This window comes from Rhamphochromis longiceps, linkage group LG14 (genome assembly GCF_057381845.1).
Source record: "Rhamphochromis longiceps isolate RC_006_pf linkage group LG14, R_longiceps_female_GT1.1, whole genome shotgun sequence".
Taxonomy (NCBI): domain Eukaryota; kingdom Metazoa; phylum Chordata; class Actinopteri; order Cichliformes; family Cichlidae; genus Rhamphochromis; species Rhamphochromis longiceps.
Genome location: NC_140570.1, coordinates 19,115,366 through 19,259,544, shown reverse-complemented (window position 1 = coordinate 19,259,544; position 144,179 = coordinate 19,115,366). Strand labels below are relative to the sequence as shown.

The following is a 144,179-nucleotide window of genomic DNA, read 5'->3' as shown; positions in this document are numbered from 1 at the left end:
TCTCATCTGCTGTGAAAGGTGTGCATGCATGAAACTAGGAGTAAAAAAGACTTTTGGAAATCTCAGTATTTGGGATGATCACCTACTTCTTGTTTGTCAATCAGTATTGTTTGCCAAACTTTATCAGAGAAGATAAAACATGGAAAATAAGTACAAGGGAGCAATAAACAGCAAACCAGAGAGAATGAGACCGATGATTGAAATACCAGAAGGCGTGAAAAAATAAAATCCACTGAGCTGAGAAAGAGAACAAGAGAGAGGTGGGGGGATAAAGTGACACAGATATGATCTCTAGGGAAGAGCTAGAATGAGTGGAGGGAAAAGAGGATCAAAAAGGAGCTAGCAGCATTCTGTAAGGTGGATAAGTGTGTGCTTTGCAAGGTTATGAAGAAGAAGAGCAGTAATGTTTGAGGTGAAAACAGTCGAGTTGTGCATAGGGATAGGTATGGTTTAGGTTTTATCCGATACCGGTGCCAAACCGGTACCAGTGCTTAAACTGTGCTTAAACGGTGGTTCAACCGGTGCTTAAAGAATGGAGAACACAAACTTTGTCCAAAAACCTCTCATTTGCTTTTTTGTAAAACAGATAACAATGTTAGCCTTTTCTGCAGCTATAGGGCATATATGGTATCACTCTAGGCTGGAAGCAGTGCTTAATCAATGGAAAAAACACAAACTCTGTCCAAAAACCTCTCATGTTTAGCTGTTTTCCACTTTTTCTTTGGTCATTTTAGTCTTTTTTGCCAGGGTGAAGGGAGTATCTGCCATCAAACAAGAAGACAGCCGCATGTAACTACGACGGTGTTTGCTAGTTCACCTTACATGCATTAATTTAATAATGTGGTTAGCCTACTCAACGTAAATTACACACGGACAACATTAAGCTACTCACGCAGAGAAGAACGGGTGCTACTGCCATCATCATCATCCGTCATCATTTCTGCTACACTGGCAGGGCTAGGGGCCAGGACTCTCCTCTTCGGGTTCTTGGGGGATGTTGCTAACTCCGGGTCCGATAACAGGCACCACACCCGCAGTAGATGTGCTCGGTGTGAGGTCTCGCAGCAAGCTATCAAATACGGTGCATTTTTCAGCTTTTAAAAAAACGCTATGGGTCGCCAGGTGTTTCATCAGATTCGAGGAGTTACCTCCTTTGCACAGTATCACCTTAAAGCACTTGTTGCAGGGTGCTGAGTTTGCATCTTTTGCTGTGAAGTACAGCCAGACTTTGACCGCTTTGCCTTGGGCATTTTTAATCTGCAGCTCTGCTCTAAAAGAATTTATGTACCTGGGCCCGCCTACTGTCCTTGGAAAGGTAAAATAATTGGCTAAAATCCAAAGTGTATGACATCTCAGGAAAAAAAGCACCGAAAAAAAAGCACCAAAATGTCCGCTGCTTTTCAGTTTGGTTACTACCGTTTACCCATCCCTAGTTGTGCAGTGGAGAGAGTCTCATCCCTGGACATCGAATGCTGCAATTTTTTGAGAAGCTATCAAAGAAATACAAAGATGCCCTTTGGTGTTTGCGTTCTGATGCACCTGCAGCAGTGGTACTGGATAACATTAGCTAAGAGTGCTGCTTTAAACACTGTACAAGGAAGAGGCAGTGGCAGTAGAGTTTCTCTGCCAGCATGGATACCGAAAACCAGCATTCCTGTTTTAGGAACAAAGTCTTCATGGGAGGCAGGAAAGGCGGAGGTGGCAAGCCATAGGTTGTCTGATTTCCTTTGTTTTTGCTTGCAAATTACTTTTTATTAAGGTTCAGAAGAAGATTTTGGTTTGATTAAGGCCTTCTAAAAATAAACCCCACATCCTGAAAAAGTGCATTCAAATGTGACAGCAAGAGTTCTGAAAAAGCATCTATATGTGATGAGTTGACCAATCTTGCCATTGCAGTGACCCCGTAACACTGCACTAAAGACAAAAGGACTTTCAGACTTCAGCAACTTTGACACAACAGCAGAATTTGGGTCCCTGGGAATTAGAGCAGGGTGGAAAGAGAGAGAAGGAGAAGGAGGGAGCGAGAAATATGGGAATGGTGTCAGGGTGAAAGAGATAGAGGAAAAACAGAGGCTGTATATTCTGCCTATTCCTCCTGGTCTCACCTCATCACTTTTTATTGCTTCACACATAAAAGTGTCATCTCTCATATTCAGCACCGCAGACATTGTAATATCACCTGCTGAGGTAATACACCACCAAGGTAACATTACTCCCCCCACCTCCCCACCTCTCCGTCTTTCTTATTTCTGCTTATCTTTATCACCATGGTGGCCTTTTGGTCTTTGGCTCTCTCATCCCCTTTCCGTCTCTGCTCTTCCAAACTCCTCTCTATCATTTTCTCTTATTCCTCAGCACTCCCTCCAGGTCTCCAGCTCTACGTTAAAGATATCTGTGCAAAATCCAAGGAATTTAACTGACTTTTAACAGCAATTGCCCAGCCAGAGACCATACCGTGAAGTGACTTTGCATTGAAATAGTGTTAAATTGTAAAAGACAGTAGTAATACAACACTCCATTTGAGGGAATTTAATGCACATATGACTTGTGAGTATAACATGAACATTGACTTAGATTTACATGCCATTTTTTCTGGATTATAACATTTAACTACATTGAAAAATAAAAGCAGTCTAACATACAATACCCATTCATTTTGTTAATATTTATTAAATGTGGTTCTTTATTTGAGACACCGACATTTAAGGTACACTCTGCAAGAGAGGTTGCAAGTTTCTAAAAATGCACACGCCTTCCTGCACACATGAGGACACACGGCCATTAACAGACAATCTTGTGTAGCCTAATGATGGGCCTGTGGCTTAGACGCAGTAGTCAGAGTTTTTGCTGCTTTACACGATGGTGATAATTATACTGGTTGGGCCTGCACGCGCTCACACACATACACAACCAGTCTGTCTGCTTGACAGCAGGGATTAGTGAGGAGAGGTGCAGCTAATGCCCAGTAACGAGACATCCAGCTTATCGCCCACAGAATCGTGTGTGTGTGTGTGTCTTTGTGTGCACATATGTGTGTGTGTATCAAAGAAAAAGAGAGGGGAAGGGAGAGATTACCAGATGGATCTACAGTAAATTAGCTGCACTACTGTGGATTTTAATGACTTTCTCCCATTTCATTGGTACCCCATGCCATAACCAGTGCTCTCCTCTTTGTTTCCTTATTTCATAGAAGTTGGCCATTTTTGCAAATTTGAACCAGCATTTTGAACAATTTGACAATGCTGACAAACCTAATAATGAAAAATTATTAAACTGAAAATGTTGAGGTTTCTTATATAAGGTCGTGCAGACATTGCTCAAGATTTGTCCACCATATTGGACATGACACCACTGGTTGCTACGGAAATCTGTATATTGCTCAACTGATTTCCTGGTAGTTGATTGCTCACACTGGAGACTTCTACAGTTGTGTGTAGTTTTTCATGTTTGTCGGCATATATTTGCTAACTCCTAGCTGAGCAGGCCAAGTAAAACAGAAAGCGGAGATGGTAATCATTTGGGCTGTATGCAAAAGTTGGGACTCTGAGCCACAATCAACTTTCCGCAGTATTTCTATACAAGTCCATCACTTCCATGCAAGCTATGGGCAAACACAGCAATATGCTAGTGTCCAAAACAATCATAAGGAGGTTTTTGCCCATCTGGTTAGGGGAAACTCATTTTTTCCTTGTAACAGGTGGGTTAGTAGGAAAAAAGGGGGCTCACTGACCAGTCTGTAGGCCTGTGTGACTTAACTTTAGCAATAATGTTAATGTTGCATGGTTAGCAGTCATGTGTCTGCAAAATATCAATAGCTAACTGTAAGTGTGCAAACAAACATAGATTGTTTATGTATGTATGCTTATGCAGATATCCATGTGCACAGTTTACTTAAGTCTCTGCCCTGTTTGTATTGAACAGAGTAGAGTAAACTGCTTATCCTTCATATCCTAATTATGAATATTTAAGAAGTCTGGTCTCTGGGTAGCAATGTTTTTCTGCAGCCAGTTTACAGAAAACCAGATAATGTCCATGGTGTTTGTGCATGTTTATGAATTTTTATTAGTTAAATGAATAAGTGCCACTCTTAACTAGAAGTTAAGACCAGTGCCAGTTTCTTTGTGTATAGTGCTGGTGTTGCTGTTGTGTGAGAACTAGCCTCTGGGCCATTCTCTGGCTTTTTTAGTGCCAATGCTTTTTTATCCAAGGGTGTCAAATACTGCAATTCTGTCAAAAGCCGCTGGCGTCCTGGAGAAAAGGTGTCCTTTGTCACTGGTGCCTTAAGACACCAACTGTGGCAATACTGGAGAATGTGAGCTAACAGCGCTGCTTTAAAGAGCAACAAAAAAACAGAATGGCAGCAATTTAGTGGAGTTTCTCTGCCAGGTTACTGTGATCTATGTCGCATTTGGGAGCTTGGTTTTGCACTTTGTTTAACTTTGTTTTTGGTTACTTTTCACCATTTCACCTCCACTTTCACCCACTGTTTGGTTTTGGTTGAGGTACCAAAACTACTTTGTAAGGATTAGGAAAATATCTGGTTTGGATTCACAGATAGCACATTAACTTGTGTGATTCCAAAGGCTGCTGAAAAAGCTTCCAGATGATAGGAGCTTGGTGTCATTATTGGGTACAAAACCACAAAGATGTCAAAGACCATTTCGTATGTATCTCTAACACACCACTATAACAAAATGGCAGCAATTGACTCCCTTGAGAATGAGGATGGCAGTTCCCATATAAAAGCGCCGTGCTACATTGATAAGAATCTGGATTACTTCCGGGGGAGTAGAAAGAGGATTGCAGAAGCAAATTATGTATTTCTAACACTTTTCCAGATGTCAGTGTCTGTCAAATGTGTGTTTTTAGTATTATTAAAAGCTATCATTATTGTTTCATTTGTTTTTATTGATATCTCCTGCAATTCTCTTTAGAGGTTTAGCTGCACTTTTTGCCATGTAAAAAATGTGATGGATATGACTGATTGGCTTACAATGATAATTAAATAGTGTTTCACTGTGCTTAAGGAAGTTTATAAAAATGTAGTTGCAGAATTGTCATATACTGTGTAGTCCTAGACTCGGTATTGCTTTGGGCATTTGGTTTACAGTATTAATAAAAACAGTGTTATTTGTAACAACAGTCTCAGTTGCTAGTTTTTATTTAAGCAGGCTTTTGGGGTCTCAGTTTTTGCACTTTCTGATGACATGGCATTCACACTGCTTCACTGAATTTGGAGCAATAAGTTGCAGATCATTATTATTTAGAGCTTTTACAGCAGATTGATATTCTTAAGGTGGACAAGTCTTCAGTTAGCTGTCGCTTTGTCCCTACACTACATACCTTTGCCTGTCAGATCTCTCCTTATAGTAATTGGACACAGATGGAAGCACATATATAGTACACAAGTAAACATCCAGATCCCTTTCTTGCAAAGTTCTCTTTCACACACTCGGTCTCTGCCATTCTATAATTTTCTTGCCTTCTGTCTCCTTTGTTGCCATGGTAACAAGCTGTGCGGGGGCTATGATGCGGCACACATCACACCCATCGAACTGAGCTCACCGGAAGAGAGGGGAAAGCAAAAGAGACAGAGACAAATGGGCGATGAGGGTCTGGCGCGCGTGTTTGCCGGAGTCTGCTTAATAGGTAATGACTGCAAACTTTATTGCAATCTGGCCCCCTCTTTGGTTGATGCTAAACCTGGCCACCACCTGCAGATTTCTGTCTGACAAAGGCTTGATATTGAGCGCAATCAGATCATCTGACACATTCATAAAGACCGCCAACAAAAGCGTAATTGTTGATCACGGTAATGGCTCATGACTTAGAGCACTTTAAATATTGCTTGATTATGTATGATAATAGCGATTGCTTTATTATGGTATGATTAACCTTGTCTTAATCATTACTGGACTGTACATTATCAGTAATTGGTGACACTCTAAACAGAATGATAATTAGATCCAAGCAGAGTGACATATTAAAGTGAGTGGCAATAGGCCACTCTTCACCCCTTCCAGCAACATACTTTCTGATCTAAAACATTAAAGGGCCTTGTTACGCACCAATCTATTAGAAAAAAAAGCCAACTGATTACCAGTTTTTAACCCTGTCCAATTCTGGAGCTTTATTCATCAGGAACCTGTTCACACTCTCTATCCTCACTTTTGATCACTTTCTACACCTTTTTTCCCCCGTCCATTGAAGTGGAGCTCTTTTTCTTTTGTCAGGTCGAATTTCAGCAGGCATGCATATTGAAAGAGAGGCTTGTGGGGAACAAAGCTGAACGTCAGTGGTCTTATTATTCTGCAGGCACTAGATTATGTATTCAACAGTTACTTCATAACAATCAGTTACAGCAAAAGGCAAAAAAAAACAGTTCATTGCTATATTGAGACTAAGGTTATTAACTAAATCTATCATCATGTTTCATTTTATAGCGCCAAATTGTTCCAGGTATAAAAACTGTTCATTAAACCCCTCAGAAAGTAATGATCACTGAATGGGCAGCTCATCAGGATACAATACAGAACCCTTATATAGTCCAGCAAAATGGATCCAGTCTTAGCACCACACAGGAGAAACAGTCTGTGCCAGGTGCAGATACAGATATTGCCAGCTGATCGGAGTTGTGCCAATGGACAACTTTGGGAATCACCAACAATGAGATCACTAGGCAGTAGGCAGCGGCACCAACGATATGGGATGGAGAGATTTCATAGGTCTTTCCAGCTGCTGTCAGACTCTAGAGCAAAGACTTTACAGATGACCACAGACATGCACACAGACACACACACACACACACACCTATACACAATGGTAACTTTCGCCCTGTCTCCCTGATGTGCAATATTACCAAGTGCAATTTTCTTGATATAACAAAGTATTTTACTCTATTTCGTATAGTATGCCATTCTATTTTATCTTATTCCATCCTATTGGGAGGTTTTTCTTAACTTTTAATGCTCTTAATTTATACTGTCCACTTTCTGCCATGACCGAAAAATTTGCACATGTGGGACAAAAAAGGTTTATTTTATCTAATCTTATCTTACCAACACATAGCTTAGCTTGCTTTTCTATAAGTGCAATGAATGATCAATATTATTAGATACATCTCACTGGTCGTACCACCATAACCAACACGTAAAGTTCACATTTTCTCTGATTTTTTCCGTCTCCTTCATACGTACATTTACAGTACTTAGGATTTTAAATCAGAAGTTAAAGTGTTTCAACAGGGTAAAAATGTTGATCTGCTATCCTCGGTTTTTTGGTCTCACTTCGTGAGTTTGTTTGTCAGCGAAAGACTGCATGTTTGTGAAGCTTGTGGCAAAGAGGGAAAAGAAAGACCATTTTTCAACAAAACGGGATTAGGTGACGTATTAGAATGACACATAACTACAGTATAACACTTAAGAAAAAAAAACAAAAAGGAGAATCAGGCAATTTTGTGATTTAACACCATTTACCACTCATGGTCAGTAATAAAGTAGGCATCCCTGTCTTCATGACAGAAGTGGGAAATGGACATCCTGGTGTGTGCCTTTCATTTACTACAAGAAGTAGTGCTATTTTTGTGTGTTTGGGTCACACAGTATGCATTATGGAGGGCAAATAGTGCTGCCTTAACGAGCGCATGTTAGCCTCTGATCCTGCCCACTAGCAATCGTACAGGTTATTATTAATCTCACAGGGGAACTATAGGACATTGGAAAAGATGGCCCAACCCTAGAGCTTATCCATTAAGTGGCTGGAGATTGCCTAACAGTGTTCCCAAAGGGATTTTGTTGGTTTGCTGTGTACTTTTGCTTCACCTCCCCCTCTTCCTTCTTGTTATTGGAGGTCCAACTAAGTTGGTAACTAATGGCTCAACAGCAACAGAAATGCAAAGAGAGCAGGGAGCTACCAGGTCATAACAATCAACGACATTCATTCACATTTAGTCACCCAACATACTCACAGTTCAGTATCTCACCCAAGAATACTTTGTATACTTTGTATCCTTGTACCCAGAGCCATACCATCATCTGATGTCTGTACAATGAGACCCCCCCCCACAAAAAAAAAAAAAAAAAAAACAGTGTTAAGGATACCGAGCTTACCAAATACTCAGCGAAAAAATGAGCTTTGGTTCATAATTTTCCCATTTCAGCTCAGTGGTCTTATTAGAAGCTGATGTGAGTCCATTTCAAAAGTTATGTGTTACTCAGCCAAAGCAGCCCACTCTCTGTTAATGTTCCATTTAATCTGATGGCTTATTTCTTGCTGTAACATATTAACACATTAGGCAACGGAACCAACTGACAAATGTGGTAAATCAATACAAGCATCTGCTTCACTAAACATATGAGATAGAGCTGAATAAAAAGCGAGATGAGAACAGTTCATGAAATACCAAGGATGAGCTGCATTAAGTCATGCAGTCCAGTTTCTTTAATTGCTCTCATTTGTTCAAATTCTCTTCACACAAACCATGAAAAAAAAAGAAATGTCATATCACACAAAACACTAAACAGCTTCACTTTCTCTAGATTTTGTTTTATTACTCTGTACATTCCATTTCACCAAGAGTTTGGAGCCATTTCTCAGAGAAATCTCAGTTCAGATTTCTCTTAATTACCTTTGCCTGGTTCAGAGTCTGAGCTAAATTAAGGGCCAATTAATTTCCTGTCCAGGCACTTCAGGACATAGAAGGTAATTCTTATACAGATAGCCCTTCAAATGTGTGATGAATAGATGGAAAGGCAAGTGAACTGGGAAGAGAAAGGAGGAGGTTACAAAGTTCCTGCTGATTATGGAAATGAAGTTGAGAGAACAAAAAAAATATGCAGAAATGAAAGACTATGAGAGAATGAACAATACAGAGAGATAACATTAGTGCTTTTTGTGACACGGTGAGATCTTTGTTGGTGTTGATTTGTGTCATCGTGACAAGAAGTGTGAAAAGTAGGGATGGGTACCGGTGTCCGGTGCCATGATGGCACCGGTTCTGACATAAACGGTAGTAACCAGACCGAAAAGCAGCGCACATTTCGGTGCTTTATTTCGGTGCTTTTTTTTCCGGAGCTGTGATACACTTCTAGCCAATCGTTTTACGTTTCCGAGGATAGTAGGCGGGGCCAGGTACGTACGTTCTTTTAGAGCAGAGCTGCAGATTAAAAATGCCCAAGGCGAAGCGGTCAAAAGTCTGGCTGTACTTCACAGCAAAATATGCAAACTCAGCAGCCTGCAACAAGTGCTTTAAGCTGATACTGTGATACTGTCAAAGGAGGTAACACCTCGAATCCGATGAAACACCTGGTGACGAATAGCGGGTTTTTTTTAAAGCCAAGAAATGCGCCGTATTTGATAGCTTGCTGCGAGACCTCACACCGAGCGCATCTACTGCGGGTGGGTTGCCAGTTATCGGACCCGGAGCAACATTCCCCAAAAACACGAAGAGGAGAGTCCTGGCCCCTAGCCCTGCCAGTGTAGCAGAAATGATGAGGATGATGATGCAGCAGCAGCCGTTCTTCTCTGCGTGAGTAGCTTAATGTTGTTCGTGTGTAATTTACGTTGAGTAGGCTAACCACGTTATTACATTAATGCAGGTAAGGTGAACTAGCAAACATCATCATAGCTACATGCGGCTGTCCTCTTGTTTGATGGCAGACACTCCCTTCACCCTGGCCAAAAAGGCTAAAATGACCAAAGAAAAAGAGGGAAACAGCTAAACATGAGAGGTTTTTGGATAAAGTTTGTGTTTTTTCCATTGTTTAAGCACTGCTTCCAGCCAAGAGTGATACCATATAGGCCCCATAGCTGCAGAAAAGGCTAACATTGTTATCTTTTTACAAAAACCAGCTGAACATGAGAGGTTTTTGGACCAATTTTGTGTTCTCCATTCTTTAAGCACCGGTTTGAGCACCGTTTGAGCACCGGCACCGTTTCAAAAGTACCGATTTGGCACCGGTATCGGATAAAACCTAAACGATACCCATCCCTAGTGAAAAGGCACATAGTTAGATGAATATTCTGAGCAGTCACATATCTCAAAAATGAAATTAAAGAAACTAAGAGGAAAACCCGTTAGATTCCAGCGTGGATTACTCTAACAACCATAAAAAGGATTTTGTGTGTATTGCTCTATGTGTGTGTGTGTGTGTGTGTGTGTATTTGTTTTTTATGACTCAAACTTTATTAAATTTTAATATACAAAAAAAAAAAACCCACACAAAAAACAAAAAACAAAACAACCCCCCCCCCCCAAAAAAAAAAACCACCCAAAAACTAGCAGAATGGACATTCCCAGTAACAACAACAGAACAAATTGAGCATCAATGCATATTTCCATCCCAAAAAACAAAAAAATAAATAAAACAAAACCCCAAGCCCCCCCCCCCCCCCCCCCCATAAGAACACCCAAAAACTAGCAGAATGGACACTCCCAGTAACAACAGCAGAACAAATTGAGCATAAATGCATATTTCCATCCCCCCCCCCCCAAAAAAAAAAAAAAAAAAGTGATGCCAACATTCCACATAGACCAGATTACAGCTATCCTATTTAGTCCAAGCTTAACTATTTTAGCCGGATACGTCACTGACCTGTATGTAAAAAGTAATTTGCCCACTTATCATTATAATCGTCCAGTCTATTTAGCAGTCTATATGATAATTTTTCGTAAGCTGCCACTTGTCCCAAAGCGATATACCACTGAGAGAATGTAGGAGTCGATGAGGCCTTCCACTCTTTCACCAGCAGCTTCCTCCCCAGCATAATCGCCGTTTGTACCCAATGAGCAAGAGAAGTGGATAAGTGACTCAAAGCTGAAGGGTCTCCTAATACATAAAGACTGTTCATAAATGGGACCCTTTGACCTACAACCTTCTCTACTACAGTGTGAATATGAATCCAATAATCTTGGACTTTGGAGCACCCCCAAAGCAAATGTAAAAGTGTGCCATTTCCTTGCTGGCATTTCCAGCATGCATCATCAGTCACTAGACCCACCCTATGCAACCGTGAAGGTGTCCAGTATACTCTATTTAAAATCTTAAATTGGACCAATCTTGAACGTAATTCGCGTGACGTTTTTTTCAGATTTCTGAGGATGCCATTCCATTCCTCCACTGTAAAGTTGAGATTTAAATCCATTTCCCACGTTCTTTTGAGGGACAGTGTGTTAGAATCAGAAGCTAATAAAAGCATTTTGTAATAAGCTGACGCCTCTTTTCCACGCCCAAAGGTTTTTTTAATTTTCTCCAGAAAGTCGCAGCTTAAAGGGAACTTTGCGAATGAACCACATGTATTGGCCATCAAATGTCTTAGTTGCCTACGGTGGCCCCTAGAGACAAAGCACGTACAAACTCCAAAACACGTGCAAACTCCAAAACACATGCAAACTCCAAAACACTTGCAAACTAAAAAAACACATGCAAATTCCAAAACACGTACAAATTCCAAAACACATGCAAACTCCAAAACACTTGCAAACTAAAAAACACATGCAAATTCCAAAACATGTACAAACTCCAAAACACTTGCAAAACCCAAAACACTTGCAAACTCAAAGACACATGCAAATTCCAAAACACGTACAAATTCCAAAACACTTGCAAAATCCAAAACACGTACAAATTCCAAAACACGTACAAATTCCAAAACACTTGCAAACTCGAAAACTCATGCAAATTCCAAAACACAACGGAAGTGCTCCAGGACGCTAGGGGCAGTGTTGAGCTCGATTTGCAAAATAAACGGCAAGTTTGTTGCAAACACATGGGCTCTAGTCTCCGTCGTGCTTCCCAGGTTGCCTAGCAACCATGATACTAATAGCTGGAAACGTGTCATACAACTTTGTTTGACAGAAATGAAGGAGAACATATTTTTTTCACTTGTTTGTTTGTTTCTACAAGAGCTTTGTGTGATTTGATAAGTATCTGAGGCTGAGACCACAGGACAGTAAAACATGATTTTTGGGCTTCATTTCTGTACTGAACAGTCATTTAAGATTAGCTAGTAAATAACAATTAGCTAATGTTGTTCATGAGACTAAAGTCATATCACTTTGGTAATGTAAATATAATATGGCCAATATTATGGTTATTATATTAGTCATTATTAGCTATTACAGCAGTGAACATGAACTCTGTGTCAAATACTGAGCTTCAGAACAGATTCAAGTTGCAGTTATTTACATGTCTTACCACCTTAAATCTTCACTCAAAGACAAGTATATAGGAATGACTGCCAAATTTATTTGCCACTGAAGCAGAAGGATGGCATCTGAATAAAACCTCTCTTGACATGCCTAGATGACATTAAAGCTTGGTTGGCTCTAAACTTTTTAAATTTGAATGAAAAGAAAACAGATTTGTTGGTGTTTGGACCCAGTGGCTCCTGTGAGTCCTCTTCTTTTCATTTGGAACCCCTGGAAGTTTATTTTAAACCTGTTGTTACTGCTCTTGGTTTTAAGTTGAACCAGTCCATTTTTATCATTTAAGGCGACTGGCAAGAGTGAAATCTTTTCTTCCTAGGCAGCACTTTGAAACCGTGACCCATGCTTTTATTTCTTCCCCTGTGGACTACTGTAACGCCCTTTATGTGGGGGTCCGTCAGTTGTTACTCTGACATCTGCAGCTGGTTCAAAATGTATATTGACAGTGCATATATAGGTGTATCATATATAAGAGACAAATGTTGTTCCTTCAGTATGTTGGCATTACTAAATTTGGCTCAATGCTTACATACATGTGTAAAAAGAAAATGTACAAGCTGTGATAACTGTTTCTGATAAAATGAAGAGTAGACTGATATATTAAACATTCCTTTATTGGGTGAGAAAATCAGACCATGTCATAACTGCTTTAAGTCACACAGAATAGATATCAGAGCCTTAAACAGGCTGAATTCTGCTAAATGGGTCAAACTGGGCAGAAAGTATACAAACACATAACATCCTGATAGAATATGATGTAACACTATAGATCAACTTACCTCAGAATATATAAAGCATATAAACAATTACAGCAATATGATGCAACAAACACAGCAGTACTACTAATCCAAAATACTCAAAGCTTCATAGAACTGAAACAAACATTTATTTTTAGCTCCATTCTGCTGCTGATACATACTTTATTTTTCTGAACATTAAACTTGTTGCTTCCTTTCATAGTGTGTAACTTGAAGGTCCTGAGTACTTTCTCCCACACTGGAAACACTGGAATGATACAATTATTTGAACATTACCTAATAAGACTGATTCAGGACAGACAATTAGTTATGTTAAACTTTTTTAGCAGTCCTTCACAAACAGGGAACAGTCTGTCTATTCTCTCCATCTGTCAGCTGCTGCTGGCTCTTCCTCCTCCTCTTCCTCACACACTGCTGAGTTTATCCTGGTGGATCATCAGGGGTGCAAAGCCTCACAGATGATGTGCAGCAGTGGGTCCCTCAGTCTGTCCTCACTGGACACTTGCAGTTGTCACACATAGAAATCAAATGTGTGATAAGCTGCAGGATTCAAACACAAGTGTAACTTATAAACACATGTTCATACTTTTATTCCACAATCAGAGAGAAAGAAACAGAGAGCGAGTGCAGGACAGACAGACAGGTGAAAGTCTCAGGTGTACACACTGCTACAAACAGCACACGAGAAGGAGGATTTAGTGTTTGTGTTATTACGAGTGCTAAACAAGAAGAATTCCCAGATGGTACAGTGTGACTCCTGTGATTAAAGCATCTTTCTTTCAGCTTAACGAGTGAACCGTCAGCTGACTGACATGACTGACTTTAATTATGCATAAAATCATCACATTCTCTGTAAGATTAAGCTCAGCTATTGAACGGCGAATATTTTGAAGTAAAGGCTTTAAAACCAAGTTAGTACAAACGTCACTAATGTCACATAACTTTCCCGACATGTGGCCAACAATAATGGTTTAATGTTCTTCATTATAAAAACATTTGCACATAAATAAGTGACATAATATTCAGTACTTACTTCTGAAAGTTTACTCTTCGTCCGCTCCGCTTCCGCTGTTTTTTAAATTATCCACACCACCGCCGAGCTATGAAGTCTGGGATATGTTGGGCCATGAAGGCTACACCGACCCATCCTTAAAATTCAGGGAAATTAAGGACGCATTTGAGGGCCGCATGTAGAGCAGCCTTTGAATTGGGACAGTCTTCGTCGCGTCGCTGTGACATAATCGGCCTTAAAATGCGGCCTTTAAGGCTGCAGACCCCAAATCCAAAACAATTTTGCAAGTGTTTTGTATTTTGCATGTGTTTTGGATTTTGCACGTGTTTTGGATTTTGTAAGTGTTTTGGAGCTTGCACGTGTTTTGGATTTTGTACGTGTTTTGGAGTTTGCATGTGTTTTGGATTTTGTACGTGTTTTGTATTTTGTACGTGTTTTGTATTTTGTAAGTGTTTTGTATTTTGCACGTGTTTTGGATTTTGCACGTGTTTTGGATTTTGCACTTGTTTTGGATTTTGTACGTGTTTTGGAGCTTGCACGTGTTTTGGATTTTGCACGTGTTTTGGATTTTGTACGTGTTTTGGAGTTTGCATGTGTTTTGGATTTTGTACGTGTTTTGGAGTTTGTGCGTGCTATTTGGAATTTGTAAGTGTTTTGGAGTTTGTACGTGCTTTGTCTCTAGGGGCCACCGTAAATTCTGTTGCTAAAAATAACCTACTGCTAAATTGCCATGGACCACTGGTACAAGGTCAGTGCAGCATTAGACGTAGCACCAGGTTTTGGTGATGCATGATGTAATGCTATTTCAGCAAACTCGACATCACATCAAGAAGAATTCACAATTAAAATCTAACTGCAGGCTCTGACCTGAAGGGAGTGAGCACAATAACAGCTGTGCCAATAGCACCAATGCCTATGAATGCTGCACTAAAACTGAAACATATGCAAAAGTCACAGATACTCAATTCTTTATTACTGGTAATAACAAGTTGCTATTATGTTAATCCCTCATACCGTCACACTGCCACGAAGAACTGCTGCCATGTTCTACTCAAATCCCATAACACGCTCTTATGTATCTTTTAAATTGGATGAAATGTCAGAGACTACTATTTTTAAATTAATGCATTAAATATGTGGTTTATGTTTATGGATTATTACCACAAATGAATAAAACCTGACCAACCGCCCCCAACCTGTCCGGCTGAATAACCGCTGCTCATCTACAATCACAATAAACACCGGTGTACCACAAGGCTGTGTGATGAGCCCTTTCCTCTACTCCCTCTTCACCCACGACTGCAGACCTGCTGATGGTTCCAACACCATCATTAAGTTTGCAGATGATACCACGGTGATTGGCCTCATCAGTGACAACGATGAGGCCGCCTACACGGAGGAGGTGGATCGTCTGGCTGAGTGGTGCGACACAAACAACCTGCTGCTTAACACTGAGAAGACTAAGGAGCTCATCATGGACTACAGGAGGAATGCTGGCCCACATCCACCCATCCACATTAAGGGGACGGCTGTGGAGCGTGTGAGCAGCTTCAAGTTCCTGGGAGTCCACATCTCCGAGGATCTCATCTGGACGACCAACTGCTCCAAGCTGATCAAGAAGGCTCACCAGCGCCTCTTCTTCTTGAGGACTCTGAGGAAGAACCACCTGTCCTCAGACATCCTGGTGAACTTCTATCGCTGCACCATCGAGAGCATCCTGACCAACTGTATAACAGTCTGTTACGGGAACTGCTCTGCCTCGGAGCGGAAGGCGTTGCAGAGGGTCGTGAAAACTGCCCAGCGCATCGCCGGAGCACCACTTCCTGCCATAAAGGACATCTACAGGAAGCGGTGTCTGAAAAGGGCTGGGAAAATCATCAGAGACCCCAGTCACCCATCACATGGAGTCTTCACCCTCCTGCCCTCTGGGAGGCGCTACAGGAGCCTCCGGACTAAGACCACCAGGTACCGGAACAGCTTCTTCCCCACAGCTGTCAGACTCCTGAACTCTGCCTCCTGACATCTGACCCACGTTAACACATGGACTGAACATACACACACCCACCATACACACACCCACAACCACCTACACACACAATGGACAACTGTACCCTCAAACACACAATAATAACATGGACTGAACTACCACTCACAACCACTAGCACTTTATATAGCCTCTGTAGAAATTATCCACATATCTCACTTATCTTAACTGCACTACTGTATAGCTCTGTGTAAATAATCATTCTGTACATACAATAATTTTTAATCCTACAACTGTTTATAACTTGCATAGTTCACATTTTTGTATAGCAGTATATCTCAGATTTCTGTATAGTTTTTCATATTTTTATCCTGTTCATAGCCTGTACATACTTATAGTTATAGAATATTCATAACATACTTCATACTGTGTACATTATAACATACCATAATAGACCCATTTCTGCAATATCTATATTATTGCTAATATATATTGTAATATATCTATATCATGGCTAAAGCATGGATCCATCATGGATGGATGCAAACTGCATTTCGTTGCCCTGTACCTGTGACATGTGCAATGACAATAAAGTTGAATTCTATTCTATTCTATTCTATTCTAAAAGCTGCTTCCTTTGGTCTTTTTCCTCTTTCACTTCCTCTTCTCTCTTGGGGATCCTTTAAAGGGTTTTTGTGGTTTTAGTCTTGCTCTTATTTCTGATTAGTTTATTCTCACTGGACACTTTATTAGTTACACCTTGCTGGTACTGGGTTGGACCACCTTTTATAATCAGGACTGATTTAATTCTTCTTGGCATAGATTCAACAAGGTCCCCAGAAATTTGCTTGTATAGCTGTGGTGTTTGAACAATGCTTAGCTGGAACAGACCAGGCCAAAAGGTGCCAAGAAACCCCCAAACAATTAAACCACCAGCAGCCTGAACTGTTCATACAACGCAGCATGGATACCTGCTTTAATGTTGTTTACACCACATTTTGACCATACCATCTGAATGCTGCAGCAGAAATTTAGTCTCATCAGATAGGACAACATTTTTCCAATCTTCTATTGTCTAATTTTGGTGAGACCGTGTGAATTATAGTCTGCATTATTGAATTAATCCAATTCCTCTAACTGATAGGAAGGGCACTTGGTGTGGTCTTCCGCTGGTTTAGTCCACCTGCATCAAGGTTAGACACGTTGTGCGTTCAGGGTATGTCACTATATTTTCTCTCTTTCTGTTGGAGACACCTGTGCTATACACTTCAAGAATTTTGTACATTTGAATGTTAGTATGAAAATGTATGCAGAAGTAAATTAACCTGTTTTGACACATTGGCTGGAAAATCAGCTAGTGTGGTAAATTTCTGTTTTTTCCTGTTATTAGCGATGTGCAAAGTCTTCAGACAGCTTTCGATTTTAGCAGGTGCAGACTGTAATTTTCAGTGGGTGAAATGGTAAAAGCAGAAAGTGTAGATTGTCACTAATCAGAATTAGTTCACGAGTAAAAATTCAGTCTTGTCAAGTTTGTTTTTGTAGAAGCATCACCCTGCATCACAGCCGAATAACTGCAAATAGGCTGGGTGTGTCTGTGGCTGCAAAATGTCCCTAGAATGGCAGGTTTTCAATTTCAAGCGTCATACTGAACAACAATGAAGCTGCTGTCCCTGATATGGCTTTAAGTGTTTCTACTCAACTCACAAAATTCATTCATGAGAAAGACCCAGACAGAGAATATAAAAGCAGGGCACAAAGAAAGTGTCAAAAAGTGAGGAGCATGACAAAGAGGGAAGGAAGCAAGTCGGCCAAGGGAAGAAGCAGGTAGAGACAGACAGATAAAGACAGGGAACAGTGTGTGAGCTGAATAAAGAATTCTGTGATGTCGGGTAGTTTCATGCAACAGCCTTTTGATCGGCTGTCTTAGCGGACTTCACCCAAACTGACAACAGAAAATGGAAGCTAAGGCAGAGTTTTATTGGAGTTTATAAAGTGAAGTCATACACCTTCTGCCAGAGCTCTTTGATATGTAGTTGACATTTTTGACACCACTGAATGAAAAGATCCAAGGCTCTTTGCTTTGTGAATTTCTTCCATTGTCAAATTCACAAGGAAACTTTTGATGTGGTACAACAAAAGAATGTCAGGAACAGTGATGAAAACAGGGTGCTTGTTTAAAAAATTCAAATATCGTGAAGGATGTTTCTACAAATGTGCATATTTGTCCAATAACAAGCTGTGTGGATTATTGTTGTTATTCCTTTTTTAAGCGGTATTAAAGGAATACCTGTTAGCTAGACCTGAACCATTGCTAGCTACTGTTAATGTAAAAGTTTGTTAAGCCACAAAGACAGCAGTTTTTTCTTAATACAATAGGCACCTGACATGAGGGGTGAAGCAGGGTTATGTCTGCACATAACAAACAACTGAGGAAAAAAATTAAATAATATCTTTAGGTTTGTTATTAGCAGCCTGTTGCAAAAACACCTCATTTGTTCCCACTTCTTCTCAGTGGAAGGGTGGCTGTCAAGAAGCCATTCTTAAGGAAGGGAAACAGGGAGAAAAGACTGAGTTATGCCACATTACACGAGAACTGGACAGAAAATGCATCTAGCACTTTACTTAGTCCCTAAGGACCCCAAAGCACTTCACACTACATTCAGTCATCCACCCATTCACACACTGGTGATGGAAAGCTACATTGTAGCCACAGCTGCCCTGGGGCGCACTGACAGAGGCAAGGCTGTTGGACACTGGTTCCACCGGGCCCTCTGACCACCACCAGTAGGCAACAGGTGAAGTGTCTTGCCCAAGGACACAACAACCGAGACTGTCAGAGCCGGGGCTCGAACCGGCAACCTTCCGATTACAAGACGAACTGCCAACTCGCCACGATCGCTCAGTAAGTACAGAGGAGGTCAGAAGAAAGGTACAACAGTGGATTTCTACAGTCATCTGTAAAACAAGATGGGTCTTTCAACCAATGGTGTTGGGAATCTTGTCAAATTTCATGGAATTATGAACACAGAAAAATACCATCAGATTTTAAACCACTATGCAGTACTATCTGGAAAGCATCTGATTGACAGCAGTTTAATTTCTATCACTATCAGTCATGGATTGACCTTCACAGAGCCCAAACCTCAACATTATGGAAACAATCTGGGATCTTCGTATCCCCTTTTCCATTACTATCTACTCAGATTGACCCGGCATGTTTTGCCACAGTTTTCAGCCACCTGGTAGCAGGTACTTTTTTAATTCCTCGGAGTTCCAAGCGATCTGAGCGGGTTCTAAAATGTGATGTCATCAGACTGCATGCCACCGATTGGCTGGTCAGTAGCGTCACTCCATGAGTCATGAGAGCGTCTCGTTTACGAAAATCAAAACTGCCACTTTTAAAACCTTAAAACTAGAAAAATGGCTACAAAAACAACGCCATGTTCCCAAGTCTAACAAAAGTTCATACCAAATATTGACTTTCAAGCTCATTAGAATTCCACATCTCTATTTTGCTTTATCTACTGTATTTCAATGAATCACTGCAACCATTTCTCGTTTTCCTAGCAAAATATAAAGAAATGAAAGGTGGCTCAAGACTTTTACACATTACTGTATGCACAGATTTTTTGTTTTTTTTTAAGAAAACCTATTGAACTGAATGTTCAGCAAGAACAAACTGCATAAAATAACAAATTAATGGAAGAGAGAACCAGGCCTCAGCTCTCTACAGACAAGTTTTTAGTGTTTTCTGCAAATTCAAATGACTGAAATTAGAGCACTGGTTAAAGATTCACATTTCATATACAGATGTAGGGCTGCTCGATTATGGCAAAAATGATAATCACGATTATTTTCACTGAAATTGAGATCACGATTATTTGACGATATTTATTTAACCCTTTAAGACCTACTATAGAACCAAGTCCACCAGAGCTTATATTATTTTTATTTATTTTTTTTACATGCTGTAGTGCCATTTGTGGGAGCATTTCAAGTTGCTATACATCAATACAACTGTTATAGCTCATATTTTAATAATATGTATGCATTAAGTGCATAGTAATTACATAAATTGCAAAAAAGTGCAATAAACTACAAAAAAAATTGAAAATCGCTTTTGTTTTGTTTACATATATTTCTACTTGGAGAAATTTAAGAGGTTTATCCCTCAAAACTTTAAATACAATAAAGTTGCAAAAAATAGTTTCCCACCACAGGAAATTTATTTTGAGTGTCTTCATAGTTTTATTTTGGAGATACAGCAATTTTTATATACTGCAGGAAAAACAAAAAACAATCCTATGATGCAAATTTGCAAAGAAAACAGCATGTGCATCATTTCACTGTGGGAAGTGTTACGAACAGCTGATAGGAACGGCAAAGCGTGTTTCTGGAATATTATGCTTTTGTTCCTGCAAGCGCTTTTTATGCAGTTTTTGCAAAGCTATATGTGGAAGGAAACCGTGACCGAGGACAAGCTGATGGCATCAGATGTAAGTACAACTCCTCCGGTTTCATATGCAAAACAAATTATTGCGCTAGCTTACACGGTTCAGGTTCTACAGGGATTTAAAAATAGTTACGCAAAACGGAGCGTGCTGCTCTGACCGGCTTTAAAGGGTTAACAATGACTTTAAAAAAATAATATAAAATAGTGTGCAACACCACTGAAGTTTTTTTTTTTTTTTAACTCTTTTCAACCAACAGCAGTCACTCTCCAAATAACTTCTGCTTAGCTTTCTGAGCTTCCCTCGGGTCCTCTTAATCAGCGGTCTCCACCCTTTTTTGCGCCACGGACGGTTTATGCCCGACAATATTTTCACGGACCGGCCTTTAAGGTGTCGCGGATAAATGAGGGAGGGGCTAATAATCGGCTCAGTCATTTTTAATGATCGTTGAAAGCCCAGATCATAATCGTGATTAAAATTCGATTAATTGAGCAGCCCTATACAGATGGACTTCTTCACTGCTCCAAGGAACAGTTTATTTTTTTAATTAAAAGTGTCTGATAGAGATTAATTCAAAGCTAGATGCTCCTGATGCCTCGAATGTTGAGTCATTAGCACAGCTTTCCAGTGTTAAATTTTTAAATCCAATTTGCACCCATGCCAACAGTTTACACTGGGTTATATTCAGTTAAAATGCATCTATCAGTGAACCTCTGGAAACCGTCAGTACACCACACTGAGATCACTCACTGTCACACGCAGCTGCACGCATGCACATTTACACGCAGCGGAGGAAAATAAACACTAACGACGCATAATCACACGAAAAAACAAAAGGTCCCTCTTTCTCTCCCTCTCCCCATTTTCATCCTTCGATCATTCATTACGACATATTCCCTCGTGCCTAATTGTCATCCGTCTTTTATTGCAAAGCTTTAAAAAGAAACAGCAGAATTCATTTCTATCATTTCGCCAATTAAATTACATGAAACGGCTCTTGTTTTAATCAAGGGTTAATTAACATGATACTAGAAAACATTACACAGCTCCATGACCACTAACAGACTGAAACCTGCACTTGTACGGTATGAGTGTGAGGATCAGCACCTGCGGGTGTCCACATGTAAATGTGTGCGGATGTATCCAAAGCGCAGCAGTGATGCGTAAATTACATTCCTACTGAGAGGTTTGCTTCTTATGTGCGACAACAAATCTTTTATACCCTGATATGCGAATGTGACACACACACTGTCTGCTCTCTGCCCTGATCTGCTAATCTCTCCTCTCTTCAATCACAGTCTCCCTTCTTCTTTCTGAATTACTTCTTCCCCTCCTCGGTCTGATTTCTTTCTCTGCCCTCACTATGTCTTTGGCCTCATCTCATGACTATACAGGTGCACAACCCACTAAAAACCAATTCTGAAGGCAGGCTGCTTTGAGTCACTCAAACGTTTTACCATGAGATTTTTTTTTCTCCAATTTCTCTCAGTCTAAAACACAGGCATGTTGGGCCTTAACCCACAGCTGGGGTGTGAAGTGCGACACTGCAGGGCCTCCATGCACTGATAAGCCACAACATAAAAATCACTGAAACCTTTTTATAGTTGATCATGTTGTTACAAAGCAATGTTCTGCTTTGAAAGCTTGGGTCCTGGTGTTACCAGCGCCATGCAGCACCCAACTAAACCTGACTGCAGACCATGCACGCCTCTCACAACATCCTGGTGCTGGATATCAAAGGATACCACTGTCAGTGTTGTTCTCTAGTGGGAGGTACACAATATTGGGCAGGTGGTTACAATGCTGTGCTTGACAGGTATACATCACGCTGTTAATCTCTGAAAAATGCAAGCAGCTGGATACATGGGAAGAAAAGAAAGCAGCAGAGAGCGAGAGATGACAAGATAGAGTCATAAGTGAATGGAGAGATGATAAGAAAGGAGAAAGAGTATTTAGACCTGTGGGGACAGATCTGGACAAAAGATGTATGGAAGTCAAAGCATTGTGTGTAAGAAATTAACTAAATTAGCCATAAATACATATATATAAGCCCTTCATCCAACAGAGATGATGTCAGGCCACAGAAAACCTCAGAATACAAACACATTTACTGACAGTCAAACACACACACAAAACACACACACATATATAGATGCACCCACGCAATCACATAGCCATTCACATAAACACATGCGCCTGCGCCACATATCACCCCAGCTGCTATGCTGGATTCATCCAAATATGGCTGGGGATATTTCCATGGCAACAGCAGGCAGAAGGGGTGCAGACTCATGCGGGATGATCTCCAGAGAGACTCTGCTTTTTGACTTTTTGATTCAAACTATTCACTTTCAATTCATTCAGCAGTATATGAGTCTCTTCAGCAGAGTCAGAGAGTCTGCCTCTTATGGAAATACAGACAAACCAGCACTGGTTACACGTTGGCTGACACAGTAATTCCCTGCAGCACCGCAAGCCTTCAAAAATTTCCATCTACTGGTTTTAAACACATTTTGTAGTTGAAGCATTTGCATTTTTTACTTTCTAACCAATGTTCTCTATCTGTTTTAATACATTTACTTTGTGAGAAATAATGTGCACATTGTTACTAACACTTCCCTGAAATGCGGCGTAACAGGTAACTGAGAAGCAGTGCTTGAGCAGGAGACATATCAAAGTATAATAGCCGACCATAAAATGCAGAAAATCTCACTAAAGTGGCGGCTGAAACTGATTTATCTCTCGCTGTCACTAAAAAGACTTCATCAGACTTCATAAAGAAGATGGTGTTTCACTTGAAGACAAATAGGAGGCTACTAAGTTGACAGAGAGAAAAACTGATGCTATGACAGAACCTGCATTTATGTTATTGCACTGAGTGTGTGGGGGTATCTACGTGTCCCGTGTGGATATAGATATTTATCTCAGCCCAGCTATTCATTAATGGGCTTGTAGCCCTCTGGCACCATAAGGAATTATAGAAGAGAAGCAATAAACATATTCAGATGCAGGAAGGAGAATCTCTGGGTCTACATTATGCTGCCTATGGTGTATGTGTGTAAGACATTAGTTTTCTTGCGATGTGATAGTGAGCCCCAGGACCTGATTTGGGTGTTAAGATTATTTCAAGAGGGAAGAAGATAAAAAATATAAAATCAGAAAAGCACTTAAACAAAGCAACCATTGAGGGTTCATAAAATCGGCAAAATCTAAATTTCAAGTTGTTGCAAAACTACAGAACTGAGGAGTTTGTAACAAATACAATGTTACGTGCAACACTGTTACACTGTTAATGTAGGAGCCGAGCCTAGATGTAGAATAGTCTTAAAATGTGAAGGGCACAGTGAGGGATAAATTACAGACCACCAATTTACTCAGATTAAATGCTTGTATTTCATGTGGCACTTGGCTTATTTAAACAGTATAAATATGGACCCTGGAGATCCAGAGATCTTGTGGTATTCCATGCTCATTTGCCCTCCATAAACCTGCTTTATCATCATCTTTGTGATTCTGCGGTAATCTAATTATCCTGCATTATACACCTGTCTCCCCAACTGGATTAATCAGAAGCTCCTTTCACAGACCTCCAGTTAGCAGGGCGCCCACCCGTGACCATCTCCAATTTACAACTACAGTTCATTTATGATAGTGATTCCTAAGGAAAGCTGGTTTTTAATTAATTGACCAAATCAAAACAGACTGGCTGATTTTTAGTCCTGATAACTTCTGCTGAGTGAAGAATAACTCTTCTATTTTCGTTACTAAAACGGAGATGACGACGATGTAATTGTGACACCATAGTGATGTCCCACAGCTGACTTTTTTCCTACACTTCATTATGCATTGCAATTGATGGGTCTCATTCACTAATGTGGAAAGAAATATGTTTTTTGTACATAAAATACCTGCAAATTTGTGACATGTGCACACCAGATGATTTTCTTCTTACCACCATTTGTATGTCAGTGAATCAAGTCCAAACAAAAGAATCAAAGTAAACTTAAACAGATGAGGAAAAAAGAACGCAATGCAGGAAAAAAACAACAGAATCTCTTCAGTTACTGGACAAACATCAGTAAGCAGGTATTTGTCAAAACCTTATAGTCACAATCACAACATCCCGCTAGGATTAATGGGTCATTTTCATTGTTATTTAATGCACTAGTAACAAGGTGGTTTAATTCAGGCCTTTTTCGTGAATCAGCTTGACTTTATCATTTGTGAATACTCATGATATCCAGCAGAGTGTGACCAAATTCAGGCAAGGAAACATGGATCAATCACAAATTTGTATGTAAAACGTTCACATGCACAGTTTGTGAATGAGGCCTTTTGTCACTGTTAATTTTATTTTTTCCCCTGGAGGTTCTGTTGAAATTATCCATTAAACTCTTTATATCATACATAGTCAGACCTAACAAAGAACTTCTCCCCTGACAGTGCATCAAAGTTACGACTGATTAAGTCCTTTAATTCTGTGAGGACAGAAAATGTCTGCCTACTTCATGATCGTTCTCTCTCTCTCACTTCAATCTCTAATTGCAGACTGATTACAGTAGACTTTACCTCATATAGACAGCGATGATGATGATGATGATGTTGATGAGGAGGATAATGATGATGATGAGTAAGATGGTAATGAGCATCAAGGTGGTGATGACAACAAATATGATGCAGGGCATGATGATTTAGTGAAACAGCAGAGATCACTGGGGGGGAAAGTAGAACAGAATTGGAACCAGTCACACTTGTGCCATTTTAAAGGCAATCCCATCATGTTGTTTCCAGTATATGCAAAAAGCTATTGTTTTTCCTCTTCGCATGCTGGCTGGCATAGGTGCTAAAATCATTATTCATCTTATGTTAATCAACAGTTGGCATGGCAACCGTAACTCGAGAGGCTTAGAAGCAACTTTCATACAGACGTATGTAGCCACACACACACACACACACACACACGCACACACACACACACATATATACACAGATGTAGGTAAAAACTGTTGATTTGGAAAGTTTTTCTTTCTGCATATCAATTCATCCACACAGAAATGGAGCTTTATGTGAAAACGACCTCATATAACCAAATGTTAGTGCATACTCTACCACGACAATGTCTCTAGTTGTAATACTGAGTGTTTATCACCACTCCTGATGCAAAAAATGTAGCTTTTCCATAAACTGGCTTTTTGAGTTTGTCCGTTCATTCATTATTAACTGCGGATATTATTTTATTTAAAAATTAAGGCAGCTTTTCTAAGGAATACCTCAAACAAGACTTAGAAAATGATTGTTACATTATCTAATCATTTCCTGCAGCCTTCACCCCCGTCTGTGGCAGAGACAGATCTCCATTTATGAAATGCATCAGTTTTTATTTCAGTTTCTAGAATTTTATAACGAAGTCTTTATCTGTCCAACTCAGCTCAGCCGTTTACAGCAATTGGTGTGTCCATTAAGCTTATGTTTGCAAAAGACACATTCATTTATTATTATTATTATCATTATTAATATTATTATTATAGATATATCCAACAAATACAGTTCAATCAGTCACAACCAGCTGGGGATGTGTGCAGCACTGCTAGTCAAAAACCAGCTACTTTGAAGCACAGACTGGGCTTTGAAGTCTATTCATCAGCAGCATGGACATTTTATGCAAAAAAACAAAAACAAAAAACAGAGCAGAGACTAGCTGAAAGTATATATTTACCAGATGGGTTCTTATTAAATGTTCATAAGTGTGGCTATAATGGTTGTTATTGACACTTACATTTCTGATTATTTTTTTTAGTTTCAGTTACATCAGTCAGTTGACCTCCAAACATGCAAAAACCATCTCAAAACCATCCAACAGTGCAACATGAAATCACTAAATGTCTTCTTTTACCAGCAGACGAAACAAATTCATGAAAAACAGACTTTAAGCATTTTTCCAGAAAGAAGTGCTTAAAATATTATTTTTAACAAAATGTTTAAATAAACATTGATCCAGTTATCGACTGATCAACTAAATAGCTGTGTCTGCAATTCTCAAAGACTGAGAGGGTTAGTTTAGAGAAGAGCACTAAGCCACAGCATCTGCCTTGTAAGGACAGATTTTTTTCATTATTTTCCAGCTAATGTTTTTTAATTGATTTAATAACACTGCAATCTGCAAACCCATTGGCTACTCTGCTGACTGAAAACAGATACTTTTTTAAGCCTTCCTGTAGTTCTTTCACAAATTCCTCATCAGCCTACTGGTTAGTTTGTGAATGCAAATAAACCTAAAAGGCCTATGAAAAACAATATCACTCTCATTTGAGCTTGCATTGTGGCCTAAGGCTTTTATTTTCATACAAACCGCACAAATTGAAACCTCCAGTACCAAAAACACAGAGGAGTTGCATGTTATAGAGTACATATTTAGCCCCACTAACCTGCCGATGAGAAGAAACTCTCCAACCAGTCCCTGGCGCCTCATAGCCATGAGGATATTTCGGACAGTCATGCCTTCACAGAAACATGCCACTACTCTGGCCTTAGGCAGATGGGCCCTCAGTCTCTCCAGCAGCCGATCAAAGCTCTGCTCTCCGGCATTGCTCCAGATTTTCCCTGTCACACAAATCGAAACACAGTTCTGTGATTCTCATGTGGTACTCACAATGTAAGCATTTTAGAAGAAATTAAAAAATGAACAACACAATGACTTACAATCTCACCTTCTTTAAAAAAAATACTATTCCTGTTTATTTAGAATTAAGCTGTACTTTAAAGTAATTTTAACTTTTGTTTAACAGGCTATTTGTGTTGACAGCATTAGGTGTACGACACAGTAGAGATGGTAATGCCCTTCCTAATGCTAAGCAGCACTTTATGTGGGTAATGCACTTCTGCTCTATTGCTTTTGAATCAGTACTAAACTATTTACTAACTAAAATTCCAGCAAGCCTTTTCCGATCTAATATATTTTAAACAATGTTTATGACTCATACAGTTGACTTCACTGTGGTTTTTTTGACCTGCGTCTCTTACCAGAGTGGGCGATACAGATGCCCTCCTTGGCTGCCATGTCCTTGAACGCCCCCATCCCACTTTCACCATAGTTCCCTAGAAACACACAAAAAAGGTGACATTTTTAATTAGTTCAGTTTTGAGGCAGAATTACTTAACTTTTTCAAAAGGAGAGGAAAATGTCTCTGTGTCGACAGATGGAAGCACATAGAGAGATAGATGAACTACTCCACACAGGAACTTGGGAAAATGTCAGGAGAATCAAGTCTAGACATTGCCCAAAGTTGCCCTTTCTCACATTTATCTCACAGCAGTTGAGAGTCCACTTCTGATAGTTTCTCTCTACTGGAAATCCAAGTGAAATAATGGGTTGCATGGACAGAGTAAGCCATCACACAGATTTTGTGGTAGGGAATTGGCAGATCAATGATGATTAAAGATCACTTAATATCGGATTCAATAGCAGAAAGACAGAGTTTGGCACCTTTCAGACCTGATGTTGCTGAGCTGGCCATTTCATTCCCTCCGTTTAAAAATGTACCAGATTATTGATTTTTCCCACTCATTAAGTTTTTCCTGTCTATCCGATGGGTTTATTTTGGGCTTTTTAGACTAATAATGGCATCACTGGTGCCCTGTTCCAGTCTGAGGTCCAGTCCAGTGGTACTGAATAGACTGAAACATTGATTTAGGTCAGGCAATCATGGGGGCTAGTCAATAGCAACGGTTTCCCAAGGAACTGCCTGTATACTCTCACCATATGAGGCCGGGCATTGTTGTGCACCAGGAGGAACCCTGGACCTGCTACACCACCATAGGGTCTGACGATGGATCTAGGCATTTCATCCCAATACCTAATGGTAGCCAGGGTAGCGTTGCCTAGCTAGAAAAGGTTTTGTGCGTCCCTCCATGGATATGCCTCCCCAGACCATCACTGATATACCATCAATGCTGAACGGTGTTACGCTCTCCACGACTTCTCCCTGGCTCAGGGTGAACCTCCTCTCATCTTTGAAAAGCAGAGGGCACCAGCGGTGGACCTGCCATTTCTGGTATTCTATGCAAATGGTAATCAAACTCCACAGTGCCAGTCAGTGAGTACAGGGCTCCCTAAAGGATGAAGTCTGTTTCTGATTCGTTGGTCAAAGACATTTTGTTGTACTACCTGTGCAACCTCTGTAGCGTCCAGGTATTGCCTTGTGATACCAGTAGTGACACTGACTCTAGCTAAAAGCTAAAACTAGTGATAAACCAGTCCAAAAAGAGGTGCAGGGGAAAAAACATCTGTGGCCTCCAGCTGTAACACCTTTTCTGTTTTAGGGGTTGTCTCACCGTTGCCCCTCTAGTGTACCTGCTCTTAATTTCATTAACACCAACAGCTGAAAGTAATTATCCCTCCTTCTTAACTGACCAGATAAATATTGCATTAGTTTAACTGGCCTGATGCTACATCCTGATTAAAAACAGTTTCACTTTTGTCATTCACAACTTGATTGTCGCATTTAAAATCCACTGTGGTGGTGTACAAAGTCAAAATCACAACAATTGCCTTTGTCCAACAAATTGTGGACTTAACTGTAGACAGATAGATGCCTGCATGCTGAAATTTGTGTCAGAGAAAGCATCTCCCCACTGTGGAACCCCTTTCTTTGCCAGAGAAAGTGGGTGACCTGGAATTTATGCTAATGAAGGGTTGTACACACTGGCAAAGAACATGATAGGATTCCCCTCTCTAATTTTTCCTCCTCTTCCCTCTTATCTCCTTCCCTTCTCAATGTTGATTGAAGAAAAGATCAAACCCCCCCTCTTTTTATCTAATGTTTGTTTCTTCCGGTGTGTTTGTAACAGAATGCAACCTAATTACGCATCATTGATCTGTGCAGCACATAAATTGATGAGGAGGAAAAAAGAAGAGGTCAAGGGAGAAATGAGGAAGAGAAAAATTATACAGAAATTAGAAGCGGTCCCACAGTCCCAGACCACTGTGGATCTTGCTCTGTGTGTGTGTGTGTGTGTGTGTGTGTGTGTGTGTGTGTGTGTGTGTGTGTGTGTGTGTGTGTGTGTGTGTGTGTGTGTCTACAGTCAGGCCAGTCAGTGTGGTGGAGTGAAGTGTAAAGTCCTGTAATTAGTGTCTCAGTGAGAGGAGTGGGAGACAGATGGTGCAGACCATCCTTTGACACACACACAGACACACGCACGCACGCACGCACGCACACACACACGCACAAACACACACACACACACACGCACAAACACACACAGCTACCATCATCAAAATCGATAAAGCTTGTAACCTACTTCACTCAGGACTCAACAGGGATTTCTGTGTGAGACATCTCGCCCTCTCTCACTTTTTCTCTTTCAGTAAAGTTGCCGTGGTTCTCTTTGGCTCTCTTTTTCTGCCTCTCACTCTCTCGGTTCTACTCAACAATGCTAACACACTGTCAAACAAACACACTTTTGCTCCCACCATTCCTAAACAAAAGCCAGCCCACACGCTTAAAAGGGCTGCAACTGGTAGCAGTCTTCTCTTCCTCTGTACTGGTTCATTTGTCTGTCAGGGAAACTTTCTGGCCATCACTGGCATGCATTTTGATTCCAAGCCTAGCATCACTTCTGATGGAGTGATGGAGCTTATGTTTGATAGCAGCAACACAAATTTGGACAGAGGCAACAAAAAATTGTATAGTGCAAAAAAAAAAATTGTGTTAACTGTCAACAGTTCAGTAACATGATCGGGTATTAAAATGCATCTTAGAGAGGCAGGGTTTCTCAGATGTAAAGATGGGCAGAGGATCATCAATCTGCAAACAGCTGTGCCTACTGTGAATAATAATCTTCAATATAAATCTGTACAAACTTATAATATCTCATCATCTACAGCATATAATATCATCAAAAGATTCCAGGAATCTGAAGAAATCTCTGTGCACAAGGGACAAAGCCCCTCAAAATCCATATTTAATGCTCATAATCTTTGGGCCCTCAGGCACCACTGCATTAAAAACAGGGATGATTCTGTTATGGAACATTCCAGAAATCATTGTCTGAACACAATTCACTGTGGCATCCACACTCCAGGTTAAAGCTCTATAATGCAAAGAAGAAACCACATGTGAACATGAACCAGGAACACTGGTGTTTTCTCAGAACCAAAGCTCATTTAAAATCGACCTAGGAAAGCGGAAAAGCTGTTCTCATCAGGAATCTGGGTCTGCAGGTCTGCCTGTGGTCAGTGGAAATGTTATGCATCTTTTTCCTCATACACAGCTTCATTTTGTTGCATACATAACAATCATTAATTCCCATTAAAAGCATAACAATAGGTCAGACATGTCTCCCCTATAATAATGACCATGCAGTTAGTCCCTCTAGCGCCTGGTCTGAAGGATGTTTGGCAAACTACTATCTGTCTTAACAGAAGCCATTAAATTGATTCCCCGAACATGAGTTCTGAAACCTGAGGACAAGCCAATTTGAGGAGATGCAGTCTTGTGACCCCATGCTCATTAAACCACAAGCCATTGTTGTTGTTTGGGGACCCATCCAGAAACTGTCCTTCTTTGAATCTTCACCCTTAGGCAACACTTTTTTTCCCTTCTTGTCCATTCATTAAACCTTTCTCTACGCTGCCCTTTCTAACCCCTCCTACTTTCATCTTCCTCAATCCTAAAAAGGCACAGGAGTTAAATAGACAAGGACCATGTTTTGTCCCAGAGTCTGAGTGTGAGACACAATGGCAGAAAGGAGGACGACGAGAACAGAGAGGAAGACAAAACGCAGAGGATGAGAGGCAGAGGGAGAATCTGCAGTGCTAGGATCAAATGAGTCAATAAAGACCAACAGGAGAAAGAAATGAGAAAAGACAAAACGGTAGTGTGGAGGGAAAGTTGACATCTTGATTTATTAAAACATTGATCAACTTCTGTTTCAGCGTGCTGGGGTGACACATGTCAAATATCATGCCAATAAATCCCATTCAGCTGAATTGGATTGAGGTGAACAGAGGAACACAGAGAGAAATGGGGGAGGAAGGCCACAGAGAGAGAGTGAAACAAAGAAATGGTAAACTCGGTGTGGTGGAGGATGATAATGATGATTCTGGCTGATTAAAGTCACACAATGAACAGTAAGTGAGTTGTTGGACTCGCAACCTATTGTGATCATCGCGTGAGACCGTGTGGTAGAAACACATGTGATGGTGCATTAGGAAAATGCTGACGGTAAAGAGAGGGTCCCTTTCCCTCCACAGCATTTAGTGATGCAGATAAGTATACTCAGCTACAAGCAGGTCTCTCCATGGTGCTCTACAAAGGCTTCATTCCAAGAACTGTCAGTGTTTCTGCCACTGTCCCACAGACATCACCTAAATTAAAAGGTCATTTATGATTTTTTTTTTTTTTTATATATGCTCCATGCAACTGACCTTTCAATTCTCTTGATGCTATTTTATCAAATGTCTTGGAACACGATATATCTGAGGTGTTACGTTACAGTTCCTGCCATAATTCACCTTCAGCGTCTGTGGTTAAAGTGACCAAAGGAAGGCTATATAATGATATTCTACTTATTCTCTGTTAATAGTAGTGGCCTATGTGATACATTTAAATCGACCTTTGATAAGGTACTGTGACGTTTGAAGTTTGAGGATTAGACATTGACATATTCACGAAAGAACAAGCACCCATTAAAACTGAGTTACAGAGAGAACCTGTTACTTTGCATTAAAGGTTGTGAGAAAGTGCTTGGCTCGAGAGTTCTTACGTCCATCTCAGGCATTGATTTTAGCATTCACAGCTGAAAAAATATTCTGTCAGGCCCAGACAGTCTGCGTTACACAACCAAGAAACAGTAATAACGTCAACATATTGCATGCATGTACCTTATATCCTCCTGGTGAAAAAAAATACAGTATTTCATTACTTCAGTGTAATGACTTTGCTGATATTCCATGTATTCCAGTATCTTGCATATCACTTTCCCCCGTCTTTTGCCTCCAGATGCAAAATTTTAATGCAGAGAATTAATGAGTCTCTGTAACACCCCCCACCACCAGCAGCAGCAGAAGCAGCAGCAGCACCACCACCACTACCAATCTTGTTCCGAATCTTCAGCTCCTGTACGCTCTCTTATCTACTGCAAGCACTCCACATCCTAATACACACACAGACACACCTTGTACTCTGTCTTCTATCGTTTTCTGGCATTATTATCATCGGTTCCCTGCATTCTCTCTTCTCTCCTTGTTCCCCATTCCCAATTTATCTTGGTCCTTTTAAAAAAAATAATAAATAAAAAAAATAATCCTTCATTTCCCTTATTTTTTCCTACAGTTCTCTCCCCACCCCCACCTTATATGTCCTCTCCCTTCAGTCTCCACTTCTTTTCCATCCATTACATTTCATCTTAATTCATTCTCTCTGTCACACTAATTGTTTTTGTCATGTTTTGCATTTGACAAGGCAGAATCTGACCTTGAAAACCTGTTTCAAGGTTAAGCTGAGTCTTTGTAATTGAAAAGACCACTATTTTCTGCACATTTAAGCTAATACAAATACTCTAAGGCATACATTTCTGTAGAAATGTTGATAATATCGTGCACATTTCTCATGTGCTGCTAGAAGTGTCAGGACTCTGGTGGTGTCATGCATCGTATGGCACCAGGATGCCAGAAGAAAATCTTTTGGGTCCTGTGGAACACGCAGTCGAGCTTCTGTGAAGTGGGTTTATTACAGTCCATTCAGTAGATTCTAGATAAATCCAGGGTGTAGGCAGTTTGAAGGTTTTATAAATGTTTTGCTGGAATTTTGTTGGATTCCCTGCCTTGTGCTTAAGAGTGGAGACACACACTGTCCTGCTGGAGAAGACCATTGCCATCAGGGGCTCTTGTATAGTCTGCCAAGTTGTACACACCTAAATAATGTCCATGTGAATGTCAGGACCTAAGGCTTCTGCACAAAACAGTGCTTAGACAGTAATTTCCTACTTTATGTTCCTCAATCATCCATTCACAGCCAAACGAGCACTTTTTTCTATGTTTTAGTGCTTTTTGACTTGCACAAGGATATTAAGCATGCAGAACAGCCAGGGATCCAACCAACAGTGGTTTTAATGTTGTAGCTGTTCTGTATACATGCTGTTATAACATTATAGGTAAGCCCACAGGCACACTCTTATTACAAAGAAAACAAAAATGTCACACATATGCACTATATTGTTCTAAATATGTGACCTGATCTTTCTGTAGCTCTTCATTTAAATAAACAAATTCAGACAAGATTTATAAATATGTCTCAACATCTGTGAACAAATCCCTTTCTCAGTTTCACCGGAGGAGAATTAAAGCAAATAAGGATTTAATTTCACAACGTTTTACTAGAATCAATCCATGTTACCAGGGTTCAGTGAGTCATATGCTCACTCACGCTCAATCAGTTTTAACTAAACATTTATTATCGCACAGCTCTACAGTGAAAGCGTTTGTGAGAGAAATTTATAGTGTATGAAAATCATTTGGGTGCACTAGCGCAAATTACTTCGTGCTGACTTGTGGCACTCTTATTAGCAAATCTCAGGGTACAAAACACTCAGCAGCCTTATTTCTTCAAATGAACAGATCTGCTGTTTCTCACATACACACATAAACTTTTTTCTCTTATACACACAAACCTATATGCATATACACATATACAGTGGGGCAAAAAAGTATTTAGTCAGCCACCGATTGTGCAAGTTCCCCCACCTAAAATGATGACAGAGGTCAGTAATTTGCACCAGAGGTACACTTCAACTGTGAGAGACAGAATGTGAAAAAAAAAAAATCCATGAATTCACATGGTAGGATTTGTAAAGAATTTATTCGTAAATCAGGGTGGAAAATAAGTATTTGGTCAATAACAAAAATACAACTCAATACTTTGTAACATAACCTTTGTTGGCAATAACAGAGGTCAAACGTTTACTATAGGTCTTTACCAGGTTTGCACACACAGTAGCTGGTATTTTGGCCCATTCCTCCATGCAGATCTTCTCGAGAGCAGTGATGTTTTGGGGCTGTCGCCGAGCAACACGGACTTTCAACTCCCGCCACAGATTTTCTATGGGGTTGAGGTCTGGAGACTGGCTAGGCCACTCCAGGACTTTCAAATGCTTCTTACGGAGCCACTCCTTTGTTGCCCGGGCGCTGTGTTTTGGATCATTGTCATGTTGGAAGACCCAGCCTCGTTTCATCTTCAAAGTTCTGACTGATGGAAGGAGGTTTTGGCTCAAAATCTCACGATACATGGCCCCATTCATTCTGTCCTTAACACGGATCAGTCGTCCTGTCCCCTTGGCAGAAAAACAGCCCCATAGCATGATGTTTCCACCCCCATGCTTCACAGTAGGTATGGTGTTCTTGGGATGCAACTCAGTATTCTTCTTCCTCCAAACACGACGAGTTGAGTTTATACCAAAAAGTTCTACTTCGGTTTCATCTGACCACATGACATTCTCCCAATCCTCTGCTGTATCATCCATGTGCTCTCTGGCAAACTTCAGACAGGCCTGGACATGCACTGGCTTCAGCAGCGGAACACGTCTGGCACTGCGGGATTTGATTCCCTGCCGTTGTAGTGTGTTACTGATGGTGACCTTTGTTACTTTGGTCCCAGCTCTCTGCAGGTCATTCACCAGGTCCCCCCGTGTGGTTCTGGGATCTTTGCTCACCGTTCTCATGATCATTTTGACCCCACGGGATGAGATCTTGCGTGGAGCCCCAGATCGAGGGAGATTATCAGTGGTCTTGTACGTCTTCCATTTTCTGATGATTGCTCCCACAGTTGATTTTTTCACACCAAGCTGCTTGCCTATTGTAGATTCACTCTTCCCAGTCTGGTGCAGGTCTACAATACTTTTCCTGGTGTCCTTCGAAAGCTCTTTGGTCTTGGCCATGGCGGAGTTTGGAGTCTGACTATTTGAGGCTGTGGACAGGTGTCTTTTATACAGATGATGAGTTCAAACAGGTGCCATTCATACAGGTAACGAGTGGGGGACAGAAAAGCTTCTTACAGAAGACGTTACAGGTCTGTGAGAGCCAGAGATTTTCCTTGTTTGAGGTGACCAAATACTTATTTTCCACCCTGATTTACGAATAAATTCTTTACAAATCCTACCATGTGAATTCATGGATTTTTTTTTCACATTCTGTCTCTCACAGTTGAAGTGTACCTCTGGTGCAAATTACTGACCTCTGTCATCATTTTAAGTGGGGGAACTTGCACAATCGGTGGCTGACTAAATACTTTTTTGCCCCACTGTATACTCTTAGATAATTGCACACCACTAACACACACACCTACGCGCACACACACAGACTCATTACACCTAAATTCAAAAGCTCTTGCAGCAGCTGGAGGCAAAGCCAGAGGCCCGGATCAACAGTCCTTGATATGTGTTTGTGTGTGTGCTTATCGCTCTTTATCGTACACTTTCAGGTTCAATAGCTGTTCTCTCAACGGGCACAGAGGTACTCATTGTCCTGCAGTTCAGGTAGCTGTTGCACTATCTTCAGCATCTTCCACCAGTGAACCAAGTGACTCAACTCACCGATAACTTCAGGGTGAGAGAGTGAATGAATGAGTCACGCAAATCCTGCAAGTACTCTCTCTGTCTGTACTACACAATCCTCCTCCGGGTTTTCACATGCTTTTCCCTTGTTGTTTTCCATTGAGGATGGAGGCATTTATTTTGAGAGTTCGATCTCTAGCATAATTTTTAGTTCTCACGACCCTTTTGTCCTCCAGTCATCACCTTCTGATCTACTCTCCATCAGCTTCTTGGCATAGAGGTAGCTTTAACCCATCTACAGTAATTCCATTTTAACGCATTTCCTTTCATAAGCCGAAACCTCATCTCTGTAATAACCACTTCTCCTTCGCTCTCTGCTGCAGCGTTGCTACGCCGTGGCTGATCTCGTCAGTTGTATTTGCAACTCCCCTCTTCCTTCACATCCTTGTGCTCATAAGACTCCTTGCCTTGTTTCAAAGACAATTTTACCTCTTTTTCTTTTTAGCTGGAATTTATGAGAAAGTTCTGGTTTTTTGTTATTTTTTTATTGAGGCATCACAGATTTCAGATGTCTTTCAGCTTGGACATGGCTGCGTTCGAAGGTATTTCAGGCAAATAAATATAAAGAGGAGCCAAGAACACAGTATAATGAGGCAAACACAGAGAAAAAGAGAGAAAAGGACAAAAGAAAAACATAAGAGTCTGCGTGGGTGACCGTACCTTCTGTGTGTATTGCAGACACGTAGCTCCAGTTGTATCTCTTGACAATGTCCACCATAGCTCTTGCCTGCTGGGCATCTGAAGGCACCACCCGCATAAAGTATTTGTAAAGGCTCTGGAACAACAGAAACAAAAGGAGCGTCAAGCTGTGTTTTGCAGGAGCATGCAGGGCATTCAACTCGGTGAGTAATGAATAACTTCGCATAATTAAAAGTGGCAGTAATAGATTTTCTCTGTAATTGATTCTTATATAATATTTATTTGTATGCAACTGTAGAGCTTCAGTAGCATTCGTCTACAAGGAACAGAGCTCACCTTATCGCTGAGGTCCATACTGGTGGCAGAGTAGGCAATCTGTGGTATGTTGAATAGCTGTAGCAGGTTCTGGACCTGGATGGCCACTGAGCTTGAGCCAGGTCCAATTAAACCCACAATAGGTTTCTTCCCCCGCATTGGAGTGGCAGAGGGGTCTGAGCACTTTAGCGTCCCTCCTCCGCCTCCCCAAGAAGTTCCGCCGCCCCACTCCTCGGCCTCATCAGAGGAGACCAGCGAGTCGCGTATGAACTCGATGCTCTGCTCCAGAGCCACAGCCGAGTGCCAGCAGGAGTCCCTGATCTCACAGCCCAGGCTGATGTTGGGAAGGATGTGCGGGTCAGCATTAATGCGGTCCAGTGTATGCATCATGGCCTCCACCCTTTGGATGCCATACTGCTCTCGCACCGCACCACATTTGCGTTCATGCACCTGATTAGACAACACAAAGGAGATAGGAATCAAGCCAAAGTGAAGTGACATTTAGATTATTATAAATGGTTATTTTTACCCATATGAATGCAAGAGACCGTGCTTTTTAATACACAGGTGCTTCACTGTTGGAATAATATTGGTTTTGTATTCACATAGCTGCCTTGTTCTGATTTTTCCTGTTTGCAATTATCCTTAATGAGATGGAAAAAGCTTAAATGTCAGTGGGTGACTTCTGGTTCCCGGGGCAGCTAATGGAACTTAAATGTCGACGGACTCACAGAGAGCTACCCATTCTACAAATTGAAAGCATTCTTTGGGTCTCAGAACCAGAGCAACATTATAACCTTTGGTACAGGAGATTGGACAAAATGTATAAATTTTCTGTCGCTGTGTTAAAAGTATTAATTTCTATATCATTTCATGGTGTTTGTCTGAAATCCAGCAATAATTACACAAGGTCAGTTGAAGTAAAATGTAATCAATTTAGCTACACATGATTCATTTATACCAGTATTAACCACACAACCACTTCAGTTTACCTTATCAGCAGGAGGCTGGTGATGTACAGAGAACAATGCTCCGATGATTATGTCACCAGGCATGTGTGCTACAACTCGCCGTTCATTGGACTGAGCAGAGTCGGCTTGATTGGGACCCAGCCAAATGGACAGAACTAGCAGCAGCCAAAACATCATCTTGGTCCTTTTGGGTTACTAAGAAGAAGCAGACCTCAACTTTGTATTGTGGATCCGTCACAGGGAACTACTTTTCCGAGAAACTGTTTTCCTGGCCATGGCATGAGCTTATGGCACAGAGGAGTTTTCGAAAACTGAAGATCTCAGAACGATCCTTTCTTTTGACTCGTTTTTGCTCCGTCTGGATTTCAAGGTGGGACCATCACTGCAATGGCTGGTATAGGTGCAGCGGTGCAACCTGGGAAATGTAAAAGAAAATTCGGGTTAAATCCCACTGACTGTAATAACTCCTGGATCGTCAAATTAAAAGGCAGAGGAATCGGTGATAGACAGACATGTTTATGTAAAGCTATGGTCATAACATTTAGCTAGAAATTTAGCATCACGTATAATAACCTGGGTCTTTAATATGTATTCATAAAACTTGTGGTTAAATAAAAGTACAACAGCGGTGACAAAAATGGTCCAACCTGGTACAAATGGATAGTTTTGCAAAGTGAGAAAACTGCACAGAAGAAGGACAGAAATAGCAGCTTTTCACTGTACCAGGAAGCACTGTGTTAAAGTGAAGAATGCTTCACATCATGAGAGTGGTTGCCCGAACTGTTTATTTCACCCTAGAGATCTGAATCATTGTCGGTTTTACAGCCTTCTTACTGGCAAACACATTACACATACATTACTCCACACTTGCCATACTTCACTAAATAACAATGGTTAGGCCAAGGAGCTCTGCCGACACATTTCTTTGCTTTACGACAGCACCATTTCTTTGTAACATATACGATTGGATTTATTAAAAGGAATAAGCCATCCAAAGCTACCTACAGCCATATCAAAAAGTAATTCCCCTCTAAACCTAAAAACTAAGGCAGGCATGAACAGCGTGTTTAAGGTTATGCCAAACCATCTCAAGCTGATCTAAGTCTGGACTCAAAAATCTTTGTTATGTCTGGGGGGGGGGGGCGTTACCCAATGAACGGTGGACTTGGTCGTATATTTTAGATCCATGTTCTGCTACATAACCCAGACATTCTTCTTCAGGGTTTTCTGGTAGAGAGCATAATTATGGCTTGTTGTCTGGATCTTGAAGCAGCAAAGCAGGCCCAGACCATCACACTACCCCCACCGTCTTTGACAGCTGGTATGGTATTCTTTTATTAAATGATTTTAGTTTTATCCAGATGTAACAGGACTTAAACCTTCAGAAAAGTTCCGTTTTTGTCTCGTCTGTCCACAGAATATTTTCACAAAGGTGTTGGAGATCTTCAAGATGTTATTTGATAAATGTGAGTCGAGCCTTTGTGCTCTTCTTGGTCAGCAATGGTTTTCTCCTTGGAACTCTTCCATGGATGCCATTTTATCCAATGTCTTTCTTGTTATTAAACCATAAGTCTGACCTTAACCTAAGCAAGTGAGGCCTGTAGTTCTTTAGATGTTGTTCTGGGTTCTTTTGTGACCTCCGGCATGAGTTATGGGAGTAATGTTGGTCATCCAGGCACTCCTGGGAAGGCTCGCCACTATTCCAAGTTTCTTCCAATTTTGGATAACAGCTCCCACTATGGTTATTTTAAGTTAGTATTCAGCCTTAGAAATGGCTTTGTAACCCTTTCCAGACCAATAGATGCCTGGAAAAGCCTTGGTGTGGCTTGTGAATTTAAACTTTTCAAGGTATGTAATTACGATTTAACATAGGGAGACAATTACTTTATTTTTTACACAGAGCAAGGTGAATCATGATTTACTGTATTTTGTATTTACTCTGGTTATCTTTGTCTAATAAAAAATTAGGTTGATGATCTGAAATATATAAGTGAGATAAGCAAAAACGTGAGAAATCAGGAAGGGGTCAAATTTTCACAGCACTGAACATGCAAGTACTGGCTCGGCGCCCTAGAACTCAGATTGAATAGTGCATTTTTTGAATCATATTAAGTGATGCTGCTGCTTTTTTTCAGCTACTGTTTGGAAAGTCCAGAAAACAGGACATTAGCACCTAAGGTTGTATTTTCTACCTCACTTTTTGTCAGTCTAATCATTTAGTCGCTAATATAAATGCAAATTGTGCAAATAAAATCAAAATATTGATCATTGCATTTGCCAGCAGCTGTGTCACGTTTTACACAGTGCACAACAACCACAATGCCAACAAGTGTACATAAACCCATTAGAGGTCCCTTTTTTCTCTTTAATTCCTTTTTATGTTTTTGGTCCTTGAAGATTAGCAGCACTGTTTGAAACCAATGATGAGTACCAAGTAAAACCATTAACATGGCATACCACAAGTCAATTCTCAAGTGTCTGCCCCCCGACTCTCTCCAAATCAAATTTGAGGGCATGTTATAGCTAATTCTCTTGCTGCTTTAATGGTATTACTCTAATTGTGAATTTTGGGTGTTCTCTCTAAACTAAGCCCCCGTTGTGTTTTTATCATTACAATTTAAATTGTTTTCGAACTGTACCAAGACTGCTATACATCCTTCTGGCAAAAAAGCAGTGCTTTCAGGGATATTTTGTATTCCTTTTGTTCTGGCAAAGAACGCTGAGTACTCCATGTGTCTTGTTATTATAAATTATAGAAAGGATTCCTTTAATGAAGTGCAGAGTTTAGGCAACAGTAAAGAATTCCTATTTGCAAGACGTGGGCAAGTCAGCTACTAAGTGGATGATTCAAAACAGCATATGGGACATATCTAGCTAAGCGATGTACACCAAGCGCCCTGTGTTTAACAGTCAGCCAAGTGCGGGGGCATCAGTTTCATCCTTTGGGTAAACTTTCAAGTAGCCATCCCTCTGCATTAATGGGTAAGACTTGTAATTTGCCTAACCCCGAAGCTGCACAAATACTTTCCTTCACTGCAACTGAGAAATTTAATTGACCGTAAACAGCAGGGGAGCTGGGACAGTTCAGCAGAGGATGGCATCCACTGCTTATGCAAAACAGGATCAAGGTCGTGGCAGGGATGTCGGGCGGTTAGCAGACTGCTGTTTGGGGGAAGAGAGAGAAAACGAGCGAACAAAAAAGGCAGATGGAGGAACACTGCAAGGAGAGGAAATGAGGAGGAAGAAACACAGTGTATGCTGAAGAAGGTAGAGGAAGACAGAGACAGAGTAGGGGATAGAAGAAGAAGGCATGAACGATTAAAAAAAGAGGCACCAGGGGACAGAGTCTCTCTGTACGTAATTAACGTGACAGTGTCAGGATGGCAACAGGGCTAACTGCTGCTCCAGTAATGAACAAATCAAACAAAACTCTGCTCTGTCTCACATGCGCTCCCTCTCCATCAGTGACGCAACTCTGTCTCTTTCTTGGCCTCCTCTTTTGTCTTTCTACTGACACGTTAATACAAAGATGAAGATGAAGAATCCTCATAGAAGAATCTCTCCCTAGAATTTCACTGCACAGCAGACACACATTACCCCCACACCAAAACCGCTTCACCACGTTCATTTCATCATTTCTCTCCCTCCCTTGAACGATCCACTGCTTCTGCATTGCACACTCAGTCAGACAGATACACTGTGTCTGTCTGTCCCTCCCCCCGTATCATTCTCTTGTTGGCCGAACTGAAAAGAAAGTCAAATCCTTATTCCCTAAACAAACATCTTGCTCACGCCATTAGGCATTTATATCTCTAGCTCTATCCAAACTATACACACGGGCATTATAAAACCATCCAAATCAACTTTTACACAGACAGAAACACACAACACAGGCAGTAACAAACACTCTCCCTCCCCCTCCCCGCCTAGCATACTGCTTTATGTGTTGAGAAAGCATTTAATTTACTGCGTATTAAACAGGGGCGTTAAGAATTACACTAAATTTAGACGCATGGCTTGTAGACAAATGCATTTATCCTCTTTATCTTGTCCTGTATGACGCACAGACGTTTGTGTTTGCATTTAATGATGGGGTGAGGGGGTGATGTCTGGAGTTTTCAGAACAGATTATAGTTGTGCTTTCCATCATCTGAGCAGTTTGCGTTTGACTGTAAAAGCTCTCCGCTGACTGCACATTCTGACAGGTTAAATGAGGGGAGAAGAAGAAAGCATCCTAAGACAGATGTACATCAGTAAGCTCACCGCCGTTATTAACAACACACGATCCCACAGAGAGACACATATCATGTCAAATGAAGTGTGCCAAATACAAATGGATGTGCGTTTACCCACATACCCTATTTCTCCAGCGCGCTCATTTAACGGCACACAAGTTTTGACATGTGTCATGTGACATGTGTCAAGATAAATGGATATCTACACAAAAGATGTTTTGTTGCCTTTTCTCTGAGTACATTGGTGGTCAAAGAAAACTAATATTTGACAGGTTCTCTCAAAAAATCCCCCTGTAAAACATTTTGAGGGGAATATTTTTGGGGTGTTTGCAGCCTTTATAAAAAGGTTTGAGTAAACATGACATTTAAGTCTGAAATGTTATCAGAAGTCTTTGATTTGAATCATTTTGTATGAAAAACAAAATGTTCACCAGACGTAATCCTGATATTAATAAAGAATTACTTCAATGCTCGCAAGGTGTTTTTAGACGACCGAGAGAAACAGGAGCTGCAATACTATACTGCAACATACCACATAAAATAATAACATGAAACATAAACTGTCAACAGGAACGGACGGGCAAAATGATCTGGCATAATGGGGTTTTTTTCAAATTACTTGCTGGTATCTGAAATGGGTCATATTGCTTTTCTGTGTTGTGTGCACATTCACTTATGCAGGGAAGGCTTTTGCTGATTGGGCTTGGAACAATGGTTCTCTCCATGCAGCCTCCTATTCCCAGCTAAAGAGATGCTCATTATTGTTGCTGTTGCTTTTTTTTAGTTTTTTCTGCACAAACCCTTTGACACAATGTGCATCTGCAGGTTTTAAGAAGACTAAAGATTTATTTTTGTAATTGCTGCCTTGTCTCTAGAATCATCTCAGTGCCACAGATGAGTGATGAAGAAAAGCGCCAAGGCTTGGAGACACAAACACACCCACTAAGTAAAAGAACCACTAAACAGCATTAAACCTCTATAACTCCAGTGCACCACAGTGACATAGCTTATATGGGCATTTTATAGCTAATAGGTATAGTGCAGGCCTGCCTTTGAGGACGAATGACCAAAAAGCTCCCGGTATGAATGGGATACAAATATCACACATGCATCGTCACGCCAACAAGGCTTAGTCAGTAAAGACTTAAACCGCTGCAGCCACATGAGACAAGGCGCCTGCACAACTCCCCCAAAACAAGATGTGACCTTACAGCACTTATCTGGGACTCGCAGTCTCCATTAGTAGTAAGACTATCGGCAGTTTTCAGCCAGGTGCATTTATTTATTTATTTATTTATGTCCTTTTTAATCCTTTGTGGTTTCGTTGGTCTTCCTGTACCATCAATTTAAAGTAATTTATTGAATGATGTGACGCTTTGCAAGTGCTTAATCGCTGACAGGCACGTACAGCGTCTGCTCAAACTGAGTCTCTCCAAGGAGAAATCAAATCCACAGACAACAACATCGACTGGCGCAGCGCTGCATCCGTTAACCGCAAGAAGAGGGGGGAAAGAGGGGGGGGGGGGGGGGGGGGGGGGGGAGAGAGAGAGAGTCCATCATCTGCACAGATCCGAAAACGAGATCGAAAGGTGCGAAACATGAAAGAGACACGGTCTGAAATGAGCACAGCTACAACACGCGCCGGTGAAAACCGCCTCTCTGGCCGTCCTCTGTCTCAGTGGCATGCTTGTTTCTCCCATACATCAGCGCAATTGGCTGCTTTCTTTAACTAGGTTACAGCGAACCCGTGTAATTCAAGGATAAGAAAGCCACGTGTAATTGCAAGTCCATTCAGGAATACTGCAAGAACAGTGGGTTATAACAAAGTGCGACAATATGAGTCTGAGCAGAATACAGGCTATGTGCATGCAAAAATTGGATCTCAAGCCTTACCTATAGGAGCATACGTGCCCCTCCAACAGCACTGGCACGGTCCCGTTTGATAACCGGTGTGCAAGTTCCTACCGTGGAGCAAAGACGCGGCTAATAATGTGGAGTCCAATGTCAAGCTGCCTCTGGTCGCTGTGCAGCTTCCGAGCTTCCTCCGTTTTCCAGTCACGCACACCTGAGCCTCTCTCCAAACACCTCTTCTTCATCCCGCCCCCTTTTCCTCCCTCTTCTCAGCCTCTCTCCCCCGTATCTCATCCTCCGCAGACCCCAATTTCTTTGCCCCCTCCTGCTCTCCATCTTTGCAAATGTAGCCACCATTTTTCTGCAGTTTTCCCTATATCCAATTGCACTTAAACACCCACTTCCCCATTTCCCTCCACTTTTCTTCTCCCCCCCCCATCTCTTTGCTGTTTATGATTGAGACAGCGTGCCCATGGGTCATTCACTTTCTTTTTCTCATGTTTTTTTCTTCACTTCATCCATCTTACCACATCATCCTGCCCTCTCCTCCCATTGACCTGATGTGGAGAAAATGAAGACAAATCGCAAAAGTCTTCCTGTGAATAATAGACATACTGTACAGCTGTACTGTAGACGGTAGAGTAATCCTTCGAGTGTCGGGGTTTATCTGCAGAGCTTTATAGTTTTATTTCATTCTCATGTAAGACAATACCCTACAACTGTTAGGCTAATCCATTTACATCACAGGGTAGTATTTTTTGAATGCCTTTAGCTTTATGGTGTGTGTGTGTGTGTGTGTGTGTGTGTGTGTGTGTGTGTGTGTGTGTGTGTGTGTGTGTGTGTGGTGGGGGTGGGGGGGTGTCCTCCAAATAAGAGGTTTGTGCATATGTGCACAGAACATTTTTACAACCTGAAATGTTATGTTATGGTTGTAAGACTGCCGCTAAGACTGTCTCTGATCACTATTTTCTTGTTTTTGCTTTAACATAGTGGATCTGGCATGTGCCCAGCTTCGATGCAGAGTGGTCCTGGTCCATGCTATTCCAGCTGGAATGGGAACAAATCAAGCCCTGGATGATTGAAAATATGAACGGTTTGTACTGTACCTGACGGGCGTAGCACACTTTGGTAACGTGGGAAATTTCCTAGATTAACAAGCAAAGCTCTGTTAAAACACAAGCAATGCCCCTGTGTAACCATAGCAAGGCATGAACGCTATATTCCACCAAAAACAAGCCTCCTCTGAGCTGGAATGAAACAGAATTGGTTATGTTGCAGCAGTCTCCCCAAGCAGGATAATATGCTTGGAGAAACTGCAAAAACCGCTAGGGAAAAATCAGGAACAGGACAATGAAAACTCCCCAGATCCGTCCATGATCTTTGGGATACACTGGAACAAGCCCAAATCATGGACGCCCAAAAGATCTGAACTAATTTTGCTAATGACAGTTTTGTTCAGGTATGTTTCATTTTAACATCCATCCATTGGGCATTCTCCTGCTCCATACATTGTGTTGTTTTGATTCATTTTTAAAGCATTCAGTAAACTCTATTGGACACTCCCAAAGACATTCTTTCTGTGTTCTCTTATCTATTGGTTTAGAAGCGCTAAGTAATATTATGAATAATAAGCAAAATTACCCAACAAAGTATTGTTTGAGCACCTTTGAGGTCCTCAGAGTTCAGTTTTAAAGTTGAAATGTCCAAAGACAGACACTGATTATTTCTGTCGTGAGCATTCAACATTCTTCTCACTATTCCAGAATTAAACCAGAATAAATCAATCAAATGTTTCTTGTTACTACAGCAGCGTTCAGTGAGCTCAGTATGAAAGTATAAAACAGTGCATTAAAAAATTTGTTTTATTTCTTCTGTGGCAACTGATTGATTCCAGCTTCTTCCTTCCCTAACACACACACAAGCCACCAACAACCTTTACAGGTGACAGTGGATGTTCAGTCCAGCCTCACCTTCAAAATAAGCAGTTACAAAATGCCTAAAGTTACTGAGATACTGTAACACTCTAGAGAGGAAAACTCAAAAAACTCAGGTTTGAGTGTAATTCAGCAGATCAAAGAAGAGTTGACCCCCCCTTCACACACACACACACACACACACACACACACACACACACACACACACACACACACACACACACACACACACACACACACACACTTTTTTCTTTAAAACTTAAACTACACTGTCCAACTTTGCTCTCACCAAAGCGCGCATCCCACAATGGAGAGGACGTGACCGAGTGAAATCCACGAGTACAACACTGATCAGTGCGATGATGGAGCTTACTGATTTTGAGAGCCCACTGTCTAACTTCCTATGTCGCATGTAGCCTACGTGTTTTCTCCGTGTGTCGCTATTTTCGTTCTTAATTCCTTCACTCCCACGCATCTCTAATTGCCCAGCTACAACCAAAAAGTGGATCCGGATACTGTAGAGTAAAAGTAGGCAACACAAAATCCCCGGTTGGGTTGCTTTGCCCCGTGAGCTGCACTGCCTCATAATGTAGGAAGAAGATGATGGGCTAGACTATGAGAGTCTGTCTCCTCTCTGATCAAACAGACTTCAGAGGTGACACTGTGGGCTGAGACGACGGCACTATGGATGAGATCGATAGCATTTGAAGTTTCATAGCGGTCAGATGAGTAAAGAGCCATTAACCTACTGCTTTGGCTGGCGTCCACCTAAAAGACCCACGGAGATCAAATTATTAAAGATTTAAAAATTAGAAATAAATCAATGCAAATGTAATAGAAACATCGCGCTTTCCTGCAAATGTCTCTGGGCACAGGCTTTAACACAGATACTGCCATTAACTAATTTTAGCTTTAGCTTAGAAAGAAAACCTAGTTTTGCATTTGTAATGGCATCTTTGAATTTAAATTAAGTTTGCGAGTCCTTTTAAATATCTCGATTCAATAAATTATAGAAAATAAAACCCAATTTTATGATTTCATCAACATGTGCTTTATAGGTAATACAATAACAATAAAAAAAATTCATCTGATATGTGGCTCTTTCTTTCTCACATAAAAGACAGGTTTGCTGTTCTTTCCGTGTTGGCTTTCCTCTCATAAATGGGCCTATTAGTGTGAAAGCCGGTCGTTTGAGGAAGCGTCTCCTCGCACTTTGAGACCAAAAGTCGTGTGGTTTAGGGAGGAAAAACGAGAATTCATCAGGTAATCCACGCCGTCCTCGTGCCACTATGTCTGACTCTGTCCACGAAAGGAGAAGAAGAGAAGTTGTAGCCTACCTTTGCTTGCGGGACAGGTGTATGTTCCCAGAGAAACACAGCATCCCTCACGAGTCCGTCAGGGCACTGTGCTCGCGGTGGTTAATCTACTTTTTCACTATGGCAACAAATGAACCCCCTCTCCTCTCTCTCTCTCTCTAGCGCGCCACGCGCTCCAATGAGGAGGCTCCGTTGAGGTCATCCGCCCTCTCTTTCTCTGTCTGTCTGTCTCTCCCGCTTTCTCTATCGCACCTACCTCCAAGATACCATCTGGAGATAGATGTTGATAGAGAGAAGCAGGGATCGAGGGGAGAGGCAGGGAGATGGCAGTGTGGGATAGAAGTGGGTTTTAGAGCTTGGCTAGACAAGCATTGGATTAGTTTGCCAGCCAAATGCTTTTGGGATTAGTAGACCATTAAAAGCACATACACATACACGCAAGCATGCACACACACATGCAGGCTGGACAGGCTTTAGATGTTGCAGTGATAGCCTTACTGACTTTTATCTCTCACTTCCTCCTCACCCTTCTAAGCTTGCTTTGACATGAGCACATGGGCTGACAGGAAAACATAAGAGTTCACATGCACGCATGAACAGACTCTCACATTATCTATGTGTAGTCTTCCAAGGGTCAGAAAATGGGTAAAACTCCCCATAAGTGACAACTGCCTCAAGATTCGAATGCAAACTTCCATTGACACTAGTGAATATATTGTTTATTCAAAGCTTCTACAAGGCTGTGCAGCACTGTAGATATGTTTAAAAACTGCATGGTGTCTTTATCTACTACAATGTTTCTATTTTCAAGTTGGTAAAATGTGTGCTTAATCTAATGAATCAAGTGAAGTAGGCTACCTTTAAAAGTGGAGGTACCTGTGAGCAATGCAACAGATGCAGCATGGCTTACAAATGATAAGAAATTGCCTGAATATGTGAGAAACAAGTCTGTGAGACTTCACAGTTGCAGCAGTAGCAGGTACAGGAAGAGCAGCGCAGCAGATGTGGTGTTTGCCCTCTCTTATAAAAATGACACAAAACACAATTTTCTGTGCAAGCTTGTATTAAAAACAGATGAGTAAGTGCAGGCTTCTGAATGGGGAAAAGGACTCAGCATGAATTCAACCTTTATGGCTAATGTTCAAGAACAAACCACAAAGGTAGGAGTGTTCTGATGTGAGGCCATATTTGGCATAGACAGATGGCATTTATAAGTGCACAAGGACCAAAACCCCAAATGTGTAAATAATGTTTATAGATGCAGGTGCAGACCAGAATGATGATGGGCAGCTGAGGACCAGTGAACTGGGTGAGAGGTTGCAGTTTGGGGAAGGTTCTGCTGCACCTAGTTAAACGGTTTCTGGCAGAATATCTATGCATGTCCAAGAAAATCAAATCTGTCACTGAAAATAAAAATGGATGATGTCGCATTTCTTTCTTCTTTTTTTTAGTCTTGTATTGGGTTCTTAAATGTGGATGCCAGGCTGTAATTCAATTAGCCAAGCAGGTGTCTATTAGGTTTTGCTGTATACAATTACCACTTAGTAAACTTCTTTAATGATAACAATTTGCAATTGAGGTTCAACATTTGCTCCTTTTTTTATTTATACCAGATGTGTCATACATTTTCTAGTTACTAATGACTGCATTGATACCAGTCTGATAAACACCACTTGGTTACCAATCACTGAATACAGAATTAAGAAATTGACTAAGTGCAAAAGGACTATGGGAGACAGATTGCAATAACTGTATGCACAGCTCCAGTTGTGAAAACATTGGGATGCTGTGTAAAAATGTACATAAAATCAGAATAGAATGGTTTGCAAATATCATAAACCCTTATTTTATCAACAACAGGCAAATTTATAAACTGAGAAAATGTATAATTTAAGGAAAAATATGAGCTCATTTTGAAATTGATGGAAGCAAGATGTCTCAAAAAAGTTAGGATTGGGGCAACAAAAGAAACAGTTGGGGAAAGGTTTTGCAACTAGTTAGGTTAATTAGCAACAGGTCAGTAACATGACTGTGTATAGAGAGAGCATCTTAGAGAGTTTCTCAGAAGTAAATATGGACAACAGTTCACCAATCTCTAAAAAAAAAACCCTCAAAAAATGATTGCAAATTGTGGAACCGTTTCAGAATGCAAATACTTTATTCGTCAAATCATCGACAATACGTAATATTTTAAATAATTTCAGAGAATTTGGAGAAATCTCTGTGCACAATGGGACAAAAACAAAAATATCCAATGCCTCAGGTAGCACTCAATTAAAGTCAAGCACACTCAAAAAAATGTCCCAAGATACAAGATATTGGATTCAAAATTTCCAATTTTGATGTAAAATGTTAAATTTAATGAACTCTGGGCACACACATACCAGATGTGTCGATATTCTGATTTCATAAGGTTAATGTTAGGGTCACCTCAATAGGTTAACAGACCTGTTCAAGATAAATGAACATTGGATCTCACGCTTAATTGTATGGATGGCAGATCTTAGATGCCATTTCCATAGCAACCCTTCACTTTTATAGTAAAACAGAAAATCAACAAGCATCTAATTGATCAGTTCAGCTTGTCTCATTTGATGCCAACTAATCTTTCCTTCACACATGCACGCACACATGGAGAGAGATTAAAGTCGTTAATCACTCGCAGAGACACTTAAAACCTGTTGATGCAAGATTGGATCAATAAGTGAATTAATATTGATGAAGCTGAGACAAATCAATGACATGTGTTAGGATGAACTGTGTCAAATGATGGAGAACTGGACTGAATGATATGATGGAGAAAAATCATCCACTGAATCATCTGGAGCATTTTTCTGACCCTGATACTGTTCAACAGAGTTTGTGGTTGCACAGAGCGGACAGAAAATATAACTGGAGTGACAAATTAATCATCCCAAGAAAAATTCACCCTGCAAAACACACCTGCACTCTGTATGTGTGTTTGTGTAATCAGTGTGTAATACTGTGCATCAGACACATATAACATCTATAGGGTAAAAGTCTTTTTAACGACACTCCTCCGCAAATCACAAGCACAACAGACTCACAGTCACAGTCGGAAAATCAATTATTCAATGGCATTTCAAAATAACAGTGGATACCCGTGGTTGCCATAGACACATAGCTGATTTACAGGGTTGTCACTTCTCTGTGATATTCCCACTCTAAGTAGGACAAATAGGGGGGAAAAAAACCTACAAATCGCACAATGCCAAAAGAGAAATGAGGACGTCAGTTATGAAACATGTAATGTGGCTGCTGTTTCATTGAACAAGTGGAGAGTGGGTTTTAATATAACTTAAGTAGACTGCAGATTTGTCATCAAGCACATAAAGCACAAAAGACAGACCTGTCCACGTACTTTACACATCGTGGAGAAGTTCTGCAAAAAACTTGAAACAAGTGAAAAACCAGTAAGAAAGAAAAAGTCTCACATCTTTGGCAGATCTATTTAGAAAAAACTCACTGCAGTCACTGTGGGTTTGGCAATGCAATAAATCAAAATGGTGTGTATATTTTTTATAATATATCCAGGGAAATGTAAATTTAAATTTTAAAGGGTTTCAGGGAGGTTGCTCTCAATTCTGCAGGCAGGCTGTTCCAGATACTGGGTGCGTACATTCTGAAAAGCAGCCTCAGTGTCGATGTAAACTGTCAGCACAGGTTGACAAGCTGTCACAGTGTCTCTGACTACCAGGATGCTGTGATAACAGGGATGGCACAGAGATTGGGGAGACTGCAGCTCTGCGTTAGCTTTGCCCTGCAGAAATAAAATAAAACTTTGTAAAATCGCAAGGAAAGTATATCACATTTTAAAAAGGAAGACAAGTAAAAGGGGGGGGGGGGGGGGTTCTCCACAACTTGAGGTTTCATTTATAGAAACTGTTTCTGGATAAAGATTAGAAGCTTCAGCTCATAGTTTATGAAAATAATAGCTTTTGAGTATCTCTTCTGCACAAGCATACGCACACACACAGATGAGATGCGACAGGTGCAGTTAGGTCTGTTTTCAAGACTGAGCTGAAATTCTTCTTGTGATTTTCTTTTCTTCTTTTTACAGATTTTCAAGTGCACATTAGATGCATTAAAAGAAAAACAAAGACAACTTCCTCGTTGATCTGTGGAGGTCAGTTTTGTATAGGTTGGCTTTTAAAAGCCTGCGGGAGTTTTGTGAGATGTCAAACGTAAAACAACCGTAAGAATCCCCTCCAGCTAGACAAATCAGCCGTCATCTACCGCCTCTGTTATCTCATTACGCATGATGAGGAGGACTCTGACTGCGTGCAGTAATCGTGCTGTGACAGGCAACTTCCCTGGTGGTCTATCTTCAGATGGCTCATGCTGCCCTCTTGTGTCTGGATGAAACAGGAAAAAAAAGTTTTATGGGAATGTCTCAATCCGAAGCCATTACTCGACGTCACGTGGTTTCCGAGTTATTCAGGAGTTACTGAAGCCTACTGTTGTAATTTCAGGTTAAATTCTTGGTAAGTTCAAATAAAAGTACTTTTTCAAACACTCTGTGTGTGCCCTTGTCTCTCTCAGAGGAGCCCTGCGGGCAGGTTTATCGTGTGATGGTCATTCCTGTGCGCTCCACTGCGCTCCTGCGCCGAGATAAGCTGCATCCCGTGCCTGGCTACGGTAGCATGTGACCGGCTTGTGATCCTAAAGCTTGCGCAGATGACTTTCTGCCCTGAGTACTGTACCAGTCTGAACGGAACCTGTGGAGAAAAAATCTCTCTCTTTCTCCTCCTGGAAGTTTCCACGTACAGCTGATCGTCACGATGTACCATGTGGTGTGTACCATGAGGCTATACTGACAAAGACCCATTATTACATTTCACTTCTTATGCAATTAGCCTTTAAGTGTATTTTATCAGCTATAAACGTCTTCTACATACTATTAATACACTGTCAATATATTAACAATTAATACACTGTATTTATTACACAAAGCATCTTAATCATTTGGTGGAAAGTATGACTACAACTTCATATCTATTCACTCTTCCATTTCATTTGCAATTAAAGACTTGAAAAGCAAAGCAACCGTAACAATTTTACTGTACTTTTTCCTCTTTTGGACTCAAAGGTTGAGTTTTCAACATGATTGCTGTTAAACAGCAGCAGCATTAAAGGTTTCATTCATGATTCCATGTGGATGAACTAGTGTTTTCAGTGTCAGTAATAACCTGTATATTTGTGCAACAGAAAAACAATTCACCCCTTTCACTCTTATTGATGGGGCATGAAATTAGGTCAAAATGAAATATCACACAAGACTCTTATGCAGCCTGCATGCATCTGAACTAAAATTCCAGTCACAGAGGTAATCTTTATATATCAGAAAAAATATTATTTGTATGTTTATTACAAAAATGGCCTTGTTTCCTAAAAATAAAGGGTAGAATTAGTCTATTTCCTCAGCATTAGTGTTGGCTTTAATGTAGGTTGAAATGCCAACATAGTCCTTAATGTTACTGCTCTACCTGCCACATCAGTGTGTGGAAGTATTTAACCACCACAAAGTACACTGATTATGTTTAATCCTATCACCTTTAACTCATAATGGTCTGTAAAGGACATAATTCCCCCCCCTCCCCATTCTTCATTATGAGTTAAAAGAGTTTAAAACACCGTTATATTATTTTGTCAAATTATAGTGAAGCTCAATCTAACCTTTTCTAAAAGAGGTTTGATGTGTCATGGTATAACATGGCAGACTGAATAAAATGTCATGTTTAATATATCACACTCCTCAGCCTCCCTGGGAAAGTCTATGCCAGGGTGCTGGAAAGAGAGTTCGTCCGCTACTCGAACCTCGGATACAGGAGGAACAATGCGGTTTTCGTCCTGGTCGCGGAACACTGGACCAGCTCTTTATCCTCTCCAGGATACTTGAGGGTGCATGGGAGTTTGCCCAACCAGTCTACATGTGCTTTGTGGACTTGGAGAAGGCATTCGACCGTGTCCCTCGGGGTGTCCTGTGGGAGGTGTTGCGGGAGTATTGGGTGTCTGGCCCATTGCTACGGGCCATTCGATCCCTATACAACCGTTGCAAGAGCTTGGTTCGCATTGCCGGCAATAAGTCGGACTCGTTCCCGGTGGGTGATGGGCTCCGCCAGGGCTGCCCTTTGTCTCCGGTTCTGTTCATAATTTTTATGGACAGGATTTCTAGGCGCAGCCAAGTGGCGGAGGGCTTTCGCTTTGGTGGCCTCAGAGTCTCATCTCTGATTTTTGCGGATGATGTGGTTCTGTTGGCTTCATCGGGTGAGGGCCTCCAGCTCGCACTGGAACGGTTCGCAGCCGAGTGTGAAGCAGCGGGAATGAGGATCAGCACCTCCAAATCTGAGGCCATGGTTCTCAGCCGGAAAAGGGTGGAGTGCCCACTCCGGGTCGGGGATGAGTTCCTGCCCCAAGTGGAGGAGTTCAAGTATCTCGGGGTCTTGTTCGCGAGTGATGGGAGAAGGGAGCCGGAGATCGACAGACGGATTGGGGCTGCAGCTGCAGTAATGCAGACGCTGCACCGGTCCGTCGTGGTGAAGAGGGAGCTGAGTGTAAAAGCGAAGCTCTCAATTTACCGGTCGATCTACGTCCCTACCCTCACCTGTGGCCACGAGCTGTGGGTAGTGACCGAAAGAACGAGATCGCGGATACAAGCAGCAGAAATGAGCTTCCTCCGAAGGGTGGCTGGCCTCTCCCTTAGAGATAGGGTGAGAAGTTTGGCCATCCGGGAGGGGCTCAGAGTAGAGCAGCTGCTGCTCCACATCGAAAGGAGCCAGCTGAGGTGGTTCGGGCATCTGACAAGGATGCCCCCCGGGCGCCTCCTGGGTGAGGTGTTCCAGGCATGTCACACCAGGAGGAGGCCCCGGGGCAGACCCAGGACACGCTGGAGAGATTATATCTCTCGGCTGGCCTGGGAACGCCTTGGTATTCCCCCGGATAAGCTGGAGGAGGTGGAGGAGGTGGCTGGGGAGAGGGAGGTCTGGGCCTCTTTGCTTAGGCTGCTGCCCCCGCGACCCGGCCTCGGATAAAGCGGATGAAGATGGATGGATGGATGGAATATATTAAACTTTAATAGTATCCATTTTATTAGAGCACATATTCTGAGATATTCTGAGACAGTACTAAACATCGCTGAAGGTAGCAGATTACATTTTTGCTTTCTTTAACATCATAAAAAGACCAAGTAGAAGCACAAACTCATCCCATCCTAACACACTGTCTTAATATTTAAATTCAAGCCTGGCTTTTCATTAATACACTGTCCGGTATCGCTCTCCCACCTCCTCAACTTCTGCTCCTTGCTGTCACACGTTTCTGTAGCACATCGGATCATGCATAAATTCCCGGAGAGGCTTTGCCCAAGGGAGGGGAGTACTGTACACACACACACACACACACACACACACACACACACACACACACACACACACACACACACACACACACACACACACACACACACACCAGACATTTCTGCCCGAGGTGAAGTGGAGTAGAGGTCAGCTGGTCTCTAGACAAAGTGAAATAAGAATATTATCCTGAGCATGTGATGCTGCGTGAGATCACACACTTTTCAGAGGACAGCCCCCTAAAACAGCTCAATGAGTAGGCAGAGAACAAGGGGCTGTTGGCTGGGTGTATGAGTGTAAGGGTTGAGGGAGGTTTGGTAGCTAGTTAGATGGTAGGTTAGAGGAGTAGATATTACAAAACAGAAAAAAAGGGGGGGAAACAGCAAAAGTTGGAAATGTGTGAGCCTGTATTTCTCTGCTTAACTGGAAGTAACTTTTTGTAAGTGAATCTATTTGCTGGTGCTGCTTTTTGCTCTCCCTAACCTTCTGTGAGGACAAGAGGTTCTCACACTTTTAACAAGAATTTATATTCCCCCTGAGTGGAGTGCCTTTGACTTTTCACCATGAGAAGACTGTGTATGTCTTTAGTTTTCTTACAGCTGATTGGGGCTTGTGTAAGCCAGTTTCCTCGCCCTTGTGCCACTTCAGAAGGACTGCGGACCAAAGAGTGCTGTCCATTGTGGGATGGAGATGGCTCAGCCTGCGGTGCCCTGTCAGGCCGCGGTTTCTGCACAGACGTGGTCATTTCAGACGAGCCACATGGACCCCAGTACCCTCACAGTGGGATCGATGACAGAGAGCGTTGGCCTTTAGCTTTCTTCAACCGGACGTGCCGCTGTGCTGGAAACTATGGAGGTTTTAACTGTGGCGAGTGTAGGTTTGGTTACTGGGGTTCAAACTGTGCTGAGTACAGGGAATCAGTGCGCAGGAACATCCTAACTATGTCGACTGCTGAACAGCAGAAGTTCATCTCCTATCTGAACCTGGGTAAAAACACCATCAATCGTGACTATGTCATCGCCACTGGCACAAGGGCACAGATGGGAGAAAATGGCGAGAACCCCATGTTCTCTGACATCAACACCTATGACCTTTTTGTGTGGATGCACTACTATGTGTCCCGAGATGCCCTCCTGGGAGGACCAGGGAATGTATGGCAAGATATTGATTTTGCTCATGAATCTGCAGCATTTCTGCCCTGGCACAGAGTCTTCCTGCTTCACTGGGAGAATGAGATCAGGAAGCTAACAGGAGATTTTAATTTCACCATCCCATACTGGGACTGGAGGAACTCCCAGACCTGTGACGTGTGTACCGATGCCTTGATGGGTGGACGCAACTCCCTTAATCCCAACCTCATCAGCACTGCCTCTGTCTTCTCATCATGGAAGGTAAGAAAAATTGATCCTCATGCCCTGGGTTTCAGTGTGTCTTAGAATGGAAATACCCATATTTGATTATATGTGGTCCTTTAAACAGTTTTTATACATTAACTCACTGAAAGTTCATTTTCTTGTAAAAACAAGCCCACAGGATTAAGTTGGTTCATCCTGTTAATCCAACTATTTGAGAGATTTTTATTTTAAAGTTGTGATTTTTGAAAGCAGCATTGTTCTGAATACTCAGAGAGTTCCATTAGTTTTCACTAATGCCTATTAATGCCCATTTACTATTTGTAAGAAAGCCATATTAAAGCCTTATGGAGGCCTGCAGGTTTGTGAGCTATAACAGCCCGAGAAACATGTATGTTTACACTTTTGCATTTATACATTTGTATAGGTTATCTGCACCCAGTCAGAGGAGTATAACAGCCGAGAAGCATTATGTAATGCCACGGGGGAGGGTCCATTGTTACGTAATCCCGGCAACCATGATACCAATCGTGTGCAACGACTTCCCAATTCAGATGATGTGGAGTTCGCTGTGGGCCTCCCCGAGTACGAGACAGGACCCATGGACCGATTTGCCAACATGAGCTTTAGAAATGTCCTAGAGGGTAGGAGTGAGAGGCAGACATGCACATACATTTGTGTTAGTCCTCTCTTCTTTCATGTTTAATCACCAAAGTTCAGCTTAATCTTACTAAGCTTGTGAATGAGCACTGGCACATTGGAAACACAAAAGGTAGATACAAACCAGTGTGTGTACAAGGAATTGCAAACTCTAATGCAGACATCGACACTAAAACCTGCTAGTTATTTTATGTATTTATTGTTGGAGTTTAACACATCCTGCACACGTTATATCATTAGATATGCTTCCAGTTTTGTTGTAAATCACAGGCTGCCCCTTAAGCTGAGTCCTGAATTAAATTATATCAAGTGCATTTGAACGAGGTGTGAAAGAGGACATTCTTTCATCAGGACATCAATTCTGTTAAAACTTCAAATGTATTTAATATGAAAATGATTCCCCCGTTGTCTCAGAGAACTTTTGAAATTAATTATAATAAATTACATTTTTTGGTCGCACAGGCGAGCTGTAAGACTTTTAAGTCGTAATATATCTCAGTTCCTTCTCATTTTTGTTCCACCAAGCTCACGTTTTTCTCTGCACAAACATTTTTCTCATATAAACCTACAAACTATTTACTACTAAATTCATCCCTGAGTGTTATCTTCCTGTGTAAACATTGTTGCCATTCCTGTATCATGCACCTTCTGCAGGTTTTGCAAGTCCACAGACGGGTATGGCCGTGTCAGGTCAGAGCACCTTGCACAACGCCTTGCATATGTTCATGAACGGTTCCATGTCATCAGTACAGGGTTCAGCTAATGACCCAATATTCCTGCTACATCATGCTTTCATTGACAGGTATAGTAACACTTATCCGCCCATATTATTTGCAAAAGGTAAACTGCACACACTGGGTGTAATGCAGTGAGAAAGATAAAAGTAGCGAGACCTAGAGAAGATGTAAGGATGAAAAGTTGCATATCATGTAGAATCATGATATATATTCAATTTTTTCATGTAGGTTTTTCTTTCTGTCCCTTTTCTCTTCTTATTCACTTCTTCTCTTCATTAGTATCTATGAGCGCTGGCTCAGGAACCACCAGCCTCCACGAAACAGCTACCCACGCACCAATGCCCCTATTGGTCACAATGATGGCTATTATATGGTTCCCTTCCTGCCTCTTTATAGAAACGGAGATTATTTCCTGTCCAATAAGGCTCTTGGATATGAATATGCCTATCTGTTGGACCCAGGTCAGTGCATAACTGTAAACATATCTCCTAAATGGCCTTTTCTTTAAGCTTTACTGTCCTATCCTATCTGTCTCACCATAGGTCAGAGGTTTGTTCAAGAGTTCCTGAACCCCTACCTCCAGCAGGCACAACAGATCTGGCAGTGGCTCGTGGGTGCCGGGATTCTGGGAGCTCTGATTGCTGCAATCATCGCAGTAATCATTGTTTTTGCAAGACGGAAATGGAAGCGCAATCAGAGGAAGAAGAGAGCATCAAGCTACGGGGAGAAACAGCCATTACTGCATAGCAGCTCAGAGGAAGGATCATCTTCATATCAGACCACTCTGTAACACAGGTACTGCACAACCCTGTGATGGTTATGAAGCCAATTAAAAACAAGAATCTGATTATGTTTTTTAAAATATAGTCATGTACAGATGAGCCAGTGAAGCAACTTTTTAAAAAAAGGAAAATACAGTTCATCCAAACAAGAAAAAACATATTTACACCTCAGTGTCTTGCAGGTATCTACTATGGAATCAACAGAAAGGAAGTGGGTAGTGGTGATAGCACTGATAAATCACTGATATGTTAGCAACATAGCTGTCCGTGCAGACAGTTACAGGTTTTAAAAATAACTTTACATGGGTTTGCAGGATTTGTCTAATCTAATTAGGGTAGACAACAAGAAGCAACCTCCTTTGTATTAGCGTGATGGGGACAGGTGAACCAACCCTTTAAGATTTGAGACCATTTAAAAAGAGACTATGAGCAAACAGCAGGGAGCTGCCGCTAGGAGGATCACCTTAAAATGTTTTGCATTCAGTCGGCACACATTCGGAATAGAAAAATTATTTTGGGATTCCTTGAGGAAATAAGGCTCAAAGTAGTTTTTCTGATGTAGTTTTAACTTCCAGGGTTTTGTGAAATATGCAATAAATGTAAAAAATGTACATTAACCACTGTTGTGAGTTTAGTTTGAGTGGTTAAAAATATGATTTCAGAGAAAACAATGACTACATTTCTAATGTGCTAATGTGTGTATTTGAACTGATGCTAAAAGACAGCATGCAGTTTTTCTTGCAATCCTCTCACAAGCAAATTAACTGTAGTTGTTACAGTGCTTACAAAGATGAATCACGAGTTTGTACATGCTTCATTAAAAATCCAACTTGATGCAAATTTGCTGCCTATTTTTTATGCAATAATGTTGATAATCACTTTTAAAAATAACTAGGAGATTGTGTATTTTACAGCATGGTGGCAGAAATCTGCATGTAATGCTGATTGACTGGGCTGTTCAGTTACTGCACTGCAGTGCGATGTTTGAGTGGTCATTACGACTGTAGTTTCAATTATAAATAAATGTAAAACTAAATCACTCAATGATTGAAAACAGTACATTTAATAAAGATGTAATAAATATAAACCATTTATTTCATACTTGTGCCAAAAAAGAAAGTTGATCTTAAAGATTTAGATAAATGTCAAAAATTTCAAATTATAATTACAACGTTTACTCAGTTGATCAGAAAAAAATCAAGATGTTTATTCTTTGTAGAAACCTCCAGTCTCCAGTTTGTGGCATTCAAAAAAAAAAATCAGAGGTTTTAAACATGACAAATACTAAAGTAAACCAGTAAATCATCATAACCTGAAATATGCTTCCGTTATATACCTGTGAGTAGACTCAGTAAAGATTGCCAAAATCCTGCAGAACCTTGACATGTCAAATTGTACATTTATTTTAAACAATATAAATAAAGTAAGCAACAAAAAAAAAAGTAAAAAAAAAGCTTGAGGTGTAGTGGTGTGTAAAGACTGCATCATCGTGTGCCCATTTTTAAACCACACTGCCTCAGACTCTGAGATAAGTGTTGTAATACTTTTTTCTGCCTCTTAGGTTTGTCAAATGTCACACTTCCCTCCGGGCTGTCTACAAATCCTTCCACAGTGAGAGAAACATACTGACCCGTAACATTCTGCGGGGACCTAAAATCCTTGCCCCCTTTTCTGAGCGTTTAAATCTAATATGCATGCTAAACATACACTGCTTGACAATTTTCTTCGACCATCGCCCCAGTGTAAATTTAGCCCACAGTTGCCCTAAATTAACAGTACTGGTAATTACTAAAATCATTTTTATGTTGCTGTAATAGTTGATTCACCAGTATGCACATGTTCTTTAATAGAAATACCTTTAATGCTAAAATATAATTATTGTTATTATCCATTCATTTTCAGGTTTACTGCTTTACAAAAGTATGAAAAAATAGTAAAGCACATTATTAATATTATTATTTGAGTACGATACCAAATTACACTTAATTACCCGAACAGAGAAATCAGTTTTAGTGGTTTAATGTCTAATAAATTTGTTAAGCACTGTATTTGAAGAATGTGATCATCATTTAGTCAGCGTTCATCGACAAATCCAGGGTAATTACAACTTGGTAATAAGCAAGAATTAAGAATGTGTGAGCAGTATATTTTAGATGCTGACAAAACAAATGTTGGGCCAGTTGATTCTGGATGTAGAAGATATCCATATATTTTGGATATTTAGAACTAGGTGGGGGCTTGGCTCTTAAGTCTCTTAATACTGTGATAAGATCACGGTGAGTCACACCTTTTTCCTCACACTCGACTCCAACATGAGAATGCAATTTTACTCCACAGAGGGGTGCAACAGGGCAGGGATGATACAGAAGCTTCGGGAGACTCCAAGCTTTTCTCACATGTTGATTGGGTCACAAACCAAAGTCGAAGCTTATTTAAAGCACCCAACAGGCTGTTTCGATGTGCCAGACCTTTAGAAAACATGTACAGAGATTGAATATAAATAGTCTATCATTATTTAACTTTACAGTCAGTATTTATATCAAATGAAAATCCATCCAAGATTTTTTTAAGCAACCATGATTGTCCAAAGGTACTAAGAACTTTAATTTAACTAAAAACTTTTCCCATGATTGAATGAGAAGCCATCTACCCCAAAGTAGATGACTTCTACTGATATGCCCTGACAGTGTAGCACCAGCTCTAAAGTTTAATCAGCTGAACGACTCTTTGTTGAATTCGAATGTTGTTCCATTGTATTGAGGTGAGTTACACAGTCGGTGGAGAGTCCTGGAGATGCCCTTCGGTCCGCAGCAGAAAACACCAACACGTTTACTGAAACCACAGAGAAATCAATTTTAACAACAATGTTATACACACACGTTTCTACAGCTATGAGACTCACTGGATAGTCCCACTGTACTCACTGTTTGTTGGATTTTCCAATTTCATCAAAGAGTAACTTCCACCTGGGCCGACCAATCTGCATCCTTGATGTGAGTGGGCGGTACTTCTCCTCAGACATGCTCTGCAAAAAAAGCATAAAAAACTAGGATGCTTTGAATTCACATTTGCATTATATGTTACATAAAGTTAATGCTATTACTACTACAGAAAAAAAACATAACAAAGAAACATTTATACTGTTTATGAGAAACATTTTTTGTTTGAGACTTCTATCAGATAAAGTGTACATCTCTCTAAATCAAAAAAGTGAAAAAGTCTGTTTTTTTCTCCTGTTTTCTCCTAGAGGCTAAAAGAATGTGGTATCTAATTTAAGGGCCACCAGTGCTGGACATAGCTGTGTCAGTCTACTGTTAGTAGAGCAAAGGAAATTTAGTCACAAAAAGGTGAATGTAAATGAAATGGGAATCAACCAATAAACTGGCTGGTTTGGTGAACCTTAACACAGTTGGAAATTTGGAGCTTTTGGACATTTATTTTATTTTTATTGCAAAAAAGGGCAATTCAAATGCAATCTGCGTCCGGGACAGCAACAACCACAGTCCACAGTAATGTAAAGAGTAGTTTAACAAATTACTTTCTTGGCTAAGTAGTTAAATAATGTATCCTGTTATTTTTGAGAAAAGCAATGAATAATGTGCCAAACATTTTTGAGTAACCCCAAGGCTGATGGGAACACCCAGCGATGTTGTGTGATGCTAAACGGATAAAAAGACTTCGTCTCCCCGTCGGGGAATCGAACCCCGGTCTCCCGCGTGACAGGCGGGGATACTAACCACTATACTAACGAGGAGATAGCGTGGATTCGGCGTATGCCATACAAAAACAGAAGACGGTCATTGTGACGTTATGCCTATTTGTAATGTATATTTATGTCAATAAGTCCATTGTATGTCCCGTAGCGGACACGGCTAGCTTCAGAATCGACGGCTAACTACTTCCTGTTATACGTCTTTGAAGCTCGCCGCTCGGGCCGCACGCTTAGTTTCTATACGGTAATGTAAATTCTCGGTGGACAAGTCACCGAGGTCACAAAATTTAAAAAAATGAATGAAGTAGGTGCTCGGACCAGAGAGGACCCCAGAGGACTCGAGGCTCCGGACAGTTTAAAATAAGCAAGGGTCCGGTTGGGTCCGACTGACGTAAACTTCGTAATCAGACGTCCACCGCGAGAGTCGCACGAATACGTTCAAAACTCCTCAAAATGTTTTCGATAAACTAATATAACAGAATTATTTTTTTTCTATATTGGTTGGCTGTTACATCGCCTAAAAGAACAAAAGCGTTTGCTTTAATGGAACAGTCTGGAAAACATGCAACAGATACACTTTAAACTGTGCGCTGTAGCTTCTCTCTGTTTGTAAAGCACCGCCCTCTAGTGGGTGGAGTTCTTAAAATCTAACAAAAGATAAACCGAGAAGAGCAAGTGACAATGAAATACAATAAAATTACAAGATTAGCAAAGAGAAACACTGATATGTGTGTGTGTGTGTGTGTGTGTGTGTGTGTGTGTGTGTGTGTGTGTGTGTGTGTGTGTGTGTGTGTGTGTGTGTGCCACAATTACCTGCAAGCTGTCTGGTTGACTGATATACAGTTTCAGATTAAAGTAGTCCGGTCTGTTTTCGTTCCAGAGCTAAATGAAAAACATGGTTTGTAGTGTTGCTTATGTGTATTTGATTTCATTCATAAAGTACGATACAGGATATAAATGCAGCATTTATTTTCTAGATTTTTCTGAAATACAGAAGCAGAGGCGAGACTACAAACAGCCTCAAGACTGTGTGAAACCCAGCAAACAAAAAACAGAGGCTTTTTGCTCAAGTCTACAACTTCTGCTGTCTCACAGACACATACACCTCTGACCTTCGTCTGCCGAATGCCACAAACATTTAGAAAACTTGAATTATAGCTTGCCATTTAATTCCAGCATGATTCATATAACATGAAGGTTCTAACAGCCAGAGTTTGTCCTGACCTTGTGATGCAGAGCACACAGCAGCTCTGCGAACCAGTAAAACGACTGGAGTTCCTTGCAGACCCACACAAAATACAACCTCTGCAACCTGAAACCCATCCAGCCATCACTAGGTGTACAGCAGGAAGGAAGGAAGAAGTCCATTGATAAATGCCCAGTCTGTGCATAATTTATAAGCATATAATATATTTTTGTAAGAACTCACAGCAGCGCCCGCAGCACACAGGCGAACGGGGTGACTCCTATTCCGCCGGCAACACAAAGACTGACATCATAGTTGAATACCTCTTCTGACGGACCTCCAAATGGCCCATCAACATAAACTCTGAACATACAATGTGGACAAAAAAAACAACAACACAAAGAAAACAAAAGATCGTTGGCTGAGAAGCTACCAAGATAAATATACACATATGCAATTATATTTCTCCCTTGGGTCAAACACACATAAACATCCTGCATTTGAAATCCTAGTCTGGGTGCAGTTGTGTGTGTGTGTGTCTGTCTGTCTGTCTGTCTGTCTGTCTGTGCTCTGGTGTGTGTGAACTGACAAATAGACAGCAATCCCCCAAATACATAAATATCTCCACAACAGCTGCTCGCTCTCTTGTGTGATCAAGAATACACACACAAAAAATTAGACACAAACTTAACTCAATGTAACACAGAATACTGAGAAGATATTACACATGAAACTACGTAAAAGATAAATAACATGAGGGCCATCCATATGAGGTGTGGTTTGTGAGGTTTGCCATTACTGTCACATAATCATGAATACAGGAATCTGTAACACTTCTGAAATATTTATATTCATGGTCAAAATATATTCCATTATTTTTTTAAAAATGAAATTTGTTCCAACACAGGAGACCAAGGGGGTTTGGGCCTTTGATGGTTTGTTTAACTCATCTGACTGTCTATCAAACACAGAGCAGGAAGAGCACTGAGTCAGAGGTCAAAAGGTTGAAACCTTCAGCCATTCTGGGATTCTGAGCCTTCATGAGAAATCAAGTCAGCCACATTATTTAAGCAGACACACACAGAAACGTACTTGGGGTATCTCCTCTTTTGGGCCATGGGAAGGATCTCCATGTCTATCCTTGGCTCAGGAAGCAGCAGCTGTGTGAATCGTTCTGAGGACAGAGGAGAGGAGATCGTTTCAGGCATGGTGTGATTTGTGAAAAAACCAGAGGGATCTCCTAATGATCACATATACTCTCAAGCCTATTAGAATATTTAGATACATAATGCTTCTGTCAATGTAACTTCCATCTATTCATTTTCTACTGCTTATCTGGGTCCAAGTTGCAGGGGCATGAGTCTGAGCAGAGAATCCCAGACTTGCATCACCTCAGCCTCCTGCAGCTCATCCAGGGTGACACAGAATTGTTTCCACGCCAGCTGTGAGATGTAATCTCTCCAGCGAGTCCTGGTTCTGCCCCAGGGGTCTCCTCTCACTAGGACATACTACAAATACCTCACCTGGGAGGCGTCCAGGAAGCATCCTAGTCAGATCCCTCAACTAACTCAGCAGACTCTTTTCGATGTGCAGGAGCAGCAGCTCTATTCTGACGCCCTCTAAATTGTCCGACCTCCTCATCCTGTCCCTTCGAGTCCCTTGAAACCCTTATATTGATGCTATGATTATTATTCCTTGTAATGCACTAATATCCTTATTCTTTCTCCGATTTATTCAAAAACTGAGAAAAAGAAGGCAGAAATGGACAAGAGGAATCAATGGTTGCAATAGTTGTTAGTTTAAGTTGCAGGCTGCGTCAAGGTGACGTGTTCTTACATTTCCAAGGAGTTGCACGTCAGATTAGGTTGCAGGTAGGGTTATAGGGTTTTAGAAGTGTTTGCAGTTACAAAGTAGCTACGGCATGAATTTCCTACTGAAGCATAAATTCCCAGTAAGAGTTCATAAATTTTTGAAAATTAATTGGCCTGTAACACATTTCCAGCATCATAGGCTACAGGTCCTAACTCATGAATGTCAGTACTGATCTTTCCACTCAAAAACACACTTTATAGCTGCAGGATGTGGCAGTCAGCAGTCCTGGTGCAAAGCTGCAATTCAACAAGTTAAAAAAAAATATGCACATCTCACCTTTGTGGGGAATTCTCAAGTGAACAATCAGACAAGCATATATTTCTAGAAATTATTTATGAGTCTGCTGTTGCTCTGAATATGGTTCATTTGTCTTTTATTTAGTTAGTTGTAATTTTTACTCTGAATGAATGGTGCTGATTGGCCTACTGGAATGCTGAAAAGTGACAGGCAGTGTCATCTGTCACTGATCATAAGTACTGAAAATGAAAATACATTTCTGATTTTGTTCTTGTTCCCATTATAGACCGTTTTCAGATGTTGACACACACATACCCGGGGAGGTTAAAAATCGAATTACTCATGTACTCCATGTCAGGACTAATGAGCTGCAGTACTCATTGCATCACGTTAGTGTTTATCCTCGGCGTGCCTAAATTTCAGAAACAACTAATGACTGCAACGTAACCTCACATATGCCACATATCAGTACAAAGCCCCATCAGTCATCCTTTTATGATATTAAATATAACCAGAAAAAAATGCAGAGTTGGAGGATACAAGATAAACAAACAAAAATACGCTGATGCGGGACAAAAAGGCTGAGGGAGAAGCTTGTGCTCAAAAGATCAAAATGCTTAGAAAAACCTTATATGGAGCTGCTTCAAAATAAATCTAGCAACAGTATCTATATGTGATATATGTCCCAACACTGGTCATGAGCAATGCAACTAAAAGTACAGATATCGTTACCATGCAGAGATGTAGGCCCTTTCAGTACATCATTTCTGTCCTTCTCATTTCATCCTGTCATCCAGGATGATTAACTTCCCTTGGTGTGTATTAGGGTGTGTACCAAAGCAAGTGGAAAGGACAGTAAGTGTTTTAGCCAGAACTTCCACTAAAAGATATTTCCTTAAAGTTGGCTGCATGGTAACCAGTCCCTTTTCCTGAACAGACTGCACATACTGTGTCCAAATGACATCAAGTCCTCGTTCTGGTTTTATTAGTTAATGGAGTTCAAGAATGGTAAAAACTGCATTCTTGCCATTTTTAACATTCTTGAACTCCATTAACTAATGTGTCATCTAGGAAGATGATGAACCTGTGGGAACAATCTTGGCCTTGAGGTAAAGAAGGAGTCTTGCACACACTCACTCACACACACAAGGAGAAAAAAACAGGGGATGATTACACACATCAGAATGCAGCTCTTCAGAAATGTGTCCTCAGCAGAGAGAACAAAACAAAACAGCTTCCATCCTGTCAGCTTTGATAGGGAATAGAAACTGTGTGTCACTCTTTTCTCTGTGTGTGTGTGTGTGTATGTGTGAGCCCACCAGTCCAGTCTCCCACAACTCGCAGATGGATGCCCAAAGTTTCCTTGTTCTCTGTGGGACACTGTGAGGAGTTAAAGGGCTGACAGTTACTCAAAATACAAACACACACGTTAACACACAGAGACACGTGCAGCTAACACAAGAAAAACTGGCATACACACAAACACATGGGTCAGCACATATACAATACATAGCTATAGCTCTTTTCACTAAATTTAACAATCTACACACACACACACACATTGATGGACACACACACGCACGGCCTTCCTGTTGGCAGACAGTGTTACTAGCCTCAGGGGTCTGTCTGCTCTCTGTCAGAGTGATTCTCTACCCTCCTCCTCAAAGCTCTATAACACACCAGGCATAGGCATGCACAGTTATTGTGCTCCTTTGTGGGAATCAGTGGGTTTTGTATGTGGCTGCGTGTGTGTGTGTGTGTGTGTGTGTGTGTTTGTGTGTAAATGATTCCATCCCTTCCTGCTGTGCGAGCATACAGGGATTTCTTTATCTTCTCCTACTGTATCATGGAATCTGAACTAATCCCGTAAGCATCAATACACAGCGTGAAACACAATATTACTGCACAGCCCAGGTGTCAGTCAAGTGCCAGTCATCAGCAGAGGGTGTGTTGAGTATCTACTAATAAACATCTGCATTCACATGTGTATACAGAATATATGTGTGCTTGCACTGTGTCACGACAGAGGAATGCGTTAAAGCGGGCTGCAGTAGGTCTTACCATTGTGAGCGTGAAGGGATGGTTCTCAAATGAGGAGACACCTGGGCAGTTAAGAAGAATATGCTGAGAAAAAAGAGGAGGACGGGAAGTCGCAGAGAGCCAGCAGGATGTAAAAGAAGGAGGACGGGGGGATTAGAGAGGGGGTATGTCGAGAGAAAGAAATCATCAGATGAATCAAACGAGTGGAATTTCCCTTCTCTCCAAAAAGCAGCGGATATTTGACCAACTCACCTGTCCAGGTCGAGCTTTGAAGTTCTTTTTCAGCATGCGCAACTCCACGACATCACAAGGGTGCCTGATGACTGTCACTATGGTAACAGGGTCACGGCTCTGGATGTAGCGGTAGAAACGCTCCACACAGTAGAGACAGAGAGGACCAGACACCCACAGCCACGTCTACAGAAACAACACAGCACAAACCAGGCATATGGGATAGATAATGAAAGCAGTTTCACAAAGACAGCTTTATGTCATGTGTGTTGCTCTCCTGAGTTTATTTTTTTTGCGATGTCACTATGTTACAAGATCTCAGCAGTTACTCTGGTGTGACCCCAACACTGTCACATAAAAGGAAAGATCTGAAAAATCAATGACTTAATAGCTCATGTGGCTCATGATCCAGCACAGTTCTTGGTTACTGAAACGAGTGGACTACAGAAAGAAAAAGTTTTGTTGGTTCCAACTTTGTTTGGTCTTTTTGTAGATAATGGCTCCCACTGTGGTTCTCTGGACTCTCAAAATCTTAGAAATTGCTTTGTAATTCTTTCCAGACTGAAAGATATCAGTGACTTTGCTGTTTATCTTGAGATTCTTAAGATCATGACATGATGTGTCATTTTTTAAAATCTTTCACTTTACTTCACTTTGTCAGACAGGCTGTATTTAAGTGATTTCTTGATTCAACAGGTCTGGGAGCTATCAGGCTTGAGTGAGGCTAGCTTTCCAGAAACTCTGCTTTATCGCAGTTAATTCACGATTTAACAAGCAGAGAGTGATTTCATTTATTTTGCCCAGTCAGTTAAGTCTTTATTTAAAAAGTGCATTTTGTATTTACTCCCACAAAGGGGGCAAATACTTTCGCGCAGCACTGTAAGCAAACCAATGACTGCTGCCGCTGTTCTGGTGGTATCAGTATTTGAAAAGTGGCTTGAATCATGAGGCTTGGCGACTGGAATCTTTGCATAATAAAGGCCATTCAAACTACAGCAGCCGAATTTTCCCTCGGGAATGTATCTAAGTCGGCGAATGTTAGTACAGAAATGTGTACCAGGTATTTTCTATCAAAGCTTTGTAATTCCATCAGCCTGCTCCCCATCACAATAACCCGAGGAGTCTGAATCAAATCCAGCTGAAAAGAGAGAGTACGCTCACAAGAATAAATACTAAATCGACTGATATCACAGTGTGAGGTTTTTCTCTTCCTTTCTGTTGGCAGTTACCTGTAACAGACTAATTGCTCGCAGCTTCAGTAAAGCCCTGGGAGCACAACTGTACTTAAGGGGGGATTTATGGAACCAGCTCGTTGCTTAACGACCAAGTGCAAACACATCATCACACACGCAGGAGGAAACACACACAAAAACAGGCCTTGATGTAGAGAAAGGATGCAGCCCCTTCCTAGCAGTATTACACCCCTGCTCAATGGGACCAGCTCCTACCAACACTTCCCAAATACCCAGCATTCATCCAAAAGCCCCAACCACAAACCCTAAAACACTGACGAAGACTTAAACAAACATTTCCTTCAACTCAAACCAAAACACAAACACATGTAAATATGCTCATAACACACATGCCTGGACCACTCACACACACACACACACACACACACACACACACACACACACACACACACACACACACACACACACACACACACACACTCTGACCTGGGGATAATGTGGCTGGAAGCGAGCGTCCTCGTTGCATCGCCTCTCCTCTTCTTCACTCGTGTCCAGTTCATCTCCCTGCTGCTCGGTGCTGCTCTGGTTGGCTCTGAAGCAACCAGGGGGGTGTGCCTCTATGTTGGTCTGATACTTTAGAGCTCCACTGATGAAAACAACATAATGTTTTCATCAGTCACACTTTAGCACATTTACTCATCACTCTTTTACGACTACTCAGGCAAAATAGATTTAAAATGAAAACTAGGGGCTGACAGTTCAACCACACAGAAGAACAAACAGGCGCGAACAAGCACTTGGCTGAATGGGATGACTAGTACCTGCATTTGAATTTCACCTGAAAGACTTTCAGTTCCTTGGAAAAAGAAATGACTCTGTGTGTTGCATAAGTGTAGAGGGGAAACCCAAACACCCACATGCACTGTTAGTGCTACCTACCCAACCATGTGTATCATCAGGATGACGTAGAAAACAATGAAGAGGTTGTGTGTGTACCAGAAGATCTCATAGTTGGACATGCTGTAATAAATTACAAGACGATCAGAGTTTACTAAGGACATGATGTACAGACTCCCAGCTCAGAGCCTGAGTGAGGAGAACATCAAAGATCAGTAAAGAGGTCGTTACACAGAACAACCCCCCATAAACACTGCAGACAACAACCAAGCTCTGTATTCTCCCTTTTCGAATGCAGCTCTTTTTAAATGGTAACTAAGATATACACAACGTGGCTAAGATATCCTGTTACACCCAACAATGTCATACGATTCTTCTGGTTCTGTACTAACCAAAACATAGCTTAATCTGTCAATCATTCTCCAGAAACAACAACTAAACACAGCATAAATCTCTTTTAAGAACTTAAAAGAGAAACTATTAGAGCAACGTATCGCTCTCTGGCATGCAGTACAAAGCTCTGTTGTTTCTCTGAGTTAACTGTACTTGATCATGAAGTGGAATGATGCTAGAAGAGATTACTCAAGCTATCCCAATCTATCATTCCTGGGAAAGTGGAAGGAATCTTTGGAGAGGAAAGTTCCATTTCAAAAAATAAATACATAAAATTATTGCATCTTGGAATTCATTTCATGCATATTCTCACTTGAAATAAATTAAACACTGTGGCCCGTGACTTTTTCTTTTTTTTACATTAAGCTGTAAAAGTGGGCTTCTCTTCAAAGTCGTTAGATGAGATCATAGAGCACACATTTTCTCCTCCATGGGCATCGTAACGCAAAGCTTCTCACAACTCAACACTTTCTAATGTTAAAGGCAACAGGGAGCAGACATGAAGGTACTGCAATCCGTAAAACATAAATAACCTTGGAGACTTTAAAGTAAGTTCATATCCGTGGATCACTGACTCATTAAGCAGGTATTCTTCTGCTGTGCAGCCGCCATCATCCCACCACTCCAGCCACTTAGCCAAATTCTTATCTAAAGCCTTAAGTGGTCTGGAAAAGCCTCTTATCCCCTGTTCAATTACCGAGGAAATCAGGGAGACCGTTCGGAAGACTAATACACGTATAGTGAGTGACCCACTATGACCTGAATAAGGACAGAGCTGTGATTTTCTCTCCCACAACCTTCTGTTATTGTGCCTCCTCATGGTCTCCAGCTTACATTTCACTTTGACTAACACAAAATGAGTCATGAGCTCAGACAGAAAGAGAAAAGCGAAGAAACACAACACAGAGATACTGATGTCTCGCCTTCTGTCTGACAGACAGACATAAATACAAATCATGTTTGTATCGAGGAACGGAGACGTGGAGCCGGGCTCCAATTCATCCCAATTACAGTTGCTCATCAAGTCTATGAGGGTTCTTTCCTCGCTTCTATTAATACAAAGACTATGATGACTATTATAATGGTGATCTGATTTAGCCTACCGTACACAGTAGGAGGAGGATATGAACATCAGGAAGAGGATGAGGACCAGCAGCACACCAGTGACTCCTGGGACTAAAGACAATAACTCAGTTACAGAATGGAGACAAAGCCAACAAAGTACTTAGGGGTCACAAACATACATACAAATACATAAGGGAATTGTCTGCTCACACGTTTAAAGCAATATTTGCCATTTAATTTAATATAAAAACTGAAGCTATTTCAAAAACACAACATGACTTCCTATTCTTTCTAAAGCCACTAATCTGTACCATAGTGCATGACAAAGAGTAGTCCTTACTTGTGGTCAGAATAATCAGCATGGGGTCCTAGGAAAGAAAGCAGAAAATAAGAATTGTGTTCACTCTTCTGCATCCGTTTCTGTGAGGAACAATGAAGAGTTTTTGATCTCACAGAGGAAGCCAAGTCTGTGCTTTGGAGAGAAAACTGTCTGCAGGCTTCTTTCCAACACACCACTTTAGCTGGTGACTTTCTAGAATGTTCTTGAAGGTGAGCTAATCAGCAGACAAAATCTCCAGACGACTAGCTTTGGCTAAAAGTGTGGACATATTTGGATATTTCCCTCACTTGCTCAAACAGGTTGATGCTTTCAGATTTAGAGATTGGTGTGCTTCACAATGAATGCTTCTCTGATTATGTAACAGTAGCTTAAGCTTTGATATAAAAGACAGTTAATCATCTGGCAATCCAGCAATCATGTTTTCTTTTAGTGGATGTTTTACATTGTGAATGACCAGGTGTGCAGGACTGTTTTGCTCATGTGCTCCAGATGTGGTCAGACAACAGGTTTCAAGCATGTCTTGAAACTGGAAGCACAGGGTTTGCGGTGGGACGTGTCACTGTGATGGTGAGTTCAGGGGGGTGTGCTTGAGTCTCACCTCTCCTCTGTAGCGAGCCAAATTGAGAGCCGGAAAGTCATCTGAGTATCTCACACTGAATCTGACAACATTAACCAGGTGGGCAGAAACGTGCATAACTAGAGGAGAAACAAAACGTTACACTGTGCTGATTTAAAACACATACAAGACTTCAAACAGACACGCTCTCACTTAATTATACATGTTCAAATGAACTGCCGTCAGAAACTCATACAAACATTTCTTTGTCTATTCAGCAAAAACTCAGCAAAACAACCTCCCCACTTACTAGCTGGCACACACACACACACACACACACAGGACACACACTCCTAGCTGACATCATGGCCAAACCACGCAGTTGTTCAACAGCTGATGGAATTAGAGGGTGTGATCACGAGACACAAGGGTCCTATTTTCCCTACTCACATCCTTCGTCACTCCCACTGCCTCCTCTATTGCTCTCTTTTCTTTCCTCCTCCTCTCCGTCTGTCTCTCCCGCTGCCTCCCTTTGTAGTCATTTGTTGTCTCTGAGTTTTGTTTTTCAGCACATGAGAACTTTGCCCCGGGGTTGGGGGCGGGGGGACGCATATGCATAGGGAACTGCTGAGTAATGTTTAATGAGTTGAGAGGTGAGTGATGATGAAGATAAAAGAAGAACTTAAGTTTACAGGCAAAGAACAGATGCCAGCATTTGAAGTTTTTTTTTTAAAAATTTTTTAATTTCTGTCATTCTGCTGCCAAAATCTCAGCCGATCAACCCAGGCTGGAATATCCGTGAAACCACAGAATGGAAGATTTTAACCGACGTTCCCAGTCCCCAGATAATGGATTGCTTCTTTCTGACCATTTTGGTTTTAAGTAAAATGTCACTCCAACTGTTATATGGGCCGTGATAAAATGTGCTCTGAAGAAAATACAGGCATTCTGTTTCTATTTAATGCAAGTTAGCATGCTGATGTATGAATGTAAGCTGGTGAACATCAGCCTTTCTCTTCCATGGAGATGAACCTGCTTAATAAGCAATCAAGTAACGCAGTTTGATTGGTTAAACACTCTCAGCTGATGAATGAATGGCCTTATTTATCACTTTATCAGTAATCAGTAATGCATAATTTTGACAATCATCGTCTGGCCAGCTCGTCTCCGCAACCACCATTAATCACATTAATTAGTCAGATATTTAGAGCGAGGCAGGACCTTTTTACAATGCCCGAATCTCTGCTGCAGGAAAGCTCACAGCATGTGGCTTACCACTAACTTTACCTGCGGTTCAGCTTTTTGTGACACATGCAAGTAACTATAAGAAACAGCAATGCCGGTCAGGCTTCCCAGAAACATATGAATGAATAAGAGGAAGACCCCTGCAAAGAAGAGAGCCACTGGACCCACGGCTGCTTGAGGCTCCCATGATGTCATAGGAGACCCATAAGAATAACATACACACAGGACACGTAGACAGTAAAAAGAAACACAAACAGCAAGAAGAGCATCACAGCTGGTTCAGCAGAAATGCTGAGCTAGCATGGATTCATGTGTACACATTCAGCACACAGACTAACACAGACAGGCACACAGTGATACATGAATGAATATGAGGCAGGGTGACGAGTGACAGCTTTTACCAGAAAAGATGCAGATGGCAACGCCACACGCCACATGAAAGGTCTTGGACTTGTCCAGCAGTCTGCGTGTCTTTCTGCTTGATATCTGCATCAGTGTGTGTGTCACACAGACAATAGTATTATTCACGTGGCTGGGATTCAATGAAAACACCAACTAATCCTCTTCCTTCTACCCTAATCAAGACTGCAATCCTTTTATGTTTCTATATTCATATTTGCCTCTGTATTTTTTAGCAGTTCTTTTACAATATATGAGTCGCTTTTACAGAATAAGCCCCACAACCTGTTTTCACTGATACAACCAAACCCACTTGGAAGTTCTTCTTCCCGTCCCTAAAAACTCCAATGATCCATCCGAGCTGTAGTATTTCTTACCATCCGTGTTCCTCGTACAAAGGTCACCAGAGAGCGGCACATGGGCAAAAGCACCAAGCTGCAGTTCAGGTTTAGCACAGTTGCAGATGCCCTGCTGATGCACAATCCTAGCTGGGAAAGACACACACACACACAGACACACACACACACACATACATTGTTAGGCAAGTTGCCAACACTAGGCCTCATTTGGTGGGTGTAAAGTGGCCTGGTGGATTAAGGTGCACATTTTTGATTATTCCCATTCAGATATCAGCTATTCAATCATGGCCAATTGAATAGCTCGTAGTGCTAGATAAAACTACCTTTGTCTTTCTCAGAATAGAGAGCTAAGGACCCCTTTAGGAGTCTGTTAGTCTTTAAATGGAAGACATTCATTTATTTTGAAAGTCATCCAGTTTTTGGCTTTAAAAAGAGATTTAAAAAGACTGGAAAACACTGTTTATTCTCTAAGTATACACTCAAAGACTCTTCTGACTACACCACTGTTTTGCCACCACTTGCAAGTTTTACAGTCTGTCATCCTTTCAGTACAGAGCAGGTTATGTAGAGGCCCCTAACAAGTTGATGACAAGTGGACAGTTTACCTGAAGCGACACAGGGGGGACGTCTGCTGTGTAATGTGGTTTTACAAATCTTAATCTTAGAGCTCGACAATTGAAGCTGTTTTCAAGCTTAAAAGCCGGACGTCCTTTGGCATCTTGTAAACACAGCACATTTAAACACTTTCTTGGCAGCCTGAGCGTGCGCTGCAGGTGCCGTCTCTTCTGATTATCCCCAAGAAACTGAAATGACTGGTGTGAGAGATGAAGGTAAGCACAGATCAAAGACGGAGAGCGCGTCTGAAACTGGAGTCCAGCCTTTGAAGGGATGGGGGATTTAAATAGCGGTAAAGATTTGTGATGGCTGTAAGAGATGCAACATAATATAGGAAGTGCGCTTAAAACAATGTGATTCCTTAAGGCGGCAGCAGCTTCTGGTCAGTCACCAGTTTCAAGTGATTAGCTGTCACAGTGTGCTGTACAACAGATGCTGAAATATAAGAATGTGGTGAAACAACTGGTCAAGAGTTAAAATCTACATATAGCAGATGATGGGGGAAGACCAGCATGCTTATAAATCAGACGCCTACACCTTTGAAAGACTTCCCACACACACACGTTCACTCAGCATACCTTACTAAGAACAGCTGACGCCAAAACCAAGCAGGAGGTCTGATATCCTCCCTGCTTTCTGTACATCCCCAAAACCCGATTTACACAGGTAAAGGAGAAAAGTTGGATATATGAAGTTTGAGCTGGATTCAGTTTGCCTTCGAAATACATCTCCGTCTTGCATGTACACACGTACACGTGCAGACACACACATAAGCTTAAGCCCTCTGGTAAGGCATTCAGTCAAGCCAGCAGCGTGCCCACACTTGCCCCTCTCTCCCCTTTGCTATCCACTGTACACGCAGTGCAATAGCTCGCACATGCTGCTCGCTGCCACATCTAATTTTATCACTTCCAGCTTTACCTTTGTTTTTTTCATCTGCTGGCTTTTCATACTAGCTTTAACAACTTCATTTACAAATACTCGTACTGTATTATATGTGCTAAACTTTGTTCTTGGCACATTTCAGTTATCAGTTTGGAGTTTGTTCAGCACAATTTGATATATTTTTAAACACAGAATCCAGGTGAGTGCTTTTGTTTTTGCTATATTTGCATAAAAAATGTGATTTTGGGGAGAAAATCACAGATCTGGTGCAGAAGTAATGACTGCAATTATTATTTCCAAAGACAAGGAACTTTTTCACTCACACAAGCATGCATCGAGAGTCACACACCCACGCCCACAGAGACACCATTGAGACCTTGTGACAAAAATTACACCACATGAGCGAGCAGGCATTAAAATCTAAACCTGATTCTATGTGTGTGTGACTGGTTGACCCAGCTCATGTCCCTGCTGCCTGGTTCTGGAGGTCACAATAACAAGCCAATACACGTGGTGCTTTTATCTCTTCCTTAACAACAATAAGAATCAAATTTTTCGCAGAAAATAGTGTAAAAGTCACACACACAACCTTGTTTAGTTGTGGAATTATGAAGAGCACTGTAGGTCTACTGAATAAAGCTACTGTCAGCGGTTCCCTTACTCACAAGAACCAGGGATTTTTCACTTATCAGCCAAAATATGTGAATCACTACATCATGGAGCTACACTTTGTAGGCCTTATGAAGGTACATGATTTATAACTAATCTCAAATGATATGGTGGAAATGACAGGGCAGAGGAAAAAGCGTGATTTCAGAAGACGAAAGTCACTTATACGTTTCTCACAGCTGGTAAAAACACAGCTGCTACTTATATCATTAAGAGTGACCTTGTTATTTTCAGTTTTCTTTTGTGAATGTTAGCTGGCATCAACAATATCATGACCCTCAGGGTCACTGATGAGTTTTTCCTGTCTCACATGACAAGATGTACAAAAATAAAAATCTTGAAAAATCTGTTTATGTCTAATCAAACATATGCAGCTAAGAAAGGGTTTGATGTAAGGGCTCAGTAAAGGGTCCGTTTCCTTCTTTAAGCTTGGTTCAAAACAACACATCTAGAAAGTGCATGTAAATGTATCAGGTCTCACCCCGAGCATCTTGTAGAGGTAGTGGTATTGCTGTCCAGTGAAGTAGAGCAGGAAGGTGCTGATGAACAGCCAGGTGTTAACTCCCAGCCACAGAATCTACCCCCACACACACGCAGAGAGACACACACACACACGGAACACATCATCACAAACAGCACAAGAAATTGCCTGTAAACGTCTCGTGCACATCTGTATCTGAGTTCAGGCCACAGCTGCCCTACAATAGCCAAGCAGACTGCATGGATACAACATGTACTAAACACAGTAACTGAGCAGCAACAGATTCATTTGAGCGTTCTTGGAGAATTGTGTAAGTTAAAGATAAATAACAGATATATTAACGAGTCAGTTAACAGATTTAAGTGGAGATGGGTGGTTTTCAAATGTCAGACAAAAACTTTCCCCACCAGGACGAAGTACTTCCCTCCTTCGTTGGCCACCCAGCTCCGCGCCGACACAACCATGATGCCTTCAGGGGCTCAGCAGCTGCCCAAACTTTTCACCAAAGCTCCGGTGCGGTCAAGATCTCAGAGACTCGTCCTCCCTGCAGCTCTGCCTCAGTCTGTATGCCAGACTGCAGTGTCCACAGAGCAGCCGGTGCCTGCTCAGTCCAACCTCCCAGGAACTCCTCCGTTCACAGTGCATTTTCACTTTTTAGCCACCACAGCTCTTTCTCTCTCTGCCCCTCTCACCAGTCCCCCCCATGAACGACACGCAAGGACATTAAGACAGCAGCTTCCCTAAAACATCGTGAATTTATAAAAATACACAGGACGTGCTCATTGAAACCACAAACACACTTGGGGGGAACAATAAACTACGATTAATCGCACCTTGCTGCGTTTTTCTGGCACTAGAGGGCGCTATAGACAAGCGTATCCCCGTGAAGTCTCCCATCTTTGACTCTTATAAGGTACTTTTAAAAAATTATACTTACACTTTTAATCACACATTTTAATTGCTGTTTTTTAATTACAAAGAGTTGCAAAGTTGAAGTTTATTTGAAGCCGGAGTGTCACACTCTTTCTTTTGTCTGATCTGAAGTGGGGTTGGTAGGTCGATAATCAAAGGAGCTTGCAAAGAAAAGCGTCTGGACTTCTTTAAGTTGCTTGAAGACGTTTCACCTCTCATCCGAGAAGCTTCTTCAGTTCTAAGGTCAAAGGTCAAAGAACTGAAGAAGCTTCTCGGATGAGAGGTGAAACAGCTTCAAGCAACTTAAAGAAGTCCAGACGCTTTTCTTTGCAAGCTCCTTTGACTACGATGACCTGGATGACTGAGAACCTTCACAGACACGTAGGTCGATAATAACTTGCCTGACTTTAAAGGACAATTATTTTATTTTAAAAAATTCCATTTAACTAAACCAAACACTTTAAAGTACAGACGAACAGTCTGGAAAAAAAAATACACTGACAATTTTTTGAAGTAAACAACTAATGTGTTGTAGTCTTTATGACAATTTTAGCAGGCATGACGTTAACAATGCAATTAATTGAAAAATATGGTAAATGGACTGGTTCTTATATAGCGCTTTTCCACTCTTCTGAGCACTCAAAGCGCTTTACACAACTTGTGCATTCACCCATTCACACAAGCACAACTGACATTCACACTCCGATGAATGCATCGGAGAGCAATTTCGGGTTAGTATCTTGCCCAAGGATATTTGGCATGCAGACTAGGGGAAGCCGGGAATTGAACCACCAACCTTCCGATCAGTAGATGACCTGCTCTACCACCTGAGTTACAGCCACCCAAATAGTTATAGATTTTACGCTTTAGCACACACAAAGAGCCATGTAGTGGAACTATAATAATAACTTTTATATTACCAAGAAATTATTAACACTGACTTATTAACGTATTAACTTATTAATGTGCTGTTTATGCAATAAGAAACCACTGAGATGAAGCTACTTCCGGCTGCTCCCTCTTCTTCACGAGGGGTAACAGGGGGTATCTCTGCATGTTTGATTTGGCACTGGATGGCCTTCCTGATCCAACACCAAAGGACAGTTGACCACAGAGAAATTATTGCTAAAATTATAACTGTATAATCACTGTGAGAGATATTAGATGTTTGATTTGAATTTTTGCTAACAAACTAAGAATTGCTGTTTGGGGAGATGCATGTGAGAGTCCATGTTATTGTGATTATGACCTTTAGATCTCTGCATGGACAAACACCAGCATACATCAGAGAACATTTACACCCATAGGTCCCCAGAGGTCTCTGAGGTCATGTGATCAGGTCCTTGTGTATCATCCAAGGCTGAAAACTAAAGCAGACAGTGCTTTTGCAACAGTTGCTCCAAGACTCTGAAACTCCTTCTGAGCTTGGGGATCTTTGGGTTTGATGAACGCTTTCAAAAACAGATAAAAACTCATTTTTTTTAGACTTTTTGTTTTTCAGTTTTTCAGCATTTTGTTGTGAAGCCCTTTGTGATGTTTTTCTTGAAATGTGTTATACAAATAAAACTTTCTTACTTACAGTTTATTAATTATACCTGAACAACAAGTTAAATAAAAAAAAAAAATCAACATCTAAATGCCGATAATTAAATTTGATTCCCAGATAAACAGCTTGTTGAGGAGTCACTGTTGTGGTTTGTGAACTCCTCACATTCCTGAGGGCAGAGAGCCTCCTCCCCACTTCACGCTTCAGCCGACTGCATGAAAGAGCTATCCTATACACCACACAGCTGTTCACAGAGCCAGGAGGGGTCAAGCAGAGCAGAGCATGCAAGTCTTTGCTGTGGGAAAACATGCATGACTATCAATAGCAACAGACAGTGGTCTAATAGGAAATCATGAAATTTTAGCTGATATGGATCTTAAAGTAAATAAACTTGTGCTTAATAACCTGCTTCCCTCTGTAGGAGCTCGGCTCACATTTCAGCAATGTGTAGAAAAGGGATTAAAGCTATCATACCTTTGATTGTGTGACAGAAATGGGTTTCACTAACCTGATTTGTTAGATCCCTCCTTTCTAAATAAAAGCCTCTGTAGCTGGTGAAATGTGCATTTTATTTCTTTTATTTGAGATTAATTACATTTTTATTATTAAAAAGGCCAATATCAGACATTTCCAGGTTTGGTACTTTGATGGAGGTTATGAGAGAGTTCAGAAAGAGCATGCTGGGCTAAAGTTTGTTCAGCTGGATCAGTGTCTGCTGACTAGAAGTGTTCAGTGCCCTACAAATTTCCCCCATGACCGAAAGTGATTTAGTATCTGCTATTCCATTTTCACTCAGCCAACCTCTGCTTTTTTTCTCCACTAGTGTCATTAACCCCCACCCCCCACTAGGAAAACAGTATCCAGAGTGGCTATCTTGTTTTATACTGAGTAATAACTGAGTCAGCACTGGAACAGCCAAGGTGCACGGCACAGCAATCAGCTCACAGGCAAAGCCAAGCATTAATGACTAGTTTCTTCTTTGCATTCCTGTCCAAGTTTTCACTCACCGCCTCTTTCAGTCAGCCACCACACTCCCTCCCTCTCTGTGTATCACACTCCACCTCACTCTGCCATTCCCCCGCTGTGCACTTCTCAAACAAATTACTCTCTATCGCTATCTCTGCAAGCGTGCCCTGTGGAGTCAGTTGTGTCCGTGTGTGGAAAAGTTGGAGCCGTGCCGTTTTAAAATGAGGAAAGAGAGCAGGTGGATTCGGTGGATCAAGTGGATTGTGATTGTGACAGTTTTGTTCGTGCTGGGCTTCTGCATAGGTAAGCTCGTAAAGCCAACCCTAGCTTTATCTGTATACTGATTGATATTGCCTGCGTGCTTTTCTGTTCCTTTTTAATGAAGTCTCTAATGCTATTGGGGGAACAACAGCATAGCTGTCCTGGTATTAATGAAGAAACCAGAGAGAGTTAATTAAATGACTTAAATAAATACACTGCTTAAGGAGATAAAGCTTTTTTTTGTTTTGTTTTTGTGAATTTGTCTAAAATGATTAATGTGAACTGTTAAAGTACTTAGTGCCCTTCGTGATGGCACAGTTTGAAGAGCTTGAGTGTCACCATACTGACAGATTTCACGTCTTTGTGCTCACAGCAGGTTAACACTCACTCCATAAACCCAACGAACCTTACAATATAACATTGGCAACCTTTTGTCAAGCACCAATACAACCAGTATAGTCCATCTATAGCCTTCTATTTCCTCTTTAAACTAACAATTTTAAACACATAACAGTGTGTGTGGTAACAATTCGCTTCTTAAGAGAAGTGATGCCGTTACAACTCACTCAATGCTTGTTTGTGCTCTATTTGTCTATGTGTAGGCTGGTTTGCAAAGCCTTCAAACACACAAAACCACACGGATTCCAGCCATTACCTGAAGGATTTTTTGGAGGAAATGAAGGCAGATAAGATAAGAGAACATCTCAGGTAAAAAGTGATCACCAGTATACTAAATCTGTTGTGTAAATCTGTTTTGCAGTGGTCTCTGTTGACTTTTTGACCCCCTCTGCTCCAATGTTTGTAGTCACACAGCAGTGCTAGTCATGGCGCTGACATCCCACTGACTCACCCAAATCTAACATGGTGTGCCAGGTGGTTTGTTGAGACCTCTGAGGACTCCAGCAAAGTGTACTGAAATCATGCTGGATACTAAATACTTAGTTTTTTATTGTGAAGTCTAGTTTTGATCCAAAGAACCTGAAGGTGAACTATAGCAACATGAACTGTTTCAGTTGAGTGAAAACATCTGGGCATGTGCATCATGTTGCGTTCAAGTGAAATCATGTATCAGCCTTGAATGCATGTAATAATTTTCTTTACATTTATTTTTTATGTATTCAGTTCAAGGTGCTATTCTTCACATAACAGTGCCACTGTAACCATCAGCATCCTCTCCACAGGAAATTTACACAACTCCCTCACCTGGCAGGCACAGAGCAGAACCTGAAGTATGCGGAGCAGATCATGAAAGAGTGGCAGATGTTTGGAATAGACTCAGTGGAGATGGTGCCATATGATGTCCTCTTGTCCTATCCCAATGAGTCACAACCAAATTACATCTCAATTGTTGATCACCTTGGCAATGAGGTACAGTGTGCTGGAAAAATGTGTACTGAAAGTGCATGTTGATGCAACATTGATTCAAAAAGACAGCATGCAAATTGTTGTGCAACCTTTCTATATGATGCATACCTCCCCAAACCTCTACTTGTGTCTGGTGCAATATTTCTGTTTTTATAGCATTAGGATGGAAGTCATAGTCATTTCATTTCATAGTCTGTAAAACAACCATTTTCATGTCTTGTGTTCAGATAGTGGAACCACTTTGGATTCATTTGTACTTCACACAGTGGGACACATTTAGTGACACTAATCCATTTCACCACCTCAAGAATAAAAAGCCTCTTGTGATTTTCCCATGCATTTGAACGTTCAGACCTCTTACTACTTCTCACTGTATCTGGAGAGGTAACAAAGTTGCTGACTGCATGTAGAAAAGACACACAGTAACATATTACTTCAACCCCCCTCTCCTCTCCTCCCCCACCCTTCTGATAGTCTTCACCACAGAAATGCAAGACTTACTTGTTTGAGTCCAAGGTCCTTTTAAGGTCTCGGTGTGAGATAAACCTCTGTGAGTGTCTGATAATGATACAACACAGAAAAACAGTATTGGTGCACTGTTGTATATCAGCTGGTTTGGATGCATTAAGGAGTTTAAAAGCAATCAGAGCAGCTAAATGTCTGAAGCCTGGAAATTATTTCAGGAAGTCAGATTGAGCTTGTACGACAGAGGTGCTTCACACCATAACAAGCAGGAGTCGTGTGGTCCTGTGCTCTATATACATAAGGACCCAAAAGCGTCCAGTTTATACTGTCATCCTTTATTTTCTGCTGTTGGTGTATTTGCTTATGGTTTACATCAAAGGGAGGCTTCTGCTTCTGTGTTGGTTAACTCTGCTCTTTTTTAGATGCTTTGCAATCTAGTCCAGACAACCATTGTCGTGTGTTTTTACTTTTTGACAAGATCAAAGCTGAGTTCACAGCTGACCAGCTTCTGATGGAAGCGAGGAAAGAGTTTCCTCAGCTGTTCTAATCCAGTTTAGTTCAGCCTCGTCTGTCTTTACTCTCTCAGGTTTTTAACACTTCCTTGGCTGAGCCGGTTCCACAGGGTTATGAAGATATTTCCAACATCGTACCTCCATACAGTGCTTTTTCTGCCAAAGGACAGCCTGAGGTAAACAAACATGTGTACACACGAACAATTATAATATTAAAACAGGCACCCGAGGCCTTTGCTTCTCCTTTGTTTCTCTTCAGGGGGACCTGGTGTATGTCAACTATGGTCGCACAGAAGACTTTTCTCAGTTACAAAGGGAGATGGGCATCAATGTGACAGGGAAGATTGTCATTGTCAGATATGGAAAAATATTCAGAGGCAATAAGGTAAGAAAAGTGTTTTCCTGGTAAATTTCAAAATATGCCAAAAATGTTTAAATTTTCATTCATCTTTAAGCGATTAATGCACTCTGTCAGCGTCACATCAGTCATCTGATTATGTGATGACTGGTTGAGAAGAAACATGACACTTTTTCTTCAAAATAACCCACAGCTCCCTCTCTGCCTCTCACCCTGTCTGTCTGCCAGGTGAAGAACGCCGTGTTAGCCAGAGCAAAAGGGATCATTATGTTCTCAGACCCAGCAGATTACTGGGCTGATGGAATCCAGGTGGGAATTTTAAAAAGCCACGATGCAGTGACAATATCTACAAACAACTGCAATTAATTTGTGATTAACCTTTTCTTGAAATCACAGTCTGACCACTGGCACGTCAGGACAAAAATGTAAGAATTAGCATTTTAGAATTTGTTTACTTGCAGCCCTACCCCGACGGCTGGAACCTACCTGGCAGAGGAGTTCAGAGAGGAAATGTTCTCAACCTGAATGGAGCAGGAGACCCGCTCACACCAGGGTACCCTGCTAAAGGTGGGCGCTGCCATGCGCTAGAGTCTGTACTCTCATCATGAGCATGGATGTCATAGTAATTTGGGGCTTTTAATGATTTCTTTGAAGCACCTTTAATGACTTTAAAGAAGAAGAATTAGGTATACAAGTTTTAAGTGATCTTGAATTTTTCTCTAATTCACACAGTTACTCAAACTTTCACGTACAGGGTCAGAAGTATTTAATATATTAACTGTTGCGTAAGTTGGACCCTAACTAGAAACTTTTGGTAGCCATCAACAAGTTTCTGCCATATTTATGACTGGATAATTGACCACTCTCTTATCAGAACTGATCAAGTTCAGTTAAATTTGTTGTTTTTCTTGTATGGGCTATGCTTAAAGGCAGAGTCTGTGCCAAGAAATCAACCAATATCGAGCCAGAATTACACCAGAAAGTTGTTGATGGCCACCAAACGCATCTGGTTGAGGAACAACTTGCTAAGAAACATTTAACCAAATATTAGTGGGGATGTACAGTATATATACTTTTGACCCTATGTGTATAATTTGAGTTTATGATTAGATTAGATTAGATTAGAAAAATCCAAGATATTTTAAAACTTGTGCACATAGTTCTTTTTTGTTAACAGTTCAAAGAAATCATTCAAAGCCCCAAATTACCATAATATTTATGCCCATGAAGACTATAAGTAAACTTCTGACCACTATTCTACATAGAGTTTACCTAACAACATAGTTTCCTCTCCTGCAGAATACACCTACAGATTCAGCCCAGAGGATGGAGTAGGACTTCCCAAAATCCCTGTGCATCCAATTGGCTTCCACGACGCTTTTCGTCTTCTGAAGTATGAATTTTTTTTTTTCCATTTCAAACACTTGGTAATAATGACCAATTTATTAGAGCATTGTTTTCACTTTCACTTCCATCTGGAGTTTAAGGTAACAAATGATACATTTCACTGGAGGCCCCTGGATGACATTGCTAGTGAATTTGTAAATAATTTTTCATGTTACAGTAACATGGGAGGAGAGATTCCACCCAACAATTGGAAGGGAGCTCTGAACGTCTCCTATAGGATTGGTCCAGGCTTTACAGATGAATTTAAGAGCCAGTAAGTTCTTGTCTAAAGCTTAAATCCTTCACATTTTCATACTAAACCCCTTTCCTCTCCCGCTGGCTGTTCTTCCTCTGCCACTTCAGTCCAGTCTCCAGTCTGTTTTTAGTGTTTGTCTCTTCTTTTTGTTGCTCTTGTTCACATTCTGTGACCCAGTGGCATCAAGCCAACTGAAATACAATGGAGGCCTTTGTACCGCCTGTGTGTGAGAGACATAACTAAATGCACACAACAAATCAAATCAGCTGTTCCTAGCAGACCAAAATTTTGAGCTGCAGTTTAAAGTTGTTCTGAGGCCATTCATTATAAAACAAACTTAAATAATAGCATTTTGTGTGTGTTGAAACTTATACCCCAGGCATGATCCCCAGGTTTTTGCACCAGTAATTTCCTGTTAAATTATTTTGGTTTGTTTGTGTCTTAATACCTTTGCATGTATCACTCATTCCTCAATCTGCCTCTCTCAGGAAGGTGCGTATGAACATCCACACTAACAACCAGGTAACCAGAATCTACAACGTCATTGGAAAGATTAGAGGAGCTCAGGAGCCAGGTACCAGAAACCCTTCATTCTGCATCACACAATTAGCATTGACGTGCAGACCGCAGCGTGGATACACAAACAAATTCGATGTCTGCATACAGTACGATATATAGGAATGAAAATACAGCTTGACTTTTGTTTGTCTGTTCAGAGACATTAAAACAGTGACTTAGTGTCTTTTTTATTTAACATCTCTTGCTACATGTGCTGTTGGTGGGTTTGTGTAGACAGGTATGTGATTCTCGGAGGGCACCGCGATGCCTGGGTGTTTGGAGGAATCGATCCCATGTCTGGCGCAGCAGTGGTCCATGAAACTGTCAGGAGTGCTGGCAGGCTGCTAAGTACAGGTATGATTTTCCCAGTGAGTGAATGAAATAATTACTGTATTAATACTCAGGATTCATTGACATCTGTTTGTGTGTGTAGGCTGGAGGCCAAGGAGGACTATAATATTTGCCAGCTGGGATGCAGAGGAGTTTGGACTGCTGGGATCTACAGAATGGGCAGAGGTACCGTATATGCAAATGTACACACACTATATTTAAAACACACAGAATTATCTCACTTCACTCTTCTCGTCAGGATAATGCCAGGCTTCTGCAGGAGAGAGCTGTGGCCTACATCAATGCAGACTCTGCAATAGAGGGTGAGAATGCTTTTCTGTTGAAAAAATGACTTAGTGCCAGGTTGTTTCTGGTTTTATTTGTATGTGTAAATGTCTTTTTAAACTCCAGGTATGTACACTCTGAGGGTTGACTGCACTCCATCACTGCATACTTTGGTGTATGACATCACGAAGCAGGTGGACAGATTTAAACTACCACAGATCTGAGTATATGATGCTTGTCCAAGCATCTTCTTCTGTCGACCCTGAGGTCATCTGTTTTCATGTTTTGGAGCAGATACCCAGTCCAGAAGAAGGAGAAGAGGGAGTATCTCTGTATAAGAGCTGGCATAAGAGGGACAACTGGACAAATGACCGTGATGCACCCAGGTAGAAAGCTACAAAGTTAGACAAAATAGGATAATAAGCATTATTATTAATAAGCAACAGTAAAAAATGTTGCCATTTGGGCACATTGTGTAAGACGCACTAACCGGCCAGAACAGGTATAGCAAATAAATGCATTTAGGCATGTAGACAACCTTCCAAAGCTTAAGTAACTTTGAATGTGGTGTGTTTGTTGGTGTCAGATGGGCTGGTCTGAGTATTTCAGAAACTGCTGATATACTGGGATTTTCCCACACAACCATCTCTAGGGTTTACAGAGGATGGTCCCAAAAAGAGAAAATATGTACTGGGCAGCAGTTCTCTGGGAGAAAGTGCCTTGTTGATTGCAGGGATCAGAGGCGAATGACTGCTTCCAGCTGACAGGAAGGCTACAGTTACTCAGAGCACCATTTTTTACAACCAAGGTATGCACAAGATTCACAATAAATGAATTCTTAATAAAGAAGATGGTCTACGGCAGCAGAAGACCACACCAGATGTGAGTCATGTTAGCTAACAACATGGGGTCACCAAAACTGGACAGTAGAAGATTGGAAGAATGTTTGCTGGTCAGATGAGTCTAAATTTAGCTGTTTGGATGGATGGTAGGGTCAGAAGTTGGTATTAAAAACATGAAATCATGGCTTGATTTGGCCTTTTGTGAACATTTCAGGCTGGTGATGATGTAATTATGTGGGGGACATTATTTTTCGCTTTGGGCTCTTCAGTACCAACAGAGCATCGTTTAAACACCACAGTCTACCTGAGTATTGTTTCTGATCATGCTAATAAAAAAAGGGATTCTGACGGTTGATTCCAGAAAGATAACACTCCATGTTAGAAAGCAACTTTTTCTGAAGACAGAAGGTCAAACTGAGTACTTTGCAAAGTGTACCTTATAAAATGTCCAACGAGTGCATATGCATTCTACTTAAAAGCCGTATCTATTCAGTCTAGTCTTTTAGTGTTTGTAAGTTAGCTTTAACCTCCTAGGACCACATATGTGGACATCACATTTTTGGTTGTCTAGACCAAAATACAAAATTTTGCAGTACAAGGGCCTGATATCCATTTACGAGGACATTATGCTGCTTCTGTTTTATCAAAATTTAAAACAAATATCCTCATTTGTGGCTCTCATTTTTCTTAGAAACAAAAATCAGGTTAAAAAAATCTGCTGATTCTTTGTTTTTACATACATTGGGTCCCAATATGCCCAAATTAAAAAAAAAAATGCATGCCATGGAAGAGTTTGGGTCTTAGGAGGTTAAGTTAAATTTTGAATATGAGGCGTCTCACTCATTTTTCATTTATATGGCTCAATCCTGGTGTTTCGTAGGATCAGTAAACTTGGGTCAGGCAGTGATTTCGAGGCCTATTTTATCCGTCTGGGAATTGCTTCAGGCAGAGCTCGATACACCAAGAACACGGTGAGACATGCTGCACTCCCACATTTATCCATATAGTTATTTGTTTTTACCACAATTAAGGTACACTCAAAAAAATAACTCTTTAAATGAACATAAAAAAATCATGGAAAGAATTTCCACGTGATTAAATTGCTTTATTTTAGCATTATGCAATTCTGTTACTCCAACTTAATGCACTCAAGTTGGATCAACTTAATTAAAGATTGATGAATCAACGTATTTACTGCATTTTGATCCAATATATTTTAATAGTGTTGATCCAACTTAAAGAGTTTTGTTCCAACTCAATTCAGTAGGTTTTCTCCAACTAATTTACTAAATTTGGTCCCAGCTTAAGTTAATTGAGTTGAACCAACTCATACAAATTAAGTTATTCCAACACAAGTCTTTAATGCTAATAGAAAGCAATTTAATCACGTGGAAATTCTTTCCATGATTATTTTAAGTTAATTTAAAGAGTAATTTTTTGGAGCATTTAACAAAGTCTAGAGTCTGGTTAACATACATTTCACTATTACATCTAAAAGGTAAATAAAAATTTGTCATACACATCTTTTTGTTTTCTCCAATTTATTGAATTTATAGCAAATTTCACATAATGTATAAAGAATACATGAAATGCAAGTACAAGTTACATAACAGAAAAAAAGTAGTGGACAAAGTGGAAAGTTAACCTGTTAAAACAATTTTTTAACAACAATGAATGGCTGAAGCAGGTGATTTTTCGATGACCAATACAACTACTTTGAAGGTCAACAGATGCACTTTCAAAAAAGAAAATATCTGCAATTATTTTAGGTTCATGGTCCAGATACATGGTGTAGCTGTTGTAATGGGAACATTTCTCAACGAGAAAATAGTGTTTTGAGAACCTGTACTTTGTGTGCTGTTGGATAGTTCGTGTGCATCTAATTCCATAAGAATCTTCTGCAGGACCTCAAAGGTGTACCTGAGTTCCAGAGGGTAGCTCAGGTTCAGTGAATAGACCAGACCAAGCAACATTGTCACTGCAAAAACTACATTGCCCAACTCACCCATCACTTCCACCCCCTCTAGAACAATCACAACATCCTGAGGGTCATCGCCAGGCTCCGCACCCTCTGACCGAATGACACAGATTCCAAAGACTGTCTCTGCTATGGCAGTGGCGATGCTTTTTATCAACTTCCTGTGACAATAAAACAAACAAAAAAAAGATAATGATTTCTCACTAATGTCCATTGCAAACAGTTTTAAAAGTAAATATCTGTTTTACATTAATGTAAAATACCTAAAAGCTTTATTCATTCAAGCCTTATAATAATGTAAATGTAATCAAAAATGACTGCCCGATATTTTTCCTGACTCATGAGAAGTTCATTCAATACCTCAACAATGTCCTGTCTTTCAAAATCTTGTGATAGGGGTGACTGTGGCACAGGAGGTAGAGCAAGTTGTCTACTGGTTTAATCCCTGGCTTCTCTAATCTGATACTAAAACTATCAATGGGTAACATACTGAACCCCAAGTTGCTCCTGATACATCCATTGAAGTGTAAATGTTACATAAAAATCTTGTATGAATGTGTGTATGAATGAGGTTATTATAATGATATTATAATAATGATAGTATAAAACACTCAAGAATGGTGTGTGTAGTATCCAGTGAGAAACTTAAAGCTCTTACTTTTCCTATTTTAAAAGGTATTTTTTACAGCCACCGGTAATTTATAGGAAAACCCCATCCCCTGAAACTTTTTGTATGTAGTTCAAGCTTATCTTTGATCATCTCCTTAGTTAAGGATACAGGCAAGTTAACATACCAGGTAATTCTTCACCAGCTTCTCAGGATCTTCATTCAGGTACACGCAAAGACCTTTGGCGATGTATTCTCTTCTGATTTCAACAGCATCAGTCTTTATACACAGAGGGGGAAAAAAACAAATATATACGGAAATCCATCTCAACGACCTAGCAGTGGGATTAAAGAGCTTTTAGTTGAATTACCAGGAATTTGTGAGAAATACAGAGGCTATTGTTTTACGGTCTTAATCTTTTCAAATAGTATTTATGCATTTTAGACAAGTCTGTCATTTTAATATTGTTTTGTAATTTGTGTATTAATTTAATCATGCCATACCCCCAATTCAAGAAAGTTTAGATGATGTGTACATAAAATCAGAATGCAATGTTTTCTTGGTCTCAAAACTATATGTCACCTACAAATGAATATATTACATTTTTAACATGGGAATGTGATAATTTTTAAGAAAAATATTAGCTCACCATGAATTTGATGAACTGGCCTGCCAGCTCTCCAGACCTTTCACCACCTGATAAGATTAAACATTTATTATCTTTACAGGAGGGAACTGCAAGTCTCCAAGTTTATTAAGTAGAAAAATATTAAATTTCAAAAAAATTAAAAAACAGGAAAACATATCTGTTCATGTTTTGTCTTTCCTCCTCAGTGTACTAAAAACACATAAATTGTTAAATAAACCACTGTCCATCAGTTGCAACTTACAAACTTACAAATTTCAACAACCCACACGTAAAATGTAAATTTATCACAACAGTCTCTGTGGTAGAGCCAAACTAGCTTATGTGCAGAGGTTAAGTTATAAACAATATCTATATTTGGAGTAGCTAAGTCTTTCATATTAGGCTATCATGCTAGCATGACATTGTGCTATATTCTTGCACTAACGTGTTAGCTAGCTAGAATGGCATAAACAAACAGATTTTTTTTTTAAAAAACAAAAAAACAAATGTGAATAAATAGAACTGAAAAGAATCGACAAACTAATGATACCTTTGTGCAAAAAGTATTTTCATCAAGATGGATGAAGATAGATTCACTCTTACCTTTCCAAGATGACCGTGAAGCAAACCATGTGCTTTCCTGCCTCTTGTTGTTTAGAATCTCACGTGATCTTGTGATATCGCGAGTCTTTAAGGCAGCTAACCACTCTTGTTAGATTTTATCATGTCATATCAACAAGAATAAATTTAAGAGGCGCTAAGTTGGTAAATTTCTTGTAGATCTTATATGATTTTATTACGTTCACCTTAGAAACATAAATTCATTGTGTTCAAATTACATGTTAGAGTGTTGTAAATGCAATAACCACCAAATTTCACTTTTTTGAGTGTATATGGCTATGTGCTTTTGCTGTATTCATAGTGTAAGCGTTTGTATATCCAGAGTTCTTTATATTTGCATTTTTATTTTCTACTACAATGTAAATCTACTGTGTTTTATTCAAGATCGATGTTATTGAAAGTTTGGCTTTACCAAAGGGTGGAGTATCTTAGTGAGAATAAGAGGTGACTGAAGGGTCTTTATTGTAGAGGTTAAGTAACTGTGAGCAAGCATGGACTCATGGTGAAGTATTTTATGTGTCTATTCAGAAAACAGAGCGCTACAGTAGCTATCCAGTCTATCACAGTGTGTATGAAACCTTCGAGATCGTGGAGAAGTTCTACGACCCCTCGTTTAAGAGGCTTCAGGCGGTGGCCCAGGTGAGAGGTGCACTCATCTTCCTGTTGGCTGACTCCCAGCTGCTCCCTCTGGATGTTAATGAGTATGCAGATTCACTGAGGAAATATGCACAGAGCATAGCACAGCTGGCCCAGAAGAACTTAGTGGAAATGGAGATGTATAAGGTGTCATTTGGTGAGTTATGGTCACTGTTAATACAATAATGTCATGACCCAAAGATTGCAGAAGTGCTGTCACAGTATATGTGGTGCACACTTTTTAATTGTATCTATTTTCTCTAGATTCCCTCTTTTCTGCAGTCGAGAACTTCACTGTTGCAGCCAGGGATTTCCACGAGCGCCTTCAGACTCTCAACAAAGCGGAGTACGAATTGTGTTTAACGTGTTAAAAATTTCAGGCGTCTTAATCAAAAGCTTCACTATACTTTTCTGCATGTTTCTACTGTATACAGTCCTTGAAATGTGTCTTGAGACTTGACATGTAGTGAAATTCAGATGGAGGTGTAATAGTATTTTTTTGTATGTGCAGTCCTCTTCAGCTACGAATCATGAATGATCAGCTTATGTACTTGGAGAGAGCCTTTATAGACCCTCTGGGCTTACCTGGCAGACCTTTCTACAGGTTAGTTTCTCACAAACACACAAAAAACATTTTTCTATTTTTTTGCATTGTTTTACAGCTACACCTCAGTATACTGCCCATTAGTTAGCAGCATGGACTGAGTTAGCATTATTATGAGCAGTAAGATTGATCTAGATTAATTCATTTTTTTTAAATTTCACAAATTTTGCAAAACATGTCTGTAGCATTGTATTATTCTTTGAGAATACCTGGGCAGGTGGAGGCAATGCTCTGGGGAGGAGAGGAATGATGGGGAAGATTTAAGCATGTAGTGAAAGAGGACATGCAGTGAGGTGGTGTGACAGATGAGGATACTAGAGATGGAGGCAGAAGGAGGCAGATGATCTGCTGTTGTCACCCCTAAAGGGAGCAGCCAAAAGAAGATTTCTTAAAACTAATACATCACAAAGCAGTAGTCTATGCAGTAGCAACGTTTTTAAATTGCAGCTTCTCAAGATTGAGCAGCCTTGTTAGTGTTGTCACCACCTTACTGTGGCTGCTTAGAACAGAATGATTTATTTCTTTGGTTTACATTTACAAGGCATAACATGTGAAACTACGAAGCATTAAATTGAGAAAACAGCTATTATGAGAAAAGTGTAACAGTCATTGCATCTCATTGGGCTTTCTGGGATGTCCACTTCACCCTCTATTTCTGTGAATTTAAACATAGTGCAGCTCAGCTCTATGGTTTACCGATCCAGTCTCAAAGTACACTTTGGGATGGGCTCCTATGTCATATGAGTCTCCAATAAAACACTTGTGCTACTGGGTACCTCACAAGACAGATAATCTTTAAAACTGCTTCGTCTGTGGTCCTTGTCACTGAATATATTCTGTATCTATGCTGTACATTAGAAAATTTCACTCTTTTCTAAATGTGATATTTTAAACCCAAGACTAGCCAAGTTTACCTTGGTTTAGTCATCCTATGTGTGCATTTAACAGTAAAAAGAAAATGCTAAATGGCACAAATACTGTGTAGTAGTTTCTAGATTTTTTAGAAGTATTTATAAATTCTGTCATGTGATGTTTTCGTGCAGACAGCTGTCACTCTTTTTTATAAACATTCATAATTATATTTTAATAATTACACGATAACTACAGTGTCCTTCAGACTCTTGGCTCCTGAAACAAATTTTAAATATTATTTTGATCCTTTTAAACTGTATGCATGACTGCTTCTCAGATTTATACATTTGAAAACACAGCTGACTGTGAGAGGCAGTAGATGTCAAGACTCTTGTCCTCTTTACTTGTTCCCACTCTTGAACTTCTTTTTTTCAAAAATAGCACCCATGTATTTCTCTTGAAATACCAGTGAGTGCATTCCCCTAACGATACACTTCCATTTAATTCATCTGTTCTATTTTCAGGCACGTGATTTTTGCTCCCAGCAGCCACAATAAATATGCAGGGGAGTCTTTCCCTGGGATCTATGATGCTTTATTTGACATTCAGAACTCAGCTGACCCAGCAAAGGCCTGGGAGGAAGTCAAGCGTCAGATCAGCATAGCAGCTTTCACTGTCCACGCTGCTGCCATGACCCTCACACCGCCTGCATGAAGACAATATAAAAATGTGTAATTAATTTGACAATTATAAGATCTCCAGTTCAACACACATGGGAATCCATGTTTATCTGGATGTTTTCCAGAACACCTAGACCTGCAGAACAATGTGAAATGCTTCATCAAAGCTTGAGAAATCTTTGTACTTTTTCAGGTTTCTGTTTTATGATGTGGCTCCACAAATAAATCTGTTTTTTTAATGTTTTGTAATAATATTTGTGATTACAAGTCCACTCAACTCTTCACATGTGGGCACAAAGATCACTGATTTTAGTTATGCACGCAGATTTTTTTGACAAATTTACTCAAATGAAAGGTACACAGCAAAGTTTATTGCATGATAAAATGATCTCATGTTGTGGAAACACTGTCAAACATTTATCCTATGTTTAAAACGCTGAGCTGTCAAAGTTATGACATACAAGGGATGACATTACGAGGCAATGAAGCCCAGACATTCGAACAGTTGTAAAAAAAAAAAAAAAAAGCTTAAGTGACAATCAGGAAAAGTTACAGTGTAAAGGCAAAAATATGACAATAATTTCACAAATAATAATATAAAATATAATCCATACAGTTAGGGTGAATAAATCTGATACTGTGTTAACTGGAAACAACATTGGTGTTCTTACACTCATAAATATCTTTTGTGACTTCTTTGTGTGATTTTTGTATAAGGACACCTAAAGAGAATGCACAGAAATAACACATGAATTCCATATTGTGGAGGCTGACAACAACACATACTCATTAGAGAAAAATGTCTTGATGCATGCTCAATCATCCAGGTAAGGAAATCCGGTGGGAGAAACATTTTGAGTCACTTATCCAAGTGACTTGATAAGTGACTTATCAAGTCACTTGGATAAGTGACTCGAAACTTATCCAAGTGACTTGAAATGTTTCTGCCACTGAAAACGCTAAATCCAGATGAACAGAATCAATCTTTTTGGGATTAGAGAAAAATATCAAAGAGATAACTTAAGACTAAAATTGATTCATCCATGTGGCTAGATAAATAAGCTGCCTAACCACAGTTATATCCCTTAAGCCTTGATTAAAGCTACAGTACATTGCCAGTGTTAGTGCAAGGTTTGAGGTTTCATCTGTTTACTTTTAATAAAAGGTCTGACATTAAACATTTGATTTAAAAGGAGGTCAAGTGAAAGAAATCAGATTTGCCACAGTGACACTACTGAAGGGAAGGACAGACACACAGGCGACAAAAGACTAAAGAGGGGAACAAGCTGGAAGTGAGCTCTGAGTGTCCTATGTGTGATTGGTGTCCTCCTGTTCCTGATTCTGTGGCAGGGAGGGCAGGTCCAGACGGGCCCATGTGATTGGTTCAGCCTTCTTAAGAGACACCTCCATCTTAGAAGCCAACAGGTTCACCGCACTGTTTTTTTTTACCTCCACAGCCTGATAGGATCAAGAAAAGGGATGGCGTCTTTTAGGTTTTTAATTCTATTTTATATCGTTACTACCACTGGAGGGCGCCAAATGTGTAACTTTCCAAAAACATGTGCTGCTATATTAATATTAATCATTTAACAATAGTCAAAGTAAAATCAACAGTGATCATGCAATACAGCTTAATATTAAAGCACAAACAAAGTTTATAATGAAACGTAAGGTGGTCACTTACCCCCCATAAAATGATCTTCTGTTCAAACTCTTTATCTCCTTCAAACATTACATGAATGTTCACCTGGGACAATCAGAGAATTACTTATTACCAACATTAGTCATAATTAGAGATATGATGGGGTGTATATGTGAGAGGTAGAACATGTCTTTGTGGTTTCTACCGTGGTGCTGTTGGCCTCGACATAACTGAGCTCTGGCAAGGAGTTCTTTGCATAGATGGAGATGATAACTTGACTGCCGGTCTGGTGCCAGTCAAATCTACACGGCATCACCGTCGTCCCCTGGAGATAGAGAGAGTCAGAGAAAGACAAGATGATCATCATCAGGAAACTATAACATTTGTTAACGTGAAAAATTTGCATTTCCTGTGAAAATGCAGTGTGGATGCTTTAAGCTGAAGCTGTCTGCAAAAACTAGCTGAAAAAGCTGAAAAGTTGCAGAAATTGTAAAAACTTTGCAGAAGCAAAAGAAGTTTGCTAAAATGGAATAATTTAGCAGAACTGCAATATCTTAGAGGAAACATAATACTTGGCAGAAATACAATAGCATAGCAGAACTTTGCAGAAATATTGTAACTTACCAGAAACATGATAACTTCTCAAAAATACAAGAATTTAGGAGAAATAGTGTAAGATAACAGAAAGAATATATTTAGCCAAAAATACTTAAACATTACGGAAACACTATGATTTAGAAAAATAGTACAAGATAGCAGAAATACTGTGATTTACCAGAGACACTGTGATGAACTATGAATATTGTAATTTTAAATTAATACTATGTTTTAGCACAAATACTATAATTTGACAGAAATACTATCATTTGGCAGAAATACTGTTTCAGCACAAATACTCTGGTTTAGCACAAATATTATAACATAGCAGAAATACAATTATATAGCAGAAATGCTATATTTAGAAAGAAAAATATAATATAGTAGAAATAGTATGATTTAGCAGAAATACTGTATTTAGCACAAGTACCAAAAAGTAGCAGAAATACTATGATTTAGCAAAAATACTATGATTGAGCAGAAGTACTAAGATGTAGTAAAAGTACTTTGATTTAACAGAAATACAATTATGGAGGAGTAATACTTTAAAATGGGAGAAATATTGATACACACGCACATACACAGAGCCTAAAGGGAAGAGTATTTGTGCCATGGAGTGTTAACAAGAATGTGAGGTCCATATTAGAATAGCTGGTAAAATCATAAAAGTTTGCAGAATTGTAATAAATGATGAATATGAATTACTGGTCTGTGACAGTGTATTAATTTGTAGGGAAAAAAATGTTGACAAGGTGGAATCGAACCCACGACCTTTGGTTTGAAGACCCGTGTCATTACCAACTGCGCCACTGGGAAAGAGAGCGGGCATTTTGAAAAAATAGGACAATGAGCAGTCAGAATTAGATCGCGGTGAGAGGCGAAAAACGCTGTTTTTTGGAGTTACAAAACGTTGTGTAACCCAAAAACTAGGTGGATTGAAGCATAGTTCTTGTACTGGGTGAATCAGCGGACTTTGGTGTACTTTGACTGCGATTTTCATTGCTCTTTGTATCTCAGTCGCGGAGATATGACGAGAGAGGAAACGGAAGACCTCAGATATGATTGGCTGGCTGGGAAGCCGTGCAGGCCCTGATATGTGCATTTGAATGTCTGAGTCCTCACAGAGGATTGGCTCCCTGGGGACCTGGCAGAAATATATAGAAATACTATGTTAAGCACAAATCCTATAAAAAGCAGAAATACTATGTTAAGCACAAATCCTATAAAAAGCAGAAATACTATGTTAAGCACAAATCCTATAAAAAGCAGAAATACTATGTTAAGCACAAATCCTATAAAAAGCAGAAATACTATGTTGCCTCCACCTGCCCAGGTATTCTTTGAGAATACCTGGGCAGGTGGAGGCAATGCTCTGGAGAGGAGAGGAATGATGGGGAAGATTTAAGCATGTAGTGAAAGAGGACATGCAGTGAGGTGGTGTGACAGATGAGGATACTAGAGATGGAGGCAGAAGGAGGCAGATGATCTGCTGTTGTGTTTTGGAATTTGCATGTGTTTTGGATTTTGCAAGTGTTTTGGATTTTGCAAGTGTTTTGGATTTTGCAAGTGTTTTGGATTTTGCAAGTGTTTTGGAGTTTGTACGTGTTTTGGAGTTTGTACGTGTTTTGGAGTTTGTACGTGTTTTGGATTTTGCATGTGTTTTGGAGTTTGTACGTGTTTTGGAGTTTGCATGTGTTTTTTAGTTTGCAAGTGTTTTGGAGTTTGTACGTGTTTTGGATTTTGCAAGTGTTTTGGAGTTTGCAAGTGTTTTGGAGTTTGCAAGTGTTTTGGAGTTTGCAAGTGTTTTGGAGTTTGCAAGTGTTTTGGATTTTGCATGTGTTTTGGAGTTTGTACGTGTTTTGGAGTTTGCAAGTGTTTTTTAGTTTGCAAGTGTTTTGGAGTCTCTACGTGTTTTGGAGTTTCTACGTGCTTTGTCTCTAGGGGCCACCGTAAATTAAGTTCCATCTTACTATATCTTCCTTTATTTTTTTGTATAAGGGTAGGTAGTTCTGTTCAAATAATTTTGTAAGATCTTTCGGTAAATTTATGCCTAAATATTTAAAAGACTCCGTTTGCCATACCAGGGGATAACTACATTTTATTTCTTCTGGTGGGCTATAATTATATGAGAGTAGCTGGGTTTTACCTATATTAATTTTATAGCCTGATAATTGGCCGTATTGTTCAAATGATTGCATCAGTTTGGGTAAAGAATATGTTGGGTGTCCAAGGTAGACCAAAATGTCATCCGCATAGCAAGCCAGTTTATATTGCATCCCTTTGATAGAAATTCCCTTAATGTCTTCGTTTTGCCTAATGAATTGAGCTAGTGGTTCCAAGTATAATGCGAAAAGTAACGGTGACCATGCACAGCCCTGTCTAGTGCCCCTTTTTAGGGTAAAACTGTTAGATAGGCATCCATTAATTTTAATCCTGGCTGTAGGATTATCGTATAGTGCTTGTATAGTTTTAATAATCGTATCATGAAAGCCAAATTTATATAATACCCTGTAAAGGAACTTCCAGTTGACGGAATCAAAGGCTTTTTCAGCATCTACACTCATCACAATTGCTTTGATTTTATGTTTTTGTATATGGTCCATAATATGTAGTGTCTTTTGTATATTGTCCTGTGTTTGGCGTTGATGTATGAAACCAGTTTGGTCATTACATATCAATGTTGGTAGGAACTCTTCTAGCCGTTTGGCCATGATAGATGTGAAAAGTTTATAGTCCACATTAAGAACGGAGATTGGCCTGAAAGATCCACATTCCATTTTATCTTTGCCTTCTTTTGGTATAACTGAGATAATTGCCTCCTTCCAGCTGGGGGGCATTTGTGCCTTTTTCAAGACCCAATTCAATGTAGGCAATAAAACAGGTATCAGTTCCTTTTTAAATTCTTTATACCACTCTGCCGTGTAACCATCTGGTCCTGGTGATTTACTTAATTTAAGCCTATTAATTGCAGCTTTTAATTCTTCTTCAGTTATGTTCATTATCATTGTTTGATTTTGTTCTTCATCTAAAGTGGGTAAGTCTAGAGGGTTCAGGAAGCTATCAATCTGAGCTTCAGTCCCGCCAGGGGCTTCAGAGTATAGGGTTTTATAGAATCTTTCAAAGGCTTCCTGTATTTCATTTAATTTATTTTTTATCACTTTTGTACTTAGGTCCCTAATTTTATAAATTGTATTTTCCGCTGTCTTTTTTTTCCAATTTCCACGCCAATATTTTGGTAGATTTAATGCCACTTTCATAGTGTCTCTGTTTCAAAAACATTAAATCTTTCTTGATTTCTTGTGTGGCTAGATTGTTAATTTCATTCCTAATGTTTTTGATTTCCCTTAATATATCCTGTGCTGAGTCCCTTTTATGTCTTCTTTCTAGTTCCTTTAGTCTCTTATTCAACTCCTCTAGTTTTCTATTCTTATCTTTTTTCCTAAATGAAGTTATTGCTATAATTTTCCCTCTTAGTACCGCCTTCAAAGTATCCCATAGTATGGGAGGTGGTACTTCTCCGGTATCGTTGAACTCTAAGAAGAGACTAATTTCTGATTTAATTTGTGCCTTAAAAGGCGAATCATTCAACAGACTTGAGTTCAATTTCCATGTATTATTTTTTAACCGTAGGTTAAAATCAATGGATAAGTATATTGGTGCATGGTCACTTATATCTATCGTCCCAATTCCACAAGTATGTATTTTATCCTTATCTTTACTAAATGTTATGAAATAATCTATCCTTGTATAAAGAGAGTGTGGAGCAGAGTAGTAAGTATAGTCCCTTCTATTAGGAAAAAGGTCTCGCCATATGTCAATTAATCCTACCTCCTCAAAAAGTGCATTCACTTTGATATATGGGGATTTCCTATTATACGTTTTCCTGCTAGACGAGTCTAATTTTGGCTGTAGGTGTATATTTAAATCCCCTCCACAGATCAAAAGGCCTTCTGTTTCTGTTACCATAATATTAATAATCCTTTGGAAGAAACTAATATCACTCTCTGGCGGGGCATAAACATTTAAAAGGGTGATCAAATTCCCATCTATTTTTCCTTTTACTAGAATAAATCTGCCCTCTTTATCACCCATTTCAGATACTTTTTCAAAGTTTAATTTGCTTGAAATAAGGATTGCAACTCCTCTCCTATGTCCTGATTTGTATGAAGAAAAAAACAAATTAGTAAAACCCATTCTCTTTAATTTTACATGCTCCTTATCTGTCAAGTGGGTCTCCTGTAAGTAGACTATATGGGCTTGTTCTGCTTTCACTTTAGTTAGGATTTTAGTACGTTTAATTGGATTTAACAGCCCATTAACATTGAAAGATAGAAATTTTACTTTATCACTAGCCATATGTAATCAACGTATGTCCATGGAACAAATAAAATGAAACTTATCAGATCTACTCCCTAAACAAACAAAGATATCAAACATAAATAACAAGTACAGAAAAAAGACTGTGGTTCCAAGGCTGGGGTCTCTAATAAGTGACCCTGGGTAGAGCTAGAAAAAGCGTCTAGCTGTGAGGGAAAGCCTCTCCCATATATGGGCTGAGGGCCCCCGCCATGGCACTTGAGGCGGAAGAAAACAAAGTCGTTGTTCATTACACGGAAAGTGTGTCTTTATGCATCCCTCGCTTATATCTATATAATCTCATCCAATTGGGGTAGAGATATACACACAAACATCTTGAAATATATATAACACCGCGTATTTTTACCTCATTTTAAAGCCCAACAGTACTTATAACTCCTCTGACGAGGGTATGATCTGTCTTCTGAAGGTTCGCAGTCTCGCCCTGATATCTTTCTCTCGCTCGTCGTCTGTCCCTCGCTGAGTTGATCCTCTCATTGTTTCCCAGGCGGTACGGGACAGCTGCTCGACCAGACTCTCCTTCGATGTAGTCACATTAACTGGAAGCCCTCTGTCCTTCATGTCTGTAGTCGCCTCCTCCGCCGTCTGATACAGACATGTTCCATCCTCATAAAACACTCGTAGTTTTGCCGGGAACGGAGTATGGAAGCGGATATTTTTCTGCTTTAACACCCGCTTCGCCTCTACGTACTCCTTTCTCTTCTGCAGTACTACTGGAGGGTAATCATGGTCAAAGAATATTAATTTCCCATTCAGAAAAACTTTCTTCTTTTCCCAAGCTCTACGTAGGATCTCTTCTTTAACCCTATAGCGGCGAAATTTGACTATTATTGATCGCGTTTTATCTTGCCTGTCTCCGGCGGGTCTTGATGCCAACGCCCGGTGTGCTCTCTCGATGCCAAACTCCACAGTAGGTGGAGCACGCAGCTTGGCCTTCTTATGCAACAGGTCATACACCTAAATAAAAATAAATGTCTAGTTTGCTATATGGATTAATTGAACACGTGGATTCAATAGATATCTTCTGAGTGAAGGGTGTTCCCTTCACGTCTTCCTACCTTGCCGTTGTAAATCTCAAAGAAGCTGACGTAGGCAGAGAGATCCAAATTAGCATACCTCCTGTGGTGGAGGTAGGCAAAAACATCCTGGGCTAGAAGTGAATAGACTCAAATTATGACAAAGTCTGTTTTTTTGTACAAAATCCAGTTGTTTCATTTAAGGTCCTACCTGCTAATGCGTAGATGCCTTTAGCACTGTTCTGCTGCTTCCCTGTGAAATCACCTCCCATTGTCTTAAAAACAAATAAAGACTTTGAATAAATTCCACATTTGCAAAATTGTGCTTCAACCCCCCCCCCCCCCCCCCCCCCCCAAAAAAAACATCAATCTCCTTTTTATTAATCTCTACAATACACAAGAGTATCGGAGTTAGTGTATAAACATGGCAACTGTTTTCTCTCCCTTAATTACTCCTTTATATTCAGATGATAGAATAGAGAATCTACAAATTATTCCTGACCTACCCTGCTTGTTAAAGGGCCGCTTGCGAACGCACACACAAATCCTTTGGGGCTCAATCTTAAAAAAGGCAAGAGATGTGCAGAGAAATGACTGTGCTACAGTTTGCAAAGCTACAATAAAACTTTCTGGATGGAACATTGTAAGTCCATGTTCAAACCTACCGTTTCAGTAGTTGATAAGGGTGTGATTTCCAAAGTCGCTCTGAAATCCTGAATCATCTCAAAGAACTTCTGGTTGGCCCGGGAACCTTCCAGAAACTATAAAGACAAGCAAACAAAAGGTACTGTAACAAAATGAGGAGTAGTTTTGCTCATGTTTAAAACAATTTACATTATAAAATAAAAAAATAAAAAAAGAATAATGGTTGAAGAAATCTTTCACCTTTCCCCTCTTGGTTTGCATATCTGGGGGCTTTATAACACAAGAGAGCCTTTTATTGCCTTTGTTCAACTCCATGGGAGCCACAGATTTCCTCCTGCCTAAAATGTGAAAAAACAAACAAACAATATACACACTTAATATACGCACACACACACACACACACACACACACACACAGAAATAAATAAATGAGATGTTAACACCTAATACCAATAAAATGGGTTACATACCTCTAACTGTGGATGGAGTAGGCATTTTCTCTGTCACGGTTTGCGGGGGCAAGCCGTGTGGAATATATATAGGACCAAAAGGCGGCAGCTCTGGTGCAGGTGAGTGTTTATTAACAACAAAAATGCAAACAACAAAGGCGCTAGGAACATGAAACTGAAACCTAAACTGGGTAAACTAACAACACAAACCAAGAATGACGGTGCAGGGAGGTCCGGGGAAATACATACAGGGAGACCGAGGGGAAACAACACAGACGAACCAGCAACTACTATGACAGAAGACACAACTTAAATACACTCAGAGAACACAGGGGGATTACATACAGGTGGGGACACAGCTGGGAGTAATTAACATGACGAGACTAGGGAGGCAAACTGAAAACACTCACATAAGACACAGACCTTCACAATAAAACAGGAACTTACACATGAAAGGACACAAACTAAGAAACGCGGACTAGATACAGGAACACACGGGCAGAACAGAGTAAACACTAACCAGAGGAAGAACAGAACCAAAATCGCGAAGAGAAAACACAAAACGCTGGGTCAAAAGGACCCAGGATCATGACAGTACCCCCCCCTCAAAGGCTGGCTCCAGACAGCCCAACAAGAAACAAAACAGCCAGAAAAAACAGAAAACAACCCGACCAGGGCGGGCGGCGGGGGACCCAGGAAGGAGGGCTCGAAGCAAAACAAAACCGGAGCACCAGAAGGCCAAAAGACAAAAACAAAAAAACGAGCCCAAAACCAAAAGAAACGAAGCACACCAAAACACAGGAAAAAAAAAAAAAAAAACAGAGTCCAAAACAGAAGAGTTCAGGGGGCCGACAGCACAGGAGTCCAAAACAGTTCGGGGGGCCGGCCAGGGGGCCAACAGCACAGGAGTCCAAAACAGTTCGGGGGGCCGACCGTGCGGACGGCAACGGCGGCGACGTGGATACAGTTCGGGAGGCCGGCCGTGCGGAAGGCAACGGCGGCCACTCAGGCGATGGCGGTCTGGGGGCCGGCCGTGCGGGAGGCAGCGGCGGCCACTCAGGCGATGGCGGTCCGGGGGCCGGCCGTGCGGGAGGCAGCGGCGGCCACTCAGGCGACGGCGGTCCGGGGGCCGGCCGTGCGGAAGGCAGCGGCGGCCACTCAGGCGACGGCGATCAGGGGGCTGGCTGCGCGGAAGGCAGCGGCGGCGCCCAAGTGTCAGGCGCACCGGCCGAGGCTTGGAGGGCACAGGACCAGGCGACGCTGAAGCAGAGGCAGGACCAGGCGTAGCAGAAGCACAGGCAGAGGCAGCTGGACCAGGCGTAACAGAAGCACAGGCAGAGGCAGCTGGACCAGGCGTAACGGAAGCACAGGCAGAGGCAGCTGGACCAGGCGTGGCGGAAGCACAGGCGGATGCAGCTGGACCAGGCGTGGCGGAAGCACAGGCGGATGCAGCTGGACCAGGCGTAGCAGAAGCAGAGGCCGCAGGACCAGGCGTAGCAAAAGCAGAGGCCGCAGGACCAGGCGTAGCAAAAGCAGAGGCCGCAGGACCAGGCGTAGCACAGGCAGAGGCAGCTGGACCAGGCGTAACAGAAGCACAGGCAGAGGCAGCTGGACCAGGCGTAACGGAAGCACAGGCAGAGGCAGCTGGACCAGGCGTGGCGGAAGCACAGGCGGATGCAGCTGGACCAGGCGTGGCGGAAGCACAGGCGGATGCAGCTGGACCAGGCGTAGCAGAAGCAGAGGCCGCAGGACCAGGCGTAGCAAAAGCAGAGGCCGCAGGACCAGGCGTAGCAAAAGCAGAGGCCGCAGGACCAGGCGTAGCAAAAGCAGAGGCCGCAGGACCAGGCGTAGCAAAAGCAGAGGCCGCAGGACCAGGCGAGGATGAAGACTCTGATGAGGCCAGACCAGACGAGGATGAAGACTCTGATGAGGCCGGACCAGACGAGGATGAAGACTCTGATGAGGCCGGACCAGGCGACGCCGAAGCGGCCGCAGGTGGCGGCTGGACAGGCTCCTTGGGCCCTCCAGCGGAGACAGGAGGTTGAACGGGCCCCTCGGACCCTCCAGCCGACGAGGCATGAGGCTGGTGTGGTTCTTCGGAACCACCAGCTGACGAGGAAGGCTGCTGGACGGGCTCCTCGGGCCCCCCAGCAGAAACAGGAGACAAAGGCCGGAGCGGTCCCTTGGACCCTCCAGCGGAAACAGGAAACAAAGACCGGAGCGGTCCGTCGGACCCTCCAGCGGAGACACAAGACGAAGGCTGGAGCGGTCCCTCGGATCCTCCAGCGGAGACACGAGACGAAGGCTGGACGGGCCCCTTGGACCCTCCAGCAGAAGCCATCACAAAGCCCGCAGGCATGGAGTCCACTGGCAGACATGAAGGAAATGGGTGCTGTGCTGAGCACTGGCCCTGCTCAGACAGCACTGACACGGGGCACTTCCCAGGTGGCTGCTTAAACTCCAGGGGTCCAGAATCAGCCGAGGACTGGGACCTAGCCTCTGGGGAAGCCCTGGAGCGGCAAACAGTGCCAATGGCGGCTGAACCAGGAAAAGCACCTTGAGGTGAAATTAAACTTTCTCCCTGCACGGAGTGAATGAGTGAAGCCGATGATACTGGAGCCAGAGCTACTGGGGCCTGCGCTACAGGCGGCACTGGAGCTACTGGGGCCTGCGCTACAGGCGGCACTGGAGCTACTGGGGCCTGCGCTACAGGCGGCACTGGAGCTACTGGGGCCTAGAGTGGCTGCGGGGGAGGTGATATGCTGTTCACAAAGTCATCTGCCGCACAGAACACCGCCCCTGAATGAACAGTCATACAGTCCGCAAATGGAAAACAGTCCTCACTCACCACAGCCGGCGAATTAGAAGTCCGAACGTCCAGCTGTGGGGTGGCGCGCTTGCGGCGCGATCGGCGTCTCCTCCCCGCAGACGGCTCCGACGGGCCGGGCAAGATCGCATCCGGCGAGTCGGGCAGCGAGGCAGGAGTGGCTGAGAGAAGGTGGGGTGTGTGCCGGAGAAAAGCCTGTATGGTCGGAGGTAGTGAATTTAGTAGCCATGGCAGGCCGGAAAAGAGCCGTTGTAGCCGACCTTCCACGGCGCGGCGAAGCTCGTGCGGAGGATTCTCCAGCCACAGCCCGAGGAGGATCTCCACATTGTAGCCGATGTCATCCTGGAGCTCCTCGGACGGATTGACTGCCGCTGGGTCCATGGTGGCTGGTTCGTTCTGTCACGGTTTGCGGGGGCAAGCCGTGTGGAATATATATAGGACCAAAAGGCGGCAGCTCTGGTGCAGGTGAGTGTTTATTAACAACAAAAATGCAAACAACAAAGGCGCTAGGAACATGAAACTGAAACCTAAACTGGGTAAACTAACAACACAAACCAAGAATGACGGTGCAGGGAGGTCCGGGGAAATACATACAGGGAGACCGAGGGGAAACAACACAGACGAACCAGCAACTACTATGACAGAAGACACAACTTAAATACACTCAGAGAACACAGGTGGGACACAGCTGGGAGTAATTAACATGACGAGACTAGGGAGGCAAACTGAAAACACTCACATAAGACACAGACCTTCACAATAAAACAGGAACTTACACATGAAAGGACACAAACTAAGAAACGCGGACTAGATACAGGAACACACGGGCAGAACAGAGTAAACACTAACCAGAGGAAGAACAGAACCAAAATCGCGAAGAGAAAACACAAAACGCTGGGTCAAAAGGACCCAGGATCATGACATTCTCAGGTTCATCATTTTGCTTTATGGCCTCAGGAACAAAAGGCTGCAAAGTCGCTGGTTGTGTATCATTCTTTTTACGCTGCTGATTCAGAATTACTAGATGACAAAAAACAAATATAATTCAGATTTAACAGAAGGAAAAGACCAAAATATTTCTTCATACATTTAAAGTACTCAGAAACTTATTCAAATACATTTTAACAGGTACATGATATGACTTTGTACCCTGCAGATAACCAAATGAATATGGCATGGTCACCAACAACAACATGTTGTTAAATGAAACAGATGTGGCACTGTTATGATTTTTTAAAATGCATTATGCATTTTTAAAAAAATCTTTTTGCTTTCTGTTTTAAATGAATAAGTAAATCACAACCAACCAGAGTTTTTGAGGACTGATGATGGTGGGGGCTCGGGATGTATGGTTTCTGGGTTAGCTGAAAAGGATTCTGTAGCTGAGACTGGTCCTTGAACAGAACCTGGGGCCTGAAACATACACGTCTGCCGAGCCTGGGACCGAGTAGCAACTGAAAGTGACACAAAACCAAGTCAAACTGCTGAAATATGAGTTTATGCAATTCAGACTGCACTGAAAAAAGTCTAACATGCAGTCATTCATTCAATCTAATAAGTGCCATTCAAAACAGAATAAAATCATTGATTTGATTGTGAAACCCTTTCTTTTTGCATTTTAAAATACCACTTTTGATTTGGATGAAACTAAATATCTGTACAAAGGACACAACGCAAAGTTTTTGATTTCTCTCAAAACATATATTTCTTTTCATGTTGAACAGATAATATCTTTAATTTGAGTCAAAGTGATTTGCACTTGAACACGCCCACCAGAAATAGACCGGGACCCATTTTTATTCTGCATGGCTGCTGGAAACATCGTGTCACATCTTTGATTAATTTCATCTGAAAATAAACGTAAGTAAAGCCAAGTGTGTTACAAAAGCTTTTATAATTTGTATTGCCAAAATTGCAGAAAATAACCCCATTTAAGCTGGGTCGACAGCCACCCCTAATTTTTGCATGATTGTAGCTGCTAGCTATAAGCTAGCTAGCTATCCTGCGCAACGTTAGAACTGGTTACCAGAAACCGACCATCACAGTCGGGAATGCAAGTTAGGCAAAAAGCCGTTTTTTACCAGTATACTAACTAGCTAGCGTTACCACGATGCATCGGTGGTGGATACAGCTAGCTAGCATAAGTTCATAGTTCATAACATTCATAGTATAACTCCGTGCTCCGCTTCGTTTGAATTTTTCTGGTGAGCTCGCGGTTTCTAGACACAAGCTTGTGTTTGTTGATTATGCAATTCACAAATCTGATTAGTCAAATAATTGTTCTAATAGTCTGTGACCAAACAACTATCAAAATAGTAGTTTATTATGGTCAAAGATTTATCAGGTGTGCCAGACTTCAGTTCTTCACTTGTACATTTTGTTCCATATTTTACCTCAAGATATCCCAGAAAGATGAAGCTGAGGAAGAGCTGCAGAGTACCACCATGGCACTCTTCGTCTTCAGGGACAACTCAAGCCTCCTACATCAGCCTCGAGACATCGGGATAATCATTGATGGTGTGGAAGTCCTGAATGAGTTGCCTTCTGTGGCAGCTGGAGTGGCAATGGTCTTTGGACTCTGTTATGCTCTTAATATGGAATATCCACGAGGATTCAGGTTCACCTTTGAGGCTCTTCAAAAGATTATGATGGAGCTTGACTTTAACAAGATGACCTCTAAGATTCGCAAACTTAATTGTAAACTTAACACTGCACAGTAGTGTGTTTGCATGCATGTGTGCATGTGTATGTGCACATGCATGTGCATGTGTGCTTGGTTATTTTGCTTGGTTGGCCTGCAGTGGTATTCTACATTCAAAATTTATAAGAACACCCATTTGAAAGGGAGATTTAAGTTGATTTCATTGATACATGTGTAGATTTTTTTTTTTTACATTGTACAGGCACAGTGCACATATAAACATTTTTGAGTACTTGCAAATTGGTTTAAAAAGAGTTTTTATAATGGTTTTATGCCAGTTTTAGACAGGTTGCAGGTTTTATACTGGTTTTCAAAAGATTGCAGGTTTTATACTGGTTTTCAAAAGATTGCAGGTTTTATAAAACAAACATTTCTCTAATCATTTCTGCCGTAGCACTAAATCTGTATATTACTAATATAATAATATTAGTAATATACGCCTCAACATACGCTCATCATATTCTGTGATTATAGTTAAAATGGTTTGGAACAATAAATAATTTTGAAATAATTGGTTGGCCAACTGTCTTGTTTTTTATAGGAAATGCAGAGCATTTTTGAACTGAAATAAAATGAAATGTAAAAAATATAGTTTGAATATATGTAAATCAATTACCTGGCTTCAACACAAACATATTAGTTCATGTTAATTTGGTTCGATGTGAATACATTAGGTTGGTTAAATTTCAATATATTAGCTTGGTTCAATAATTAAAATATGGTTCTATGTAAAAAAAATCAATTTGGATCAATGCAAAATTTAAAGTTTCAGTCAAGTCTAGTAATATTGTTTATATCAACATAAAAGTATCAGGTCATATCAAGTGACTCAATTTGGATTCTATAAAGCCAAATATTTTGGATGTGACAACTGGACATCATTTTTTTTTTTATTTGAATAGGGTTATTCTTTTTACAGTGTGATTATTACCAGCATTATTGATCTGGATTAAGACAGCCACTACTGGTAAAATGGAGGAGAAAAAGGTAAGAAGAAGAAAAAAAAAAAAAAAGCTGTACGAGGCTGTCTGGCAAAACACAAGTGACACCAACAGTAAATTCACCACTTATTTTTCCGAAAACAGAACAACCAAATTAGACATCCACAGTGGTAGAAAAGTGTGTTACTTGAAACAATCCTCCATTTCTGACCATTACTTAATCATTTTTCTCCCAATCTCACCCTGAAAATAATGACTAAATACAGCAGGAAAGTGTTTAGAGAGGTCACATTTGGAAACTGTTTTTCTTTCTATAGTAACAAAATTCTTTTTACAAGCCCTAGGTATTGCCCCCTGGTGGCCATTAAAAAGAATAGAAATTTAAGACAGAGTCTACACCTTTATTTAAATGTCTAAAAAAAAAAATGTCAGACAGCTTTTAATCACCTGCCTGACACAAAAATATGGAACTGATTGACTTGTTTGACATACTTACTGTACATTACGAACATAAAAAGACAACAAATATCAAGTAACTTTAACCAGTAGTGATGTGCGATACCACTGATTTCCTTTCCGATCCGATACCAAGTAAAATTCAGGGTGGTATCAACGATACTGATCCTTTTTGCACGATACTTTGTGCAAAAACGTATTTTATTTATTGTATCTCAAATTATAGCATCATAATGATTACAGGACATCAGATTACTTGTTCTTATCACTTAATAATACAGAATTCATCATATAGAAATAAAAAAAACCTGAAGTTGTGCGCTATTTGAGCACCTTGCCTGCCTGCAGCACTAAAGGACTCCATGAGAGACGTCTGTCTCGCCCTAGCAGCACCTGTCCCTGTCCACTCCTCCTCCTCCTCAGTTCGCCTCAACATACGCTCATCATATTCTGTGATATGATTTACTCTGAGGTGTTTGACAAATTTGTGGTGTTGCCACAACACCTCACTTTCTTGCCACATGTATCACAAACCACGTTTGTGGATGTAAAATACGTCCGAACATAACTCCAGTTACGCTCAGCCATTGTTGTGACTGCGCACGCCAAGGGACTGCGACACATTTATACAGCCGTATTTCGCACATGACTATGAAAAGCGGAAGAGGAAGTAGTTGCTTCCAATGTAGACAATCCGAATGAAATAGGATCTTCCCACTGTGATCCTGTTAATGATAAACTACAAGTTTACTCTAAATTACTAAAATATCGATATTTTAATGTGAGAATCAATTCTAGAACATAAATGACTGGTATCAGAGGAATTGATATTTCAGTATTGAACCGCACATCACTATTAACCAGCCACTGACTTATGAATTTTGTGGCTCCATTGTATATTGGTTTTCAAATCTGCTTAGCTTAATAAGAGGTTACTTGTCCAGTTCCAAAACAAATATTCTCTTTGTGGGTTGTGTCAGGAAGGAAGATACCAAAATATCCAGAGCTTCCTGTTGTGACAAGATCTTTCACATGGAATTCCAATAAAATTGATTCATATTTGTGGCTGTAATGTGACAAAATGTGAGAAAGTTCAGTTCAACGATTAAACTGGCCTTAAAACTTTATTTTTTTTAACATTTATTTTTAAGCTATGTTTTTCCAGACATCTTTTTGACGTACTTATTTATGATGTATTTTTATTTTTTTCATGTTGACAACAGGAAATTTCATATTAAAATGAAATTATCTGCGAGAGCTGCCTGTTGTGACAAGGTGGCAGACAAAGAAACAAAAAACAAAACACAAAGTACTAATAAGAGACTTTATATAAATTTTGATTAAGAAGCCCCTACATTATTATGTATTCCTTGAAATTTAAATGAATTATCATTTTTTAAAAAGTGCTAGCATATTTATCTCTACATTTTTGCAATTGCTCGCTTTTCCCTTTACTCATTTTGATATATTTTCTAAGTAAATAATTATTTGTGGACAAAATCATCCAACTCTTGTTGTGATCTTGCTCTGTTACAGTAATAATCCAGCTGCTCTTCGCTGATGCCTTGGGTACGTTTAATTCAACACAGTGAAAGCACAATGTCCTGCTGTTGTTACAAAAGCAGAACTTAACTCACCCCTGACCAAAAAGCTGATTGTTCCGGGAGGGATTTGGACACCAGAGCTATAACTTTAATCACAGACACAAGGATTAATTTGCATCAAGTGTACAATATTTTCCAGTATTAAAGTAAAAATGTAACTTGTATGTTGTAATTGTTCTTTTTGTGTCAAGGTATACATCTGGAGTTCCACGAGGAAGCTAAAAGTTGGATTGGGGCCTTGGCGCACTGTCAGAGAAATAATTCCTCGCTGGTTGAAATATGCAACAAGACTGTGAGGGTTGAAGTGAAAAATCTCTTGCAAAATAAAATCTTGCAGGATGGTGTGTGGATTGGCTTGGAACGACCAATCTTTGGCAACAAGGATGAATGGAAGTGGATTTCAGGGTCAAAACTACTAAATGCTCAGTTGAACAGCACTGATTCAGTCAACGGCTTAAACAACCACTGTGGAAAGATTGTCTTCGTTAATGAGACAAAAGAAATTAAGTGGCTGGATGCCAGCTGTCATGAAAAAATACCTTACATCTGCAAAGGTAAGCTGCTGATTTGTTTGGGTCAGTCTGGCATGATATTGATACCAAATGTTAAATTCTCCCCTTTTCCAGGTTTGAAATTTTGAGGATGCTCATATACAATCAACTGAATTGTTTTGAGTGAATGGTTATTGATTTTTGTGAAAGAAAGGGAAGCCAGCAGCTGCAGCAGGCAGGAGAAAGGCGATGACGACAACGATGGCAGCAAAGAGAAAGGCGACAGCGGCGAGGAGGAAGGCAACGGCAGCAAGGGGGAAGGCAACAGCAGCAGCGAAGAGAAAGGCGACAGCGGCGAGGAGAAAGGCGACAGCGGCGAGGAGGAAGGCAACGGCAGCATGGGGGAAGGCAACGGCAGCAGCAAGGAGAAAGGCGACGACAGCAAGGAGAAAGGCTACAGGATCTAATGAACACTGAAAGCTAACTAAAATACTATTTTTAAAATAAATAAATAAATAAGGAAATATTCTGAGTTTTAGTCTTTATGTTTTTTAAATCTTGTTTCCTGAGACTTTGGATGTCTACATGAAACTGACCTGGCTGTCTTCCTGTTGTGTTTATGCTGATTTTCTAAATCTTGACCTTTATGCCATTTTAATTAAAATACAAAATGTTTTTTTGATCTCTCATTGTTGTTTGAGTTAATATATTTGTATGTGTCAGAATCCCTGTGTTGAGTTTTGTTCACTCTCAGTATTTCCTGGGTTTTTTGTATATTGATATTCTAAGGTTTTGTTTATCATCTAGTTCAGTTTTGGGGTTTAGGCCTATAGTCTGAGTCTTTTATGTATTCCTTCCCTAGTTATCAGGTTTCCCTTTTGTTTTTGTTCTGTCTAGTTTTCATCTATTTGTGATTCCATGTTTGCAACTTCCTGGTCCTCGTATTAGTTGTGTTTGCTGTTTTATTGTGATAGTTTCTTGTTTAGTGTGTGTTGCCCAAAGATGTACTTCCCCTGTCATGTTACCCCTGATTTGTCTCTGCTGTGTTCACATCTGTTTCCACTTCCATACTCACCCTCTTGTGTTCATACTATTCCTGTCTGCCTATGTGCCCTGTCAGAGAATCTGTTATGTTCCCATTAGCGATCTGTCTAGTTCCTGTCTCATGACGGCCCTCTTCATGTTTCGGTTTTCTGTTATTTCCAGTTTAGATTTTTTTTTTAGTTCGGGTTTATGTTTTGGACTTTTGCCTTTGTTTTGTACCAGTTCCATCAGCCTAATAAAAGCGCTCACTTTTAAACCTCCATGTAAGCATTTATGTCTGCCAACTATACAAACACTGACAGTATGCTGTTCAAACAAACTGATAAGCTTCTATTTGTTTCCTATTTGACTAAACACACCCTCCTACTTGAAGGTCTTTGGACTTTTTGTAATTTCCAAATTTCAAATTCAAATAGCTTATACACTTGGATTTACAAGATATTTGAGCTTCATTTTAGCTTTGAGATTCATTTACTAGTCAAATTTGTGAATTAAGAGTTATTTAATGTATAATGTAAGAAATTGCACACACATAATTATACAAAAAACATTAAAAAGTAAGTAAAAACAAAACAGCTGAGTTTTTTAATCTCATCTGTCCTGGTTATGAGAAGAATGCAGGGAGCATTTGCCGTCAAACTTCATTCAAATTGATAGTTTTAATGTGACGATCAGGTACTTATGTATCAAGTTATTTTGTACACTGACTAATTATTCAACAAATAATATCAGCTTGCAATTGTTAATGCACTCTTTCATGCCATAAATACTCAGAGTCCTTATTTAATGCCAGCTACAGGACAATATTTAAAAGACAAAAGCTAAAAGACAATTGTGTGCTCTTCAAGTTCATTGTTTTTAGTACACAGAAATGTAGATGTCCTAAATGATGTGTAACATCGTGTCATTTGCATATTTGGTGCAGCAAGTTGTGTTTGCCTAAAGGCTAATGCTCATCCAGTACATACAGTGGCTTGCAAAACTATCCGGCCACCTTGAACTTTTCCACATTTTGTCACATTACAGCCACAAACATGAATCAATTTTATTGGAATTCCACGTGAAAGACCAATACAAAGTGGTGTACACGTGAGAAGTGTAAATCCAATCGAGAATCTATGGCAAGATCTGAAAAATGCTGTTCATAAATGCTGTCCATCTAATTTGACTGAGCTGGAGCTGTTTTGCAAAGAAGAATGGGCAAGAATTTCAGTCTGTAGATGTGCAAAGCTGGTAGAGACAGACCCTAAAAGACTGGCAGCTGTAATTGCAGCAAAATGTGGTTCTACAAAGTACTGACTGAGGGGGCTGAATAATTACGCACACCCCACTTTTCAGTTATTTATTTGTAAAAAATGTTTGGTATCATGTATGATTTACGTTCCACTTCTCATGTGTGCACCACTTTGTATTGATCTTTCACGTGGAATTCCAATAAAATTGATTCATGTTTGTGGCTGTAATGTGACAAAATGTGGAAAAGTTCACTTGTTCCTGCCTAACTGGCTTCAGGGGTATTTCAGCAGACACATCTGGGTTACACAAACAAAGTTCAACTGAAGATTAAACTGGCCTTAAAACTTTATTTTTTTTAACATTTATTTTTAAGCTATGTTTTTCCAGACATCTTTTGACGTACTTATTTATGATGTATTTTTACTTTTTTCATGTTGACAACAGGAAATTTCATATTAAAATGAAATTATCTGCCTTCCCCTCTTTCCTGAAAAAACAAATTCCTGTTTCTGTGTAGCTAATGCAAATATGAATACAGAGACTGTATTGTGAGATAACATGAAAGTTGTTTTTTCAGTCGAATAGAATGCAAATGTGTGCTTTTCACTTTTTTAAGAACAGCATGTAAGTTCAACATATCAGGACATAAAAAAATCATTTGATCAGTTTTAAATTAAGTAAATACAGCCTAAGATGATAAACAACACATCAGATATTACTCTGTGTTATTATTTATTCTATGAAAACTAAACCAAAATGCAGAAGAAAACTAGGTACACTAGGTGCACTGTTACTGCTTCCATAGGAAATAACAGAGTAAGAAGCAGCCAGGTTCTGCTAATGCACTTGATTACAGCCAGTGTCTTTTCTGATCATCAGATAATCTTAGGAAACATGTTGTTGCTGCCTGTCAGTCGGTGAATGGTTACAAAACAATTTTATATTTGAAGTCAGTTTTTCTACAGTGAGAAAAGATATTGACACATGGAAAGCAAGACAGCAGCCAATCTCTCTAGGAGTGGACATCCCAAAAATTCATAAAGGAGGCTTAGACTGACCAAACTGCATCTCACCAAACCAAAAGACTTCTGGATCAGACTGCATCATATTACTAAAATGCATCATTGCACTGCATCAAATGCAGTGAGGACTGGGAAAGCCTCCGTTTTCCCAGTCCTCACTGCTACGCGAAAATGCTTTTTTCAAAATTATCCACTTTAGAGAACGTTTTCAAAAAGCTCAGTTTTCCTTGACCACAAAAGGCGTATCAGTGTGGACGGAAGGCCAAAATGGAGAGAAAACTATGCGTTTTCAAACTAAAACGTATCAGTGTGGACATGGCCACAAACTATTTTCATAGCACTCTGTCTTATAGTTCTCAGAGGTAACACCATTTACCACTTGGATGTTAGTACTTTGTACGAGCTAGAGTTGTTAGCCCCAAGCTCCAACCTGCAGGCCCCAGGTGTCTGACCTCTAACCCTTGCTGCAGGCCCCATGTCCATTCAAGGCCCTTGTGCGGTAGCAGTAACAGGAGTAGTAGGAATGGTAGTTGTACTAGTATTGTGCAACACACATGCAAGCAGGCTTCAGAAACTGGCATTCTTCTGACCTGCAAATGGTGAAAACATCCCACATATGCATGTCATACTCGTAATTGAAATTTTGATAAGTAAAATGTCATCATAAAAAGAGTTTAAAGCTCAATTTGGCATAGACACAGACTTTATTAATCACCCAGCAGGGACATTCACAGTTACAGCAGTACATGGGTCAGGAAGAGAAAGTGAATCAGAAATATAATATAAAAATAAACAAATTACAAAAAACGGTGCACAAATTTAAAATTAGCCAAACAATCTATACGAGAGTAATTACTACTAATCTATAAATGACTGTTATATATAACAAATACACTCCATGTCAGTATAAAGATGAGTGTCATTCCTGATCAGTTGATGCAAGACTTATAAATTAAAGCTGTCTGCAAATAATAAGCAACCAGTTTGTTCAAAAAGTAGCACAAACAAAGAAATGACTCAAAATTTATAACTGGAACTCGGCTGATATTCCAGCAGACAATAATTAAAAGTTTTTTCTGCCTCCATAGATTAAGAATTTTATGTTTAATTATTTAACAAGACCTGTGACTTCAAAGCATGTGCATTCAAATTTCAGAACAGGCTCAACATCGTTGTTGTTTATTGGATTTTACTTTGCTGCTTTACTTTGAGCAGTCTGGTTTTCTTTTTTTCTTTTTTTTGTTTGGTTTTTTTTACATTTTGTCTTGCGAGTGTGCATCAGTTTGATTTCATTAACACAAACTTTGTATGCAGTTTACAACAGAGGTAAAGAGATTTAAACACACCAGAATCAAACAGCTAGGAACAAAACTAAATGTACTAAAGAACAAACCAAAAAAATCAAACTTGATATTTAAATAGCACAGCAAGAAAGTCAAAACTATGATCTTAGGTAAACTATTCCAGGTTTATGGCATGTCTAAAATCTGTCACAAATAATTCTATTTTCAGTTCAGTTTAATTACATAGTGCCAAATCACAACAACACTTGTCTCAAGGTGTTTGTAATTTAAGCTAAAGAACCTACAATAATACAAACTATTAAAAATAATGACATCCAAAATAGTTTTCCTGTGAAACACAACAGTAGCTTGAAAATGCACATGTGCCCAGTACTAACTACCTTGAAATTGTCCAGGTGTCTTCCTTGCTAACCCTGATAAGAAGAAACCCGAGTAGCCATGGAGGTCAAATCCTGTCAATTCCTCTTTTTAACAGTAGCTCCCCTATTGATCGTGGCACTTATAGTAAACAATACTCAGACTTCTACCTTTAGTATTTTAGAAAAGGTTAGAAAGTGAATGTCCACAATTTAGAATTTAACTGCAGAAAGAAATTTAGCAAGAGCAAAGAAAATTCAAATAGTAAAAATTACAAACATAAAGAATTCACATCACTGCGCATACAGTCACAAATAGATAGAATTTACTTCATGTTTCCTTCAGCAGTTCTACTTCAATTAGATTTGTCTTTAATATATTTTCACATAAATATTTATTGTTTTAATAAAAAGTTATTTATATTAGTTATCCCAAAAACTCATGATACACTTGCCTTTACAGGGTTAACTAGAGAGTCGCCATGTGTATGTTTATGTAGCTCCTCTCTAGATGTGTAACCACAGTGGCAAATCAACTGTTAGTGATTCATTCAAGTGTCAGACTATATATAAACCACATCCTCGTTCTCCTTCCTTTCATTATCTCATGGAATAAGATTAGTAAACAGTCATCAGAGGAAGGGAGACTTTATTTTAAACAGAGAAAATGTTGACTTGCTACTGCAGTAACCGTGACAGATCAGGTCAATATAAAGTACCTTTATACAGCAAAGATTAAAAGGAAATGAACTGAAAATTATATAGCTACTAACTTTTAAGGAGGAATGCTTCCTTATATGAATTAAAAAAACACAACTTAAATATAGAGATTACTTTTCTGAATGCAAATTATACTTCGCATGGGATAATGTGGCATAGAGATAAGGTAAATGTGTGCTATCCACCTTACCCAGCTTTATGTCTGCAGTACTGGTAGATAAGCAGGCAAGTGAACTTTTTAAATCACATTTGAAAACATGAAAAATGAGTCATAATGTGAAATCTAAAGCACTAAATTAATTCTATAAGTATACATGCAGGTGGTGGCAGATTAACTAGTGATTCAACAACACTTCCTGTAAACATAATACTAAAAATACAAGCTTTTTCATATTGTGGCTGTGACTCAATATATTGGTTTGCTTGTCATGAAAACTGATAGCCACATATTTGTTTCCCATTTGACTGAACACACTTTCTCACTGTAAGGTCTCTGGATCTAGATTTACATACATACTTACATAGGGTAAAAAAGGGAAGTACAACACTGTGAACTAATTCCAGTATGAGTTTCCTGTTATCAGTTTTTAAGGATGACTTGAAACAGCAGCTGAAAAAAACAATAGTAAAATATGCTTGTTTAGATTTGTTGCATACTCTGAGACAATTATAAAGAAATCTGACCCACTATCAAGAAATATTAAAAAACAACAACAACAAAACATGCTGCATAAATGGTTCCAGCCTTTGCTATTTTGTAAACTGTAGCTAAGAAATTGACTTCACTGCAAAGCTGGTACACTATAGGCAGACAGGTATATGGTGTTATATTACAGAAACCATCAGAGCTAAATGTCTACATTTCAGTGGAACCCATTGCAAGCATCATGTAAAGCATACAGTAAACAAATAAGAATGACTGTCTCTCTCAATACAGCATTTATTGAGAGAGTAATAACAGAAGCACCCTTGATTTCATGAAGAAGAGAAACAAGCATAATGTATTGATGTACAGAATTTAGATGGAGGTATTTGGTGGTTAGACTCCAATGGGATGTCTCGGTGGAACGTCACCCCCACAGTGATACAGATTAGATTTAGTTTAATAATCAAATTATGTATCTTCTTTTAAATCAGAGGACGGGCATACAGGATCTCTATAAAACAACATCACATTTCTATGCCTGCATTTATATCACAACAACTAAAAAATCTTAATGGGGTAAGTACAAGATCTGTCTGAAGAACACAAATATAGAAATTTGGTTATATGTGATTGATCTTTAAAAATAAACTTACTCATTTAGTTTAAAAAGAAAAGGAACATTTGGTTTGGTAGGTCTAAGCAACGTGTTTGATTAGAGGAGCTATTCGTTTTCTATACCAGCTACAGTCTTAAGAGAATTGAATCATTATTACAGTAGTTTATATATGTTTATATAAATAAACTACTGTACCCAAAACTTCTGGCTATGATGATTTTATGATTAATGGACAAACTGTTTCGACATTTGCACTAAGTACTAGAATCCAAGTTATCATTATTAAGTGTTTCTGTATCATGAAAACAAGTGTACAGTATATAATGTGTATCTATTTGTGTATCTATTTGAATGCCTAGATTGTACCCTAACTCTAGTTTTGCACCTTGGATATGTAATTTTCACAGTTACATTAACACTTGGGCAAAGGGTAAAAGTTTTTTTACTTTTCTACGTGAATGTGCTGTGTATGTTTTTTTCATAACTTTCCAATATTTTTCTGGTCATGTTTACAGGTCATGGCAAGACTGACCTATCTATCACTGCTGCTGGGTATGTTACCAACTGATTGGTCATAGTAAGAAACCTTAAAACGTTATTTTATCAAAATTACAATTATCAAACCCAATCACTGTAGCAATTCACACAGAAGAAGAACCTATTCTCTGCTCTAGTAAATGCACTATTTTCATTTTAAGAAAACGTTATTTGGTTTTGTTCAATCCCTCTGAAGCTTTAAAATCCATGTTTCTTGTAAAGTTCGTGCTTGTCTATTATTTATTTTATACATTTGTTCCTGCATTTCTTATTTTTGCAAAACAATTTATTTTTTACTGCATATCATTTTCTCTAATTTATTGATAAAATAAAAGGGAAAGGGAAAGCAAAACACCTATGGTAATATATATATACAAGGAAACTAAATACAGTTTTGGTGTGATCAACAGTCCAGATGTTCAGCTGTTCCTCAGAAGATTGCCCTGCTAACTGCATAGTTGACAGTTGGAACTGGACACTTCAATGTTTTCAAACCAGCACAAAGCCTGACACACTAATGGTTGTGGGTCAGACATTGGATCACTGTATGCCTGGGAACAGCTTTAATATGAACAAAACTAGCTGTTTGTCTTTGAAGGTAAACGGAGGTAAGCTCTCCAAACCACATTTTTGTTCTTATCTCTACTAAATGTCCATAGTTTAAAAAAAAACCCCAACATAAAACAAGATGTCTGCATGCTGTGTGTTCTTACATATGGTTTCCAAGGATCCAGCATTAAACCTGACACTGCTCAGAAGTGCAACAGAAGCATATACATTCCAGCTGACAGTAGAAATCATTGTGACAAAAATCTTACTAATGACAGGTGTATTAACTTTACACCAGGGTAAATATGTCTTGCATCCATTCTGCTGTTAATGTAATCTTAAGAATCCTACATAGTGTACATTACAGGTAATTATTTTTTCTTACAGAGAGAAAATATGTATCTCCTTGGGATCTAATGGGAAGGTAAGGATGGAATTTAACTGCACTCAAGAACACCCAGGCAGTATCTGTAATGACACGGATAAGTTTTATTCAACAAAATGAAACCATCTTACTGCGTTTGAAGCAGTTTTTAGAACTTTTTCAACTTAGAGCTTTACCACACACACAAAATAGAAATTACTCTGTAATTAAAAAAAATCACTGCTGACTGTTGTTTATCATTGAAATATGACTCAACATAAGATGTGCCTCCAGGAGAAATGTAGCACTAGACTAGTCAGAAGAAATAAAAGAATAACGTAGAGATGAGACTTTGTACATGCTAAAATAAAATTATAGTCATTGTAAGATTATGTATATTTACCTGCATTGAACCAGATTTTTTTAATTGAATGCCCAATGTAGAAAACTAAAAACAGCTTTGCATTTGCAGCAGTGAGGCAGAAGATTGTTTTGTGTCACCACATCCTAAAATCTGTGTTGCAAAAACCTTAACCTACCCTTTCTGTGTTCAGATCTGCAGTTCCACTCAGTAAACAAAACTTGGATTGATGCATTGGAGCACTGTTGGCAAGACAATTCCTCCTTGGTTGAAATCTACAATGATGCGGTCGGTGTTGAAGTTAAAAATCTGCTGCAAAATAAAACAGAGTCACACACAGGGGTGTGGGTTGGCCTGGAACGATCCATTTTTGGCAAAAATCCTGAATGGAAATGGATTTCAGGGTCAAAGGTTTTATATTCTCAGTGGAACAACAGTTTTCCTGTAAACTCCTTAAACAACCACTGTGGAAAGATCATCTCAGTTAATGAGGCAAAAGAAATCAAGTTGCTGGATGCAAACTGCCATAAAAAACTGCCATTCATCTGTCAACGTAAGCTGCTGTTTTGATTAAGATTAGGTCAGGTATAAGCACCCGAATGTTTTTAAATCTCACCTTTCTGCAATTGCCAGGTCTGAAAAACAACATTTGCTCTACTAAAGCACCTACTCTGAATCCAGGTAAATCTACTGAAACTATTTCTAGTTTGAAAGCAGAAACTTGTAACTTTATGTTCACTTCATGTTCCTTAGAAAGAATGTATGCAAACTAAAAACACAAGTCATTCTGTTATTTGGTTTTTATCATTTTAAATTCACATTTGTGTTTTGGGTCACAGTGCTTTGCATTGACATCGACAAGGATAGTTGCTAATAAATGAATCGAGAACAGGATATACTGCATCTCCCTGGTCACACTGAGATGAAATTCCTGAGGAAACAGATGAATGACCCAACATGTCCAGTGTATAAATACTCTCTTCAAGCTACTGTTGTGTTTCACAGGAAACCTATTTTGGATGTCATTATTTTTAATAGTTTGTATTATTGTAGGTTCTTTAGCTTAAATTACAAACACCTTGAGACAAGTGTTGTTGTGATTTGGCACTATGTAATTAAACTGAACTGAAAATAGAATTATTTGTGACAGATTTTAGACATGCCATGAACCTGGAATAGTTTACCCAAGATCATAGTTTTGACTTTCTTGCTGTGCTATTTAAATATCAAGTTAGATTTTTTTGGTTTGTTCTTTAGTACATTTAGTTTTGTTCCTAGCTGTTTGATTCTGGTGTGTTTAAATCTCTTTACCTCTGTTGTAAACTGCATACAAAGTTTGTGTTAATGAAATCAAACTGATGCAGATTTCTTTAGAAAAATACACACTCGCAAGACAAAATGTAAAAAAAAAGAAAAAAAGAAAGAAAAGAAAACCAGACTGCAGCAAAGTAAAATCCAATTAAAAAAAACAACAACAACAATGTTGGGCCTGTTCCGAAATTTGAATGCACATGCTTTGAAGTCACAGGTCTTGTTAAATAATTAAACATAAAATTCTTAATCTATGGAGGCAGAAAAAACTTTTAATTATTGTCTGCTGGAATATCAGCCGAGTTCCAGTTATAAATTTTGAGTCATTTCTTTGTTTGTGCTACTTTTTGAACAAACTGGTTGCTTATTATTTGCAGACAGCTTTAATTTATAAGTCCTGCATCAACTGATCAGGAATGACACTCATCTTTATACTGACATGGAGTGTATTTGTTATACTGTTATATATATATAACAGTCATTTATAGATTAGTAGTAATTACTCTCGTATAGATTGTTTGGCTAATTTTAAATTTGTGCACCGTTTTTTGTAATTTGTTTATTTTTATATTATATTTCTGATTCACTTTCTCTTCCTGACCCATGTACTGCTGTAACTGTGAATGTCCCTGCTGGGTGATTAATAAAGTCTGTGTCTATGCCAAATTGAGCTTTAAACTCTTTTTATGATGACATTTTACTTATCAAAATTTCAATTACGAGTATGACATGCATATGTGGGATGTTTTCACCATTTGCAGGTCAGAAGAATGCCAGTTTCTGAAGCCTGCTTGCATGTGTGTTGCACAATACTAGTACAACTACCGTTCCTACTACTCCTGTTACTGCTACCGCACAAGGGCCTTGAATGGACATGGGGCCTGCAGCAAGGGTTAGAGGTCAGACACCTGGGGCCTGCAGGTTTGAGCTTGGGGCTAACAACTCTAGCTCGTAAATGGTAAAAATGGTAAATGGCCTGTATTTATATAGCGCCTTACTAGTCCCTAAGGACCCCAAAGCGCTTTACATATCCAGTCATCCACCCATTCACACACACATTCACACACTGATGATGGTAAGCTACATTGTAGCCACAGCCACCCTGGGGCGCACTGACAGAGGCGAGGCTGCCGGACACTGGCGCCACCGGGCCCTCTGACCACCTCCAGTAGGCAACGGGTGAAGTGTCTTGCCCAAGGACACAACGACCGAGACTGTCCAAGCCGGGGCTCGAACCGGCAACCTTCCGATTACAAGGCGAACTCCCAACTCTTGAGCCACGATCGCCCCTACAAAGTACTAACATCCAAGTGGTAAATGGTGTTACCTCTGAGAACTATAAGACAGAGTGCTATGAAAATAGTTTGTGGCCATGTCCACACTGATACGTTTTCGTTTGAAAACACATCTTTTTCTCTCCATTTTGGCCTTCCGTCCAAGCCTACCGCAGACATGAGCGAGACAGATAAATATGAAGGCATGCCGGCTCGGACGTCGCCCGGATCAACAAGGTCCGCGTCAGGTGTTGAGGAACCAGGGCACCCTGACAAAAAGTGGGCTACTGGAACAAGAAGGCATCGATGGGCAAGAGACGAAAACAGGGCATTGTTGGAATGCTACTACGCAAGTAACCCCGGCGGAAGGGGCTACATGAATAGGATGAGGGACCTATGGATTCTTCGATACCCAACATCCACAATGACGGCGAAACAACTAGTAGCTCAGTGTTCCAACATTCGAAAAACCAAAGGCCGGCCGGTCCTGAAACCGAAGGCCGGATGGTCCTGATCCCCAAGGACCCCAAGAAGGGACTACTACCGACCAATAACCTGCCTCAGTACTACATGGAAGCTCCTGTCAGGCATCATATCGGCTAAGATGAACAGGCACATGGGTCAATACATGAGCGGGACACAGAAAGGAATTGGCAAGAATACCAGAGGCGCAAAACACCAGCTACTGGTAGACAGAACAATCAGCCGAGACTGCAAGACCAGACTCACCAACCTGTGCACTGCCTGGATTGATTACAAGAAGGCCTATGACTCAATGCCCCACAGCTGGATACTGGAATGCCTAGAATTGTACAAGATCAATGGGACCCTAAGAGCCTTCAACACTAGAGTGGCGTACAACACTAGAGGCCAACTCCAAGCCCATAGCACAAGTCACCATCAAGTGCGGGATCTACCAAGGAGATGCTCTGTCCCCACTGCTGTTCTGCATAGGCCTGAACCCCCTCAGTACTAGAAGGCAACATTGCAGACATAGAGGACAGTTACAAGTACCTGGGGATCCCGCAGGCGAATGGGAACCATGAAGAGGCCGCTAGAAAAGCTGCAACCACCAAGTACCTGCAGAGGGTCAGGCAAGTCCTGAGGAGTCAGCTGAATGGTAAGAACAAGATCCGGGCCATCAACACGTACGCCCTGCCCGTGATCAGGTACCCTGCTGGGGTAATAGGCTGGCCAAAGGAGGAGATAGAAGCCACTGACATAAAGACAAGAAAGCTCCTTACCATGCATGGAGGGTTTCACCCCAAGTCCAGCACCCTGAGGCTGTACGCTAAGCGGAAGGAAGGGGGCCGGGGACTGGTGAGTGTCAGCACCACAGTCCAGGATGAGACAACGAACATCCAAGAATACATTGGGAAGATGGCCCCAACTGACCGAGTGCTCAGTGAATACCTCAGGCAGCAGAAACCCAAGAAAGAGGAGGGAGACGAGGAACCATCATGGAAGGACAGGCCCCTGCACGGTATGTACCACCGGCAGATAGAGGAGGTGGCTGATATCCAGAAATCCTACCAGTGGCTGGACAAAGCTGGACTGAAAGACAACACAGAGGCACTAAGCATGGCAGCACAAGAACAAGCTCTGAGCACAAGATTCATAGAGGCTGGGGTCTATCACACCAGGCAAGACCCCAGGTGCAGGCTGTGTAAAGATGCCCCAGAGACAATCCAGCACATAACAGCAGGGTGCAAGATGCTAGCAGGCAAGGCATACATGGAACGCCATAACCAAGTGGCCGGCATAGTGTACAGGAACATCTGTGCCGAGTATAACCTGGAAGTCCCAAGGTCAAAATGGGAGATGCCCCCAAGGGTGGTGGAGAATGACCGAGCTAAGATCCTGTGGGACTTCCAGATACAGACGGACAAAATGGTGGTGGCTAACCAACCGGACATAGTGGTGGTAGACAAACAGAAGAAGACGGCCGTAGTGATCGATGTAGCGGTTCCGAATGACAGCAATATCAGGAAGAAGGAACACGAGAAGCTGGAGAAATACCAAGGGCTCAGAGAAGAGCTCGAGAGGATGTGGAGGGTGAAGGTAACGGTGGTCCCCGTGGTAATCGGAGCACTAGGTGCGGTGACTCCCAAGCTAGGCGAGTGGCTCCAGCAGATCCTGGGAACAACATCGGAGATCTCTGTCCAGAAGAGCGCAGTCCTGGGAACAGCTAAGATACTGCGCAGGACCCTCAAGCTCCCAGGCCTCTGGTAGAGGACCCGAGCTTGAAGAATAAACCGCCCGCAGGGGCGTGCTGGGTGTTTATATAGATATATATAGATATCGATCGATCGATACACACATATACACACACACACACAAATCAAAAAAATAAAATAAAATACATGACTCAACCTTCACTTTCTGTTTAAAGATACAGCCCATTATAACCGGCAGTAATAATGGTCTTATACATAAAGTACTGCATATTTCACATGTGAAATAAGTAAAAAAAACCAAAAAAAAAACATGATGGGTTTTTTCCACATGTACATCTACACATTTACATAGATGTTTAAAAAAATTGGCCAGTGGTGTTTCCTGCTGCAAATCATGTGATTAAATCATATGATTAACCCTCTGCTGTAGAAAAGTAGATGTAGATGTTAGCCCAGTGCATCTTAAATGCACACTTTCTGAAAGTGGACCTTTGCACTGTAAACAATACAAGGTCATATTAACACACTGCTTGTAAATAGACACAGAAAAACTGGCAACCAAAAGATTTGCATGGCCTACAAGTCATGCAAAACTAAGATGTCGCTTTCATCCTGTTCCTGTAAAAAAGAAACATCCACCCTTTTTGCTCTGTGGGTGGAGTTGCAATCTTGCATATTGGTGTCAAGTCAGTCAAGTTTTTGTCAGTCCAGTCAGTCCCCATGTTTATTGCTAATAGCAGAACCTCTCGTGTCGCATTAAGTTTCTACTGCCAGCAATATGACGACATTTCAAAAAGAACATTTTATTTACCTTCCCCCTTTTTTTCTGAAACAAAACTTCTTTTGCTCCACCTTTTTGTTCCAGAAACACCTAAATAAAAATTAAAAAAATCTCTATCATAGTCAGGCAGAGCTAAATCCTAATGCTTGCGAGTTACCATAGGCAACCACGCTGTGTTTTGTTAACCCCCTCTACAGGTACCCTCTTGTGATGTGTGCCACTTCCTGTATGATTTTGTGCTACGCCCAGTACATGTTGTGTGCATGTGAGGTGTTGCCTTTCCGTTTTGTCCAGCAGTCCACTTGCATACCTCAGTGCTTGTCTTCCTCCCCCTTTTGTGGTGGTCTGGACACTTTCTCAGTTCTCCACCTCAACATAGTCGTTTGTCTCCCCGGATTCCTTAACCCAATTTGATTTCCCACACTAAAACAACAGCATTCCTCTGTGTCTTCACCTGCTCCTTCTTTCACTGTGGTCTCTTCTTCCCCAGCAGTCCAGTGGCAGTTCTTCGTTTCAGCTTTGTCCTGTGTATTCTCCCACTGTCTCTTTCATTGCCATTTTGCTCCAAACATGGCAAATGTCAAACTCAGACAGTCTCCTTAAAAGTCCTTCACCCATAGTGAAGTTGCAGCTTGCTGGAACCGCATCTCTCCTTCCATCCAGTCGTGATGATGGATGTTCTGTTTCTCTCTCTGATGTCGTTTGCCCATAGCGCTGCTGGATCTCTCCGCTCAGGACTCTGCTGTTGTCTCTTGGACTTCTGTCCACTGTTAATGTTCATGGCTGTGCTTCTGGAACTGCACTCCATGTCTTCAAGAAGAGATTAGCTTCCTTGGAGCTTGCTTTTTCAGGATGAGGAAGGGAAGCTGCAAAACAATTCAGCCAAAACTCGAGCTGGGTGTTTCTAATGATGTTAACCTATAATCTTCTTCCTACTGCTTCTCATGGAGAATTGATCCAGGTCCATTTCCCCACCTGCAAGTGACACACTGAGACAACTTGATCATTCACTGTCCTGGTCCAGTCTGTGGACTCCCCGTGTTTATGTTTAAGCTTATTACCATTCTGTGGTTTTGTTTATTTTGGGTTGTTTGTGATTATCACTGGTTTTTTGTGTCCTCTGTGCCCTCCTGTTCCACGTTTCAGGTTCCTATGTTCCGTCTCCCCAGTCTGTGTTAAGTTTGCGCGTGTAAAGTTCAGTCGGTGTTTCCTGTTTTATTTTGAAGGTCCGTGCCTCTTTTCAGTGTTTCACTTCCCCTTGTGTCGTAATGTCCAATTAATTCCAGCCGTGTCTCTCTCCTGTCTTAAAAGCCCTGAAAGTAAGATTTTAGTGGTTCTTGACCCGCTTCGTATTATTATTACTTACTTTCATCAACCACACTCCTATTCAGTTTTTTCTTTTGTGTCCACTAAGGGCAGATGGTGACCTGCAGTATCACCCGCTCCCCAGTTGGAGACAATTCCCCTCTCACAATTCCACACTCTTTTTTTGTTTTGTTTTCATTAGTTTTTCTTTTTCATTTTTCCCGTTTTTTTTACCCCGTTGTTTTACACACACACACATCAACCTCTTAATTTACTTCTCCAACCTCTCTTTTCCTTTCTCCCCAACTGCTCTCATCTAGTTCTTGATTAAATACTCCATCCATACTTGATCACCTTTAAATCTCAGTTAATTTTATTTATTTATTATTACCTTATCACTAATCCACTGTTTATTTTATTATTTATTTTATTACTATTATTGTTTCACCAATAATCCCCTGTAATCCACTCTGTCTCCCCTTTTGCCCCTCAAAGGAACACACACACACACACACCTACACACCTTTCCTTTGTCCTCAAAGGAGCACCCCCACACACACCTTTTCTCCTTCAAATTCAGCCACACGCTACTCTCTGCACATGTCCACAATCACACACAGAGGCCAAAAGGTGATTGGATGTAACAATAACATTTAATCAACTGGATTAACTGTTTCTTGTAGATTTTCCAAGTGCTATGATCCCATCATTTAAGCCTTTATTACTTTTTCTTATTTTGCTAGCTTTTAAAAAATTATTCACATTGCATATCTGTAGTGTGTTCTCGATGTTTTGGTGGGTGTGTTTCTGTAGTCAAATAAGGGATGAGGTAAATCCATAAAGCTCCATAAAGTGACTCCCATGCACATCCCAGCTTTCATTTCTATCAGATTTTGCAGACTGACAGCAAGTCCTCACTGAATGGGTAAGTTCAAGACAGATGCGATAAGCAGTCTTTAGCACAGAATGATTATGTATGAAGTAAATTCTCAAGATTTACTTTGTGTAATTGAAATTATTCAATGTCACAAATGAAGACAAACGAATTAAACTTGTGAAAACTTGGTAGATATTTACATAAGAAATCTATAAATCAATATCCTTCAACTTGGGCAATGTGTTTGGTATCATAAACAGGCAAATAGAGAACAACTTGAAGTCTTTAAAAAAAACTGAATCATTATTGTAGTAGTCTAGGTATGTCTCAAAAGTATTCAAGCCATGTTAGACAAGCTGCAAAGAAATGAGGTAATTGAGCCATTTTATTAAGGATCACTTCTCAGATCAAGTAAGAGAAAATGACTTTCCTCTGAGTTGATTTCCAGACGTTTGTCTGTATTTCGGGCAGCATGTTGATGTGATGTTTAGCACTGTCACCTTTCAGCAATAACTAAGAAATCTCTGTGTTCTTTCCGGGTACTCTAGATTCCTCACACAGTCCAAAGACATGCATGATTATTCGGCTGGTGAGTCTGTGTTAATCCTGAACAGACTGGCGACCTGTGCAGCATGTGGCCTGCCTCTCACCCTATGAGGGGTGTGATAGGCTCCTGACCTTGAATTAGATTATCAGAATAACATTGTTTAATGGATGGGTGGATATCTGTATATTAGTAGGTGTACAGTATAGATGATTCTGTCTGCTGGCAGTATACATCAGTACTGCCAAAGTACCATGATACAAATAATGTGATTATTAACTTTGAATATATACACTTTAATATTACTGAAGGTGTGTTAGTCTGTAAGTGCTTATCATATGTTTGCGGTCTTCTTATCTGGTGTTATGTAAAATTTTTGTCCTAAACTTTCTCAGTTTTCCCTCCTTTTCAGTTGCCAGCCATGGCCCTGACAATTCTTCTGTCACAGCTTTTAGGTATGTTTTTAACTGATTTATCATTGCTAGAAATCTTAAGAGTTTGTCTAAATTATAAAATAAATACCTTTCTTGTCACCATTGATATTGATGTTACTTCCTGCCCAAAACATGGAATTGACTTACTTTAGTTTGTGGTCCTCATTGTATGTAAAAACACATTTAAAAGTTTGTAATGCTGTGTAAATTAGCGATTTTATTCATATCTGCATATTTCCTCAGCATTTTAATTTATTTATTTACTTTAAAATGAATTATAATACATACATAAATAAATGCAAAATCCAGACGTAATCTTGTGATGTTTTTTTGTTACAGCAACAACTCTACCAGTCTTTGCTCAAGTTCCCAGTACAGAGTGCAAAGGCGAACATAAAAAAATAGAACGTTTAACAGCTGGTAATTATGCTTGGAAGATTGACGATGTTACACTGGAAATCATGTCTGAAGCATTGGATCAGTGTATGCTAAATAGCTCTGAGATGTACCTTGATATTAAATACAAAAACAATAAATGTGTCCATTTGTGTCTGAAGAAGGCGGGAGATGGTAAGTACTTCAAACCAGAACAGTCTGATATTTTCTCTACAAAATAATTTGCCTTCGTGTAAGATATTAAGCGAGATATGCGAACTGTTCACATAACACATAATATATATTTACATTAGGAAAAGTATCCAGTGAGTGTGGGAAACAGAGGAATGTTTAAAGATTTTAAATACATCTATACTTTAACTGGTTGATTTTTACATTTTGTTTGTATCAGGAAGCATTAACCTGGCTTGTGATGCTAAACATAACTGCGAGAGAAGCTCCAGCTCCAAACCAGTGCAAATCTTTGTCAACAACCAGTTTATCAACACTGCACAACAGTAAATATGTCTTAGTTGTACTCAGTTATTAAACATTGCTGCAGTATTATTTTTAAGAATTGCTTGTGATGCATGCTTTTTCATCACCAGCTGTACATTTTTTTCTTCCACAGAAAAATCTGTTTGCCATTCTCAACTCCACAGAATAATAAAAAAGTACAGATTAAATTTAAATGTGCTCAAAACAATGTTAGTCTATGTGCTGATAATGATAACAGTAAGTTTTATTTAACACAATAAATGCTCAGGCTGCTTTAAGAAAGAAAATATGAAATCTTATGTGTATGTAAAATATATGATTTTGCATTTTTGTGTCCAGGTACAAATTTGAATCTCTACCAGGAAGCAAAAAGTTGGATTGATGCGATGGAGCACTGCCAGAGAGGGGATTCCTCTGTAGTTGAAATTACCAACCAGACAGATAATGATAAATTAAAGGGTCTGTGGAAATATACAAAAGACTTAAAGAATGGGGTGTGGATTGGCCTAGAACGGTCAATTTTTGGCAAGAATCCTGAGTGGAAGTGGATTTCAGGGTCTAAAGTAGAGTATAATCAGTGGAAAAACAGCTATCCTCTCAACTCCTTAAACTACAACTGTGGAAAGATAATCTTGGTTAATGAGACAAAAGAAATCAAGTGGATGAATGACAACTGTCACGCCAAATTGCCTTTCATCTGTAAAAGTAAGTTGCTCTTCATTTTGCAGTTAGACACAAGAAGCAGATTGGTATTATTATTTTTTCTCTTCTTTTCCAGGTTCGAATGAAATACCCTGCCATAATCATGTGACTACACTGCATGCAGGTATATTAACTGAAAGTTTAAATGTTTGCAGTTTGGAAGCACAATTTTCCTCCTCATTTTGTTTTGCATTCTTTTAATCTATATAAGGATTGTTTTATATTTTGGGCTACAGAGATTTGCATGGACCATGATATACACCACAGCTCCCCCGAGAATGATTGCAGAGAATGTCTCAATATCCCCACAGTTGAGGTGAGAGTGGGTGCCAGGGGTACATGGAGGTCTGGGACCCTCTGTGTTGGCCGCTGTCCCTATAAATAATAAAATACCAAAGATCTCTTGTGATTGTGGAAAACATGAGACAGCTGGAGAATTGCATACATATAGAATATACATATTGTATAATGCTGTTTAATGTTTAGAGAAAAATTAATAAGAGGGTCAATATATAGAAATGCTGAATTTTTCAATGGTGTTTGCATGTAAAAGGTAAATCTTTTTTGAACGTAATTTTTGTTGTATGACATAATATATATTTAGTTAAAAATAAGTAAATGAATACATGTTTGATATTTATAATTTATTTGTTTTTCTGTCAAACTGAAAAACTTTAATCTTTCCATGTTGTATGTATTCAACTGAATTTTTCTACTTAAAACATTAAAAGAAGTTCCACAATAACGGAAAGAAATAGTGATTGTGTGCTCTGTGGACTGTGATGCCGTCAGACGCTGAGGTCATGGCACTCCAATTCCCGGCATCCAAGACTATAGAATATAGAATATGGAAAGAGCCTGAGCTGGTGCTTGATTTTTTGTACATAACGTTTGTGCTATCTGTATGTATATGTACACTGCATGGATATCTTTCTGCAATCCTTCCTGACTGATGAATTGTAAAATATTATTCTGTAATTGAATAAACATCTATTATCAACAATTATTTTTTATTATTAGGTGAAAAATACAAGTGGCGGAGGAATTTTTTTTTTGAACCATTTTTTTCCGAAAAGAAACAATACACTACTGAAAACACATAAAACTGTATTACTGGAAAATTGTGCATAAAGTATGAGTAAAAATGATCTAAGGAGCTTGGAAAGAAAGCGACTGGACTAAGTTTCTTGAAGATGTTTCACCTCTCATCCAAGAAGCTTCTTCAGTTCATGAGTGAAAGAGAAAAAACTATTTATGCAGAGAAATGTTTAGCATCAGCGTTAAAGTAATAATATTACTGCTAAATAGGTTTAAGATTGACTCATTTTAAGCACTTACAATACAGCTACAATACTAAATTACTAAAGCTAGGTTTATTTTCTAATGCTAGCTCTGTTTCCATAAGATTCATAGAGATGTGCAAGCAGACCAACGGCAGCTTGCATCACACACTGTATTCATCCAAAATGCACATGTGCAAATCACCAAAAAGAAGCTGCTGGACTCTTGACCAGCAACAGTCAGTGTTAACAAAAGACAAATCCTCAGAGACAGAAAAAAAGTTATGTGAGTTTGAAATGACAGCTTTCAGCATAGCTGGACTGGCCATCGGCCTGCCCGGTGGGCCGATGGTGATTTTTTGTTTTTTATGGGCTGATGGTTTTTGTTTGTTTGTTTTTTTTTTCGTAATGGTATAAACACTGAAAGCTGGTGGATTGGCCAGATGCTGGGGGATGTGTATAACTCGTTTGGTGGTGGCTATTGCGGAGCTTCCACAGATTCCGTAACATTAGCAAGGTACCGTCCCTACACACTGCTCCCCGGGCGCCTGCTTAGTGGGCTGCCCACTGCTTCACTGAGTGAATGGGTCAAATGCAGAGAAAAACAAGTAATTTCCCCATGGGGATCAATAAAGTATCCATTATTATTATTATTATTATTATTATTATTAGCAAGTGGTGGAGGCTGGCAGGAGGAGCAGAGACCCGAGGCGGCCGCCGATCCGAGTGTCAGGTGAACTGAACTTTAGGTGAGAAGTTATGACCTGCAGTCTATTTGGGTCAGATATAAACCAAGTTTAGGTGAAGTTTATTTTCGTTATGCTGAGTTTTTACAATCAGTTACAATAACTCTAACTGCGTACTAGGTAGCATGATGGAGTTTCTATACTGCTGGGTGGGTGCTTTGATGTTACTGATAGTGTTGTGCCAAAAAGTGATTGTCTGCCAGAAAGTGATTGCCGTCCGCGGGAGCGCGCGCGGCCGCTTAAAGCTGCAGCGCCCGGATTACTTGCGTTGACAGCTACTTCCGTGCAACTGATATAATGTGGGAAAAAACCCAAACACATTTATGCCTTTGTTGTTAGTCAAATGTATGCATTTATGGAACTTTAACGTTTCTTGTAACCGAATTATGACGCTTGTCAGAAGGTTGCTTTCAGTGTGTAGCGCAGTCACGAATGACATGCATCACAAATGGCATGCATCACGATGGAATAATTAATACCTACAGGTTTAGTATATCTACTCGCGTTGTTCATATTTTTTTTTATATAAGACTGTCGAATAGTAGTTAAAACAATAAAGACCTATTGTGCCAGTATCACCATGACTCTTTCTTGTTTGTTCAGAATAACGGCTGAGAACATGCCATTTTAGGGCTACCAAAAATGATTGTGGTCTATAACTTGTGACTGAAACAATATTTCTGCTTCAAACTTGTTGGGTATCATCCAGAAGGGCTACATGTTCCATATTATCCCAAACAGTCCATTAGAACTGCTGAATAACTTGAACATGAACAATAAAACTGATAATATGCCATTTTCAAGCTGCCAAAAAGGGATTGTGCACTATAACTTGGCAGAATCGTCTCGTATTCACAGAAAATATTATGCGTTTGGTATTGAGCTGAAAAGGAACGTGATTTGTCCCGTACTTCAGCTACAATGAAAAAGACACAAAGCTTGATTTATTCTGTCTTTATGCTGCACAGCTGCATCTTCTTCTCTCATTCTCTCCCCCCCTCTCCTGTTGTTATTTCAATCATGAAACTGATCAATGATCAGCTGATCAGCTTTTCTGTTCCAGGTCCCCTCTCTCTTATTATTTTTATCGCCCACTTTGCACCAGAAAGAAGAAAGCAGCAGAGGTCGCGTTAACAACAGCAGCACGTTTAAGCTTGATCAGCTGTTGTTAGAATTTATTTAATATTACTGTCTACTATCAGCTGATGTTTGCTGGAGCCACAGCTGTAAAAGCTGCTGGTCATGATATCGGTTTGTATATCTGGTGAGAGGGAAACATGAAGATGAAACCAGGAGATGTCCTTACTGAATCATCAGCTGAACTGGTGATGGAGAAACAGGTTTACCTTTTAGGTGACACGAATAAGTTGAAGGGAAGTTATGAACTGTTTCTGAGAGACAAATAACACCAGGATCCTTTTTTACATAGCTGACAGCAGGTCTAGCAAAGTTTTGCCAGGGGGCCAGGTAGGGCATTAACAGGGAAAAGGGGGCACAAAAAATACTTTTCTTTCTTATTCTCATTTAAAATATCTCGCTTTTAACAAATAATTATCTGAATCTTACAACAAACGTTTTCATCTGATGTAAAATGTATAGAAATCCATTATTGTACATAGTAATTTTTTCAGGGTCCCATCATAATTTCTTCAGAAATAAGTACTGTATATGATGCCAGTATTTTCCCACATTTTCTAGATTCTGTACCAGTACTGTGTGTAAAATTTCTCACCTGTCTTTCTGTCACCTTTCACTTTTTAAAGGTTGCCATGTTTAAAAAAAATATTTTGTCCTGCCATGCTGTTTATTGATGTGGTAAATGAATAGTTTATGAAAATATATCTAAATCTGTCATCAGTAATCAGTAATGATCATGTCTCACCTCTAGTCTTCTCTGTCTTAATTTCAGGTTTCCACCATGTGTTGTAGATAGTTCAGGAGATTAACTGACCAAGCAGTTTTTGGGTTTCTGTATGTTTAGAATACCAGCATAGGGAGGATGGTGTTTATGTATCAATATAACAAACTTTAAGTTTATTAGATTTATACATATATACCAACATGACAGTTTATATCACTGTGACAACAGCGTTTGTTTTCATTCAAAGGCTTTATGGTTTTTCCTATAATACCATGGTGGGCCGGTCTCTAGTCAAAATGCCCGGGCTGATTTTTTGTCCAAGTCCAGCCCTGTATGCACATTCCAGCTTTCTCACTCCTAGAGAGATTGGCTGGGGTCTTGCTTTCCACATGTCAATATTTTTTTCTCACGGTAGAAAAACTGACTTCAAATTGTTTGAAAATGGTTTTATAACCATTCACAGACTGACAAGCAGCAACAACATGTTTCCTAAGATCATCTGATGATCAGAAAAGAAACTGGCTGTAATCAAGTGCATTAAATAGCAGAACCTGGCTGCTTCTTACTCTGTTAATTCCTATGGAGGCAGTAACAGTGCACCTAGTGTACCTAGTTTTCTTCTGCATTTTGGTTTAGTTTTTATAAAATAAATAATAACACAGAGTAATATCCCATATGTTGTTTATCATTTTAGGCTGTATTTACTTAGTTTAAAACTGATCAGATGATTTATTATGTCCTGATATGTTGAACTTGCATGCTATTCTTAAAAAAGTGAAAAGCACATATTTGCACTCTATTCGACTGAAAAAACAACTTTCATGTTATCTCACAATACAGTCTCTGTATTCATATTTGCATTAGCTACACAGACACAGGAATTTGTTTTTTTCAGGAAAGAGGGGAAGCCAGATAATTTAATTTTAATATGAAATTTCCTGTTGTCAACATAAAAAAAAAATAGTACGTCAAAAAGATGTCTGGAAAAACATAGCTTAAAAATAAATGTTAAAAAAATAAAGTTTTAAGGCCAGTTTAACCTTCAGCCTCAAATTAAGCCTCCATTTCATTTGAAGTTGTTGAACTTTGTGTAACCCAGATGTGTCTGCTGAAATACCCCTTAAGCCAGTTAGGCAGGAACTAGTGACATCTCAGAGGGCTGATACTTTTTTAACCAAATGATTTAAAGCTGTTAAGCCTAAAAAAAAAAACAAACCCTGGGTGTTATTTTTGACTCTGAGCTTGGTTTTATCCCACATATTAAACATGTAACCAAAATTGGATTTTATCATCTAAAACATATAGCCAGAGTCCCTCCTATTCTCTCTCGGGCCAACACGGAGATGTTGATGCATGCTTTTACCAGTCGCATTGATTACTGTAATGCCCTGCTCTTTGGTCTCCCCAAAATGAATATTTCACCTTTACAACTTTTACAAAACTCTGCAGCTCGTGTGCTGACGAAGACCAGAGGGCGGGCCCACATTACACCGGTTTTTAGAATCGCTGCATTGGCTCCCCGTGTGTTTCAGGATCGATTTTAAAGTTCTTTTATTGGTTTTTAAATGTCTTAATGGTCTTGGGCCTTCTTATCTCTCACATTTGCTTTTACCATATGAACCCTCGCGGACCTTGAGGTCCTCTGATACTGGCCTTTTGATTGTTCCTAAAGTCAGGACACATACTCACGGAGAGGCAGCTTTTCAGTGGTATGGTCCTCATCTGTGGAACAGCCTGCCGGAGGAGCTCAGGGCCGCAGAGAACGTACATGTTTTTAAGAACAGGCTCAAGACCCACCTTTTTAATTTAGCTTTCACCTAACGTTTATTTATTTTATGCTTATTTATTCTATCCTGTTCTATTTATATTATTAATTTAGGTTTTACCTAATATTTATTGATTTTATTCTTATTCATTTTTTATCTTCTTACTCTATTTGTATTTATATTGTATCCCATTCTTATTTATTTTATCTTTTTATCCTGTATATATCCTTATTGGGTCATATCTCCAGTGTTTCCTCGGAGGGGGCTCTCTGCACCGGGGCTGTGATCGACCATGTCTGCTGGGGCTCTGTGGGTCTTCTCAGCCTGGCTGGGGGGCTTCTCTGCCTCCCTCCTGCTGTGTGCCCAGCATGGAGGCTGTGGTCTGTGACCGGCTCCCGGTGCAGACGGCTCCCTGTGATAGAGTTTCCTCACCTGGCTCGTGTGTCCCCAGCCCAATTTTAGTCTTTAAGTGTGTGTGTGTGTGTGTGTGTGTGTGTGTGTGTGGGGGGGGGGGGGGGATATGTGTGTGTGTATCCATGATCGTTCATGTTAATGAGAGTGTGGGGAGTGAGTTGGAGGGTGGGGTGGGCTGCTTTTAACCTTGTAAAGCACGTTGTGCTACAGTTTTGTATGAAAACTGCTTTATAAATAAAGATTGATTGATTGATTGATTAATCAAAGAGCAGGTTTGACACCTGTGGCTGTGACGTTGGGGGTCAGTCCTGCAGCAGGAAGCACTATGTACATGTTTCCATGTCTTACGCTGGGATCTCGCAAGTTTGTTCTTTCTTCATGTCAACATGTCAAAAAGTACATCCATTATAAGAAGAGTCAGATAAACCATGGCCCTCATTTACTTCCATGTGTGTGGAAATGTTTTTACCAGCAAAGAAACAAAAACATGCAAAAACACAAACACAGTGCCTAATCACTCTGGCTGTCCACAAAACAGGAGCAAACTCACATAAGTAAAATGGCAAAGAACTATGCTAATCTTCCACTAACATATGCAAGTCTGACCACAGTGTGACAGATTCCACAGGTTTTATGTTTCACTTTCCAAGATGACGTCAAGTTCACACTGACCAGCAATAATCCTGCAACCACAAAACACAGAGCCCAGTGTTGCTGCTGGAGCTAGATATGCATGTACACAAATGAGCAGCTGTTCAGGTGTGGCAAACGTGGAATACAGAGAGAGCAGCTCTCTTTCATGAAGAGGCCAAAAGGTGACTGGACGTAACAATAACATTTAATCAACAGGATTAACCGTTTCTGGTAGATTTTTCATATGCTGTGTTAGGTTGAACCAGATGGATAGATAGTACTTACATTAATAATGATCCATGTCACATCATATATTTGTATTCCCTCATTTAAGCCTTTATTACTTTTTCTTATTTTGTTACATTTTAAAAATTTTGTTCGCATTGTATATCCACAGTGTGTTTAGGCGGGTGTGTTTCTGTAGTTAAATAAGGGATGAAGTAAACAGTTCTATAAAGTGACTCCCATGCACATTCCAGCTTTCTATCAGATTTTGCAGACTGACAGCAAGTCCTCACTGACTGGTTAAGTCCAAGGCAGATACAATGAGCAGTCATTACCACAGAATGATTATGTATGCAGTAAATTCTCAAGATTTACTTTGTATAATTGAAATTATACAATCTAGCAAAAGAGGAAAAATTAAATTTGCAACTCAATTATTGTGATAGTACTCTAGGTATGTCTCAAAAGTATTCAAACCACATTAGACAAGCTGCAAAGAGATGAGGTACCTGAGCTGTTTTATTAAGGATCACTTTTCAGTTCAAGCAAGAGAAACTGAATCCTCATCTGGACTTTCCTGTGAGTTGATTTCCAGACGTTTGTCTGTATTTCAGGAAGCATGTTCATGTGATGTTTAGCACTGTCACCTCACAGCAATAAATAAGAAATTTGCATGTTGTTTCCGGGTACTCCAGCTTCCTCACACAGAATATTTGGTCAGCTGGTGACTGGTGTGAACTGATAAGTCCCACTTAAGCTCTGTGCACTTTAACACATAATCCTTTTGCTACTGTAAATATATGTTAAGTGAGTGTGAGAAACAGACACATTTAAAGAATTTAAATGTATCTACACTGTAACTTGTTGATTTTTACATTTTGTTTACATACATCAGGAAGTATTACCCTGACTTGTGAAGGTAAAGACAACTGCGAGGGGAGCTCCACCTCCAAACCATTGCAAGTCTTTGTCAACAACCAGTTTATCAATGTTGCACAACAGTAAATATGTCTTAGTTGTACTCCGTTATTAAACATCGCAGCGGTATTTTTTAAAGAATTGCTTGTGATGCATGCTTTTTCATCACCAGCTGTACATTCTTTCTTACACGGAAAAATCTGTTTGCCGTCCTCAACTCCACAGAATAATTAAAAAGCACTCATTAAATTTAAATGTGTTCAAAACACTGTTAGTGTACTGCTGATGAGTTGGGGTGCTTGGGTGTTCCTGAACGTCCTATCAGGATGAACATCCAAATAACTTTTTCATACATGCATTTTTTCAAACTGATAATCACAGTTTGCAGTTGTTTAGTTTATCCAAATCTAAAATTCTCCTTCCTAAATCTTCATGGACTTTCTTTCAATTTTCCCATTGTTAAAAGTATCTCACAAGCATCCTGAACTGAAGGAAGTGGAACGGCTGAAATTGGCTTTGGTTTGTGAAACAAGTCAAAAGTAACCAAGTATGCACATTATCACCATCTAGTGTAGACCTTTCCAAAGTGTGGCGCCCGCCCCCTAGGGGGGGCACAGAGCCATTGCAGGAGGGGTGCGGTATGAAAGGGGGGGGGACAACCAAAAACGCTTGGACACTGCTAGCACGGGGCGCCCACACAAACGCAAAGCAGGAGATGAAGCATCGCTGAATATGAACCAACTTCATTCTAAGCCAAAGACTAGAAACTATGGTAAAGATTATCTTCCCTTTGACTTCACCTGCACAAGTAGGTCTCCCCTGCAGAATTGGTTTTCTCTTCGTCAGGAGCAGCACTAGGCTGTTCAAATCATGGACAGTGTCCCACAGTTGTTTATGTTTTTAAACCCATTTTGCACAGAGAGGCATTTGTTGAAAAATGTATTGATAGTAATGTTGAATATTGTTACACAGGAAAAAAAAACAACTACATGTAAAATAATCATACCGTGACGCCTCTGCCTTTGTAAATAGAGGGACAGTAACTGCGTGTGTGTATGTAAGCGTGTAAAACCTGCAGATAGAGACAAAATACTGTTAATCTCACTATCTGCCATTCTGTCATTCATCTCATGTAAACAATACCGTGCGCACAGCGTGACGTGAAAAAGGCACATACCTTTGACGTTGTGTGACCAACTCTGTATTCCTCGTCCACACGTAAACACAAAAAAGGAGTTTTTAAAAAATCTCCATTTTCGGTGATTCAAAGCGTCGTTTACGTGTGGACAAAACAGCTGCGTTTTCAAAAATACCCGTGTAGGTGCGGACGTAGCGTAAAAGAGTTAGTAGTTTATTTTATTACTACCTGTAATTTATTGCAGATTACTTGTATTTGCTTAATTGTTTACTAAATGTTTGAGGTGTAAATAAACCGCAATGGAGCAAAATATGGGTGTGTGTGGTTGGAGGATGTGTTTGTGCGCGCAGGGGGTGGGATCTAATGGGAGAGAAAAAGAATGGACACACGCACACACAGTAGATGTCTAATCTTTACAGTGTATTATGGGTTTTCAGATCATTCTGAACATTAAAGTCAAATTGGGCTCAAATGTAAAATAACATTTTATAGTCAAAGAACAGTTCTGTTTTTATAACAATTATAAAATGTTAGATTTCACAAAGTAACACCGAGTCTAATGCAGAAATGCTTCTGTTCACCAATCCACTTTCAGAAAACCCTCATAGGCCCAGAGCGTCTTTCTTCACACTGCAGCCCAACAGGACATTTCCAGCATCCACACACTCTGTCACACACGGTGCTGAAAACACAACACAGACATTAAAGCAATGAATGTATGGAGGGAAGACAAAAAAGTAGATTGTAGCATGAAACAATTTTTAAAACATTTTATTCTTTAATTAGCGTGTTACTACCATTCTGAGCACGGAGCCATGAGGCAGCCTTCATAGCCAGAAGCTCCCACTCGTCCTTTGCATCCATCTTGAAACCATGAAGCCAGATCAGAGCCAGAATGGTGGCCCACACTTCAGTGTTGGCCTAATTCAACAAATCAAAGACAATAAAATAAAACAGAGGACACACAAAGAAAAGCCCCGTCCACCAGGGCATGAAGCAGGTATGGAGGAGATCCAGGCCCCAGATATCCAGAGGCCCCAGAGTACGAGGACCCGAGGAGGACCACCAAAAGGGGGGGGAACTGTGCCACCCTACAATAACTAACATTTAGTGTGTTATTATTTAAAATGAAAACAGTCCACCTTTTCAGGCTTTGACTTTTCCACCTCCTCGTTGGTCTTTCCCAGTGCAATAGCCAGAGCTGGATCAAGCAGCCAGCAGCCAGACGCCCCCTGCAGGGAGACTAAGTGCAGCAAAGGGTCTCTGGGTGGCTGCTCGGGGGCAGCAGCTGGAAAACCAAAAATGAAATAAAAACTAGACCCGATTATGGTGTTAGATGAGAAGACAGAACTTTATAAACCAGTGCATAAACCACCTTCTTGTAAACTATGCAACAAATAAACATTTATGTATTTGAGATCAACATCACAAATAAAATGTTTTCAACAGTGTGAACTTATTAAATAAAAATAAAAGCTGGCAATAACACGCCATCAATTACCGAGGTTTTAATGAATACCATCTGAAAGTAAGTGAGTTGAAAGCTTGATAAATTATGATGTAAAGTATGCGGTTCACATGCTTAACAGAGAAAATATATGGCCAATGAATTAAATTGTTTTGACCTGATTTATTAGAATACAAGACTAATTATTCAATGGCAGAAAACTGGATCTCATTATCTAAGCAACTGAACTAAACATTTTACAGTCACTTCCATTCGATGTTAAATTCCCTTCATGTCTACCAAGAATATACATGCTTTTTTTTCTTATTTTATTTTAACCCTGCAATTATAACTGATGGGTTCACACACATTAAGAAAATAATAATTTCCAGAGGCACAAACAAACCCTGACATACATGATGTTCCGGACCACCATACCAACTCCTACATGTAACAGCTCACATAATTTCCTCTGTGTCTAACCGTTTGTGTATTCACAGAAATGCCTAAATTACAAGTACAAAACATGGATTCTTACATTTATTAAAATTGGTTTTTCTGTATGTACTCTTTTTATTGCTTGTTTGCTCCTCTAACTGATGCATATATGAAGAAAAATGTGTTCAAAAGGATTGATCCATAAGCCTAAACCACACAAGTGTGTACAATGACTTGGGTGTGACTTTTGAAGACTCACACCAGCTTGAATTCACACACAAATACGAAGCAATCTGACCTCACCTAAAACTAATTTCAAAATGCGTACATCTGTACATCAATACGCATTTGCAACCCTTTTGAGACTACGTACTGTCTCTACATACATATGTTACTTATACACATACACACATGGAGGACCACACTATGTGATTACTACCGTATGAATAGAAATGTGTTTTACTTACCCATGTCATGCACAACTCCTTGAAGGATAGACTCTACATCACAAGATTAAAATGATAAAACAAAAGAGGATGGCATGAGATGAAGACATTACATTTGATTTACTTAAGAAATATCAGGCAATATTTCTTGCTTCTGAGGTTATTAGTGACTTGAAAATTATTACTTACACACACACACACACACACACACACACACACACACACACACACACACACACACACACACACACACACACACACACACACACACACACACACACACACACAAATTAAAAAAATAAAATAAAATACATGACTCAACCTTCACTTTCTCTTTAAAGCCCATTATAACCAGCAGTAATAATGGTCTTATACATAAAGTACTGCATATTTCACATGTGAAATAAGTTAAAAAAAACAAAACAAAAAAAACAAAACAAAACATGATGGGTTTTTTCCACATGTACATCTACACACATCTACACATTTACATAGATGTTTAAATGTGTCATTTAGGTTCTATTTACCCTTGGCAGTTCTCTCACACTTTGCCATGGAGTTAAACACTATAATGTAAAAAAGAAAGAAAGAAAGAATTTAACACACGCACAAAAAAAAAACGTCAGCAAATTCTTATGAAACGTACTAAGGAACACTAAATTACTGACTTGTTGATATACAAATACAAAACAAATAGTATAAAAGTATTTAAGTGTATATCATTGTAACCTTTCTAATTAGAATCTTGATTTCTTGGAACAAATATTTTAAAGTCAATCTCACTTTTTGCTTTTAGATAATCTGAACATGACTCAGATATTCTGTCCTTTTATTCACATTCATCGGTCTTTATCTTTAAGGAAAGCAAATTACCATGAGAAAATCAGGTTAATATTTCATGTTAACATGTGATGTCTCCACATCACACTAAGTTTTCGTCTTTGGAGAGTCTCACAGCAAGTTAAAACATTACTACAATATTTAAACTGTATTTAAATCTAAATGCTGATAAACATCACCTACATTTAAACATTCAAATTTTGGACACATTGACTTATTAAATGATCTCTTTCATTGTTTTTACTCTTTTGTGCAGTGAAGAAGAAATCACTGCATTGTTGAAGGAGCCAAACATACACATATGGCCTTCTCTGAATCTCACAAAGGGATGGTATCTGTCACAGTTTTAATAGGGCCACATTTTAATAAGTTAGATTTCTAATTATTTACTAATTCAGAAAAATACATTTCACATGGAAGGAATCGCAGCTAGATTATGATGCTTGTATGAAAATGTTGTGAAAGTTAGACATTTCATTTGCTGTTTAGATCAGCAAGTTAAGTTTAGTTAAGCTTCTGAGGTCATTATTGTGACTTGCAGCTTGTCATAAATTGTACTATAAGTACAGTGGCTTGCAAAAATATTCGCCCCCCTTGAACTTTTGTCAAGGGGGACGAAAATTTTGTCACATTACAGCCACAAACATGAATCAATTTTATTGGAATTCCACGTGAAAGACCAACACAAAGTGGTGCACACGTGAGAAGTGGAACGAAAATCATACATGATTCCAAACATTTTTTACAAAAAAATAACTGCAAAGTGGGGTGTGTGTAATTATTCAGCCTCCTGAGTCAATACTTTGCAGAACCACCTTTTGCTGCAATTCCAGCTGCCAGTCTTTTAGGCTATGTCTCTACCAGCTTTGCACATCGAGGGACTGAAATCCTTGCCCATTCTTCTTTGCAAAACAGCTCCAGCTCAGTCAAATTAGATGGACAGCGTTTGTGAACAGCAGTTTTCAGATCTTGCCATAGATTCTCGATTGGATTTAGACATCAGACAGGTCAGGGATAAAGTTATTGAGAAATTTAAAGCAGGCTTAGGCTACAAAAAGATTTCTCAAGCCTTGAACATCCCACGGAGCACTGTTCAAGCGATCATTCAGAAATGGAAGGAGTATGGCACAACTTTAGACCTACCAAGACGAGGCCTTCCACCTAAACTCACAGGCCGAACAAGGAGAGCGCTGATCAGAAATGCAGCCAAGAGGCCCATGGTGACTCTGGACGAGCTGCAGAGATCTACAGCTCAGGTGGGGGAATCTGTCCATAGGACAACTATTAGTTGTGCACTGCACAAAGTTGGCCTTTATGGAAGAGAGGCAAGAAGAATGCCATTGTTAACAGAAAACCACAAGAAGTCCCGTTTGCAGTTTGCCACAAGCCATGTGGGGGACACAGCAAACATGTGGAAGAAGGTGCTCTGGTCAGATGAGACCAAAATGGAACTTTTTGGCCAAAATGCAAAACGCTATGTGTGGCGGAAAACTAACACTGCACATCACTCTGAACACACCATCCCCACTGTCAAATATGGTGGTGGCAGCATCATGCTCTGGGGGGGCTTCTCTTCAGCAGGGACAGGGAAGCTGGTCAGAGTTGATGGGAAGATGGATGGAGCCAAATACAGGGCAGTATTGGAAGAAAACCTCTTGGAGTCTGCAAAAGACTTGAGACTGGGGCGGAGGTTCACCTTCCAGCAGGACAACAACCCTAAACATAAAGCCAGAGCAACAATGGAATGGTTTAAAACAAAACACATCCATGTGTTAGAATGGCCCAGTCAAAGTCCAGATCTAAATCCAATCAAGAATCTGTGGCAAGATCTGAAAACTGCTGTTCACAAACGCTGTCCATCAAATCTGACTGAGCTGGAGCTGTTTTGCAAAGAAGAATGGGCAAGGATTTCAGTCTCTAGATGTGCAAAGCTGGTAGAGACATACAGCTGCCAGTCTTTTAGGGTAATTGCAGCCCCCCCAATTGACTCAGGGGGGCTGAATAATTACGCACACCCCACTTTTCAGTTATTTATTTGTAAAAA

The 144,179-nt window shown here is 40.2% G+C and overlaps 8 protein-coding genes and 1 non-coding gene across 12 annotated transcripts in view; 4 read left to right on the top strand and 5 right to left on the bottom strand.

The window, feature by feature from the left end:
• Nucleotides 1-26,930, bottom strand: part of grm5b (glutamate receptor, metabotropic 5b) — a 69,333-nt gene extending 42,403 nt beyond the window's left edge. Inside the window, exons 1-2 of the mRNA XM_085429279.1 lie at nt 26,836-26,930; nt 24,980-25,122 (exon numbers count right to left, since the gene is read on the bottom strand). Of these exons, the coding sequence (XP_085285405.1) occupies nt 24,980-25,095 (116 nt within the window). The 5' untranslated portion in view covers nt 25,096-25,122; nt 26,836-26,930. The remainder of the gene's footprint in view (nt 1-24,979; nt 25,123-26,835) is intronic.
• Nucleotides 26,931-54,891: 27,961 nt separating this feature from the next.
• tyr (tyrosinase) lies at nt 54,892-59,003 on the top strand. The gene is made up of 5 exons (XM_085379300.1): nt 54,892-56,041; nt 56,430-56,646; nt 57,317-57,464; nt 57,679-57,860; nt 57,942-59,003. The coding sequence occupies exons 1-5, from the start codon at nt 55,214-55,216 to the stop codon at nt 58,187-58,189; spliced, it is 1,623 nt and encodes a 540-aa protein (XP_085235426.1). The 5' UTR covers nt 54,892-55,213; the 3' UTR covers nt 58,190-59,003.
• A 1,043-nt stretch (nt 59,004-60,046) lies between these two features.
• On the bottom strand, nt 60,047-77,355 carry nox4 (NADPH oxidase 4). 3 transcript variants are annotated; one of them, XM_085379297.1, is made up of 18 exons: nt 76,964-77,355; nt 76,557-76,652; nt 73,925-74,035; nt 73,550-73,634; nt 71,946-72,043; nt 71,348-71,375; nt 71,046-71,118; nt 69,592-69,672; nt 69,139-69,298; nt 67,481-67,645; nt 67,250-67,312; nt 66,508-66,568; nt 64,172-64,253; nt 63,323-63,442; nt 63,118-63,226; nt 62,707-62,775; nt 61,106-61,206; nt 60,047-61,013 (listed from the first exon to the last, which is right to left on the bottom strand). In XM_085379297.1, exons 1-18 carry the CDS (start codon nt 77,018-77,020, stop codon nt 60,893-60,895), a joined length of 1,680 nt encoding a protein of 559 aa, XP_085235423.1. In that variant the 5' UTR covers nt 77,021-77,355; the 3' UTR covers nt 60,047-60,892. The 3 variants fall into 3 exon arrangements, with proteins under 3 accessions (XP_085235423.1, XP_085235425.1, XP_085235424.1); XM_085379299.1 differs by having other exon boundaries at nt 73,925-74,031; nt 76,964-77,006; XM_085379298.1 differs by lacking the exon at nt 69,592-69,672.
• Nucleotides 61,864-61,935, bottom strand: trnad-guc (transfer RNA aspartic acid (anticodon GUC)). The gene has a single exon. It is a non-coding gene; the product is annotated as a tRNA-Asp (tRNA).
• A 2,696-nt stretch (nt 77,356-80,051) lies between the features above and the next one.
• On the top strand, nt 80,052-93,444 carry naalad2 (N-acetylated alpha-linked acidic dipeptidase 2). The gene is made up of 20 exons (XM_085379527.1): nt 80,052-80,283; nt 80,844-80,949; nt 81,423-81,609; nt 82,658-82,759; nt 82,843-82,968; nt 83,170-83,250; nt 83,403-83,508; nt 84,241-84,334; nt 84,506-84,601; nt 85,072-85,157; nt 85,376-85,495; nt 85,575-85,657; nt 85,731-85,794; nt 85,883-85,950; nt 86,051-86,142; nt 87,479-87,569; nt 90,962-91,226; nt 91,334-91,415; nt 91,581-91,673; nt 93,050-93,444. Exons 1-20 carry the CDS (start codon nt 80,202-80,204, stop codon nt 93,237-93,239), a joined length of 2,214 nt encoding a protein of 737 aa, XP_085235653.1. The 5' UTR covers nt 80,052-80,201; the 3' UTR covers nt 93,240-93,444.
• Nucleotides 93,445-94,129: 685 nt separating this feature from the next.
• LOC146653933 (uncharacterized) lies at nt 94,130-101,162 on the bottom strand. Its single transcript, XM_085379528.1, has 6 exons — nt 101,049-101,162; nt 100,880-100,971; nt 100,168-100,778; nt 95,053-95,172; nt 94,890-94,952; nt 94,130-94,663 (listed from the first exon to the last, which is right to left on the bottom strand). Exons 1-3 carry the CDS (start codon nt 101,107-101,109, stop codon nt 100,191-100,193), a joined length of 741 nt encoding a protein of 246 aa, XP_085235654.1. The 5' UTR covers nt 101,110-101,162; the 3' UTR covers nt 94,130-94,663; nt 94,890-94,952; nt 95,053-95,172; nt 100,168-100,190.
• A 6,039-nt stretch (nt 101,163-107,201) lies between these two features.
• On the top strand, nt 107,202-112,230 carry LOC146653932 (uncharacterized). Its single transcript, XM_085380689.1, has 3 exons — nt 107,202-107,454; nt 110,633-111,013; nt 111,161-112,230. The coding sequence occupies exons 1-3, from the start codon at nt 107,202-107,204 to the stop codon at nt 111,415-111,417; spliced, it is 891 nt and encodes a 296-aa protein (XP_085236815.1). The 3' UTR covers nt 111,418-112,230.
• Nucleotides 112,231-118,352: 6,122 nt separating this feature from the next.
• On the top strand, nt 118,353-120,579 carry LOC146653931 (secretory phospholipase A2 receptor-like). The gene is made up of 7 exons (XM_085380688.1): nt 118,353-118,446; nt 118,842-119,039; nt 119,159-119,279; nt 119,368-119,459; nt 119,896-120,258; nt 120,339-120,386; nt 120,545-120,579. Exons 1-7 carry the CDS (start codon nt 118,353-118,355, stop codon nt 120,577-120,579), a joined length of 951 nt encoding a protein of 316 aa, XP_085236814.1.
• Nucleotides 120,580-139,363: 18,784 nt separating this feature from the next.
• Nucleotides 139,364-144,179, bottom strand: part of LOC146653930 (von Willebrand factor A domain-containing protein 5A-like) — a 28,931-nt gene continuing 24,115 nt past the window's right edge. For both annotated transcript variants that reach the window (XM_085380095.1, XM_085380096.1), the window contains 5 exons: nt 141,823-141,861; nt 141,317-141,349; nt 140,107-140,252; nt 139,762-139,885; nt 139,364-139,646 (listed from right to left, as the gene is read on the bottom strand). In XM_085380095.1, coding sequence (XP_085236221.1) covers nt 139,567-139,646; nt 139,762-139,885; nt 140,107-140,252; nt 141,317-141,349; nt 141,823-141,861 — 422 coding nt within the window. In that variant the 3' untranslated portion in view covers nt 139,364-139,566. The remainder of the gene's footprint in view (nt 139,647-139,761; nt 139,886-140,106; nt 140,253-141,316; nt 141,350-141,822; nt 141,862-144,179) is intronic.

Bases quoted from the DNA above. Each gene is read 5' to 3' on its own strand.
- LOC146653933 (XM_085379528.1), bottom strand. From the start codon at position 101,109: ATGGGAGGTGATTTCACAGGGAAGCAGCAGAACAGTGCTAAAGGCATC. The intron at 100,972-101,048 runs GTAGGACCTTAA...ATTCACTTCTAG, and splicing joins AGGCATCTACGCATTAGCAG to CCCAGGATGTTTTTGCCTAC. The intron at 100,779-100,879 runs GTAGGAAGACGT...ATTTTTATTTAG, and splicing joins TTGAGATTTACAACGGCAAG to GTGTATGACCTGTTGCATAA.
- LOC146653932 (XM_085380689.1), top strand. From the start codon at position 107,202: ATGGCACTCTTCGTCTTCAGGGACAACTCAAGCCTCCTACATCAGCCT. The intron at 107,455-110,632 runs GTAAACTTAACA...GTATGTTGTAAT, and splicing joins TAAGATTCGCAAACTTAATT to TGTTCTTTTTGTGTCAAGGT. The intron at 111,014-111,160 runs GTAAGCTGCTGA...TTTTTGTGAAAG, and splicing joins AATACCTTACATCTGCAAAG to AAAGGGAAGCCAGCAGCTGC.
- tyr (XM_085379300.1), top strand. From the start codon at position 55,214: ATGAGAAGACTGTGTATGTCTTTAGTTTTCTTACAGCTGATTGGGGCT. The intron at 56,042-56,429 runs GTAAGAAAAATT...ACATTTGTATAG, and splicing joins CTGTCTTCTCATCATGGAAG to GTTATCTGCACCCAGTCAGA. The intron at 57,465-57,678 runs GTATAGTAACAC...TCTCTTCATTAG, and splicing joins CATCATGCTTTCATTGACAG to TATCTATGAGCGCTGGCTCA.
- nox4 (XM_085379297.1), bottom strand. From the start codon at position 77,020: ATGGTTGTGTCGGCGCGGAGCTGGGTGGCCAACGAAGGAGGGAAGTAC. The intron at 69,673-71,045 runs GTAGGCTAAATC...AATTTATTACAG, and splicing joins TCCTCCTCCTACTGTGTACG to CATGTCCAACTATGAGATCT. The intron at 62,776-63,117 runs GTCAGGACAAAC...TTTTTCATTTAG, and splicing joins TGTGTGCTCTGCATCACAAG to CTCTGGAACGAAAACAGACC.
- naalad2 (XM_085379527.1), top strand. From the start codon at position 80,202: ATGAGGAAAGAGAGCAGGTGGATTCGGTGGATCAAGTGGATTGTGATT. The intron at 83,509-84,240 runs GTGGGCGCTGCC...CCTCTCCTGCAG, and splicing joins ACCAGGGTACCCTGCTAAAG to AATACACCTACAGATTCAGC. The intron at 91,227-91,333 runs GTGAGTTATGGT...TATTTTCTCTAG, and splicing joins GATGTATAAGGTGTCATTTG to ATTCCCTCTTTTCTGCAGTC.
- LOC146653931 (XM_085380688.1), top strand. From the start codon at position 118,353: ATGTGCTGTGTATGTTTTTTTCATAACTTTCCAATATTTTTCTGGTCA. The intron at 119,460-119,895 runs CGGATAAGTTTT...CCTTTCTGTGTT, and splicing joins AGGCAGTATCTGTAATGACA to CAGATCTGCAGTTCCACTCA. The intron at 120,259-120,338 runs GTAAGCTGCTGT...TGCAATTGCCAG, and splicing joins ACTGCCATTCATCTGTCAAC to GTCTGAAAAACAACATTTGC.